Source organism: Solanum dulcamara, chromosome 9, assembly GCF_947179165.1.
Source record: "Solanum dulcamara chromosome 9, daSolDulc1.2, whole genome shotgun sequence".
Lineage (NCBI taxonomy): Eukaryota > Viridiplantae > Streptophyta > Magnoliopsida > Solanales > Solanaceae > Solanum > Solanum dulcamara.
Genome location: NC_077245.1, coordinates 35,092,285 through 35,236,463, shown reverse-complemented (window position 1 = coordinate 35,236,463; position 144,179 = coordinate 35,092,285). Strand labels below are relative to the sequence as shown.

Below are 144,179 nucleotides of genomic sequence, written 5' to 3'. Positions count from 1 at the left end.
CACATGAAACACCGGGTGAACCATAGCTTACTCAAGTGGAAACTCTACCTCGTAATCCACCTTTCCAACATGTCTCAATATCTTATATGGTCCAATTTATATAGGACTCAATTTCGCTTTATTTCCAAAATGCATTCGCCTTTCATGTGTGAAACCTTCAAATAGACCCAATCATCTACTTCAAATTAAAGCTCTCTTTTCCTAACATTAGAATAGGACTTTTGATGACTTTGAATCGTCTTCAACCTCTCCCTTATGAGTATTACCTTCTCCATAGAATCTAACACCAAATTTTTACCAATCAAGACCATCTCACCTATTTCAAGCCATCCCACCGGGAATCTACATATCCTCCCATATAATGCTTTGAAAGGAGCCATTTGGATGCTAGAGTGATAACTATTATTATAGGTAAACTCAATCAATGGAAAGTGTTCATCCCAACCTTCTTTGAAATCAATAACATACAACCTTAACATATCCTCTAATGTTTGGATCATTCTTATGGCTTGATCGTCGATTTAAGGATAAAAAGTGGTACTTAGCTTAACCTTTATACCGAGACCCTTTTAAAACAACCTCAAAAAGTGTGAAGCAAATTGTATACCTCGATTTGATATAATAGACAAGGGTACACCATGAAGTCTTACCAATTTATGAACATACAATTTAGCATAATCTTCGGCACTATAGGAAGTCTTAACTGGTATAAAATGAGCCGACTTGATCATCTGATCTACAACAACCCAAATGGAATTATGTTGTTTCTTATTATGAGGCAAACCCCTTACAAAATCCATATTCATATCTTTCCACTTCCAAGTAGGAATATCAATGTCTTGGGCTAGATCTCATAGTCTTTGATGCTCAACTTTAACTTATTGGTAATTTGGACACGTGGCTACAAACTTTGCTATGTCCTTCTTAACGCCATTCCACCAATATACTTCTCTCAAGTCGCGATACATCTTAGTGGAATCTGGATGAATTGAATATTGTAAACTATGGGCCTCATTCAATATCAACTCTCTCAACCCATCAATATTGGATACGCACAAACGACCCTGGTGATATACCACACAATCTCCCTCTTCAGAGAAAGCCTCAATGGCATTTTTGGTAACCAACTTCTTTAACTCAACCAACATTGGATCTTTCTCTTGATTGGCCTTAACATCCGTTACAAGAGACGATTCTGAACCATTATGAACAAAAGCACTTCCATCATTTAAATCAACCAAATGCACACCTAAACGTGCTAATCTATGAACATCTTTAATCAATTATTTCTTATTTCTTATCTTCTTCAATATGTGCCACACTATCCATGGATAATCTACTTAGTACATCAGCAACCATATTTTCCTTGCCCGGATGGTACAACACACTCATGTCATAATCTTTTAATAATTCAAGCCATCTTCTTTGCCGAAGGTTCAAATCTTTTTGCTTAAACACGTATTGTAAACTCTTGTGGTCGTTGAACACATCCACATGGACACCATAAAGATAGTGCCTCCAAATCTTTAAAGTGAATACAACTGCCCGCTAGCTCAAGATCATGGGTTGGATAATTCCTTTCATGCATCTCAAGTTGGTTTCCGAAAGCCTCAATGGCGTTTTTGGCAACCGACTTCTTTAACTCAACCAACATTGGATATTGGTCTTGCTTGGCCTTAACATCTGCTACAGGAGACGATTTCAAACTATTATGAATAAGAACACCTCCATTATTTGAATCAACCAAATGCACACCTAAACGTGCCAATCTATGAACATATTTAATCAATTAATTCATATCTTTTTCAATATGTGCGACACTACCCATGGATAATCTAATTTGTGCATCGGCAACCACATTTTCCTTGCCCAGATGGTACAACACACTCATGTCATAATCTTTCAACAATTCAAGCCATCTCTATTGCAAAAGGTTCAAATCTCTTTGCTTAAACACGTATTGTAAACTCTTGTGGTCAGTGAACACATCCACATGGACAATATAAATATAGTGCCTCCAAATCTTTAAAGTGAATACAATCGCCGCTAGCTAAAGATCATGGGTTGGATAATTCCGCTAATTTACATTAAGTTGCCTAGAAGCATAGACTATTATCTTACCATGTTGCATCAATACACAACCAATACCAACCCTTGAAGCATCACAATATACCATGAAACCATCGTACCCTTCGCTCAAGGTCAGGATAAGAAAAGTAGTGAGATAATGTTTCAACTCATGCAAAGTCTTTTCACATGCTTTCGACCATTGAAACTTTACCTTCTTTTGAGTTAACTTGGTCAAAGGTGATGAGATTGATGAAAACTCTTCCACAAATATCCTATAGTATCTGGTTAGACCTAAGAAACTCCTAATATCCAAAGGAGATAATGGTCTAGGCCAATTCTTAACCGCCTTGGTTTTCTTGGGATCAACCATAATCCCTTCGCCGGACAATGTGATCAAGGAAATCCACCTCCCTCATCCAAAATTTACATTTGTTGAACTTTGCAAATAGTTGTTCGTATCTTTGATTTTGCAACCCAATCCTCAAGTGATTGGCATGCTTCTCTTCATTCCGAGAGTAATCCAAAATGTCATCAATGAATACAATCACAAGCATATCTAAATATTTCTTGAACACCTATTCATTAATTCTATGAAAGCCGCGGGAGCATTTGTCAAACCAAATAACATGACTAGAAATTAATAATTGTCATACCTCATCCGAAATATCATTTTGGGAATGTCACACTCCCTCACCCTCAATTGGTGATAACTGAAATGAAGGTGTATTTTGGAGAAATAACTTGCCCCTTGCAATTGATCAAACAAGTCATCTATCCTCAGAATTGGGTACTTATTCTTGATGGTTACCTTGTTTAATTGTCGATAGTCAATGCACATACGTAGCGACCATCCTTCTTTCTAACAAACAATAAGGGATCACCCTATGGGGATATACTTGTTCTAATGAAACCCTTGTCTAACAAGTCATTTAATTGATCATTCAACTCCTTTAACTCCGCCTGAGCCATCCTATAAGGAAGGATAGAAATAGGTTGAATATCCAAAAGAAGGTCTATACTAAAATAAATCTCCCTTTCGAGAGGGACACCAGGTAGATCATCGAAAAATACATCCAAAAACTCATTTGCAATAGGGACCAACTCTAAGGTAGGGGCGTCGGAATTTTTATCCCTAACACTCACAAAATGATAAATGCAACCCATGGAAATCATTTTCCAAGCTTTAAGGTAAGAAATGAATTGACCTTGAAACATGAAATTTCTACCCTTCCATTCTAGGATCGATTCATTTAAAAATTAGAACTTAACCACTTGGGTTCTACAATCAATAGAAGCATACATGCATATAGCCAATTCATACCAAGGATAACATCAAAATCATTTATCTCAAACTTAACTAGATCACATAAAGTAACTTTATGGAAGACCATAAACGAACAACTTCTATAGAATCTTTTAACCACAACCAACTCACCTACGGAAGCATAAATAAAGAAAGTCTCTAACAATATCTCGAGACTAACATCAAATCTCACGGCCACATAAGGGGAAACAAAAGACAAGTTTGCACTAGAATCAAGCAAAGCATAAACATCATAGTGAAAGACCCATAACATACCAGTGACAACATCAGAAGTCTCCTCCACCTCTTGCCTACCATGGAGAGCATAAAACTTATTATTGAGTTTACCACCTTTTGGTTGCACTTGTCCATTTTGAGCAACCTGACCTTGACGACAAGCATCTTTGACCTTGCATTCCTTACCATGATGACCCGTCTTACCACACCAGTAGCACATATTCAATCGGGCTAACCATTCGCCCTTGTGGTTCCTACCAAACTTCTTGCATGCGAGAGTAACTTGTCCTATAGGAGCACCTCCTTGAGGTTTAGGGTTGGTCACCCTATCCTTGTCAATTCTTGGAGTAGTGGCATTAGAAGACCCTTGGCCGGAGTACTTTTTGTTATACCCCACATTTTTAAACTTGGAATGTCTCTTAAGTTTCTTAGACATTAAAATGAGAGCCGGATAAGCTATGATATCATCAAACGACTCTAAGGAAGAGAGAATGTGATACCCCATAGTGGAGAATGTTGAAAATAGAGTCATAAGAATTCGGAAGGAATTGGAGGCCGAGTAGTGAGTCGTAGGACTTGATTTACCTACGTAAGCTACTAATTTAGAGGCATTATACACGTAAGCTATTTGAGTACATACCAAGCTTGTGTAGCATGGATTACATAGGCTTTTAAAATAGGAAGAGATTACGAACCCATGGGCAAGGAAACAAAATAACGCATGGCATCCAATGAGAGAGTAACACGTGGCAGCACCTCAAGCAAAAAGGTGACTCACCTGCCTACTTGGGGTAGGGGTGGACCCCACTGCTATGTGGCAGCCCCTAATTGGCAGCATGTTATGGTGGCCAATCATGGCTTAATACATGTCACCCTAAGGGGCTGACACGTGTCACCTCCAAGGAAGCCCATATATACATGTTAAAATGACTCTTAGCTTCAGTGAAATTATCCAAAACCTAAAGAAAAACACCAAAAACTTCAGCAACACAAAGAAAAGAAAACCCTAAGCTAAGAGAGAAAAGAGTGACAGCCTAGGAGGAAAAATAAGGTAAGTCCCAATTTTATTCTATAAATTAATTATTTAGTGTATAACACGATGGTATGGAGGTATTAGTAGTATAGAATCATGGCTTGGTGCAGCAAAAAATGGACAACAAGCAGCCATGGCATTGAAATCGCGCTAGAGAAGTCCGAGGCGCAGTTTTGGCGAGTTTAAGCCAATTTCGGATAAGGTAAGGTCTTCCCTTCAAATTTGAAGTTTATGGTATTGTTATGGGGTGTATTACAGACCTTTTATTCTTCTGTAAGTGTAATAAAGTTTCGGAAATACTCGGCGTTTGAAATAAACTAAATTGGAATCGTTATAGTTAAATTGTTGTCGAAATGAGGCATTGTGCGTGTGGGGAATGCTGCTGGTCATGTGGTGGTGTGTTAAGGTTATGGAATATGTTTTAAAAGAGGTTTGATTGCTTCTGGTTTCATCCACCTGACACTCCATCTCGTGTAAGTAAAGGTTTTACAAAATTGAAACTAGAAACCCTATTTTGGTGTCGTAGTTTCGAGCAAGTCGTTTGGAGTTTATATTGTGTAATGTTTCCATGTTATACATATATGAGCTGCTGGTTATGTTTTTGATTGGATGTAGGTATTAAGAACGTAATTGGGAATTCAGATAGGGTACATTATAGAGGAGGTGCTGCCCGATTTCTGTTAACTCTTTAACTAGTTAAAGAACTAGTCGAGAAGACGAGCGAGGAAATGAATTCGATGAATACTCGTAGGTAGTATAAGACTATGGAAAGTCTAAGGATGTTGATACTCGTATTGCTTTCATGTTACTTAGGTTCAAAGGACGACAAGATGACCGGGACAAAAGGTAACTTGTAAGAGGTATGTAAAGCCTATCTTTTCTCTTTCTTTTGCATGTCTTAGATGTAAGCAGGATATGATATGAGCTTTGGGGGTAATTCCATTCTCAGGTTCTGAATATGACTTTAGGAACCTCACTCACTTTTGAATGTTAAACTTTAAAGTAGTAAGCTATTATCTTCGAGTCTTCGATCGGTTGAATAGTAACTAGAGGTATAGGCCTCTATCCCTAAGGGCTCCACGAGGACAAACGTCTGGATTTGATAAGTTGTTTGACGACATTTTGACACATGTCTATGTTACCTGATGCTCCATACAGTCCTCTATGACACCTAGCAGGTACTTCAATTAATTTCAAGTGATGGTTCACTTGATAACTTCATTGAGTCTCCGCTAATGATTTAAACTGTGTTTTGTTTCTCACTATTCTACTCGTATATACTGTAACACTTATTTCCTTGCATCCTAGGCCAGGAATAGTAATCGTGCACAATTCACTGTATTATTTATCGCACCCTCACTAGAGGGCCGGGAATAGTTTATATACATATGATGATGCATTGTAATAAGGTGGTGATGGCACTGGGCCATGATGATTTTACAGATATGATTCACTAGATCCCTGGTAGGGCTGGCTATATTGTAAAAAATTAAGCATGCATGATTTTACTTCCCCAGGTACAGGTTTCTGATTTGATACTTTACTCCCTGTTTCTCTATTTCAGATATGCTTCTGGTTATGCTACGCTATATTATGTTTTACATACTCAGTACATATGTCGTACTGACCTCTTTCATCGGGGGGGCTGTGTTCATGTCCACAGGTATAGGTATACGGTTTGGGAATCCGCCAGCATAGAAGTCCCACTCAGTGGTCCAGAAGTGCTCCATTATGTTGGAGCCTGATTTTGGTACTAAACTTTGATGTATATATTCATTTGGTTATGAGTACAGCGGGGGCCCTGTCTCGCCTTATGTTACTGTTCTTCTTACTCTTAGAGGTCTGTAGATACGAATGTGGGTTGTACGGATGTGGGTTGTATGTATGTGGGTTGTGTGTGTACATGAGTTATATATGAGTTGTATATGAGCTGTATATGAGTTGTATATGAGTGGTATATAAGTTTTATATGCATGTATGTACAGTTGTGCTGATATGACTTATGATTGGAGGCATTCCTTATGTCATGGCGGCCTTGTCAGCTCGCGTATATATATATTACGGAACGACCCTATATGGAACAATAGTCTAGTCGGCTTGTATGTTTTCTTACCTGTTAGTGTATTTTGAGTATAAACAGGAGACAAGTTATGTATAGTTGGCTGGGGTACACGTGTGTGTCTAGTTCGGGCACCCGTCATGGCCTACGGGGTTGGGTTGTGACACTTTTGGTGAAAACAAGGACGTCCACCACTTCCGTACTTGGCATGAGAGAAGTCACTATCATCGGTCCTTGGACTTCTTATTCTTCACCTTTATATTCTCACTCTCTATTTTCTCCACATAGGTCATGAGTCTAGATATATCTATCTCCCGAATCAGCATAGCTATTTTGCACTCTATCGCGACCATATCCGATACACCTGATACAAACTTGCTCATACAAACTCTTGAGTTGGCAACCATGAATAGAGCATAGTTTGAAAAATTAGCAAATTTGAGGGCATACTCCCTCACACTCATACCACTTTGCTTAAGGTTTATGATCTCTTGCACTTTGTCCTCCATCAACTCTAATGGGAAAATGCGATCAAGAAACACCCCCTTAAACTCATTCTCTAGCGGGATCCGCATCTCTAGGCCTTTCACTTTTTCATTGATCAAACCAAATTTGAGTAACATCCCACAATTGGTACATACCCAACTCTTCCCTCTCAACCGGGCTAATCCTCATGATATCAACAATCTTATGGATGCTATCAACAAACTCTTTTCGATCCTCATCAACTTTAGAACCAAAAACTCCGAAGGATTCATCCTCATGAAGTCACAAACTTTTGTTGCCACCGTACCAATATATAGTTTAATGGGAGAAAACACATCATGGTTAACTTGAGCCATAACGGCTTGAGCAAGTAGTTGAAAGGTTGCTCGAAACTTGGCATTGGAAACTTGATAATTCAAAGGGTCATTCAGAGCTTGTTTCTCTTCTTCAACCACGTTCCATTTAGTGGGGTATCTTTGTGGAGGCATATTCTATAAATTTCAAAGAACAAGCGTTAGAGGGAAAAGACTTAGCCACTCTACCTATAACATAGATCATGAAAGAAATGAGACTTTTCCTAAGATGTTTCGTAGCCTCCTATTCATGAATGTGGCGTGGTTCACACCAATGAATAAGAATCTACTTGACATGGCATGTTAGACTCCCTAGGACTCTTCTAAACCTTGTGCTTTGATACCAAGTTTGTCATGACCCGAACTAAGGCCAAGCCGCGACACGGCGATCGGAATGTGAGGGAACCCAACCATAAGCTATCTTAGCATACATCACATATATATGGTAAATAATATAATAAGGACAAGCGGAAATAACCATCAAGGAAAAGGGACTAAGAGAAGCCAATTCATTAGGCATCCAAAATCGGACTACATCATAAGTTGTCTAAACATGCATCTACTCTAATCTTTGATGGGGGCTTAGAACAAGCTCCTAGCTCACCCTAACCATAGAAAAAAGTAAAATCAATAGAAACATGAATAAAAGTCATGTCTTCAATAGGATGAGGACTCACCAACTCCTTAAGAATGTAGGGAAATCTCTAGCCACAAATAGAATGGTCGTGAGTATCGTCCGTCCTTACATTATGAGAAAATGTAGGAAAAATATGCGTTAGTACGTTCAAAATTACTAAGTATGTGAGGTACGTATAAACAAGTAAAATAATGTAATCAATATTCCATAAGATGTATGACAATTCATAATGAACATGAGTAAAGCTTAAAAGCAATTTAAAACATAAGAAACTCATGGTCAATACATATCATGAAACTTCATTATAAACTCATAACTTGACATCTCATAACTTTAACTTCAATTTGTGTGAGATAAGACCTTTAACCAACATCTAAGCCCATGCAAGCTATTCCATTGAATCCAATGACTCTTATATCGAGAGAGGCGAGGCTACCTTGCCAAGGCATACTTCATAAGTAACTCAACTAAACTCAATTGTGCTATATGTGGATCCACTAGATAGTCCATGAAGGCAACCTACAAAGGCAATATAGTTCGGGACTTTAGGTTGCTACTAGGATTTCCTTGGGTAACTAACTGCATTACCGGACTGAAGCCCACCTAAAACTCCTCTCGGTGCTTAGTCAATATCCCAATGAAAACTCATAAAAATATAATCATAGCATTATAGGGAAAGATAGTAATTACCTATCAATCCATATTTTAAACATTAGGAATAGCTTATCTAATTTAGTATTCATAAAAATCCATAACTTCAGTGAGAATTGTTCTTATCACAATCTTTAAATATGACTGTGTGAGAATTGGACTTATTACACCATAATAACTTCTTTGATCTCAACTTTGATCATCATTATAACTTTCATCATAAAATCATAATCTCAACTTTAAATCATAGAAACTTTCATTGAAAATCATTAAACTCATGATCAACTCATCGAATCGTCTTTACCTTTCATAATCATAACTTGAAAGTAGCTTTATGCATGGGAATTCATAAATCATATCAAAATCATGAAATTCATGTTAAAACATGCTTATAATGATCATTGAGTCATAGTGTGCCAACAGGCAAGAAAATATATAAGCCGCTGAGGCTATCGTAGCATATAGACACAATTGTACATACATACATATATACAATCCACATACATAGCCATAGACCTCTAAGAATAAGAACAGTAACATAAGGCAGGATAGGTCCCCCGCCGTACCTGTGAACAAATAAATATATACATTGAGGATTAATACCAAAACTAGGCTCCGACACTATGGAGAGCTTCTGAACTGCTGAGTGGAACTCCTACGCTGACGGATCCCCAAAGTGTGCATCAGTACATGTGGGCATAAACACACCCCCTCGATAAAAGGAGGGTTAGTACGACATATGTACTGAGTATGTAAAGCATAGACATCATAAGAAAATTATAGTTGGCATAGGGATGCAGGGGAAAGTATGACATCTAATCATTTACTGTACATGTAGCTTATAACATAAGGTCGTACATACTATCATCACGTGTTGTACCCATCCGTTCGGGGACTACATGTAACGATACATCACTCTATTATCATAAGCATCTGTATACTATTAGTGCTATCTCATATAATAATGCCGAGGAACGTATGGCCCGATCTATATATCATATAGTAATGTCGAAGAACGTTTGGTCCGATCCATATATCATATAGTAATATCGAGGAACATTCGGCTCGATCCGTATATTATATAGTAATGCCGAGGAACATTCGGTTTGATCCGTATATTATATAGCAATGCCGAGGAACGTTCGGCTCAATCCGTATATTATATACCATACCCGACCTTTTATGAGACTTAGTGTCATTATATCATCATATACCGTACTTGGCCCTTAATGGAACTTGGTGTCATAATCAACATATACCATATCCGGCCCTTTATGGGACTCGGTGAAAGATGTATTACAGTATACATGAGTAAGGTAGTGAGTAACCATATACAATCTAAATCATTATCAGGGACTCGACAATGTAAGAAGATTAAGCTATCATCTGAGGACTAGAATAGTAGTGTAGCCATCTCGAGTGCCTTCTAAATGCCATTAAGGCCTATACATGTGCTAAAGTAATACTAACATTTCATAGAATTAGAGATACCCGTTGTCACATAGTCCTTAGGACTAGGAGCTTATGCATCCAGTATTTCTCAACCTATGGAGTTCAAGTAAAGTAGTTCAACTTACTACAAGAGTTTGACATTCAGAAGTGAATAAGAGATACGGATTACATTTAGGACTTAAAAGTGGAGTTACCCCAGAGCTCGTATCACACTTTACTTACAATTAAGACATGTCAAAGGAAGAGAAATAATAAGCTTTACCTAGTATTGACTTTTCCTCAAGAAGTCATCATTTACATATATCATACCCGGCCCTTTATGGGACTCGGTATCATAGCCTTCTTATTGCATTACCTTACCATCCTAGCACCAAAATTATGTCAAAGACATATTAATAGGAAAGAAGGGTAGCTTTACGTACTTATGCCAAAATATGCTAAGAGAAAGGAGATAACTTCACATACTTGCTACTCTTCATCATATAGAATCCTCAAGAGGCAATAACTCAACTAGTGTAGAAATTCTACCATCGAGAAGTGAATAAGACTTATGAGTCATACTTGGAGTTCTATGAATGGAATTATCCCCACATTTCGTATATCAATCACTTAAGGCTAAGACATGCCACAAGAAAAGAAAGGGTAAGCTTCACATACCTCTTACGGATTACTCTTACACGTTCGCCTCATCGTCTCTTGAACCTATTTAACATGAAAGTAATACTAAGGTTAATGACCTTTCACTTTGCAATTTCCAACTCTACACCCAAGTACTCATAGGAGTTATTTCCTTATCCATTACCCTCGACTAGTTTGTTACTAATTCTGAACCTTCTGAAAATCGGGCAGCATCTCCCCTATAACTTTGACAGCCCCGAGATTTCAACTCGGCCACAATGTCAACAATCATACCAAAAAAAACAACCAGAAGAATATTTACAAGTAAATCACTTCAACCTTACACAATACAAGCTCCAAACAACTAGCTCCAAACTACGATACAAAAATAGAGTTTTTAATCTTTATTTCAAAAAATCTTTAACCATACCAAATAGAGGGTCATGTGGATGCAACCAGAAGAACCCAAACCCTTGTTAAAAATCTTTGAATCCCTGCAACACGCAACCCAACCAGATGTACCCGCAGCACCACAATGACAACCCACTACTCGACTTCAATTTAACGCTAGCGATACCAATTTAGTTTGTTTCTAACGTCAAGCATCCTTATGCAATTCTTCCACTTCCAGCCTCATGTAAGACATGTAATATACCCCATAATAACATCATAAACTTCAATTTTAAAAGAAATCCTTACCTTATCCAAAACTTGCCTCGAAAGTTCCTTTAGCGCGCCTAAAACTTCATGGCTATTTGACAATGTTTTGGGCTGTTTCAAACCATACATTTTCATTACTAACACTTTCATAAAATTGTGGTTCACCCTAGGTAATTAATTCGAGAAACAAAATTGGAGACTTACCTTTTTTTCTCCTCCAAAACCGAAGCTCTCTCTTCTCTCTAGCTCAAGTTTCTCTTCTCTTTTCTTCTACACTTTTCTTGAATTTTTTTGGATAGAATGAAACTTAAAGGATAAGGATGACTTAAAAACTCTTCAAACACATCTATATATAGGATACCTTAAGGGGTGACATGTGTCAACCCCTAAGTGGTGACACGTGTTAAGTGCATATAGGGCCAACGCATTACCCCCTCCACTTAGGGGATACTACGTGGCATGTGGGGGCCACCCCCTTGCTGCAGCTGCTTCCATGTGGCACTTCCTCATGCTGCCATGTGGCACTCTCTCATGGGTTGCCACGTGTCACTTTCTTTTCCTCCTCATGGGTTCATAATCTCGTCTTGCTTTATGAACCTATGTAATCCTTACTACGTAACCTTGGTATGTACTCAAGTAGATTAAGTATGTAAGATTTTCAAATTGGTAGCTTACGTAAGTAAGTCGAGTCCTACGACTCATTACTTGGCCTCCAATTCCTTCTGGATTCTCATAACCACATTTCCAATCTTCCCTTCTATGGGGTGCCACATTCTCCCTTCCTTTGAGTTGTTTGATAGCGTCATAGATTATCCGGCTCACATGACAACTTATAAGAATATTACGATCCTTTAAAGAAACTTAAGAAGCTTAAGAATCTTGAAAACCTTCCAAGAAAATAAAAAACCTCTCAAGATACAAAAGTCTTTCAAGGTTCAAAAGTATGGGGTGTAACATCCTTCCCCCCTTTAGAACATTCTTCCTCAAATGTGAACCAAAACCTTCCTCCGGATTATATACCGACTATATGGAGAGTTTTTCTGTCCCATTGCCATAACATATACTTTTATCGAGCAATCAATATCAGAGTTCCAAAGGTTAGGATTACTTGTAGACGTAAGGAATAGGTACGGATATTTGTGTTTCATTTCCTCTTTCACTTCTGAGGAGGTCACCTATCCTAGTACTACTCTCGCCCAAACATGCTTAACTTAGAAATTCTTATAGGATCTGGTGCATTAGTGCTGGTATGATCGCATCCATCCCTTATGGGATCTCATTTGAAGTTTAAGCGTTCCCATTTACATATGATAACGTCAATTAATTTTCTCTTATGCTTGTATTTCTATTGTCCGCTTCCCCCCTTTTTAGGTGTACCCATGTCATCCTTCTGTTTATTTTCAACTATTCATACGCATATGATTCTGTTCCAACATATTTGACATACTACACCTTTAGTTCATAGCTATATATTCCCTTTTTCGTCCGATACTCGTACTTAATTGATCACGTCTATATTGAATACTCTCTAGTAGTCCTTCTATTCTTGGGTCGTAAACAACTTATCTTGTCCTCTAATAATAGTTGAGGGTTCTGTACTTTTCAATAAGAATAAAACTCCATCATCGGGCATCTTTCCCCTCAACGTGAACTTTTCCTAAGGCGAAATACAGCTGAAGATACCTTAGTTTGAACTTTGCTGCTCAGATAGGCTTTTATTTCTCCGAAATAAAATCTCCCAAGTAAAAAGGGTATCCCTCATTGACGACCTGGAGGGTACCTTTTAAAGCTTTAGTTCAACATAATAGGGGTACTCGGTATCAACTTCCAAGACATATTAAGAATCTATGTTTCATTCCACCCTTTTTTTATTCTAGGAACATTTCGGCAAAGTTTCCTCTATACTCTTTACTATCCCAAAACCTGCACGCAGAAAATACCAAAAATGCCTCATAGTGCCAACATATATATATTCATATCCTATCACAACCACACAGGTCTTTCAATATCATCTCATATCGCAGCCACACGGGGCTTTCAATATCAACAATAGTATGAAAATGATGGACTTACCTCGTGTGTCCAACTAACCTTCATCTGTTACACTTTCCGATCAACCTTCCTTTCAGTTTTCGACTTTACATTTCAATCATGTGTCAATACTTTACCCAAAAGATACCTTTCGTGCCCTTGCTTACCTGTGTGCTTTATAACTTCCAATTTCGTCAATTACTTTCTTCGGTTGATGTCGTCCTTCTGCTAAAGTCCAAGGTTAATATAAGGAGTTTTCCTATGACTCGGATCTATAGCACGATCTAAGACGAGAAAGAAAGGTAACATCCTAAATATCTTGTAGCCTACTATTTATAGATGTGGTGCACCACACACCGATAAACCAGACTCTACTAGACACGGTCTGTAGACATTCTGAGGACCAAATTGCTCTGATACCACTTTTTTCATGACCCAACTCCGTAGGCCGCGACGGGTGCCTAAACTGGACACTCACGTATACCCTTGCTAACCATAAGTAAACCGATCTCCTATTTGAGTCATAGTATGCCAACAGGAAAGATAATATATAAGCCGATGAGGCTATCGTAGCATATTGGCTCAACCCACATACATGTCCACAGACCTCTAAGAGTAAGAATAGTAACATAAGGCAGGATAAGGCCCCCACCGTACTCGTAAACAAATAAATATATACATCGAGGGTTAATACCAAAACTAGGATTCGATACTATAGAGCGCTTCTAAACTGCTGAGTGGAACTCCTACACTGACGGATCCCCAAAGTATGCATCTGTACCTGCGGGCATGAACGCAGCTCCCCCCTTCCCCGAGAAAAAGAGGGTTAGTACGACATATATACTGAGTATGTGAAGCATACACATCATAAGGGAATTACAGTTGGTGTAGGGATGCAGGGGCAAGTGTGATATCTAATCATTTACTATACCATAGCTTATAACATAAGGTCGTACATACTATCATTACATACTGTACCCATCCCGTTCGGGGACTTGGTGTAATGACTACATCACTCTGTTATCATAAGAATCTATATACTATTAGTGCTATCTCATATAATTCTAAGGAACGTACGACCCGATCCATATACCATATAGTAATGCTGAGGAACGTTCGGTCCAATCCACATATCATATAGTAATGCCGAGGAACATACGACCTGATCTATATATCATATAGTAATGTCGAGGAACGTTCGTTCCGATCTACATATCATATAGTAATACCGAGGAACATTTGGCTCAATCCATATATTATATAGTAATGCCGAGGAACATTCGGTCTGATCCACATATCATATAGTAATACCGAAGAACGTTCGGCCCAATCCGTATATTATATAGTAATGCCGAAGAAGCTTTGGCCTAATCCATATATTATATAGTAATGTCGAGGAATGTTCGGCCTGATCCGTATATTATATACCATATCCGACCCTTTATGAGACTCGGTGTCATCATATCATCATATACCGTACTTGGCCCTTTATGGGACTCGGTCTTATAATCATCATATACCGTACCTGGCCCTTTATGGGACTCGGTGAAAGATGTATTACAGTATACACGAGTAAGGTAGTGAGTAACTATATATAATCTAAATCATTATCAGATACTCGATAATATAAGAAGATCAAGCTATCGTCTAAGGACCAGAATAGTAGTGTAGCCATCTCGAGTGCCTTCTAAATGCCATTAAGGCCTATACCACTTAGGATCTTGGGGACCCTAGACATGTGCTAAAGTAATACTAACAGTTCATAGAATCAGAGATACCTGTCGTCACATAGTCCTTAGGACTAGGAGCTTATGCATCCAGTATTTCTCAACCTATGAAGTTTAAGGAAAGTAGTTCAACTTAATACAAGAGTTTGACATTCAAAAGTATATAAGAGATACGGATTACATTTAGGACTTAAAATTGGAGTTACTCCAGAGCTCATATCACACTTTACTTACAATTAGGACATGCCAAAGGAAGAGAAATAATAAGCTTTACCTAGCCTCTACTTTTTCTCAAGGAGTCATCTTTTACATATATCATATCCGGCCCTTTATGGGACTCAGTATCATAACTTTCTTATTGCATTAACATACCATCCTAGCACCACACTTATGTCAAAGACATATCAATAGGAAAGAAGGGTAGCTTTACGTACTTATGCCAAAACATGCCAAGAGAAAGGAGGTAACTTCACATACTTGCTACTCTCCATCATATAGAAGCCTCGAGAGGCAATAACTCAACTAGTGTAGCAATTCTACCATCGAGAAGTGAATAAGACTTATGAGTCATACTTGGATTTCTATGAATGGAATTATCCCCACATTTCGTATATCAATCACTTAAGGCTAAGACATGCCAAAAGAAAAGAAAGGGTAAGCTTCACATACCCCTTACGGATTACTCATACAATTTTGCCTCGTCGTCTCTTGAACCTATTTAACATGAAAGTAATACTAAGGTTAATGACATTTCACTTTCTAATTTCCAACTCTACACCCAAGTACTCATAGGAGTTATTTCCTTATCCATTACCCTCGACTAGTTTGTTACTAGTTCCAAACCTATGGAAAATTGGGCAGCATCTCCCCTATAACTTTGACAACTCCGAGATTTTAACTCGGCCACAATGTCAACAACCATACCAACAACAATAACCAGCAGCATATTTACAAGTAAATCACTTCAACCTTACACAATACAAGATCCAAATAACTAGCTCCAAACTACAATACAAAAATAGAGTTTTTAATCTTTGTTTCACAAAATATTTAACCATACCAAGTTGAGGGTTGTGTGTATGAAACCAGCAGAATCCACACCCTTGTTAAAATACTTTGAATCCCTGCAACATGCAATCCAACCAGCTGCACCCGCAGCACCACAACGACAACCCGCTACTCGACTTCAATTTAACACTAGCGATACCAATTTAGTTTCTTTCTAACATCAAGCATCCTTATGCAATTCTTGCACTTACATACTCATTTAAGACATGTAATATACCCCATTACAACATCATAAACTTCAATTTTAAAGGAAAATCCTTACCTTGTCCTAAACTCGCCAAAACTTGCCTCGGAAGTTCCTTTGGCGCGTCGAAACCTTTGCGGCTGTTTGATAATGTTTTGGGCTGTTACAAACCATACATTTTCATAACTAACACCTTCATAACATTGTAGTGCACCCTAGGTAATTAATTCATGGAACGAAATCATAGACTTACCTTTTTTTCTCCTCCAAAACCGAAGCTCTCTCTTCTCTCTAGCTCAAGTTTCTCTTCTCTTTTCTTCTACACTTTTCTTGAATTTTTTTGGATAAAAAGAAACTTAAAGGATAAGGATGACTTAAAAGTCTTCAAACACATCTATATATAGGCTACCTTAAGGGGTGACATGTGTCAACCCCTAAGTGGTGACACGTGTTAAGTCCATATAGGGCCAATGCATTACCCCCTCCACTTAGGAGCTGCCATGTGGCATGTAGGGCCCACCCCCTTACTGCAACTGCTTCCATGTGGCACTCTCTCATGCTGCCACATGGCAATCTCTCATGGACTGCCATGTGTCACTTTCGTTTTCTCCTCGTGGGTTCTTAATATCGTCTTGCTTTACGAACCTATATAATCCTTACTATGTAACCTTGGTATGTACTCAAGTAGGTTAAGTATGTAAGATTTTCAAAGTGGTAGCTTACGTAAGTAAGTCGAGTCCTACGACTCATTGCTTGGCCTCTAATTCCTTCTAGATTCTCATAACCACATTTCTAGTCTTCCCTTCTATGGGGTGCCACATTCTTCCTTCCTTAGAGTTGTTTGATAGCGTCATAGATTATTTGGCTCACATGACAACTTATAAGAAGCTTATGATCCATTCAAGAATCTTAAATAAAAACTTAAGAAGCTTAGGAGGTTCAAGAAACTTAAGAAGCTTAAGAAGCTTGAGAACCTTCCAAGAAACTCAAAAACCTCTCAAGATACAAAAGTCTTTCAAGGTACAAAAGTACGGGGTGTAACACTAACAATCTCTACGACCCGTCTACGACTTGTCAATGAGGGATCTCTGAACAAGACACCTAAAATTTTGTTTACGAGGGGTTTCTACGACACGTCAATAGTATAACGACTCATCCTGTTGGGTCGTAGAACCTCTCTTGAGGGAAACAACTTACTTTTCTCAAGGGGTCACTCTACGACTCAATTGACTCGTTCACATGGGTCAAATTCAGGATTTTTAGAATTTTCTCCTTGGTTCCAACTTTTTGACTTACGGGGTCTTACCATGATAAAGTAGCAACATCGATCGAAACTTTAAGAAATAGTAAAAGTTCAAAGGGTATTCTAAGGAAAATTTAATTAAAATTTTTCGAGATCTCACATAATGAAGAAGTAGGGAACCATTCTTTTATTAACGCATCGATTGCTTAACCCATGTGGTATGAAACACGTGCTACGATGTTTTCACCTTATACTGTTGCATGTGTCTCATTCTTTTAATTATCCAACATTGTACAGACCTTGGTCTGTACACCTCTAGATGTCTAACCCAAGTTTCTCTCTTCATTGATCCTCAAATTTATTTTCTTAGAGAGACACTTGTCTGGTATATAAAACAAGTCATCTGTTGGTATTGAAAAACATCTATTTACATTCTCTGATGTAAGAGGCGATTGCTCGTGTGAGAGAGTCAATCTCACGACTTGTCCGACACATTTTATTTTAAGAAAATCATTATCACATGCATATAAGATATGAATATAAATTCACTAGTTTGTATTGATGAGAATATTATAACAACCAATTTGTATTACAATACATAAATATCATCATATCCTACACAAACCTAGAGCCTTAACATATTTCTCAAAAAAGTCTCTAGATATCGTTTATGTAAAAAGATCAGCTATCATTTCACGAGTAAAAATGTATTGTAAGTTTATTTCTCCAGTTGCTACTATGTTTCTCACAAAATTATACTTGATATCAATATATTTGGTTTTTCTGTAATACTTAGGATCCTTCGTATATTTGATAGCCGCCTAACTATCGCAATTTAAAATCATGGGACCCTTAGAATGTTTTGCAATATTCAAATGCTCAAAGAATCTCTTTAACCAAAAAACTTCTTGTACTGCAGATGCACAAGCTACGAATTCAGATTCCACGTTTGAAAGAGCTGTGCAAGTTGTTTCTTACTTTTCCATGAAATTATACCACTATTAAATAAGAAAGCATAATCGGAGGTTGATTTTCTATCATTCCGATCACCAGTCCAATCAACATTTGTGTAACCTCTTAGGAGTAAATCAGATCCACTATAGCATAGTGAATAATCTATAGTTACCTTCAAATATCAAGATATTCTCTTCACTACTTTCCAATGGACTCTTCCAGGATTGAACTGATACCTGCTGACCAAACCTATGGCATAATAAATGTCTAGATGAGTACACATCATAGCATACATCAAACTCCCAACAGCACTCGAATAAGGAACTCGAGACATGTCTTTCTTTTTTTTTGTCAGTCTTTGGACACATTTCAAGGCTTAAAGTTTCACCTCTTGCTACATGAGAATCCACGGGTTTGCAACTATTCATTCGAAAGAGTTCCAATATTTTCTTTATGTATGTTTCTTGAGATAAACTCAAGAATTTCTTAGAACGATTTCTTTAGATATTAACACCCGATATATAGTCTGCTTCACCCATGTCTTTCATATCAAATGGCTTTGAAAGCCATGACTTGTCAATTTTTACATACTCCGTAAAGAGAAAGAATTATAAACTTTCCATCATACTTTTTCACATAGATACAATGGTCTTCATCGATTATGGTGAAATCAAATGAAATTACATCCTTATGAAATCTCAAGTATCACTGCCTCAAAAATTTCTTTAGGCCATAAATTAATTTTTTTTCAATTTACAAACTTTTTTTTCATCGCCTTTAACAACAAAACCTATAGGTTGTTCCATATAGATTTTCTCATTTAGTTCTCCATTGAGAAAAGAAGTCTTCACATTCATTTGGTGTAATTCTAGATCTAAACGTGCAACAATAGCCAAAAGTAATCGTATAGAGGTAAATTTCATAACTAGTAAAAAAGTTTCCTCATAATCGATTCCAGCTTCTTGAGTAAAACCTTGTGCCACCAATCATGCTTTGTGTCTTTCTATTGACCCATCTAAGTCCCTTAAGAAGATCAACTAGATCTCAGACTTTGTTGAACTTCATGGACTCTAATTCTTCTTTCATCTTTTAATCATTCATCCTTTTTCGAACTCAATAAACCTCAGTCACAGAATTAGGTTCATCCAATTCAATGGGAGATACAAAGAAAATATAATCCTCAATCTCATAAGTTCGTTTAGGTACTCCTTTTTTTGTACTCTTACGTGATTAAAGTTCAGATTCCTTTGTAGGATTTTGGGATTCAAAACTCCCACTAGGACCATGAATTATTTCTTGATCAATTAACCTATCAGGTATGTCCGATGACATTATCTGATCTTCTGAATTCAACATTTTATAGAGAAGCTCTCCTTCATTTATATCACTCTTTTTGAAAAAGTTATTTTCCCAAAATCTGACATCTTATGATTCAATTTCAGTAATACATCCATCTTCTAATTTATCAATGAACACATACCCTTTAAAGTGTTATGTGTATCTTATAAAGATACATTTCTTTCCTTTAGGACTTAGTTTACCAAACTCACCAAAATGATCTTTAATATATGCAGCACAACCCCAAGATCGTAGATCATTCAGAATTATTTTATGACCAGTCCAAAGTTCATAAGGAGTGGAAGGTACTAATTTAGAAGGCACTTTATTCAATATGTAGGCCGCAGTTATATAGTGCATCTCCCCAAAAAGAGATAGATAAATTTGCCTACGCTATCATTGATCTTGTCATATCCAACAATATTTTATTCCTTCTTTCAGCTACACCATTTTGTTGAGGTGTATAAGGACTAGTTAACTGTCTATAATGCCATTTTCAATACATAGTTCTTCAAATTATTTTGATAAATATTCACGACATCAGTCAGCTCTTAAAACCTTTATTCTTTTGTCTAATTGATTTTGAACTTCATTCATATATATTTTGAGTCACTCTAGTGCTTCAGATTTATGAGAACTCAAATAGACATAACCAAAGTACGTCAAATTATCAATAAATGTGATGAAATATGTGGTACAAGACCTTGCTCTCACATTCATTGGACCACAAATAGCAGAATGGATTAATTGAAGTGGTATCTCAGCTCTTTTAGCCTTTCCAAATGGTTTAAGTGTAATCTTTTCTGCAAGACAATTTTTAGAAGTTGGCATATTAATTTTAGAAAAAAGACCTAAATGCCCTTCCTTTGCCAATCTATTCATTCGATCTTGCCCTATGTGACCTAATCTTGTATGTCATGTAATAACATCAATATCATTGTTATTAAAATAATATATCATTACACAACGGTCAACATAATAGTCATAAGTTGAAGGATTGCAATCTAAAATTATAAAACGATCATAACGAAGCCCAAAATCATAAAAGACACTGTCTAGAGCTATTCGAACACCATTACGACTAAAAAATAAATCAAAACTAACATCTAGAAGTACAGACAAAGATACTAAATTTTATCTAATCTATGGAGCATATAGAACGTCATGCAACATTAAAGATCGGCCACCACGCAAGTCCACTTTGCAAGTGCCTATCCCTTTGACTTCTAGTGTAGCATTATTTCCTAAATTGATCCATCTTAATCTAGGTGAAATTCGATAAAACTCCATAAATGCTTCTCAATCTCGACTCACGTGGTCGATGGATCCTAAGTCTATAATCCACATAGGATAAGATTCAATTAGTAAAGAAGTGTTAGAAACATATATAGCACTCAGAGATGCATTTTGAAATGCTATCTTTTTTGGTTCGGTACATTCACGAGCAAAATGCCTTGGAACTTCACAATTGTAGCACTTCATTTTGCTCTTGTCTCTCTTCTTGAAAAACCGTTTTTCCTTTTTTGGAATTTGGCTTCTTCCTTTTGTTAGAGGGTCCTTCTCCAGTCTCTTTGTCCTTTTCATTCTTCTTTTAATTTTTTTTGCGCTTGAAGCGTAAAGACTTTGTACCACTTGACTCTGCCACAAAGGCATTAGAAGCAATTTTAGCAGTACCAAGCCGCTCATCTTCAAGTTTAACATGGCGGGCACCATCAGAGAAGGTTTTGATACTATCATTATGGTCAAGTTAACCTTTAAATGTTCTCAGTTATTAGGAAGAGACCGAATCACTACTTGAACTTGTTGCTCATCTGAAAGAACATGACCGGCATTTTTGAGTTGGGCTTTTATTTTTGACATCACCCTAAGGTGTTGTTAGACATTTTGATCATGACACTTCTGGTAAGTGTTAAATTTGATAGTCAACTGTCGAATGCAGGTCACAGATGTACTCCCATATGTTTCTCGCAGATGTTCCCACATAGCATGAGCAGTTGGAAATTCTTCACATTCATGAATGAGGTCATCAACAACAAAACTAACTATTATTTCACGTGCAGTGGAATTAGCCTTTTTTCAAGCTTTATAAGCTTCAAGGACTCTTCTGTGTTGTGCAGTGTTACCCTCTTCTTGTTGATTCAAAATATGGTTTATACCTTCGAGAGCATTTTTCTCTTCCAATACATAACATATTTTACGACTCCAGATGTCATAATTATCATCGTTCAGTTTTTCACCTTTGTTCAAATCAGCAATTATAATTTTTGATGTCATGTCTGTAATTAAGAGACAATCACGCAAGTATTTTTACTAAATTATGCATGTAACATACACATTCAAGCAAATCAATTCTCATGAATGTTTCATATTTAATGTGGAATCGAAAAGATACGTAAGCATCCAATCATCATCTACTAACTAAATATTTAACCAAAATAAGAAAATAAATTTCTTAATGTGCATTTTAATACTTTAAAGACTACATTCACAAGCATTTTTCAGTCAAATAATTTATATCATTCAATAATACAAAATCGGATAAAAACACATATATTCATATTAAATATAATTAAAGATGTTCATTACATAATATGTAAGACATAACAAGAAACTAAATACTAGACTTTGTTTCTATGGGATCACGCTGGTCATCTAGCTTCAAAAGTCAATGTGAACCTCCCAAGTGGTTCATTAGGACCAAAATCATTACAGATGTCTGCTAGTTCATTCATCCAATAATTTGGCAATGAACTATACAGAATACCTAGCCCATACCAATCTTCAACATATATGTAACACTCATATATCTCATTATTTTTTATCAAAAACAGATTGAGAAACTTTGGTAATTGGTCAAATGAATCTATTTTAATGTTTTTAAACTCTTCATAAAGCCTTTTTCCTTCCCTTTTACAGGCCCTTTTATCTCTGTTTGGATTTTGCAATATCCTTGAGTCATTTTTTATGATTTCATGCTCTGAATCTGAATTATTAGCAATATTCTACGATTTCTTTTTGCTCCTCTATCAGTAACACTCCCACTTAGAGCAATATGAGCATGTTCCCGTTCAGCCATAACTGAAATGGGAACAAGAAATCAGAAATTGGTTAGAACCATTTAATGTGACAACGAATGTCACAAATTTTTGATAGAGACAAAATCAAAACAAATTTAAGGCGTAGGGAATAAAATTTATTTCAAGACCAATTAAATCATTTATATAATTCGTAAACAAGTAACCACAATTGGTCAAATTCTTTTTTTTTTAATTTCAAAAAAAATTGTACATATATTAATCCAAGGCTATGTTTTAATGAATAAATTCATTAAATATTTAAGCCAAGGCATAAATATATATGGCCCAAAATCAATTTACGAAGATCACTGCACTTGTTGCCGTAATTTCACAAAATTACAAAAAAAAAATCACTTCTGCTATAAAACTATAACCCATACTTATACTTTAAAAAAAATTAAAGAAGTACTAGGACAACTGTGCTTTTCATTTTCCAAAAAGTTGATGGTACAGATATGTATAGGAAAACATGTATTAATAAAGCGAAAACTTTCACAACTTTCTTTCATCATATATATGTATATAGTGTAGATCACTATTTTACCTTTCTTTTTTTTAAAAAAAAATAAAGGAAAAAATCTGATAACCCTTTCATTAAAAGTGGTACTTATTTATAGTAGATGTACTACACTGTTGTACTTACTTTTTAATACTAGTACTACATCATCCGAAAAAAATAAAAAAAAGTACTAGTGCTCCTCTTATTCCAAAAGAATACATATAGTGTTACCCTTCTTTTTTATATATAAATCACAAAGTCTCTTTATAGTCATTTACACTTTTCCAAATACATAGGTTTCTTCGTATATGCATCTTCTCCATGCCAAAACATTACGATGAAACGAACAAAAAAATGATTCATAAATAAAAGTTATGCAGATTTGTCTACATCAAATCTTTTTCATTAGTTTCAAGCATATTTATTTCTATCAGGTAAGAGCAAATTCTACTCCCTCAATTTGAAGCATTTTCACACTGATAAAAGAAAAATAGTGTCGAAAATAAATTCATGCAAATTGATTCGAGTCTAATTTCATAAACATGGAGCAATTAATCATGGCTTTGATACCAATGTAAGATATATAGGATACAAGATTTGTGTACCTTTGATTATTGCAGTGGAATGAAATTTACTAGTTTAAAAAATTGCTCCAAATATCATCTTTGAATCACTAGGAAATAAAGGCTATACTCCACGAACTAGATGTTTTTGTGTGTTGATGATAATTTTAAGAAAGAAAGATCAATTTGTGATCTGTTATTCTTCTGTCTTTTTCCTTTCTTTCTTTTTTTAGTTTTGTTCACGTTCTCTTCCATCTGAGGATTGCCTCTATTTTTAAAAGGAGAGGTTTGAGCAGTTACCTTGTAATTGTTCCCTTTTCTTTTTAAAAATAGAGGTAAATTTTATCTGATCCTCTTTTTTAGAAAATACGTATTTGGCTGGGTCGGATTGGATCAGTCTACTTGGGTGACCCACCACCCAAAACTTACAGGACATCAAACAATATCAACTAAACCATATGAAATACGCTAAGAAACTCCTATGGAAGTCACTTGTCATGCCTTACTATTTTTAGTGCTTCAAACATGCCTTTTGGATCATTCATGGTAACATTGGGAGTCATTCATTATAGCACTTGGATCTTTGTACATCTAATATGTCCTTATGTTGTAGCATATACATATGAAAAGAAAGCCACGAGGTCATGCAACATATGAACAAATAAACCATAAAGGTATCGTGCATGGTATTACATGAAAAATCTCCTGCTATGTGTGGTGTCATGGTCTCATACTAGGGAAGGTATCGAGTGTATCACAAAGCACATGAATGAAAATGAAGACATAATTACATTAACTTTGAGTTACGTTATATGATAGTAATATTTGTGGAGATGATTCATTTAGTACACATGGTATAGATAATCCTGACAAGGATAATAAATCTGTCTTATGAGAGACTCGAGACTATATTAGATCGTGTGAACACTCAACACAATAGGAACACCATAAATTGAAGGACATCTGTAAATATGAAGAAAATAATGTGAAAGAAGGTAACAACAAGAAGAGCACATAGCCATGGAGCATATAAATCTAGTTTCTTATGTGGTTTAGAAATATAAGACCTCCCCTATTCATATAATAGGGGATGCATTATAGGAAGGTGTCACAATCCAAAACTTGAGTTTGAGTCATGATGGCACATACCAAAGTCCATCGATAGATAAGTCAACCCATAACCTAGAACGACGACAAGTAACTGGCCTAGTGGTAGAAATCTATAATCAAAGTAAATAACAGCAGAACAAGGAAATACATAGAGGAAGAGAAGAAATAAGATAACTATATACAACAAAACAAGATCCAATCCAACGACCTGGTGGATGAAGGCACAAAGCCACTAAAATAAGTACAGACTCAAAAATAAGCAAAATAAGTACAGATTTGTCTCGAATACAAAATACTAGCAAAAAATCATATAAAAATCGAAATTAGTCAAACTAGGATGCCATCAGCTCACCCTCGATCTCTGAATATCCCAGTTGTTATGCACAAGATCAACGCGGTCAGCTGATGCTTAGATATTGGGAAAAGTAGATGTAGAGTGTAGCATGATACCAAACCAACGGGTATCCAGTAAGCATCATAGGCCGACTGAGCTTGGAAAGTAAATACATAATGTAAAGCGAGGAGTAAAATGGTATTAAGGAGGCAGAATAAAGGAATAATAGCCATAGGCCTAACCATGCACCTCAATAATCCAACACGGAGAGAAAAGCTAAGAAAAGTAGCTAACTATAACCTAACTCGTTCACCATAAGCCCAGAAGGTACAATCATGCACAATTGAAATGAAAATAACCCAAACGGACCCCGTAAGCCCAATGAGTAAACAAAAAGGCTAAAGTTATTCTTAGTTAAGACTAGATATATTCCAGGACTTTGGCTCCAAATATCAATTCTATGGTAATCACTAAACTAAGCCTATGTTAAGGTCATGAATAAATTGTAATTAACAATATATTAGGTATACAACTCAACACAACAAGATAGACATCGCAGACAAGTTAAAAATACGCTTATTTCAAAGAAAATACCCAAAAATAAGTTAAGGGAAGAATGCTATAATTTAAATCCGAATCATACAAAAGTAACCTCCCAAAACTAGTTGAACATCATATAAATATTATCACAAGCAAAGTCTAAGATAAGTAATCCATAGCCTACCTCAATACCGATCACGCGCGCTTCAAAATCTACCCAACTGAAGCCTTTCCCTTCAGAGCCCCTTCCAACCTTTCCACTCACAATAAGGAGTCTACAACTCTCTCCAACAACCCCAATGCAATGCCCCAGAAAATACCATGCAATTTCACCAAGAATGTGCTCAAATGCTAAAGAAATTGAGTTTTGAACTTTGAACATATGAGCTAAAGTTTGGGACTGATTTCATTTAAAGAGTTGAAATTCCTTCATTGCCATCGTGAATTTTAGAACCACGATCATTTACCTCAGAAAAAAAAGATCATCGCGATCGCAGAGGTCAAACCTCGCAATCGCATTGACCAAAGTTGGTCAATCCTCTCCGATTGCTCATTGCGATTGCAACCCGAAAGCCACGCGACCGCGATGACAAGGTGCAGTTTCCTTCACGATCATGATGGCCTTCATTATGACATTTTTGCATCCACTAATTCTCCAAGTCCAAAAATTGTCCGATTGGGTGCTCGGGATTCATTCGAAATCTTATGCACATAAACGAACTATGCTTCCCCATCAAATTTGACATTTCAGACTCATTGGAAATGTCAAAACTTCCATTGGAGGCCGTCTCAATATAAAGTGAGTCTCACACCTACGGCTCCATTTTAGTCATAACCCACAAGGTTGCTCAAAATGAGTCCAGAAGCCTTGAGACCAAAACCAAAGGTCCATCTTGACCAAACTCAACATTTCGGAGCTAACAGAACCATCAAAATTATATTCTGATGTTGTTTATCTGAAGGTTTGACCGAAGTCAACTTTTAAAACTTTAAAAGTTTCAAAACACAAAAACTTGCATAAAAATCAAATGAACGATTAGGTGACCGAACTGTCAGCCCTAGCAAGCGGTCACTATAGAAAAGCTCCACATTATGAAAATACATTGATATAGAAAAAATGACCTAGTGGGTCATTACAAAAGGCCGTGCCTTAGCGGTGAAGAAAGTATTTATCCATAACACACCTCAATTCTAAATTATGAACAACTTCTGAAAGATCGACCCTTCTTTTAATATGATAATCTACATGAACAATAGGTAATAATATAACATTTGTAGATAACCAAGAATCTCTGCCACATATATAAAGAAAATGACACTTTATGAGGAACATGATTGCAAATTTCTCAATTCATGGCATTTTTTCATATTTAACTTATCTTGTCTAGAATAATGGCGCAACCGCCTCCTATGAGTCCACCCATCCCTTCAGCATTATAACTACTAAAATAGCCCAATGCATATATCAATCTCAATAATTCAATTTGAAAATAAGGGTGAAATTCATACTCACTGCTTTCGAACACCATTCAGAGAATTACGCTCATAAACTATACTCAAAACACCACTAGAATATTATTTATTGGAGTAAGAGAACAGCTATAAATTTTTCAACATAATCCATCTCGTTACACTTCAAATTGCCAAGGAAAACAAATTAACCTACATCACATAACTTAGTATATTTTAATAACATGCAAGGAGAATTACACTTGATTCCATGGAATATTAGTTTACCTCTAAGATATGGATTAGGAGAAGGGATTTTAGGGTTGTTAGGGATTGTTCTTGTAATGACCATTGTGGTCATTTCTTCTTGTTGTATATATTTTACTATTTTACACCTTTTCATAGCTTTTGTATTATTTTGTTTTACTTATTAGAATGGGTGGCATGATTTTTGATGTGTTCAGGAGAGTTTCAGGTAAGTTTTCTCCAGTTTGGAGATTTCATGTTGAAAGGGTTGACTTTGGTCAACATCTTTTGTAAATGGGCTCAGAAGAGATTTTCATCAATGTTGCTAGCTTTGAAATGTGGATTTTGGTCTAATAGAACCTTTAGTTCGGATTTTGAGGTTTTTGATTTGATTTTGGGGTGCTTGGTTATTTTCTTTATTTTAGTGAAAGTGTAGACTACGGTCAACAATTCACCAACATGACCTCCGATGGTTGTTTGGTCAATTCTGTTGATTTTAGAATGTCATTTCTTGTTTGGTAGTGTCACACCCCAAATTAGAAGAGGCACAACAGGCACTCGATACCTTATTAAATAAAAAATATCAGTCATAAAAGTTCTCTCTCTTTGAGCTCTGGTACATGTTAGTGTGCACTAACTTGCACCTCACCAAAAATGGGAAAAGAATGGCCACACAAAGTAATGGTTCTATAGTTGGGACAACACATTCAGTAAAGCAGATAACCATGCCTGAGCTACATCTGAATACACCAGAAGGAGCCACTCATATGCCAGAGGTGGCCTCAATGCTGGATGAAGGAAAGGAATCTAGGAATGAATAATAGCTGGAACTATCGCACCAACGAGGAGCTAGAAGTGGCAATAAAAGAATCCCAATTGAGGTCAATGGAACAGTAAATCAGGCTAAAACTATAGGTAACCCACAAAGAAAGCTAAATTTGCTTGAATCATCACTTACGAAGCCTTGGACGAACCTGTTTTCCATGGATTATTTGGATGCTAGAGGTATAACTCTAACCTATATGACCCTTGTGATTGTTGAGGGTGAAAATGTGGTGGAAATTTTGCTTGAGGATGAAGTGAAATAGGCACCTTTGGTGGTGGTATATGTAGTTGGTAGAACACCAACTATTGGAGCTATGGTGAGGTTCATCCTACATCAGGGTTCTTTGTCCACTAAGCCAGTGGTCTTGTACCATGATGATGGCTACTTTGTAGTGAGATTTTCAAATGAAGAAGAAATAGATAGGGTGTTGTGCTCAGGATCTCAGTACTTGCCCAAAAGACTTGTTATTATGAAGCCATGGCTCTCCGAGTTTAACTTCAAGCAGGAAATACTCACTACCATTCCTTTATGGATCAAACTCTCAAACCTCCTACTTAATTGTTGGAACTCGATTGTCCTAAGAATAATTGGTAGTACTCTAGTCCAACCCCTCTATGCTTATGAATGTACAACATAAGCGAGTCAAATGTCCTTTTCTCGAATACTTGTTGAAATGGACATAACTAGACCCCTTCGCAAGGTGATTAAGATTCAAGACCCTAAGTAAAGTGTATTGGAGCAACAAGTTTGGTATTAATGGAAGCTAGTGTTTTGCCAGAAATACTTACAAGTGGGAAACTCTTGCTTAGACAGGGAAATAGAAGCACAACCAAATTAAGGGAAGGTACAGGGGTAATGAAAGGAACGGAAGCCTACAACAGTGGGAGACAAGGACCAGGGCAAAGACATAGGTTAGCAATTAGATAGTGGCCATGGAATGGACAAACAATTAGAGAGTGATATGTCACATGATTAGAAAGAGTGGAAAAATGTGAGACATAAATCAACTAACATAAGAGGATCACATGAAGATCACGTGAACTTCAATCAACTAACAGGACGGTCCATTGATGGGTTATACGGCTAGTAGATGAGGTGGTAGGTGGATATCCAATGGGTTTTCAGGGTCAACGGGACCAGATGAGTCTACGACCTGTAGAGAGATTTATGGACCGTAGAGGGTCTCATGGCTTTAGTCTGGGAACTTGGGGCCTATAGTTATCTATGGACGACAAGGAGGGTCCGTAGGTCAATCTGTAGGGTAACTTTGACAATTTTTTTCAGGGCTATTTCAGTCATTTTCTATTATTTTAATCTCTAAGCTATGTCATTTTGGTCTTATTCCTAACTCCTAAAACTAATCTTACCCTTCAAAAATTATCCATTCCCTCTCATTCACTCAAAACTTCCGAACTCTATCAAGGTTTCTTCTCCAAGGTTCCCTCAAGTCAAGCTAGGATTCTTCAAGTTTAAATCTCAAATGAAAGATTTTTTTAGGGATTTGATTCAAGGTATGTGGTAATTTCATGCATGGATCCCTTTCCATCCATGGAGTCCCAAGGAATCTTCAATTTTATTTTATGGTTTCTTCCAAAATCCTAGATTTTTGATGATTTTTCATTGGGTCAATCAATTATGGTTTATTTCACTTCTGTTGATCTTATTGTACATGATTTGATCTTAATTACATATTTCAAGGATTTTTACATTAACCCAAGCATTGAGCCTATTTTATGATTAGGAATTATGGTTTGAGAATTATGCTTGCATCATGATTGAAGAAAATATGATTTAAGGATGCTTTAGATAAAGTATCAAGTATGATTTTATGAAAAACAAGGTTGTTTCAATATGAAGTATTCTCATCATTAAGAATTTTCATGATTTTTATGAAAAAACTTATCATGATCTAGATGCTTTAGATAAGTGTTTTTTTATGAATTTGTTATAAAATCGTGGTATGTTTAAATGAGCTATTCTTATGATTTATGTATGTTATTATGAATTTGGTATTACTAGATTCTTACTATTTTCAAAGACTATGATATATTATGTATGATATTCCGTTGAGAGTTTACTTAGAACTGAGAGTACTTTGGGATGGAGGCTTACCCGTTAGTAGAGGTGGATTTCTTTAGTAGCAATCGCCTAGTCCCATAACTATGTGCCCCTTTAGGATGTCCCATTAAACAAATCAGCTTAATCTAGTGGATCCACATAAATCTCATGTCATGGTTCTAACCTGGCAAGTAGGACAACCTCTTTTCATTATGGGGAAGAAACTGGACTCCATGTTATAGCTGACATGTTTTATGTCGTTTAACAGTATCTTTGAAAAGACTTTATGATTCTCAAATATGTTATGTCAAGCTTATCATTTTATTATGAGTTTTGCATTAACCATGTTTCATATTTCTAACGATGTTTGTAAAGGATTATGCCTTGTTTTATCTTGGTCATTACATAATTATGTTTTATGTCATGCACTGCACATTCTCTATACTCAGTTCAATGAATAGTACTGACCGCATACTTCTTTCGCCTATATTATTTTATAATTAGGTCACGATGCTCCATCTCATGCCCACGGTTAGTATTGGATCTCATCAGTGTTACACTGTTTGGTGAGTCCTCATCTTTTGAGAGCAAAGCTATCTTATGAGTTCTTTTATGTCTTTTTTAGACTTCTATCAGTTTCAGACTATTTTGTGAACTAGGGCTTGTCATATGCCACACATATGATAGTAGATGCTTTGTCAGACTTAGTATAATTTCCACATTATCAGTTGTTATACTCTGATTCTTCTTATGTTGAGATTCTTATTGTGAGAATTATCTTCTTCTTTTCGAATTACTTGCTTATATGTTTTATATTAGTGTCATGCTTATGTCAAGTGCCTTGTTTACGCTCTCTTGGGATTCTATTCTCCATGTCACATCTAAGGGAGAGCTTGGATCTTGACAATTATATTTGATATAAACATCACTGAGTTATAAGCGGTTCGGAATAAATATATATTATTATGTAAGCATACGAGCCTTCCTATGGAACTTGAGTCACAAATGACTCGCTCGATGTGCCATTTAGGTTGATTCTTACATTATTTTCTATTTCAAGTGAGTATATATTTTATTTATGCCTTACAAACTAGTAGAGACTTAGATAAACCCCATCTTGTAAGCGATTTCCGATTCAACATTTTGTTGTTAAGCTCTACTCGTTCTGGAGCTCGCGAGTGTGTTTCTTGAAGTCATAGTCGTATATGAATAGTGATGGGTAGGTCGAACCCCTATCCCTTCCATGCAATAGATACGACACTCTTAGAGACTTTTAGACATGTCGTATGTGTCAGTAGTTTTGAGGCTTTGTCGGTCTGGTTGTTAGTTGACGTTCCAATTTTTGGCCTCAATGACCTTATGTATATATTTATGTTAGGCTGATTTTCGTGTAGGTTATCCAATATAAAAACCTTGTTCGTCTTGAGCTTTTCTTTATTAATTGAGCATATGTGCTTATATGTCGATCTTGTCCAAGAGGTTCAAGATTATAATTATGCAAGTTATGTTTGGTTTGCTCGGTTAGATAAGGCACCGAGTGTCTGTCACATATCACCTTGTTTAGAGTGTGACAAGACTATATATATATATTACACTTGAATGCAATCACCAAATCAAACTACTAATTCTTAAATTTTTTAATCAATCATTTTATTATAAATTTAATGATGTAGCACTATGTAGAGCTAAACAGTAAAGAGTGGATTTGGGTTCGGGTCGACTCGAGCTCAGTTATAATTTGACAAAGGTTGGACTTAACTTGACTCGATATCATAGAAAGTTTAGATGAGTTTAGCTCGACGCTCAGACCTAATCATAGTGATCTATTACTGTTGAAGTAACTCAACATTTTTGTCTTATTGGATAATGTTTTATAATGTTGTATAAATGAAATATGCAATTGCAAGTTTTTTCTAAATAGTTTATATGGAAACTATTGGAGGAAAAGTGACCAAAATGATTTATCACACTCAATGTAACTACATGAAAACTGTTCGTAATAAGTGAAATTAATTATTCAGAATAAGACAAATAATCTGATACGATATGCATTACACAGACAATGTAAAAATATTACTCCCTTCATTTATTTTTCTTTATTTATTATAAAAAAATTCATTTTTTTCTTGTTAATTTTATCATATTAAAAAATATAATTTAAATAATTATTTTATCTTTACTATTAATTGTTCATTCTAAATTATTTTGCATGTTCATTAACATAATACACTAAATAATATGAATATTATGATAAAATATGTATTTTATTAATTATTTTTAATGGGGTAAAAATTATTTTCACAACCCCGCCGCCTCATTTTGCGTTAAAAATCAAACTCCTTTCTCAACTTTGAACAATAATCAAACTCCCCCTTTATCCTATGCCATGTCCATTTCACCCTTGTTATTAGGGCTGTACAAGGCAAACCGATAAACCGCACCAAACCGACAAACCGAACCAAACCAGAAAAAAAAAACCGACTAGTGGTTTGGTTTGACTTGGTTTGGTGTTTGGAAAAAACCCGACCATTATAGGATTGATTTGGTTTTAACTAAAAAACGTAAAATCGAACCCAAACCAACCCGATTATAGATATACTACTTTTAAATTATGTTATACATAAAAATATTTATTAAAATGTAATTTATAAATATTTTTTTAAAAATTTTTCATAATTTTTGTTTTCTTTCTTACATTTAGATTTGGATTTGAGAAACTCATCTAAATAATATACAAAAAAAGCTCATCTTATAAAGTTATATTATAAAGTTAAAATTTCAAACATTGTTCTGCCTCCATCTTATATGTTGATATTTTGTACTAGAACTCTTTTTAAGAAGTACTGCTCTGTGCTTTTTATTAGATACTATGAAAAACCCGAGAAACCCAAAAAACCTCGAAAAACCCGAAAAAACCCGAAAAACCCGAGAAAAATTGATATCGAAAAACCCGACTTTTATTGGTTTGGTTTGGTTTATAGATTTAATAACCCGACACAAATGGTTTGGTTTGGTTTGTAAAAAATCTGAACCAACCCGGTCCATGTACACCCCTACTTGTTATATAACATATATGTAATATCTCTTTATATTATGTATAGTTTAATTTTAACCTAGATATTTATAACTTTTTCTTTAAGTTCATTATTAGCATTATAAATAGAATAATATTATTATAAATTTATTACAAAATTTAATACTATTCTTATAACTGTTATTTCAATATTATATGTATTAAGCATGTGGATGTGCATATTTTTTTGTTTTTCTCCACTCTCTTATTCTATGTGTTTCATATTACTTACCCTTCTTGATATGACACCCCTTAAGAACTAGAGGTATTTTACTAATGTTATTAATAATGTTTTGAAACTTTGAATTTTATTATTACTACTTTATGCAGTTATTTAATACTAAAGGTAGAAATAAATAAACATTAAAAAAAATTGATTTCATAAAGTGGACAAGTAAATTTAAACAGCTATTTTTAAAATGATGGTCAAATAATATAAACGGCGGGGATATTCTCTATTGTCTATATAAATAAACAAGTTTGATTAGCATTGATGGAGTATTACATAAATTATACTTTAAAATAATTTAAAATCTAAATAAATATAATCTTTAAAAAATTGACCTTAATTTAATTAATTATTTTGTATTTCTTGCATCAAAATATATTTGTATAGTTATTATTCTCTGCTATTTTCACTTATATAAATAAATATTAGAGTTTTGATTATTATTAATAAAATTAATTTTCTCATTATGTTAATTTACTTCATTATAAAACATCATTAGTTTATATATTTGAAGGAATAAATGGAGCAAGAACAACGGGTTGTGTACCTGTTATACGTAGCGGGTTGTTGTTATGGCCACCAAGTGATTTTACCATAGATCTACTTTGATTTCACTAGGAAATCTAGTTTGAAATCTACAAACTAAATGCCTTTCTGTTTCGTATGTGTTGATGAATTTAGAAAATTCAGATAAATTTTTTCTTTGTCTGGATTTTCTCATTTTTCTCTCTTTTTATTTTTTCTTATCACGTAACTTCTCTTTTGCAAGTTACTAACTTCATGACCCCTAAAATAGGGAGAGGTTGAATAGTTAATTAACCGTTCCCTCTTCTTTTTTCAAAAAGGAGTTGGAGTTGAACAATAACTGTTCAGGGTTGAATAATTAAACTATAACTGTTCCACTTTTATTTCAAAATTAGATTTATCCTTTCACGGGTCGGGTAAGATTGATCTGGTCGGTTCACATGGGCGACCCACGATCCTAAAATTTTTACATCTCCCACTTCGCACATGGTGGACAAGACCCAAGACAATAAGATCAACAAGACACACAATTCATACGACAAATAGTTCATACGGCCTGATAGCATCAAGGCTTGCCTTCAAGGTCTTATAAGCCCTATATAGAATTCAATCACATATGGAAAGGATTCACTATTAATATGAGGATATCAATACTCACAATACCCCAGTCTTTACAACATTAGTAATTATACATCCGATCCCTCATCCTCTTTAAGAGGTGAACTCAAGTTCAATTTTAACTTTATACACAATTACACTCGACATCTACATAGTGAGTGTAATAGTTGGCTTGTGTACATAAGTCATATTATTTCAATTTAATCATCTTTCCTTTGTACTCGAATCTATCTGTCTCAAATCAACTACTTTTCTAGACATGCACCTCATTGCCAAATCATTCATAGTTATTAGTGACATGCTAAAGTAGCAACATTGATTGAAAGTTTTAGAAACAGTGAAAGGTCAAAGGGTATTCTAATGAAAAGTTTAAATTTAACTTTTCAGGGTCTCACACAATGAAGAAGTAGGGATCATTCTTTCATTAACCCATTGGTCACTTAACACACATGGTATAAAACACGTGCTACGATGTTCTCACCTTATCTTGGAGCATGTGTCTCATTATTCAACATCGTACAGGCCTTGGTCTAAACACCTCTTGGTGTTTAATCCGAGTTTCTTTTTTCAGTGATCCTCAAACTCATTTTCTTAAAGAGACTCTTGTCTAGTTTCCAAAAATAAGTCATAATATGACATTGATAATTATCTCTTCACGTTCCCCGATGTAAGAGATGATTGCTCGTGTGGGAGAGACAATCTCGCGACTTGTTTGACATATTTTATTTCTAAAACATTATCACATGCATATTAGATACAAATGTAATAGTTTTTACTGATGAAAATACTATTAACAACAAGGTTATTTTACAATACAAATCATCTCCTACGCAAACCTAGAACCTTAACATGTTTCTCAAACAAGTCTCTAGATATCTTTTGTAAAAGGATCAGCTATCATTTCTGAAGTAGGAATGTATTGTAAATTCACCTCTCCACTTGCTACCATGTCTCTTACAAAGTTATATTTGATATCAATATGTTTTTTTTTATTATGATACTTAGGATCCTTTGTATATGCAATAGTCGTCTGACTGTCGCAATATAAAATTACGGGACCCTTTGAATTTTTTGCAATATTCAAATGCTCAAAGAATCTCTTTAACCAGACAGTTTCTTGCATTACAGATGCACAAGCTACAAATACATATTCCATGATTGAAAGAGATGTGTATGTTTGTTTCTTACTTTTCCATGAAATTGTACCACCATTAAGTAAGAAAGCATAACCAGAAGTGGATTTTCTATCATTCCATTCACCAGCCCATTCAGCATCTGTGTAGCCTCTCAAGAGTAAATCAGATCCACTATGCTATAGTGAATAGTCTGCCGTTCCTTTTAGATATCAGAATATTCTCTTCACTGCCTTCTAATGATATCTTCCAAAATTAGATTGATACCTGATTACAAGACCTACGGCATAACAAATGTCTGGACGAATACACATCATAGCGTACATCAGACTTCCAACAACCCTAGAATATGTAACTCTGAGAATTCATTTGTTCTCTATAGCTTTACGTCCCTGAGGAAGGTCAACTAGATCCCAGAATTTGTTGGTTTTCATAGATTCTAATTCTTCTTTCATCGCTTTTAACCATTCATTTCTTGTAGGGCTCGATAAAGCCTCATTTACAGTTCCAATTTTATGGGAGATACCAAGAAAATATAATCACCAATCTCATAAGATCATTTAAATATTCCATTTCTTGTACTCTTACATAATTGAAGTTCAAATTCTTCTATAAGACTTTGGGATTCAAAACTTTCACTTGGACCAGGAATCATTTCTTGATCAATTGTCCTATCATATATGTCTGATGACATTATCTAATCTTCTGAATCCAAAATTTCATAAATAGTCTCACCTTCTTTCATATCACCCTTTTTGGGAAAATCATTCTCCAAAAATCTAACATCTCATGATTCAATTTTAGTAATACTTACATCTTTCAATTCATCAATGAGCATATACCTTTTGGAGCCTTCCGAGTATCTTATAAAGATACATTTCTTTTCTTTTGCACTTAATTTACCAAACTCACCGAAATGATCTTTAATATATGCAATACAACCCCAAGGTCGTAGATCATTCAGGTTTGTTTTATGACCAGTCCAAAGTTCAAAAGGAGTGGAAGATGTCGATTTAGAAGACACTTTATTCAATATATAAGCCACAGTCAATAATGCATTTCCCCAGAAAGATATTAGCAAATTTGTCTGCGCTATCATTGATCTTACCATATCCAATAATGTCCTATTCCTTATTTCAGCTTCACTATTTTGTTGAGGTATATAAGGAGTAGTTAATGTCTGGTAATGTCCTTTTCAGTACATAATTCTTCAAATTGTCTTGATAAGTATTCACGTCCTTGGTTGGTTCTTAAAACCTTTATTCTTATAACTAATTGATTTTCAACTTCATTCATATATCTTTTAAAGCATTCAAATGCTTCAGATTTATAAGAAACCAAATAGACATAAATGAATCGCGTGAAATCATCAATAAAAGTAATGAAGTATGTGGCACCAGATCTTGCCCTTACATTCATTAGAACACAAATGTCTAAATGGATTAATTGAAGCGGGAACTCAACTTTTTTAGATTTTCCAAATGGTTTACATGTAAGTTTTTCAGCAAGACAATTTTCACAAATTGACATATTAATTTTGGAAGGAGAACCTAAAAGTCCTTCCTTTGCCAATGTCATGACCCATCCCCGTGGGCTGCGACTGGGTGCCCTAGCTGGACACTCACATACACTCCTGGTAACCGTAATTAAACTTGTCACCTGTTTGGGTCACAACATTTCAATAGGCAACACGACTTACAAGCCGGCGAGGCTATCGTAGCATGTAGGGTCATCCCATTTTAAATACATATGCAAGCCGACAGGGCTGCCACGATAAAGGGAATGTCCCAGAATATAATTCATACAGACACAACTAAACACGCATGTATACACAACCCACACACGTATCTACAGACCTCTAAGAATACAAGTGATAACATATGGCGGGACAGGGCCCCCATCGTACTCCTGAATAAACAAATATATACATCAGAGGTTTAGTACCAAAATCTAGGCTCCGATACAATGGAGCTTCTCCCAAGCTTGCTGAGTGGGATCCTAAGCTGGTGGACTCCCAAAACCTGTGTCAGTACCTTCGGGCATGAAATGCAGCCCTCCCGAGAAGAGGGGGTCAGTACGACATATGTACTGAGTATGTAAGCAAGTAACAGTATATAAGGAATTACAGTTAAAACAGGGATACATGGCAAGTATAATGTTTAGCTATTCACCGTACCTGCATCTTATAAAACAAAGTCACACATACTATTATCACGTACCGTACTCAGCCCGTTCAGGGACTTGGTGTAACAATTATATCGTTCTTCTATCCGGAGTACATATGTATTATTAGTGTTGTGGAACGCACAACCCAGTCCATGTATATAGCAAGTACGTGCCGAGAAACGACGGCCCAATCCTTACATTATGTCATAATAATGATAATACTGAGGTACGATGGCCGGATCCATATCTCATATAACAGTGCTGAGGTACGACGGCCCGATCCGTATAATGCATAATAGTGCTGAGGTATGATGGCCCGATCTGTATACATGTATATTATATAACAATGTCGAGGAACGACGGCTCGATCCATATATAATGTAATATGCATATACATACATGTAGGACTCATCAGCATATCAAATATCCCTCAACCATCTTCATAAAGTATGCCCAAGAACCCCCAGGTTTAGGAGCTTACACATCCAATCACTATTCAGCCTATAGAAGGCTCGAGGGTCGTAGTTTAACTACTTTAAGACCCTTAGCATTTAGGAGTGAACTCGAGTAACGAGTTATACTCAAAACTTACAACTGGAGTTACCTCTACACTCAAATCATATCTCATTTCATTTACATTAAGATGTCCCATAAGAAAGAAGCGATAGGCTCTACATATATTACCTTTTATCATATAGAAGCCTTAAAAGGCGATAACTCACCTATTACAAGAGTTCTACCATCACGAAGTGGATAAGAATTATGAACTGTACTCGAAGCTTCATGAATGGAATTATTCTCACATTACATACACAATTCACTTAAGACTAAGACATGCCAAAAGAAAGCTTCACATACCTCTTGTGAGTTACTCTTTATCCCGTTCGCCTCGTCGTCCTTTGAACCTATCCAACATAAAAGTAATATGAATATCAACCTTTCTTAACTTTCTAGTATCTTAGGTTACACCTTAGTATTAATGGAATCTATTTCCTTAGTCGTTTCCTCGACTAGTTCTTTAGTTTGTTAAGGTGTTAACGAAAATTGGGCAGCACCTCCCCTACAATGTGCCCTATCCGAATTTTCAATTAGGTCCCTAAGACCTACAGCCAACCAACAACAACAACCTACAGCATATGTTTAAGCAATTTATACCAACAATATACAATATAAACTTCAAACGACTTATTCAGAAATACGATATCACAATAGGGCGTCTAGCCTTTATTTTGTAACGCCTTTAATTATACACAACGAGGGGTCATATGGCTTCAACCAGAAGCACCCTAACCCACTTTAAAACACATTTAGTCCCTGCAACCACACATCACACCCCAGCAGCAACCACTCACAAGAACAATACTTTACTTCGACAACAATTCGACTATCACGACTACAATTTGGATTGCTTCGAACGTTAAACATTGCTATGACATTTTTACACTTCCAGCATCATACAAGGTGCGTAATACACCCTATGAAAACACCATAAACTTCAAATTAGAAGGAAAGGCCTTACCTTACGTAAGAATTGTCAAAACTATCAAAACGTGAATTCTGGATAGCTTACTGTCTCGTATTGGTTCTTAGTTTTGAAGGGGTAATTGAGGGAAACAGGATTTGTGTCCTTAATTAAAGTTATAGACATGTGTCTCAGGGTCGCATACAGTTTTGAATTACCCCTACATCAATTTTGTACAAAACGATATTCCCAAAATATCAACAGCAGTCTTTGTAAAATTTCTAAAATGAAATCTGGGCAGCAGCTCTCCCATGCTTCACCACCATTTTTCGAGCAGATTAAAGAAAAACTGGGTTTTAGAGGATAAATAAAAGTTATAGTCCTATGAAATATATTTCTGAAACATCTTGAATCACTTGAAATGAAGCCTTACACAAGGAGTTATACTCGTTTTACTAACAGCAGTATCTTCAAAAATGGGTCTGTTAACAAGAACAAAACCTCCTCTTTTTCCTAACGATAAATTTTATGTTGTTAAACACCATCATATCACCATAGGATACATTAAATAAATAATTCACGGAAAGAAATCGGACCTTACCTTTCTTGGCCACCAAGCCCGTAGCTATACTCTCTCTTGTTCTTGGTTTTTCTCTCAAGTTTTTTTTGAAGAGAGAAGGCTGAAATGTGATAAATTTTCAGCACTTTACACATATATATCCTTTTGGAAGGTGACACGTGTCATCCTCTAAGAGTGACACGTGTCACAACTTTAGGCAGCCACGTCATTACATGCCACCAATCACATACTGCCACGTGGCAGTGTGGGTCCCACCTAGTGTCACCTACCTGCTTGTCACCTGCCTGCTTGTCACCTGCTTGCTTCACTTTCGTAAGTTCGGAAACTAGTTTCTGCTCTCTTTCGTAGGTTTGTCATCTTGTCTTACTTTAAGAGCCTATATAATCCGTAATACGCAAGCTTAGTATGTATACAACTAGTTTAAGTATGTACAACTTCCAAGTTGGTGGCTTACGTAAATAAATGGAGTACCACGACTCATTATTTGGCCTCCAACTCTTTCCAGATTCTTATAAACCTATTCCCAACCGTTACTACTTGGGTGGAGTCTCATAGATAACATGTATCCCGCGGCAATATTTTTAACAAAAACATGCTACAATGTACAAAACTACGGGGTGTAACATCCTTCCCCCCTTTAGAACATTCGTCCTCGAATGTTAACTCTAACAAGGTCTAAAAGGATATCAGGAAAATTTGTACCAACTACGTTCAATTTTTTCGCGGTCTTTCCTTTTCTTAACTTATTCTTAAGTTTTTTTGTATTTTACCTTAGGAAAGACCTCTTACAATATCCTTAAATTCTCATTGTGACTCTCTTGTCGTATTCATCCTCTTTGTACGCATCCATTCTTTGATGTCATACTATGTAAGGTCCTTACTAATAATTCTCAGCACTGTCTCAGGTATCATGGCTTCTATCCGTTCATTGGTGGCTTTTAGATCCTTGCCGGCTCATTCCAGCATGGGATCTCACTTGAAATTTAAATATTCAAATGAACACATTATAGTGTTTGTTGGTTTCATCCCATGCTTGTATCTCCTATATCCACTTCCCCTCTTTCGTGTGTATCCATTTCAGTGTCCGCTTATGTTCAACTTTTCAAATACATATGTTCATAACATTTCATATCCCAATCGCGCAGGGCTTCCCAGGAGGTCACCCATCCTAGTGCTACTCTCGCCCAAGCATACTTAACTTCGGAGTTCTGATGGGATACGGTGCCTTAGTGCTGGTATGGTCGCATCCTGCCCCGTGGGGCTCATATATCTACTGAAGAAGACGATAACCCAGCAGCTGATCCGGTAGGCTAAGCTGCACTGCCCTAGTTACCCTTATATTCTTATTACACGGACCATATCCTATCTTTAGCCACTTTCTCACTAGGCTTTACTTATTTTCATAGTGATCCTCGTTATATTCACATCAAACCCTATTCGTGTTCCATCCCATAGTATCATACTTCTTATTATAGACAGGGTATACTGCAACCCTGTATCTTTTTTTTTGCAAAATTTTGGCAGAGTTTCCTCTATATTTCTTACCATCTCAAGAACCTGCACGCAGGAAATACCAACAGTGCCTCACAAGGCACACACATATATATATTTATATGTACCACATCATATTACAGCCACACAGGGCTTCCAATATTAATGCATATATATTATGGAAGAAAATTAATAATATACATGTAACCACATCTGGTGACGCCTCCTGATCCTGTCTGCTAGCTAAAGCATAGATGCGATTCGAAGGACTGCTAGAACTAGAAGTTCCACCATGGCCTCTACCACGGCCTGCTGGTGTCTGAATGCCTTGTCCCTCAGGGCGCATAGTCACTGAAAAAGACGAACCAGCAACTAACCCAGTAGGCTGGGCTGCGCTACCACGGCTACCCTTAAGTGGGCAATCTCTCATAAAATGGCCTTGACGGCCACAAGTGAAACAAGCACCCGAAACAGAGCGATATTCTCCAAAGTGAGACCTACCACAACGAGAGCACCGAGGAAAAGGTGGCCTCAACTGATGCAATTCCCTATTCATCTGTGAACTCTGACCGGCCTCTAAATACCCTGTACTATTGAATCCCCTACCCATAAACTGTGGGGGTGAACTCTGGGCTTGCTGGGAAAGATACCTACTATACTGCTGAGGCTGGTCTCCTCGAAACTCTCCTAAATAACGACCCAACTTAACTCTCTTATGCTGGCCTCTATCATAACTTCTATCGGGTTGTCGCCCTCCGTGTTGATCCTCCACCCCTTGTGCGTATGCCTGTACTCGAGCAATATCCATGCCTGGCTAAGAAGCCATGGCCATACAACTATCAATCAAGTAGCGATCTAGCCCCATCACATAGCGATGCACCCTATCAGCCATATCCGCCACAATAGTGGGCGCATGTCTCGCCAACGAGTCAAACTCAAGGCTATAGTCTCTAATGCTCTTGCCATTTTGCCTTAACTGCAAAAATCTATCAACTCTGGCTTGCTTTATTTCCGGAGGTAGAAAGTGGTTAAAGAAGGCTTCCACAAACTCATCCCAGACTGCTAAAGGAGCATCCTCGCCTCTTGATAGTTTCCAAGACACATACCAATTAACGGCTACGTCACACAGCCGATATGAAGCCAATTCAACAGACTTAGTCTCAGAAGCCCTAATTACTGTTAACGTACGCTGCATCTGTTGAATGAACACATGCAGGTCATCTACGGGTCTCGAACCATAAAACTCTAGAGGGTTACAAGTCAAGAAGTCACGAACCCTCAAGCTGTCATGTCTATCTACATCATCGGCTCCTAGCCCATGCCTTTTAGCCTGCCCTGCTACTATCCTAGTCAGCAATTGAACCGCATCTCTCATGGCCTTATCTTCCGGCCCTGGCTATGGGGCTGGAGGTTCAGGCTCTGGAGTCTCGGGTTCTACAGCTGCTGCTTCCCTATGTTCCTCTAGAAGTGGCGGTGTAGTAGAGCTTGCTGCTGCTCTATGCTCCTCTAAAAGTGATGGTGTAGTAGAACTTATCGACTGGAGCGTAATCCCTAGCATAGACTGGGCACGCGCCCTTGTAACTCTCGGGGTCTAACTAGTTTCCCCCGCTACTAATTTGCCCTTCTAGGAAGCCGTTACTTTCCTTGGAGGCATTACTGTAAACAGAATAAATCGTTAGGAAGGAATCATCTTAATATTACAGCTCTATCGCACGATGTAATATAAAAAAAGATAGACAACATCCTAAATGTCCTATAGCCTCCTATTTATAGATGTGGTGCACAACACACCGATAAACAAGCCTCTACTAGACACGGTCTGTAAACACTCCAAGGATGAACTGCTCTGATACCATTTATGTCATGACCCATCCCTGTGGGCTGTGACTGGGTGTCCTAGCTGGACACTCACATGCACTCCAGGTAACCGTAATTAAACTTGTCACCTGTTTGGGTCACAACATTTCAATAGGCAACACGACTTACAAGCCGGCGAGCTATCGTAGCATGTAGGGTCATCCCATTTTAAATACATATGCGAGCCGATAGGGCTGCCATGATAAAGGGAATGTCCCAGAATATAATTCATACAGACACAACTAAACACGCATGTATACAAAACCCACACACGTATCTACAGACCTCTAAGAATACAAGTGATAACATATGGCGGGACAGGGCCCCCATCGTTCTCCTGAATAAACAAATATATACATCAGAGGTTTAGTACCAAAATCTAGGCTCCGATACAATGGAGCTTCTCCCAAGCTTGCTGAGTGGGATCCTAAGCTGGTGGACTCCCAAAACTTGTGTCAGTACCTGCGGGCATGAAATACAGCCCTCCTGAGAAAAGGGGGTCAGTACGACATATGTACTGAGTGTGTAAGCATGTAACAATATATAAGGAATTACAGTTAAAACAGGGATACAGGGCAAGTATAATGTTTAGCTATTCACCGTACCTGCATCTTATAAAACAAAGTCACACATACTATTATCACATACCGTACCCAGCCCGTTCAGGGACTTGGTGTAACAATTATATTGTTCTTCTATCCGGAGCACATATGTATTATTAGTGTTGTGGAACGCACAACCTGGTCCATGTATATAGCAAGTACGTGTCGAGGAACGATGGCCCGATCCTTATATCATGTCATAATAATGATAATGCTGAGGTACGATGGCCCGATCTATATCTCATATAACAGTGCCGAGGTACGACAGCCCGATCCATATAATGCATAATAGTGCTGAGGTACGACGGCCCGATCCGTATACATGCATATCATATAACAACGCCGAGGAACGATGGCCCAATCCATATATAATGTAATATGCATATACATACATGTAGGACTCATCAGCATATCAAATATCCCTCAACCATTTTCATAAAGTATGCCCAAGAACCCCCAGGTTTAGGAGCTTACACATCCAATCACTATTTAGCCTATAGAAGGTTCGAGGGTCGTAGTTTAACTACTTTAAGACCCTTATCATTTAGGAGTGAACTCGAGTAACGAGTTATACTCGCAACTTACAACTGGAGCTACCTCTACACTCAAATCATATCTCATTTCATTTACATTAAGATGTCCCATAATAAAGAAGCGATAGGCTCTACATATATTACCTTTTATCATATAGAAGCCTTAAAAGGCGATAACTCACCTATTACAAGAGTTCTACCATCACGAAGTGGATAAGAATTATGAACTGTACTCGAAGCTTCATGAATGGAATTATTCTCACATTACATACACAATTCACTTAAGACTAAGACATGCCAAAAGAAAGCTTCACATACCTCTTGTGAGTTACTCTTTATCCCATTCGCCTCGTCGTCCTTTGAACCTATCCAACATAAAAGTAATATGAATATCAACCTTTCTTAACTTTCTAGTATCTTAGGTTACACCTTAGTATTAATGGAATCTATTTCCTTAGTCGTTTCCTCGACTAGTTCTTTAGTTTGTTAAGGTGTTAACGAAAATTGAGCAGCACCTCCCCTACAATGTGCCCTATCCGAATTTCCAATTAGGTCCCTAAGACATACAACCAACCAACAACAACAACCTACAACATATGTTTAAGCAATTTATACCAACAATAGACAACATAAACTTCAAACGACTTATTCAGAAATACGATATCACAATAGGGCATCTAGCCTTTATTTTGTAACGCCTTTAATTATACACAATGAGGGGTCATGAGGCTTCAACCAGAAGCACCCTAACCCACTTTAAAACAAATTTAGTCCCTGCAACCACACATCACACCCCTGCAACAACCACTCACAAGAACAACACTTTACTTCGACAACAATTCGACTATAACAACTACAATTTGGATTGCTTCGAACGTTAAACATTGCTATGACATTTTTACACTTCCAGCATCATACAAGGTGCGTAATACACCCTATGAAAACACCATAAACTTCAAATTAGAAGTAAAGGCCTTACCTTACGTAAACATTGTCAAAACTATCAAAATGTGAATTCTAGACAGCTTACTGTCTTATATTGTCGCTTATTTTTGAAGGGGTAATTGAGGGAAAAAGGATTTGTGTCTTTAATGAAAGTTATAGAAATGTGTCTCAGGGTCGCATACAATTTTGAATTACCCCTACAGCAATTTTGTACAAAACAATATTCCCAAAATACCAACAGCAGTCCTTGTAAAATTTCTAAAATGAAATCTGGGCAGCAGCTCTCCCATGCTTCACCACCATTTTTCGAGCAGATAAAAGAAAAACTGGGGTTTAGAGGATAAATAAAAGTTATAGTCCTATGAAATATCTTTCTGAAACATCTTGAATCACTTGATACGAATCCTTACACAAGGAGTTATACTTGTTTTACTAACAGCAGTATCTTCAAAAATGGGTCTATTAACAAGAACAAAATCTCCTCCTTTTCCTAACGATAAATTTTATGTTGTTAAACACCGTCATATCACCATAGAATACATTAAATAATTAATTCATGGAAAGAAATCGGACCTTACCTTTCTTGGCCACCAAGCCCGTAGCTATACTCTCTCTTGTTCTTGGTTTTTCTCTCAAGTTTTTTTTGAAGAGAGAAGGCTGAAATGTGATAAATTTTCAGCACTTTACACATATATATCCTTTTGGAAGGTGACACGTGTCATCCTCTAAGGGTGACACATGTCACAACTTTAGGCAGCCACGTCATTACATGCCACCAATCACATACTGCCACGTGGCAGTGTGGGTCCCACCTAGGTGTGTCACCTACCTGCTTGTCACTTGCCTGCTTGTCACCTGCTTGCTTCGCTTTCGTAAGTTCAGAAACTAGTTTTTGCTCCCTTTCGTAGGTTTTTCATCTCGTCTTACTTTAAGAGCCTATATAATCCATACTACGCATGCTTAGTATGTATTTAACTAGTTTAAGTATGTACAACGTCCAAGTTGGTGGCTTACGTAAATAAATGGAGTACCACGACTCATTATTTGGCCTCCAACTCTTTCCAGATTCTTATAAACCTATTCCCAACCGTTACTACTTGGGTGGAGTCTCATAGATAACATGTATCCCGCGGCAATATTTTTAACAAAAACATGCTACAATGTACAAAACTACGGGGTGTAACATCCAACCTGTTCATTCTATGTTGCCCTATATGACCTATCTTGCATGCCATGTAATAACATCAATATTATTATTATTTAAATAACATGTCATTACACAATGATCAACATAGTAGTCATAAGTTGAAGGCTTACAACCCAAAACAACAAAGTAATCATAACTTAATGCAAAACCATACGAAACATTATCTAGAGTTATTCTAACATCATTACGACTAAAAAACAAATTGAAAAACCATCTAAAAAACCGAGACAGATACTAAATTTCGTCGATTCTCTGAAGCATATAGGACGTCATGCAACATCAAAGATCGGCCACCTCACAAGTCTACTTTGCAATTCCTTATTCTCTTGACTTCAAGCTTAGCATTATTTCCTACATAAATCCATCTTGATCTAATGAAACTTGACAAAATTCCATAAATGCTTTTCGATCTCGACTCACAGGGTTAGTGTACCCTGAGTCTACAATCCACATAGGATAAGATTCATTTAATAAAAAAGTGCTAGAAACATATGAAGCACTTGGAGATGCGCTTAGAAATGCTCCTTTTTCGGCTCGGTACATTCATGAGAAAATTCCCTAATTCTTGGCAATTGTAGCACTTAATTTTTCTCTTGTCTCTTTTCTTGAAGAACCGCTTTTCTTTCTTGGAATTTGGTTTCTTCTTTTTTTCAGAGGCTCCTTCGATTTCCTTACTTTTCTCTTTCCTTTTCCAATTTTTCTTACGCTTGAAACCTAAAGATATTGAACCACTAGCTTCAGCCACAAAGACATTAGAAGCAACTTTAGTAGCACCAAGATGCTCATCTTCAAGTTCAACATATCGAGCAACATCAGAAAAGGTTTTGATACTTTTATTGTGGGTCAAGTTAACCTTCAAATATTTTCAATAATTGGGAAGAGATCAGATCACTGCCTGAACTTGCTGCTCATCTGGAAGAACGTGACCAACACTCTTGAGTTGTGCTATCGTGTTTTCCATCACCCTAACGTGTTGTTTGATGCTTTGATCATGACGCTTTTTGATAGTGTCAAATTTGATAGTCAGTTTTCTCGGACGAGTCACAAAAGTACCCCCATAAGTTCCTCATAAGTGTGCCCACATGGCATGAGCATTAGGAAATCTTTCACATTTACGAATAAGTTCATCAACCATATAACTTACAATGATTTCCCGTGCAATGGAATCTATTTTTTTCCAAGCTTTGTAAGCTTCGAGATCTCTTCTATGTTGAGAAGTATTACCTTTTTCAGGTTGACAAAGGACATGGTTTATGCATTCGAGCGCATTTTTCTCATCTCAAGCATACCATATCTTACGATTTCAGATGTCATAATTATCACCATTTAGTTTTTTGCCTTTGTTTAAATCAGCAATGATACTTTTAGATGTCATGTCTATAGTTTAAGAGACAATTACTCAAGTTTATTCATCAATAATGCATGTGATATACACATTCAAGCAAATTCAATTCCAATAAGGGTTTCACATTTGGTATAAAATCAAAAGGATATGTAAATATCCAATCATCATCCACAAACCAAATATTTAACCAAAATTAGAAACTAATTTCTTAATATGTATTAATACTGTGAACACTTAATCAGAAAATTTTTCTAAGTCTTAGATCAATACCATATTACTATTTATATGGAATATCAAATAATCCAAAATATGATAACGCACAGATATAAAATCATAATATATCATTAAAAAATTATTTATTAGCAAATAAAAGAAATTACTAATCAATGTTTACACCAGTAATTTTGACTCATTTGACTCCTAAGGCCAACAAGTACCTCCATAAAGCTTTATTAGGCTCCGACTCATCATTGACATTAACAATTTCTTTCTTCCAATTTTTTGGTAAAGAATCATAAAAAAAAATTAGAGCATCCTTATCCTCAACACTAATGTGATGATTAAGGATTTTTTCTAATTCTTCATTAAAGATCCTGAGGTAGTCTAATTTAGAGTCTGAAGGATCCATTCTTATTTTCTTGAAATCCTCAATCAGTCTTCTTCCTTCTCTTTTTAGTACCCTTTCATCTCTGTTCTGATTCTGTACAGCCCTTGAGTCACTTCTTATGACTTCAGGCTCAGAATCTGAATCAGCTTGCACTTTGATCCTCTTGTGCCGAGTTCTTTTACTTTTTCTTTTTGTTTCTTTGTTTATATCACTCTCACTTGGAGTAATATTAGAATAATTTTATTCAGCCATATCTGAAATAGAAACCAGAAATCAGATCAATAGTAAATACCATTAAAGGTTGGAAGACTGCCTTATTATTAAAAAAAAAGTTCAAAATTTTTCAATATTAACAACTCATTCGTTTTAAAGCCGTTTAACTATTGTAATATAATTCCGGAAAGCCCACAACGAATAGGTCATTAGTATGAAAGAATCTGGTCTGAAAATTAAATTTAGCAGAGCCTAAAACCATAAAGAAGTAGCAGTTTTTTGGGATAAAACAGTCAAAAAAAGCTGCCGATTTTTCAAAATTCATAGCTCACTCAGTTTTCATCCGTTATTGCATTATAATATATTTTTAAAAAGCACAAAACTATTAGATCATGAATATTAAAGATTTAGGTTTCAAAAATTAACCAACTATGTATAAAATGGACCAAAAAAGAAACTGTGTTGTTTAAAATTTATCGAAAAAAATTTGCCAAACAAAAAGATTCATCTTATACACATAAATCATGATCTCAAGGCTAGTTTCATGAATCAATCAAACATATATCTATGCTTTGATACCAATGAAGGAATAATGTGTAAGAACAATGGGTTGTGTACCTGTTATACGCAGCGGATTGTTGTTATTACCACAAAGTGATTTTGCTACAGATCTACGATTTCAATAGGAAATCAATTTTGAAATCCAAAAACTAAATGCCTTTCTGTTTCGTGTGTGTTGATGAATTTAGAAAATTCAAATAAATTTTCTTTGTCTGGCTTTTCTCATTTTTCTCTCTTTTTATTTTTCTTATCACGTAATATCACGACCCAAGCCTAGGTCCTAGACGTTACATGACGAATGAGGAATCCGTAAGTACCTCAAATAAACCTCTTAGCATTTCTTTAACCTTTCATAGGTAATGAAAATAAATAAACAAACGAAAATCATAATAGAAAATCTTCAATTTACATATGTCTAACAATACCTCAAACTTTTAGATTTAACGGAGCTAAGACAAGTCGCTATCTCACCCTCAATCATAATAGAAAGAAATACCATTGTAAGTGTCTAAAGATCTCAACATATCATAAGCTAGAAAGATAAAAGAGTACTATTTCCGAAACATGGGAACTTAGCAAAAGTAGCATTCAAACGAAATCTCAATTAGCCACGTGGAGGAGAACGAGAAGGAGCATCGGTCCCTACATGGTGATAACATGTAGGCAAAAGAGTATGCATTAGTACTTTGAATGTACTAAGTATGTAGGCATGCATTACAAAGTAAAATATTTAGGACATTCATAAGGTATAGTACATAAATGTGTATATGCATGAGTAATCAAGTAGATATCATTTAAATCATATATATGTGGATATATACATGCATGAGTAATCATGTAAATAACGTTTGAAAAGTTTATTTGTGGGAAGTTGACTATAACCGATATTAAGACCGTGTGAGCTATTACATGGAATCTAACATAACCCCCTACGTTGGCCGGTGAGTCTACTTTCTTAGGGTAGAACTCCTTCAATTTGACATTCATTCTTTAACTTTAACTATAAGGGCTTTCGTGGATCCATTAGCCTAAGCCTATAAGGGCTCCTATGTTGGTACATAGTTACTGATACAAGGGGTTGCTACTAAGATTCCCTTACCGAATCCAACCTCAATGCTCATTCGGTGCTAAGTCAATCCCACGGAATAGTTTAATACTTAAAAATATTCATAGCATATAGCTTGAGAATTCAAAACGTCATATTCGGTGGAATAGCTCATAAAACATTTAGTGATTCAAATATGCAAGAATTGTTCTTATTGCATAAACAATGCATCATTCATAGCATTTAATCATTCTTTTATTTCATAAGACTCCCTTTTGATTATAGATATTGCTTTCATAAATATTTATTTGGAGTTAAAGCTTTCAAGTAAAACGTCATTGAAAATATAGTAAAACTAGGTGGGTTCAAATCACTTCAACTTTCAAACATGTACGTAAATGAATATGCATAAATACTTTGAAATACATTAATTAAAAATCATATTTTAAACAACTCACTATGAATTTCAAGAACTATTAAAGAGTTAAATAGAGAAAATACTTGCAAACCATCAATCCATACATATGAAATTATTTTGCATTAAGATAGACTAATAATCATTAGTTTAACCATGACTCATACTATTAAGTAGAAATAAGAATTACCCATAAGAAAATTTTACTTGAAATCAAGAGATTTAGTTGAAAGAGTTTTGGACCACATGGGTCGAAGAACACATGGATAAAGACCCACATAACTTAGAGTAAACCTTAAGGAAAAAATAAACATAATTTATCGTATAATCAAAATACTTTAGGCATGAGAGTGGAAGGAATATTCTCATTGAAGTCTTACATACCTGAAATCTAAAGCTTACTCAGAAAAGGACTAAATGAACACTCTTGAATCCTAGCCTTTTCTCCTCGCCCGAGCGGTTTATGTACTACCCGGAGTATATGAATCAGCAAAATAGTATTTTTTTCACGACCCAAGCCTATGGCCTAGATGCGACATAGCGAATAAGGAACCCAAAGGTACCTCTCTCAAGCCTCTTAGCATTTATTTAGCCTTTCATCTGTAATGAAAATCAATATCAAATGGATGAAACCAAGGGAAAGAGGGACTAAGGGAGAACATCATAAAATAAGAGGCATCATCAAACTTAGATCATCATGCATTTATGTCCAAACATACCTTCTATATTTTGACTTGGCGGGGCTAAGACATGTCCCTAGCTCACCCTTAAATGATCTAACAATGAAGTACCAAAATAGGTGTCTTAATGACTCAACATAACATATGCTACAAAGGGAAGGAGTATTGTCCTCAAAATAATGGAAACTCACCAAAAATAGCCTTCAAACTATCCAAACGAACCATGTGGAGGAGGAGGAACACCGGTCCCTACATAGTGATATCATGTAGGCAAAAGAGTATGTGTTAGTACTTTGAATGTATTAAGTATGTAGGCATGCAATATGATAAAAACATTAAGACATTCATAAGGTAAAATACATGAGTGAATGTATGCATGAGTGAATAAGTAGATAGCATTTAAATCATACATATGTGGGAAGATAACTATAACCGACATTTAAGACCATGCGAGCTATTAAATGGAATCAAACATAACCTCCTACATTAGCACGGGGAAATTACTTGCCAGGTAGAACTCCAATCAACTTTAAACATTCTTAAATTTTAACTTTAATATTTGATGGCTACAAAGGCCTAGCCAACAAGGGCTCCTATGGTGGCACATAGTTAATGCAACATGAGACTTTATTTAAGGACCCCTTCGGTCGAGTTCCCATCTACAGCTACATTCGGTGCTAAGTCAAATCCCACAAAATAGTATAATACTTCAAAATAATCATATCATATAGCTTAAGAAATCAAATATCAGATTCGGTAGAATAGCTCATTAAAACCTTTGGTTTATAATATCATCATGGCTGTCATGCCCTATTTACCATCCTACTAATGAACCTTGAATATTTCATTTGATTCAATGTGAGGATTGTCCTTTCCCATTGAAACTTTACTTTGGCCAAAAAGCCATTTCATCAATCAATCATTTAATAAATACTCTCATTCATAAGCATGTACTTCATAACATTCATTGGAGTCAAACCTCATTTTAACTTTACTTTATAATAGGAAACTAGGTGGGTTCATATCAATCAACTTTCAAGTCATTTAAATCAATAATAGCATACATGAGAGTGAAGAAATTCATCATTTAAACATATTAAAACAACCCACCAATATAATTTAAAACTACTTTCAAGCCTTCATATAAGAATCTTGATAAATCATCCATTTCATGTAAATAAGAATCAACATAAGTCAATATAGACAAATAAACTTCAAATATTTCATAATCTATGCATTTGAAACCATTATGTAAAATCCCATAAGATTTTATAATTTCGAATTGAAATACTAGGTTGAGAAAATATTTGGGCTCCATGGGGGAAGGACCCATGAATGAAAACCTACATACCTTACTTGAATTCACTAGGAATTGAAGAAGAGCCTTGAAGAAGTTGGAAACCCTAGCTTGAATTTGGAGAGAAATCTTAAGGAGACTTGTGAGTTCTTGACTTAGAAGTTTTTGGGAGAATGAATTGAATAAGGGGAGAGGGGTCTCGAAGAGAAGAGTGTTTTCAGACTTGAACTTGGCCATAAAAGTGTCTAGATTCATTGAACTAAACTTTAGAAAGGACACAATTGCCCTTCATTAAATCTGGAAAATTGGCCCTATGGGACCCCTTATGGGTCGTCGTCGTAACGACGAGTCGTGCAAATGACCTGTCCTACAAGTCTGAGAAAAGGTCTTAAAACATAGTCTCTCAAGTTTGGGAACGACTCGTGTAAATGACCCGTTCTCAAGTAAATGACCCATTTCCTTGGCTCATTCTGCAGGTCCCCAAAACCTACAAAATTCAAGCCTCTGAAGTTTATGAACGACATTGTGTACGTCCTCCCAGGAATGGTCTGTTCTCAAGGCTCATTTGGCAGAGCCTAAAACATAGTCTCTGAAGTTTATGAATGACTTATGTAAATGACTCGTCCTCAAGTAAACGAACTGTTTCTTTGGCTCGTAGACTTGGCCCATAGAGGTCCTTGAGACTTGGCCTCTGAACTTAGCCTACGAGGGGTTTCTACGACCCGTCTTGCAAAGGAAGACTCATTTTGGAAGGTCGTAGAACCTCTCCTGCGGGGGAATCCAAATTTTCTTCTTGAAGGGTCGCTCTACAACCCAACCTTATGGGTTTGAGATTTTGAGACTTTCCTCTTTGGTTTCAATTTTTCGACTTATGGGGTCTTACATATTTCTACACTACTAAGAACTAAAACTATATTTGGAGAATGAGTAAATAAGTGTATAGATAAAAGAGTTATTTGAGAAAGTTTGATGAACAAAATGATGAAATAAGGTGAGTATTTATAAGTGTGAAGGAGAGACCTAACAATAATTAAAATAATTGTAAAGAAAAATCTAAAAAATTTAACGTAGGATGTAGATGTCATGGGTGATGTCAAATGGAGGACTATTGATATCGTGAGTGATGTCAAATGGATCTAGATATTCTATGATTGGTGATATGAATCTTCTTTTTACGGAATACCCTTTTTTGGAGCTATATTTGAACAAGATAACTTCCTAATTAGGATTTGATGTCTTCATATGAATTATAGCTCTAGAAGTATTATTTCATGTTATTCAAGAATCAACTGATTTGGAGCAACCTATAGTGAGATATTATTTTTCTTTTACAAATACTCTATTTCGTCACAACACTAGGCCTTGCAAAGATTAATTTATTTGACCTACTTAGCCTCTGAATCTTAAGCTATGGTCTCACAAAAGCTATAGGTAATGATGTTGGGGTTATTCAAAAATTTGAATCACATAATTTAGACCATTATATGAAAAGTTATGCGCAAAATATAGAAGCAGTATCATTTTCATCGAGAATTGGAACACCATATATAATGTTTTTTAGGGGGTGTTACATTATCTCCCTCTTTGGAACATTTGTGCTCGAATGAGACAATACTTAGCTTGAGTAGAGTAGAGTGTAAACCAAAAACCTATCATTGATGCAATAGTGCAATTTAAAATATCGTTCGAAATATATTTCATAATTTTGTATGCACATGACAAGAAAAGTTGAAATGCAAGGATTTCAAGTAATTAAGCAAGGACAACTTAATATCTTAGGTTTGAGTAGAGGGAAAAAGATGAGGGTATCGCTTAATCATATCTTCTTCACTTCCCATGTAGCACTTTCGACTTGTTGATTCATCCAAAGAACTTGTATAGATGCAACTTCTTTGTTCCTCAATTTCTTAACTTGCCGGTCCAAAATTTCAACTGGACTTCTTCATAGGTCAAGTTTTCTTCAACATTCACTACTCCCAAAGGAACGATGGAACTAGGATCACTCACACGTTTTTTCAACATAAACACATGGAATACTAGGTGAACCATGGTCATTTCAAATGGTAACTCCAACTCATACGCAACCTTACCAACAAGTCTCACGATTTTATAAGGCCCTACATACCTAGGGCTTAATTTCCCTTTCATACCAAACCGAACCACACTCTTCATGGGTGAAACCTTTAGATACACCCAATCATCCACATTAAACACAAGATCCCTTCTTCTTGTGTCGGAATAGGACTTTTGAGGACTTTGAGCCGTCTTCAACCTTTCTCTAATAATCTTCACTTTCTCTAAAGAATTAAGTACCAAATAGGGGCCCAACAAGTTCATCTCACCTACTTCGAACTAATCAACCAGGGATCTACATCGTCTTCTACACAAAGCCTCAAATAGCGCCATCTCAATACTTGAGTGGTAACTATTATTATAGGCAAGCTCGATGAGCAGTAGATGATCATCCCAATTTCCTTTAAACTCCAACACACAATTCCTTAACATATCCTCTAGTTTTGAATTGTCCTTTCAGCTTGCCCATCGATTTGAAGATAGAATGCGGTGCTCAATTTTACCTTAGTATCGAGGCCCTTTTGAAACGATCTCAAAAAGTGACAAGTGAATTGGGTACCATGATCCGAAATAATGGATAATGGCACACCATGAAACCTCACAAACTTCCGAATATACAACTTGGCATAGTCTTCGGCACTATAGAAAGTCTTAACCGGTAGGAAATGAGCTGACTTAGTCATTCTATCAACAATTATCCAAATCAAATTATGACACTTCCGAGTATAAGGCAAACCCACTACAAAATCCATATTCACATTTTCCCAATTCCAAGTAGGGATTTCAATGTCTTGGAATAGGACATCCAGCCTTTGATGTTCGGCCTTCACTCATTGTCAATTCGGACATTCGGACACGAACCTTGCTATATCCTTCTTCATGTCACCCACCAATATAACTCTTTTAAGTCTCGGTACATTTTCTTTGAACCGGAAGAATGGAGTATGTACAATTATGAGCCTCCATCAAGATCAAACTCCTTATACCATCCACATCTGGAACACATAGCCAACCTTGGTAGTATAGCACCCCATCTCTTCTTTAGAAAAATACCTCTACCTTCTTTTCCTTCACTAACTTCTTTTACTCAATAAACATCGGTTCAAGATCTTGCTTTGACTTAACATCCACCACCAAAAAGAATTCGAACTTATTTTGAACAACCATACCACCATCATCAGTACCACACAACTTCACCCCTAATCTAGACAACAAGTGAACATCTTTCACCAACTCACTCTTCCCTTTATCAACATGGGCCACATTCCTCATAGACACTTTACTAAGTGTATCGGCAACCACATTGGCTTTACCCGGATAATAGTGTACACTCATGGCATAGTCCTTGAGGAGTTCTAGACACCTCCTTTGCCTTAGATTAAGGTCCTTTTGGGTGAATACATATTGAAGACTTTTATGATCGTTATACACATCCACATACACCCCATAGAGGTAATGCCACCAAATCTTCAAAGCAAAAACAATAACTGCCAATTCAAGGTCATGGGTAGGGTAGTTACGCTCATGCACCTTTAATTGTCTAGAAGCATAGGCTATGACCTTGCCATTTTGCATTAAGACACAACCTAAACCAATTTTTGAAGTATCACAATAAACTACAAACCCTTCTAATCCTTTCGGTAGAGTCAAAATAGGAGCAGAGATAAGTCAATCTTTCAAGGTATGGAAACTCTTCTCACACTCATCTATCCATATGAATTTGGCTTTCTTTTGTGTCAATTTCATCATAGGAGATGAGATGGAAGAAAACCCTTCGATGAACCTTCTATAGTACCCAACTAGACTTAAGAAGCTCCTAATGTCTAAAGGAGACAGCGGTCTAGGCTAATTCTTGACTGGCTTTGTTTTTTGAGGATCAAACTTGATCCCATGATCGAATACTACTTGACCAAGAAATGCCACCTCCTTCAACCAAAATTCACACTTACTAAATTTTGCAAATAATTACCTATCCCTCAACATTTAAAGCACAACTCTCAAGTGATTCTTATGTTCTTCCTCACCCTGAGAGTAAATCAAAATATCATCAATGAAGACCACTACAAAAGTATCAAGGTAAAGTTTGAACAGCCTATTCATCAAGTCCATGAACACCGCCGGCACATTCTTCAACCCAAAACTTATCACCACAAACTCGAAATAGCCGTACCATGTTTGAAAAGCCATTTTGGGAATGTCACACTTCCTCACCCTTAGTTGGTGATAGCCGGACCAAAGTTCGATCTTGGAGAAGTGACTTGCCCCTTGCAATTGATCAAATAAGTCATCTATTCTAAGGATTGGGTACTTGTTCTTAATGGTCATCTTATTTAATTACCAGTAGTCTAGGCACATTCGAAGCGACCCTTCCTTCTTTCTCACAAATAACATAGTAGCACCCCATGGCGAAATACTTGTCCTTATGACTTATTTTCTAACAAGTCTTTTAATTATTCCTTCAACTCTTTCAATTTCACCGGAGCCATCCAGTAAGGAGGAATATAGATAGGTTGGGTATCGGGGAGGAGATCGATACTAAGATCAACTTCCCTTTATGGAGGGACACCAGGAAGGTCATTGGGGAACTCATTGACTATAAAAACTGACTCACGAAGAGGACTTTTGGAATCGACATCCATAACCCTCATAATGTGGTAAATACAACCCTTAGCAATTAATTTTCGGGCCATAAGATAAGAAATAAACTTACCCTTCACTACCGAATCAGGACTCGCCCATTCAATAATGGACTCATTTAGAAATTGGAACTTGACTCGACGAGTCTTATAATCTATGGAAGCATAAGATGCATGTAACCAATCCATCCCAAGAATAACATCAAAATCTACCATGTCAAGCTCAATGAGATCATAAGGAATAACTTTATGCAAGATAGACATGGGACAACCCCTATAGACCTTTCTAGCAACAATCGACTTAACAATGAGGGTAGACACCAAATATGGCTCTAATAATATTTCGGGTGACACATCAAACCTATTAACAAGGAATGGAATAACAAATGATAAATTTGTACCTGTATCTAATAATGTATACACATCAAAAGAAAAGATCTTTAACACATCGATAACGACATTAGGTGCGTCCTTAACCTCTTATCTCCCATGAAAGGCATAAAAGTAGTTGGTGCATTGGCCACCACCTTAGGCTTGTTGACCATGAGCAATTTGGCCTTGACTCCTACCACCAGCACCTCTACAATCCCTAGCATGTTGGCCTATCTTGCCACACTTGAAGCATGCATTGGAGCCGGCTAAGCATTCCCCTTTGTGAGTCCTTCCACACTTCTTGCAAGCAGGGAAAGTTTGAGCACCAACATTGTCTCTTGGAACCATTGCGTTCGCACCCTTGTCCTTGTTGAACCTTGGAGGAGGATTATTGGTGGAACCTTATCCCACAAACCGTTGCCCAACTTGGCCTTTGCCATTGTTACCATATCTGGACCTTTGAGGGTTAAACCTTCCACCATCCACTCAAGCCTTTTTGAACCCCCTTGATCTCTCTCTCGGCTTCTCTTCTTTAAATTATTCTGTGTAAGTCATTAATCGAGAGATGTCCATCTCCTTGCCAAACATGGCCATTTTGCACTCCTTGGACACCAATCTTGAGATACCAAAAATAAACTTGCTCATCCTAGCTCTTGGATCGGAGACCATGAAGGGAGCATATTTTGACAACTTAGTGAATTTGAGAGCATACTCCCTCACGCTCATACTCCCTTGACGGAGGTTGATGAACTCTTGGATTTTGTCCTCCTTTAGTTCCAATGGGAAGAAGCGGTCTAGGAAGGAATATTTGAACTCTTCCCATCCCGTCGGCCCCATTTCTTCATCCCTCTCAACAACTCATTATTCCTAACACATTCGAGCCACACCTCTGAGTTGATAGGCCAGTAGCTCGGCCTTCTCATTTGGTGGCACACCCATGATAGCCACAATCCAATACATATCATTAATGAACTCCATAGGGTTCTCATCTAGTTTAGAACCATCGAACTCGGGCGGATTCATCCTTTAGAAATCCCAAATTCTAAAGTCTAAATTTTGCATTTGGGGAGGAGGAACACCTTGATGCCCTTGGTTGGATACAACTTGAGCCAACAACATAATGATATTGTGAAACTCGGTATGGGTTACCCCTTTCTCGTGATGTGGGGCATTGGGAACTGGAGGAGCTTGGTCCTCATTGTCAACCCTTGCTCTTGGAGGTGCTCTTCATGAGTCATTATCTATTGAACACGAAATGGGTTGTTAGTTAGAGGAAAGCTTAGGACACTCTAAGACACGATATCAATTTGAAAGAAGTAAAAACCTTCCCAAATGTCCCATAGTCTCTTATTCATAGCTATGGTGCGCTTCACAACCATGAACAAGATCCTATTTGACGGGGTAAGTTGGACTCCAAGGACCATTCAAAATCTTAGGCTCTAATACCAAATTTGTCATGACCCAAGTCTAGGGCCTAGACATGACATGGCGAATGAGGAACCTGAAAGTACCTCAAACAAGGCTCTTAGCATTCTTTTAGCCTTTCAAAGGTAATGAAAATAAATAAACAAGAGTAAATCATAATAGTAAATCTTTAACTTACATATGTCCGACAATACCTCAAACTTTTAGATTTAACGGGACTAAGACAAGTCCCTAGCTCACCCTCAATCATACTAGAAAGAAATGTCATAGTAAGTGTCTAAAGATCTCAACATATCATAAGCTAGAAAGATAAATGAGTTTTCTTCCTCGAACATGGGAACTCAACAAAAGTAGCCTTCAAACGAAATCTCAACTAGCCACATAGAGGAGAACGAGAAGGAGCACCGATCCTTACATGGTGATATCATGTAGGCAAAAGAATATGCATTAGTACTTTTAATGTACTAAGTATGTAGGCATGCATTAAAAAGTAAAATATTTAGGATATTTATAAGGTAAAGTACATTAATGAGTATATGCATGAGTAATCAAGTAGATATCATTTAAATCATACATATGCGGATATATACATGCACGTGTAATCATGTAAATAGCATTTGAAAAGTTTTTTTGTGGGAAGTTGACTATAACCGACATTAAGACCATGTGAGTTATTATATGGAATCCAACATAATTTCCTACATTGGCCGGAGAGTCTACTTTCCTAAGGTAGAACTCCGTCAATTTGATATTCACTCTTTAACTTTAACTTTAAGGGCTTTCGTGGATCCATTAACCTAATCCTACAAGGGATCCTATGTTGGCACATAGTTAATGAGACAAGGGGTTGCTACTAGGATTCTCTTATCGAATCTCACCTCAATGCCCATTCGGTGCTAAGTCAATCCCACAGAATAGTTTAAAACTTCAAAATATTTATAGCATATAGCTTGAGAATTCAAAATATCATATTTGGTGGAATAGCTCATAAAATATTTGGTGATTCAAATATGCAAGAATTGTCCTTATTGCATAAAGAATTCATCATTCATAGCATTTCATCATTCTTTTATTTCATAAGACTCCCTTTTGATTATAGACATTGCTTTCATAAATATTCATTTGGAGTCAAAGCTTTCAAGTCAAACTTTATTGAAAATATAATAAAACTAGGTGAGTTCAAATCACTTCAACTTTCAAACATGCATGTAAATGAATATGCATAAATACTTTGAAATACATTAATTAAAAATCATGTTTTAAACAACTCACCATGAATTTCAAGAACCTTTAAAAAGCTAAATAGAGAAAATACTTGTAAACCATCAATCCATACATATGAAATCATTTTGCATTAAAATAGACTAATAATCATTAGTTTAACCATAACTCATGCTATTAAGTAGAAATAAGAATTACCCATAAGAAAATCTTACTTGAAATCAAGAGATTTAGTTAAAAGAGTTTTAGACTACATGGGTCGAAGAACCCATGGATAAACATCCATATAACTTAGAGTAAGCTTAAGAAAAATAAACATAATTTATCATATAATCAAAATACTTTAGGCATGAGAATGGAAGAAATACTCTCACTGAAGAATTACATACCTAGAATCCGAAGCTTACTCAGAATCGAAGGACTTAATGAACACTCTTGAATCCTAGCATTTTCTCCTGTTGGAGTGTTTTGTGTACTACCTAGAGTATATGAATCACTGGAATAGTATTTCTACACTACTAAGAACTAAAACTATATTTGAAGAATGAGTAAAGAAGTGTATAGAGAAAAGGGACCTAACAATAATTAAAATAATTGTAAAGAAAAATCTGAAAATTTAATGTAGGATTGTGTTGTCATGAGTGAGTTAAATGGAGGACAATTGATGTCGTGGATGATGTCAAATGGATCTAGATCTTATATGGTTGGTGAGATGAATCTTCTTTTTATGGAATACCCTTTTTTGGAGCTATGTTTGAATAAGATAACTTCTTAATTAGGATTTGATGTCTCATATAAATTGTATCTCTAGAAGTCTTCTTTCATGTTGTTCAAGTGTCAACTGATTTGGAGCATCCTACAATGAGATATGAATTTTCTTTTACAAATACTCCATTTCGTCACAGCACCAGATCTTGCAAAGATTAATTTATTTGACATACTTAGCCTTTGAAGCTTTCGTTATGGTCTCACAAAAGTTGTAGGTAATGATGTTGGAGTTATTCAAAAATTTGAATCACCTAATTTAGACCATCCTATGAAAAGTTATGCCTAAAATACAGAAGCAGTATCATTTTTATCGAGAATTAAAACACCATATAAAACATTTTTTAGGGGGTGTTACACGTAACTCTCTTTTGCAATTTATTGACTTCATGACCCTTAAAGTAGGGAGAGATTGAACAGTTAATTAACTGCTTCCTCTTCCTTTTCCAAAAAGGAGTTGGAGTTGAACAATAAATGTTCCACTTTTATTTCAAAAACAGATTTATCCTTTCACGGGTCGGATAAGATTGGATCGGGTTGATTCACATGGACGATCCACGATCCCAAAATTGTTACAATACTAATTAGTGCTTTTGACTTTTTTTGTCCAAAAGATAATGTTTATACTTTTATTAAAAATTTGATACATGAATTCAAAAAAAAATATTAAAATATCATGATTCTTAAAAAAATTAAAAAAAGTTTATAATAATAGGATATAATAGGTATTTTAAAATTTTAATAGAATAAATGAGGGAGTTTAATTATTGATCAAAGTTAAGAGAGAGTTCTTTAAAACAAAGTTGGGGGGAATGGGAGGGGGGTGAGGAGAGACCGATTTTCAACCCCAAGTTTATGGAAAAATTACTAGGAAAAATACTTTTTAATAAATAATTACTGATTTTAGCGATACTTTTTATTTATTATCATATATAACAATATATAGCAATGTTATGATATATCTGTCATGTATTAAAAGTGAATTATGCATGCAATATAAATGTATAATAAGTGTTTTAAAATATATTATACTTGTTTGGTAAGAAATTGACATAATGTATTATAAGTGTATTAAAGTATGTGAAAAATTATATTATCCATGAATAAAACTTGTATTATATGAGTTTTATAAATTATTCTCGCTAATATGTATTAAAATTGTATTATAACTGTATTATAAGTGTTCAGTAGAAAAAAATATTATTACTATACATGATAAATATTTTTTTAATGTAGTATAAATTTCCCTTTGTTTATGGGGTATACAAAGTTATAAAAATGAACTAGGAGAATTAATTTACATAAATTAAATTGAATCGGACTATATCGCCTAATGTATGTCCCCTCGTGTTTGCCCCTTGGAAGAAGTAACACGTTTTATGACTCTGGTCCATTAATTAATTCATGACGCCACGGATGATGTTTTTTCCCTACTTGAATTTACACCATTGACTCACAAATAAGAACAACTCTAAAAGATAACAAGCTACTATATAATTTCCATCATCTCCACATGCGCTTTTGATTTTCTTTTTTTTCCCTCTTTCTAATAATTTGCCCCCTTAAATGGATCAAAAGCTAGTCCATATTGCTTCAACTTGCATATGCCTATTTTAATTTGACCATTGACCTCAGTGCATATTCTTTGTCCACACCTCAGTGCATATTCTTTGTCCACACTCTCCACATGCAATGGCCTTTGACTTGCACAATCTTCAACCTATAAATAACCTACACTACTTTTTGTCAAACATAACCATTATATTATCAATTAGGAAGAAAGATGAGCAGGTCAGATGAAGGTGCAAAATACAGAGGGATTCGGCGACGAAAATGGGGGAAATGGGTGTCGGAAATTCGAGTTCCAGGTAGCAGTGAACGCCTTTGGCTAGGCACTTACACTACCCCTGAAGCTGCAGCTGTAGCACATGACATAGCCTATTATTGTCTCCGCCCGGAATCATCATCCTTAGATAAATTAAACTTTCCTTCCATGTTACCGCCTAATGCTCAACGTGGAATGTCACCAACATCTGCTCAAAAGATGGCCTCTGATTCTGGAATGGCTATTGATGCACAATTTCTTACAATAGCAAGACCAGGTCAGCAACATCAAAGTGTTGACAACTATGGGCAAAATCAAGCTCTCAACATTTCTGTTGAAGATTATCTATATATGTGAACCACATCCTAGGAATGCACAACTTTACTCCTTTTCGTTGACACAAAGAGTGAATATTTAATACCGAATACCTAAAGTAAAAGAAGAAAGGCATATATATCCCCCGTCGGGAGAACCTTTTTTTCTTGTACATGTACTGATGTACATCTACCAAAGTTTGGTTGGTTTTCATGAATTTTGATGATCTTGACTCTTGACCTTGAGTAATTGGTTTAAACTCTTTTTGGATTTGCGTCCATCACTACTTTGAGGGGCCTCAGTCAATTTCCAAAGCAATGGATTGAGCTCTGACAGAAAACTTTATTACACAACCAGTAGTACACGCATATGTTAATAAATTAATTTCAAATGAGCTAAAACTTAGAGAATCGAGCTCGATAGACATCAAAAGAGTACTTTCTAATGGTAAAGGGCTTTTAATCTAAGAAAAGAAAAGGACATTATATTGCTCACTATCTCATATCATATGCATACTGATTTATGATCTTTTGTGCTCTACAAAATTGTCTATAATTCTTGAAAGTTGTCTCTTCAGGATAACAATGTCTACTCAATTGGTAGAAACAGCATTCTTGTAAACTTACTTCCCCAACTAAGTAGGATATCCCCCTTATATAACATGTCCATAATATCATTCTTTTCATGCGATAGAAGAAATTCAATATTATATATACATGAATGCAGAGGCAAATTCCACTAAAAATTCTTTAACATTTAATGAACTTCTTAAAATATCAAACTTTTAATACAAATATATTGTCAAGGCAAAAGCTATTGGATTCATGTAAACCTATAACCATTGCAATAGATCCTTCCTTACACGGATAAGTCTCCTTGAACCCCCAATCTCTGCCCCTGTCCGGAAGTGCTTATTTAATCTTGACTAGGCAACAATCAAAATTACATCAGCTATCAAGCTGCCCTTGATGTGCTCTGCTTCATCTAAAGGAGAAAAAGTAGTAGTAAAAGCAGTAATAAAGAACACAAAAACCAAGTTCATTCAGCTCGAGAATAGAAAATATCATCTTACAATGGTCTTTACAGAATCTTAAAAGAAACCTTGAACATATCAATGGAAAATCTGAGTAATGACTCAAATCTTAGTGTTGTCTTCATTCCAATTTCAGCAGCTCTTGCATCATGATAGGCCCTCCAAGTATCTGAGGAGAGGATGCAGACGAGGAGGAGGAGGATGGAGATGGGGATGGGGATGGGGATGACTCCAGAAGAGGCCTTCCAGTTCCAATAAAGGAAGTTCTCCTAGCACCTTGATGCGCAAATAGCACATGAAATGTCCATTGGAGGACATTTAGCGCGAAAACTCTATAGAGAAGGAAAATGTCATACCAACCCGGATATTTCACGTACGGATCTCCACGACATGTCCCCCGCACAATCAACTTGGCAAACTCCTCCATGAACTTCCGGATGCATGAACCTTAACCCAGAAGCCATAAACAAACATTGTTAAGTGATTGGACATATCATATTACTGTTGGAAAATTATATGTATAGCGGAAGCATACAGAATCATACTGCTTACATGAATAATAAACAATATATACGTTTATGCTAAAACACATATGATCATACTAGAACACATAAACTTGCTGAAATTTAATTCGATAAATACTTCTTAAAGCGTGAGCAGATAGATATCTTCAAGCGAATCCACAAGTTAGAGTGCAGTCTGCGGTCTTCTACAATGATCCCAAGTGGAGCGAACTCTCTCAACACTTGGGTAGGCAAGTATCTTATAGAAAATCCAACTCTCTCCTAAGTTAGGAGAACCCTATTTATAGGGACCTTTTCCCAATCCAAAAATGGAGAAGAAAATAAGATTCTGAGTTCTAATTAAATATGGACATTGTAGGGACCACAGAATTAACTGAGGCTCCCTATTATGGAAATAATTCAAATAATTAATTTGATATTATTCTTACCATAATAAATTATAAATCATTTCACTAGAAAATCGTAATTGCACTCCTTCATTTATATTTCAAAATTTCCCATTAAACACTTACGTAATTTTTCATGTTAAAATTACAGATATTAATCAATAAATTAAATTACTGACGAATTTAATTTAAAGATTAATTTTCTTTAAAGCGCTGCTTAACTTATTTTATGTGTCGCATTCATAAATCCACTTGCATGGTTTGACACTATGAAAATTTATAAGCTTCTCAAAAAGGCATATCATCATTCTCTATATCGAGACATGGATATATAGGCATATTGACCCATCTCAGAATCTCACCTTTTAATAAATCAAAACGATAATTGATATACACAGATCATAATAGTTATATCAAGATTGAAAATATAAGTATATTTAACAGTTTAGAGAATATGTTTTTGTCAGTCAGTCTAAAACAACTATCTCTACTCAGTCTCGTTCAATACATATAAAATGCACTAGCACAAGAGGTTGGAACTATACTGTTTCTATAATCAAGATAAATTACATATAATCTTGTGCTACAATCATACCGATGTCTTGTCCAATTTCTATCTTAGATTGTGAACAAAAAACTTTATACTTATAAAAACCGATGATTTAATCATTTGTGTATAAGCTAAAACTCTATACATTAAATCATCTACTATATAAGTAAATGGACACATAAACGAATATATGATCGATTAAAACTTTTATTAAAATTGAATAAACAATTGTTCTATAATAAATACTATATCTAAACTCATGGTTAATAGTAGATATTCCATGATTAATAATATATATCCCAACAATCTCTCCCTTAGACTTTTAACCATCACAGTTATTATAATATACTGTATCTAAATGCATGGTTAACAGTATATAACCTAAGAATCTCCCACTTAGATGTTTAATCTTGAAAATTATTAGAATACTATGTCTAAATCCATGATTAATAATATATACCCTAACAATTACTAGAAGTTATCAGAAAAGGTAGTAATACATATTCAAATAAACTGAAATTGAGATCCTAAGCAAAATATATATTAATAATTTCACATCTTGGAACAATCAAACTCTGCAAAGAATTAACTCCTAACTATAAAATGGACACCTCTATGTAGCTCATTCCAATAACCTTGTATCAGTTACTAGTTACAGAAATTAAAAATAGTAAAAGGTAACAGCTACTTTGAAATGGAAAACATGTGTTTATGCCTGAAAACATCTATGTCGTGTGTTCCATCCTGCTTGGAAAAGAAATGCATGTAAACTTTACACATTGAAACAGCTGCGACGTGTGTTTCATGCTGCTTAGGAAAAAAAATTTCCCTATAATTCCAATCAATTGATTCATTGAGCAACTCTTGGGTAAACTATTAAAATAATAAGAATTGTATTGTCTAACTTCATTCAAAAATGGAAGAATGAATGTTTTGTGCCTAAACAAATTCAGACGTGTTCTTCTATGCTGCTTTGAAAAGGAAAGCATGGAAGTTTGCAATGAGAACAGTCTTACTTCCCTTTCCTCCTTCCATTGCATATCTGCACCTTCCTCCATCATGAATTTTCCCCTGGTTATTTCAGGCCCTATCCATCCGTGTGTCGCTATCGTGATCCCAACGCCTTCCTTCATCTCTTACCTCGGGATCTCGTAAAAGTTTATAACTGCGGCTTTTGCTGCCTGTTCAAACAAAAAAGGAAAAAGAAAGCTACTGAAAAAAGACATACGGCCAGAATTTTTCATTCTTAAGGTGGACTATGAACACTGACAAAAGGAGGTCTCAAGAATGTTAATTCAGAAAGCAGAACAAATGCAGATTAAAGGTCTATATGGTGTTCAACTTAGTGAGTATAAGCACATTCTTGGGAAGGGTAACCAGGTCTTCACTGATGCATTCACGATGACTCGGCCTCTGCTTTGCCGCAGATAAGGTAGAGCTACGTAGGTAGGATACACATTACCCCAGAAATTTATATCCTAAAATGCGGAAAACTTCAGACTTTAAAATCATAGTTCAACTTCGAATTTAAGGGGTGTATAATGACGATGAAAAGAATGTTGTATTTACATGCTCTTGCATACAAGTGAAATAGAATTGTAATGATTATGTCACGATCCAAGCTAGGCCCTTGGCGTGACACGGCGATCGAAATACCGAATGACTCCAACCAAGCCTCTTACCATATCATACATAAGCATTCATAAGGTAATTAAAGCAATAAAGATAAATCTTGAAAGAGGAAGTAAAGTCTCAATAGGAATATCTCAATAAAGGACAAACAACATCAAATGATGCGACAACATAGATTCCTTGAACATCTAACATGCCTCTACTAATATTGATGGGGGCGTAAGACAAGCTCCTAGCTCACCCATGATAATGAAAATAAAGTGTCTTGTCCTCTAAGCATGAGGACTCACCACAAGAACAACTGTACTAAGATCTAGCCATGAACGAGAGGATGAGCGTAATCGTCGGACCCTACATTATGATACAATGTAGGCAAGACAATGCGTTAGTACATGGAATGCACTAAGTATAAGAGAAGTATACATAAACAATAAACATATGACATAATCAATATGAATCATGGGATGCAAGACCAATATATTAAAACATGAGTAAAACTATGAAAACATTAAAACACTAAACTCATTGGTCAATGCATGTAAACATCATCATCATGATAACTTTATAACTTTTCTTTTAACTGGTGTGGGATAGGACCTTTAACCGACATATAAGACCATGCGAGCTATTACATAAAATCTGATGAACCCCACATCTAAAGGGAAAGGATACCTTGCCAGGGTAGACTTCTTGATAATACTTTCTCATTAACTTTGTACTACATTTAGATCCACTAGCTTCACCATATTGGCATCTTTGAACCTATGCGGGCAACGTAGTTAGGCACTAACAGTTCCTGCTAGGATTCTCATGGGTAGCTACAATGGCACACCAGACCGAACTCCACCTTAAAGTCCTCTCAGTGTTAAGTCTTTATCCAAATGGAATTTCAAGAAAACATAGTCATTAACATCATTAGGAAAGATAATAATAGATATTAATCCATCTTTATAAAGATAACATAAGAATAGCTCGTCTATCAACTTTATCAAGAATGTGTAAGGAAATTCCATCACAACCATTAACTTTTTTAACATGATTGTGCAAGAACTGTCCTTATTGCACTATAACTTCTTTGCTTATAGCATCATTGAAACATCATTCATAACTTTCTCGCTTAAAGCATCTTTGAACATCATTCATAAAGCTTTTATTGAAATAACTTGAAAATCATGATCATAACTCATAAATCATACTTGAAACAAGCATATAACAGAGGTATTTGAATTTCACCTTGAAATCATGCAACGTAATGTGAATTATGCATAATTAAGCTAATAGCATTGAACTATATTATAATTAAGAAGACCCAATTCAAATCATGAAATTAGGGCTTGTAGAAAAAGAATTCATAAGAGATTTGAAAAGAAATCTTTGGGATTCCATGAGTGAAAGGGCCCAAGGATGAATTCCCACATACCTTTATCATTAGAAGCCCTAAATTGCAGAGAATTGAAGCTTGACTTTGAAGAAATCTGTAACACCCCTAAAATTTTTTACTAAGATTCAGACCATTCTTCGTGTACGTGTAGGATCGTACTCGACGATTTTAAAGTGTATGCATGAGTTAGGATCAATTCCTAAGAAATTGGAGAGTGTTGGATGTGATTTAGGGTCATAAGGGATCCGTAAAACCAAGCCAAGTCCAAAGAACTCGTCTTGGCTAAGTTTCTGAATGAGTTTGTATAAGGGTCGACTTCCAATGACCTTATCTTTTTGAATATAACGAATTGGGTGGCCCATGACCTATTAAATTAAAGGTCTTTGAGTCTTCTTTCCAATGCCACCAAGGTTGTATTTTTTGGAATTCGGAGTCAAACGTTATGACTATCTTACGACGGACTAGTGCTGCAAGAATTTCAGGTCTGGACTATAACTGCGGAAAACCTGGGCTTGGCGCCGCAGTGGCGCAACGCACCACTATAGCGCCAGAAACAAGCCTCAGTAGTTTGTTCCTTGACGCGACACGCCACTATTAGGTGTGCAGGATTTTTAAGCCAATTTTCCAGAACTCAGAAAATTTAGGCTTGGCGATGCAAGGGCGCGACGCGACACTATAGCGCCAGAAACAAGCCTCGGTAGATTGGTCCTTGGCGCAACACGCCACTATTAGGTTGCAGGGTTTTAAGCCTATTGGCACTGCAGTGGCGCGACGCGCCACTATAGCACCAGGTGGGTTTTAACCCATTTTTCCAGATTTTTTAGGAAGGGCAAATTGGACTTTTTCCCTAATTATATATACACTGACTTGGTCACGTTTTAGACCATTTATTTTCAGCCCATTGCCTCTCCAAAAAAGCCCTAATCCTCATCCTCTCTTCCTCAATCCATCTCCAACAAGAATTGCCTTCAAACATTTCAAAGATTCAAGCCTTTCATTGAAGACCTAATATCAAGGTTCCTTCAAAGTCTTCACCAAGGTATGTAAGGATACTCAAAGCATGGGTTGAGTCCACCCATGTGCCCTACATCTTCTTTGGGATTGAATGTTCATAAGAATGGAGTTTATTGATAGATTTGTGTCCAAATGGGTCTTTCTTTCAACTATTAACTAAATTTTTATTATGTTGATGTTGTTAAGTTAAGAAAGTGATGTGCTACATGTTGGTATGAGTTGATTGATATGAGTTGTTAAACAAGTTTTGCTAATTTTCTTAACTATGTTGTTTACCTTAAATTATTGATTTAGAACCTTGGAGTCTTGATGAGTCCCGGAAAGATTTGCTAAATGAATAGAGGAATGATTGGATAGGATTGTATGTTGTTATAAATGCATATTTAAACTACACTTGAAAGATACGATTGGGATTGATCAGATAGTATGATTGGAAGAGGTTTGATTGTGATAGAATTGATGATTCGACAAGGTTCCAAATGAGACTTGTTGATATGATTAGATTGAGTTGATTGGATGGAGTTTTATAAGCATTGAGTCTTGGGAGGAGTATCGAGCACCGAATTGGGTAAGAGTAAGTAATAACTTGAATCCAATAACTACATCGCCAAACATAGGAGGAGATTGAACCGTTAAGTCAGATGCTTCCCAAATTATTGTCCTGACATGATAGGACTTGGTTGGATATGGATCCATGATTGGTTGATTCGTTCATACCCTGAAAAGGTATGAACGGACGTGGCAACAACATCGGCTTATTCTACTATCATTGGCTCATAAGTGATGGTTGTCGGATAAGAGAAACTCTCATATTGGTCTTGATAGTACTCTGAGTCGGATTGGGTTGAATTGTATGTGATTGGTCCCATCTAAACCATATTCTTGTTTAGACTTAGGACACTTGATCGAGTTGTTCTTTCTCTTGAGTTGAGATTTCGAGTTGATTTGATACTTCCTTGATGTTTGTTTCATTTGGCCATTTTACATACTCGTACATTCCATGTACTAACATCATTTGGCCTGCATCATTTCATGATGCAGAGACAGGTACTAGAGATCATCAACTGACGCACAGTTGAAGATCTATTCACTTCCAACTAGTTGGTGAGTCCTCCCAGTTTCTGGAGGATATTGAGATTACATTTATAGCTTTTATTTGTTTCCCTTATTTTGATTTTTGGTAGCCATGGACTTGTCATTGTCACCTCCTGGATTATTGATAGAGGCTTCATAGACTAGAATGTGAAAATGTTAAATTATTTGTCTTGACTAGTTTTATTCTAGCTAGTTATTGATTGGGTAATTGTTTGGACTTTGGCCCTAAATTATGAACAGTATCCTTATGATTGAATCTTCCGCTGATAGAATGTTAATGAATGAAAGTGTGACTGGACTAGGTAGTTCCCTTGAAGGTCAGAAATGGCTTTCGAGTGTCGGTCACGTCTAGGGTACCCTTCCGGAGCGTGACAAACATGATATTAGAGCACAGAGTTCAAGAGTCCTAGAGAGTCTATGAAGTTGTGTCTAGTAGAGTCTTACTTATGGGTGTGTTGTGCACCACACTTATAATCAGGAGGCTATAAGACATTAAGAATTGTTTCCCTTCTTTCATACTCTAAACTCGTGCAATAGAGTTAAACTCTATAAGACTTCCTTTCTAATTCGTGCGTTTATACGTTGCAGACAATGCCTCCTAAACTTACTGTCAGCCAGAAAAATGTCGATAACATAGAGATTCCACAGTCAGAAATGCGCCCATCAAGGACTAGGGGCCGACCTGCAAGGTATGCTGAGGCACCGCAAGTGTCTACTACTCCGCCTGCACCAACTTCGGAGGCAGAATTTTGAGGAGCGATTTCTATGCTCACTTAATTAGTGGCTGCCCGCAATGGTAACTAGAGTTTGCCAACTCTTAGCTCTAGTTCCCAAGAGTCGTCTGCTTCCACAAGAATTAGAGACTTTCTGAGAATGAATCCGTTGGCGTTCACGGGTTTTAAGGTTGATGAAGACCCCTAGAATTTCATTGATGAGATGTGGAAGATCCTGAAAGCGATGCATGCTATGGAGATCGAGAGGGTTGATTTGGTGTTTTATCAGCTCAAAAATGTGGCAAACATATGGTATAACCAGTGGGAACAAAGTAGAGGTGAAGATGCTAAGCCTGTTATTTGGGATGAATTTGATGGAGCCTTTCTTGGTCACTTCTTTCCTAGAGAATTGAGGAAAGCAAAAGTGGAAGAGTTTGTGAATTTGAAACAAGAGGGTATGACCGTTAAAGAGTACAGTCTAAAGTTCATCCAGCTGTCCATATATGCTCCAGAGATGATCCCAGATATGAGGTCGAAGATTAGAAAATTTGTCTCCGGATTGGGAAGACATGTGAAGAAGGAGTGCAAAGTGGCATTGTTGATCTCCTACATGGATATTTCAAGATTAATGGTGTATGCTCAATAGGTGGAGGATGAGAAGAGGAAAGACAAGGAGCAGCATCTGAGCAAGAAGTCAAAATCAGCTGGACCTGAGAATGAACAGAGGCAGAATAAGGGCAACAGGTCCTTCTTCCAGAAGAGGTCTTCCAACTATGCCTCATCCACCGCAAGTGCACCTATGCCGCATAACAGGTATGATCGACAGGGACAGAGTCACCAGAATTTCAGATCCTAGGGTTCTCAATCCTAGGCTAGCATGGGTTAAGGTTCGAAAGAGAAGCCACCATGCGGCAAGTGCGGTAAGCTCCACTTGGGAGAGTACAGAGAAGGAAATAAGGGTTGTTATAAATGTGGCCAGGTGGGCCATTTTCAGTGGGAGTGTCCAACATAGGGCAATAGATCCCAATATTCTACCACCGCACCACCAGCTAGAGGTTATTAGAGGGGCACTACTTCAGGTATGAGCAGAGGTACAAACCGTCTATATGCCATGGATAATCGCCAAGATCAGGAGAACTCCCCGAACATCGTGATGGGTATGATTCGAGTATCTTCTATTGACTGTTATGTTTTGATGGATCCGGGTGCCACACTATCTTTTGTGACTACTTACGTGGCTAGTAAATTCAATAAAATTCCTGAATGTCTTCTTGAGCCTTTCAGTATAGCTATTCCTGTCGTTGATTCTGTCTTAGCTGAGAGAGTCTATAGAGATTGTACTGTGTCAATCCATCACAGAGATACCTTGGCTGACTTAGTTGAGTTGGACATGGTTGATTTTGATGTGATCATTCGCATGGACTGACTTTATGTCTGTTATGCCTCTATTGATTATAGGACTCAGATTGTCAAGTTCAAATTCCCGAATGAGGTGGTCATAGAGTGGAAGGATAGTCCTGTCGTGCCTAAGGGTAAGTTTATTTCCTACCTTAGGGCCAGGAAACTAATCTCAAAAGGGTGTATTTATCACATCATCCGAGTGAAAGATGACAGTGTTGAGTCTCCATCCCTTAAATCGGTTTCGATTGTCAATGAGTTCCCTGAAGTCTTTCTTGAAGATCTGCCCGAAGTCCCTCCTGATAGGGAGATCGATTTTGGGATCGATATCCTTCCTGATACCCGGCCTATCTCTATCCCTCCATATAGAATGGCTCCGGCTGAGTTGAAAGAGTTGAAAGAACAGTTGAAGGACTTGTTAGATAAGGGATTCATTAGGCCGAGTGTCTCACCATGGGGTGCTCTTATCCTATTCGTGCGAAAGAAATATGGATCCCTTAGAATGTGTATTGATTACAGGCAACTAAACAAGGTCACCATAAAGAATAAATACCCTCTCCCCAGAATAGATGGTTTATTTGACCAGCTTCAGGGTGCCACTTATTTCTCGAAGATAGACCTAAGATCAGGTTACCATCAGTTGAAGGTGAGGGAGTGTGACATCCCAAAGACAGCTTTTCGGACCCGTTATGGCCATTTTGAGTTCTTGGTCATGTCCTTTGGATTGACCAATGCCCCTGCAACTTTTATGGATCTCATGAATCGAGTTTTTAAGCCATATCTTGATATGTTTATGATTGTATTCATTGATGATATTTTGGTTTACTCCAAGAATGAGAAGGAGCACGCCTATCATCTTAGAGTTGTCTTGCAAACTTTGAAAGACCAGGTATTATATGCAAAGTTCTCCAAATATGAATTTTGGCTGGCATCAATGGCTTTTCTAGGCCACATCATATCTAGAGATGGTATTCAGGTTGATGCTCAAAAGATTGAGGCAGTGAAAAATTAGCCCAGACCCACATCCCCGACAGATATAAGAAGCTTCTTGGGTTTGGTTGGCTATTATCGAAGGTTTGTAGAGGGATTCTCATCCATATCATCACTATTGACCAAGTTGACCCAAAAAAAGGCTAAGTTCCAATGGTCCGATGCTTGCGAGGAGAGTTTCCAGAAATTGAAGACCAAACTGACCACTGCTCCTGTTCTAACTTTGCCCGATGGAATAGAGGATTTTTTGATCTATTGTGATGCGTCTAGAGTTGGTTTGGGCTATGTGTTGATGCATAGGGGAAAAGTGATAGCCTATGCTTCAAGACAACTTAAGATTCATGAGAGAAATTACCCAACTTATGACCTTGAGCTGGCAGTTGTGGTATTTGCTCTTAAAATTTGGTGCCACTACTTGTATGGAGTGCACGTTGATGTGTTCACCGATCATAAGAGTTTACAATACGTCTTCAGCCAGAAGGAACTCAACCTGAGACAAAAAAGATGGCTCAAGCTGCTCAAGGTCTATGATATGAGCATCCTTTACCATCTAGGTAAAGCTAATGTTGTTGCTGATTCTCTTAGCAGGTTGTCTATGGGTAGCACTTCCCATATAGAGGAGAGAAGGAAAGATTTGGCTAAAGAGGTGCATAGATTAACTCGATTAGGAGTTCGTCTTGAAGAGAATAATGAAGGTGGAGTTAATGTTCGGGATGGATCTACATCCTCACTTGTGGCAGAGGTAAAAGAGAAGCAAGACCAAGATCCCGTCCTTCTCCAATTAAAGGAAGTTGTTTACAAACAAAAGGTGATGGTTTTTACTAAAGGGGGAGATTGTGTGTTGAGGTACCAAAATAGATTGTGTATCCCAGATGTTGATGATGTTCGAGAAAAGATTATGGTCGAAGCGCATAGGTCCAGATACTCTATTTGTCCTGGCTCTACAAAGATGTATCATGACTTGAGGAAAGTTTATTGGTGGAGTGGAATGAAGAGAGATATCGCGGAATTTATTTCCAAGTGCCCGAATTGTCAACAGGTTAAAGTTGAGCATCAAAGGCCATGTGGGTTAGCTCAAAACATAGAAATTCCGGAATGGAAGTGGGAGATGATCAATATGGACTTTATTACAGGTTTGCTGAGGTCCCGAAAACAACATGATTTGATTTGGTTGATTGTGGATAGGATGACGAAATCATCTCACTTCTTGGCGGTTAAGACTATTGACACCGCAGAAGATTATACAAAATTATACATCCAGGAGATCATCAAATTGCATGGGGTCCCCTTGTCTATCATCTCAGACAGAGGAGCTCAATTCACTTCCCAATTTTGGAGATCCTTTCAGAAGGGACTGGGTTCAAAGGTAAATCTTAGTACGACCTTTCATCCCCAGACAGATAGCCAAGCGGAGCGCACCATCCAAACATTGGAGGATATGTTGAGGGCATGTGTACTTGACTTCAAAGTAAATTAGGATGATCACTTACCTCTCATAGAGTTTGCATATAATAATAGTTATCATGCAAGCATTCAAATGGCTCCGATTGGGTGGTTTTAGGTTGGTGAAGTTGAGTTGATTGGGCCTGATTTTGTTCACCAAGCTATGGAGAAGGTGAGAGTTATTCAAGATAGGCTAAAGACGGCCTAAAGCCATCAAAAATCTTACACTCATGTTGTTACACCCCGCAATCTTACACTGATATGAGTTGTTAAACAAGTTTTGCTAATTTTCTTAAATATGTTGTTTACCTTAAATTATTGATTTAGAACCTTGGAGTCTTGATGAGTCCCGAAAAGATTTGCTAAATGAATAGAGGAATGATTGGATAGGATTGTATGTTGTTATAAATGCATATTTAAACTACACTTGAAAGATACGATTGGGATTGATCGGATAGTATGATTGGAAGAGGTTTGATTGTGATAGAATTGATGATTCGACAAGGTTCCAAATGAGACTTGTTGATATGATTAGATTGAGTTGATTGGATGGAGTTTTATAAGCATTGAGTCTTAGGAGGAGTATCGAGCACCGAATTGGGTAAGAGTAAGTAATAACTTGAATCCAATAACTACATCGCCAAACATAGGAGGAGATTGAACCGTTAAAGTCAGATGCTTCCCAAATTATTGTCCTGACATGATAGGACTTGGTTGGATATGGATCCATGATTGGTTGATTCGTTCATACCCTGAAAAGGTATGAACGGACGTGGCAACAACATTGGCTTATTATACTATCATTGGCTCATAAGTGATGGTTGTCGGATAAGAGAAACTCTCATATTGGTCTTGATAGTACTCTGAGTCGGATTGGGTTGAATTGTATGTGATTGGTCCCGTCTAAACCATATTCTTGTTTAGACTTAGGACACTTGATCGAGTTGTTCTTTCTCTTGAGTTGAGATTTCGAGTTGATTTGATACTTCCTTGATGTTTGTTTCATTTGGCCATTTTACATATTCGTACATTCCATGTACTAACGTCATTTGGCCTACATCATTTCATGATGTAGAGACAGGTACTAGAGATCATCAACTGACGCACAGTTGAAGATTTATTCACTTCCAGCTAGTTGGTGAGTCCTCCCAGTTTCTGGAGGATATCGATATTACATTTATAGCTTTGATTTGTTTCCCTTATTTTGATTTTTGGTAGCCATGGACTTGTCATTGGCACCTCCTGGATTGTTGATAGAGGCTTCATAGACTAGAGTGTGGAAATGTTAAATTGTTCGTCTTGACTAGTTTTATTCTAGCTAATTACTGATTGGGTAATTGTTTGGCCTTTGACCCTAAATTATGAACAGTATCCTTATGATTGAATCTTCCGCTGATAGAATGTGAATGAATGAAAGTATGACTAGACCATGTGGTTCGCTTGAAGGCCAGAAATAACTTTCGAGTGCCAGCCACGTCTAGGGTACCCTCCCAGGTCGTGAAAAAATCCTTAGAAATCGCTTGATAAAGAAGGAGACTTAGAGAGCACACTTTTAGAGAGAAGATTTTGATTTAGAATGTTAGGGTGAGAATGAGAGGGTTAGGAGGGCTTAGGGTAGTTAATAGGTCAGAATAAACTCCCAAAAACTGCCCACATTCATTAATAAAAACATAGGGAAGAAAGAAAATATCCCCAACCTAACACTACTAAAAACTGCCAAAAAATGATTCAAAAAAGCGACGGACTGCGTCACTTTTTTGGTTAAACTCGACGAAAAAGCGACGCAGTCACTTCCGTCGCTTTTTTGCTCGACGCTTTTGAAGGAGAGACGGACAAGGCCGTAAAAAGAGACGGACTGCGTCGCCCCTAATTTTTTAATTTAAAAAAAATATATAAAAACACGACGGACTCTGTTGTTTTATTTTTTAGAAAAAAAGAAATTATTTAATAAAAAGCGATGGACGTTAAGTCTCCGTCCATCGCTTTGTTTATCTTAAAATTTTGCAGAAGAGCGACGGACAGGGTCCTTTAGTCCGTCGCTTTTCTGGAAAAATATAAAAAAAAAAAACCAGAAAAGCGACGGACTAAAGGACCCTGTCCGTCGCTTTTTTGGAAAAATATAAAAAAAAATAGAAAAGCGGCGAACTAAAGGACCCTGTCCATCGCTTTTCTGCAACACTTTTGACAGCCGAAACTGTAGGTTTTTGCTGCCCACCTGGAATCAAAATTCAATTCAATTGTATTCAATTCAGCCCATTCAAACACAAATAACAACAAACAAAATCCGCAAAATACATAATAACAAACATAATTAAACACTTAAAATGAATAAAATCATAATTTAGAACGATTTAAAGTATTTCAAAGTTAACAAAAAAAACTCAAAATGTTCATAAACTAACATAGAAAATCCTAAGGACTATTTGTTATATATTCATCACTTTTGTCGGAATCATCCGGAGTGGACGCTCTTGAATAACGGGGCGAAGGCTGACGGGCGAGGTTGAGCACTTGTTCTTTAATTTGCTCAACTTGTTCATTTATACTTTTTTGATCCTCGATCCTTCTTTTCTCTGATTCTACCAATGCGCGTGTAAGTTTTGCAATTTGCTGAGACATTGCAGTTATCTAAACCCCGTCAATGGCCTCGACTTGACGCGATGATCCAATACCTTCTAAACTTGATTGGAGTCGTCGTACATTATTCCTAGAGCTCATTCCATATATTCGGCCCTTGTGGCTATCTCCAACCACTTTTTCTGTCCAAATTTGAGTGGACTGTTCAGGCGTTAGCTGAATCGAATCTCCCATCTGACGTACGTGCCGCTCATAATCTTGCTGCATATTAAAAAATAAAAGTTATAATCAAACTATATATATATATATATATATATATATATATATATATATATATATATATTAAAAATAAAACTTAGAATCAAAATATATTATATTATATCTTAAATAACTTACATAGGCTCGTTTGGCCCTTTCCCCCACCCACTCATCCGGATCCGACTCATTAGTCTTTTTCTTCACACAAGTCTTTTTAAAGATTTCATGACGATAGGGAGTGCGTCCCAATTTTTTTTCCTATAAATAAAAATACAATTAATGAAATAATATTTTGTCAAATAATTTATTTTAGAAAATGAATTTAAACTTAAAATTTAGAAACCTTACAATCTCCCTTTGAATCGTACCAATACTCTTTGCACCTCCGATGTGCAACGAGCCACCCTTTAGGCTGGCTCTTGATTTTTTTCCTTGATCGGACAAAGCCTTGAATTTTTTGGTATTCCAATACCGGCATAATTCTTCAAATATATGAGGCAGCATCCAACTCGAAGGTACCAGATCATCCCTAGCTTTCTTTAGCCAGTTAGACAGTCTAGCGCTCGCTTTTCTTTCAAAAGTGGTCGCAATGACCATATTGTACCTTGGCTCCCAAGTACATAAAGTTTGAAAAAAATGAATAACGTTAAATAATTAGTTAAGTAAAGTATAGTAAAAATATTAAACATAACTTAAAAAACTAGATTTAAACATATATACCTTGAATTCATTAAACATTGTCTGGCGGATACTGTTTGGAATCTCCCACCAAGAGTGATAAGGCTCAGTATATAGCCTCCTAACACTCTCCTGAAGAGCCCTAGCAGCCCCCTTCGAAGGATGCCACCTGCAAGACACATAATAAACATGTAATTATATCATCAATAAGTTATTAATGTAACAAAAATAAGTAAATAAATAAAATATTAAACTTACGAGGATCCATCAGGCTCAATCATGACTCTCCCAAGTCTGTCCCTCTGCCCAGGAGCTAACCCAGACACATCATGTAATGTCTCTGTTCTAGCAGTAGAAGAAGGTGTAGGTGATGTTGTAGGAGTGTCAGTCTCAACACTAGAATCTCTAAGTCTCAGATTAGATATGTGAGGAGACTGAGATCTGGGAGATGGAATTGTGGGAGATGGAGTAGAAGAAGATGATACTCTCGGGGGTCGAGCAATAACCTCTGTGGATAGCTGGTAGGTCTGATCATATTAAGTATATCTAACCTATGAAGAAGAAGAAGTGTCGCGTGGTCGGCGGAACTGACTATGGTAAACTAAAGGATCCATAGTCCCAAAAGGCACAACATGAATATGTGTAGGACTAGCTCGGCGGTGCTGCATCTAAGTTCAAGTTCAAAATTTAAGTTCTAAGGTCAAGTTCTATATTATATTCAATATCCTAAAATTCAAGTATCTAAGTTCTAATTAATTTCAAAGTCTAAAGTTCACAATTTATTCAAACCAAAAAAAATAGTCTAAGTTCAAAAATCCTAAAGTCCAAGTTCATAACTTGAATATCTTCCAAACATCAAAAATCATTCAACCCAATGTTTTTCTAACTTGAATATCTTCCAAACTTAAAAAATCCTAAATTCTAATTTCTAATTACTTCATGTTCTAATCGTAATTTTATCTTCAAAAATACTTCAAGTCCAACTAACACAATACTCAATTCACAATCTAATTAAAAAAACAACAATTCAAACTAAAGCCCTAAAATTTTCATTCACAATCTAACTTCAAGAACTAACCAACTTAACATAACATTTGAACATCAACAACACTTTAATTCCAACTTTAAAACATATTCAATTCACAATTTAATTAAAAAAAACTCCAACTCAAATAATTAAAAGACCTAAAATCTAATTTCTAACATTCACCAATTCTAAATCACATATACAAATTAACTATGTTAATAACATACATTAATCAAATTAAATGAAATAAATAACTAACAAATCAATAAATTAATTATTTTTAAAAAAAATTAAAACCCTAAAACTAACTAATCTTAACAACAATAAGGAGAGAGAGGCTGACGGTGGGGAGTGGCAGCGGCAACAACGGCAACGGGGGAGGGCGTGGTGGCGACAACAATGACGAACGGCAGCGAAGGGGTGGGGGTTTGGAATTTTTAGAGAGAAGGGTGAGGGTTTAGAGAGAGAGAGATAACGCAGAAATAAGAAAAAGTGGGCTGCAGGTTTCAAATATTTTAGAAATAGCGACGGACAACGTCTCCCTGTCCGTCGCTTTTTTACGTAGTTGACCGCCATTTTGACCAAAAAAGCGACGGACTTGGAGACGTTGTCCGTCGCTTATTTAAAAAAAAAATAAAAAAAATGTATTAAAAAACGACGGATGGAGAAGCAATTATTAAATATTATTTAATTATTTTAAATTAAAAGCGACGGACTCCGTCATTAATTTTATTTTATAATTATTTTTTAAATATATTTATATATGGCGCAAAAATTCGCCAAAAAAAGCGACAGACAAATAGTCCTTGTCCTTCGCTTTTTATTAAAAAAAAAAATTAAAAAAAAAGAAGAAAAAAGCGATGGACAGCGTCTCAAATTTCTTTGCTTTTTGGAGCGACGCAGTCCGTCACTGTTTTTTCGTCATTTTTTGGATAGTTTTTAGTAGTGTAAATTGGATTCGACACCTGGACGAGCCTCCACCACGATATGTGAACTTCACCACGGCCCGTGGTGATGGGCGTGGTGATGGACATGAATTTGGGAAAATAGGTGTTCTGAGTGGTGACCTCCACGGAGGCCATCATGACACACTACAAAAAAAATTACTTTTAGCGAAGGAAAATTTAGTCATTAAAAGTCCAAATCCGATAGTTATAAGTCAATAATGACCAAAAAAGATTTGATCGTCACCAGTCGTTAGTAGCCTTATTGTTAAAAGTTAACGAATCCGATCATTAAAGATCTTTTAGCGACAACAAAAATTCCGGTCGTCATTTTCTTTTAGCGATGAATTTGTCCTTCATTAATTGTCTATTTTCCCTTCACTAATTCCCATTTAACTATTTGGCAATCCCGTCGTTAAAGGTCTATTTATATATAAGAACCAAATGCCAACTCCTCTTGTCAAATGCATTCAGTCATTCACATACAATATATTAAAAAAAATAATGCAAAATAATCAATTTCTATATAAACTTGATTGTTGATTATAAAAGAAATAAAGCATCCCAATTCGTCAGTTTCTAACTCTATTGTAGATCGTACAAAATGTAAACATCAAACACCCCTAACAAGAACCAGCTACACACTAATTTCAGTCCTCCATCTTAGCAGCAAGTGACAAACAAGGTACACCCAATCACTGCAGCATCTTTCATGCTTTTCCCTTCTGCGAAAACAAAAACGAGTATCAGTAATGTGAGTAAATAAAAATAAAAGCATAGTATTAGTAAAAACAATAATCATAGAAGTTACATGTAAATCGTACACAAAAAAGAGTTTAAAAATATTGAATTTCCAATATGCAGATATGAACTGTATTACATAACTGCTCTAAAATAATCAAATTTCAAAATCACATAGCACTATGATACCACAGTAATTCAGGTGCAGTCGAAAGTTCAGAAAGTGTTACTGCAGTGGCTCTCAACCTTGAAAATTGTCCATGCTCCCAGGCTACCTACACCGTTTAGTAGCTTTAGCAAAGTAAAAAGACTAAACATTTTATACAAAGACAATAAAGTATATTTGACTGTTTTAGCAACCAGTAAGAACAAGCAGCGTTAACAGGGATATTATACAGACTATTCAGGTTAAGTGGGATGTGTAATCTCTAGTCTACTGAATGTGACTTCACGTAGTAGTCAACAAAATAGCTTAGAACAAGCTCTCTAGCTGGTTTATGTCACACAACAAAAACTGAAACTGTCAAAAACTTCAATGCAAATTACATCAGTGAGGACTTAACTTCTATCTATGACAAAATTATGGATTATGATGCATAAGAAATCATAAATGCATTTCTAGTTACTAAGAAACAAGGAAACGGGACAAAAAATTTCCATTTCCTTAACCCTCATGTTCATTTTTCATCCAAATAGAAAGACTAAGGTACTTTGCATACTAAATTTGGATAGAAAGTCTGAAAAATTAATGGTATCCACTATTAAGTCGACTTTTTTTCTTGTCCTCTGCAAGGAAAAGGAGCAATAGAGTAGTACACTGAACAAAAGGAAGAGACTACCTTAAGCAATTCTTGTTATTCTTATTCTTTTTTCAGTTGAATTGTCTATATTGATAAGTCTTCCCGAGGCTGAAGAAGATCTAGGGTATAGGTCTGAGATTGAAAGAGCCTTATATCAATTTGAATTGACCACGATTAAACAAAAAGTTCACTTGGACGAACATATTATCCCTTTAATTGAATCAGAGAAGGCACGACTAGTTAGAAGTATGTGAGTAAGCTCGATATTTTTTGAATCATATTCAACTTTAAGGCATTACGTTGCGTTATTCCAATCTGCAATATTTTTAAAATAATGACTAATAACTTAGAATTTGTTTGAAAAAAAACACCTGAAAGAAATGACAATAAGGCATGAATGTTCAAGTAAAAGATAGAACAAATCAACTAACTTACACTATTTTTATAACATGCTTGGTCAGAAGAACATAAAATGATCACCTAAGACCACTATTCTAGACTTGCCTGAGATATCGAAGGCAAATAATGATTAAACTATCATATGATTTGCTCCAGCATGTTATGAACTGGAAACACATAAATTACTAAAACGAAACTTCCAACGTAAAGCCGCTACCTACAACTCAATAGATACCTTAATTGATCACTGTTTATGAAATCGCGAATTTAAAAGAGCAACAAGGACTCGCTTTGCTTAAAGAGTGAAGCGAGAAGCGATGTGCTCGCTTCATTGAAGAAAAAACTGAAACAAAGAGGAAGAAATAGCATAAATTTAAAACAGAGGAAACCAAAAAAATTAGACAAAACTATGAAGAAAGAATGAAACAGAGAAACTGTGAAGAAAGAAAAAAGAAACAGCAGAACAACCAAGGAAAAGAAGGAAGAGGAGTACCTGGAGTTTGAAGAAGAACAAAAGTAACTTCCTGCTTCCTCGCTTCAAGCTTCTTTCCAAGGAGCGATCACTCCATTGGTGTCGCATAACTGTAGACAATGAAGCGTCAAATGATCGCTTCGCCTTGAGGCAAGATTCAATAAACAATGGTGCAACGATGCAGGACACTAAAAAATTGAGCCATTCACTTCAGTGATAGAAAAAACAAGATAAAAAGAAAGTTCAGATGTTCAAAATGTACCATTTCATATGCCACTAATAATTTACTTGATTACTTCCAGTGTTGGGTAATGTAAATAGCTCAAAGAGAAAAATCAAAATGCAAATTATATATTTTTCCACAATATTACGTAGAATAATGTTATCTATTTAACTTTAACTTGCACACATACAAAAATAAGATAAAGGAATGATTAGATAAGAGGAAAAGATAACCTATAAGATTTCAGCTTTTTCATAAGAACTGAACAACAAATTCTCTAAAAGAGATTGTGCAAATCAAATAATGCATAACAAACAATCACATTCTTTGTTCCAACAAGTTGTGAACTTGAAACATAATAATTCAATAAAAGCGAAAACTCCAACATCAAGCAGATACCTAAAAACTCAATAGATATCAGTATCCAATAAAATACAAAATCACAGTTAAGCTTCCACTATCAGAAGCACTGCCAAATTTTCAGGTAATGTATTTATTTTTCTAAGGCTCTAAATTTTTGAAAAATCGATTGTAGAAAAACTGCTTTTAAAATAAATTCAATAAAAATAACACAAGTGGAAAGTAGTGGAACATATAGAGTCGATGATATGCAAATTGCATATTGAAATAGACCATGCCACAAGATCTTGTTTCTTAAGCCCAATCTTTTGTAAAACCCAATTTGAATAATTGAAATAGATAATGTTATCGTTCATATACTTGTAAACAAGTACAATAATAATTAATTTGAACTTAAATTAACACATAAAAAGGGTAAAATTTTGAATGTTACCATGATGGAAATTCTAAGATGAGTTGTTGATGCCGATAGAGGTGACAAACAATTTTTTCTTCTCCCAGAAATTTAATCATTGTTTCCTCACACAACAAGCTCCTGTGGGTAGAAAATTAGAACATAATTGGAGTCTTCAATCTTTAATCCTAGCTTTTTCCTTCGCTATCACCTGCACTTAGAACGATACTTCATCAGAACTGTCTTCTAAGAAGGAAATTTCAAGATAAGTTGGTGATACGCGCTGATGTGGATTGAAACCCTAAGCACACTGCTAATGTTTTATTGTGGAGGAGGGGGTGGGTTAAAGAAAAAGAAAAAGAGGCAAGAGTAGCACTCATTTAATCGATTAATTTTTAGTAAATTTTATCTAAATTCTATAGTGAAAAGATTCAATTACAATGTATTCCTCATTTTTTTTAAATTATCCGATTTCTCCTTTTCTAAAAAATTTCTGATACATTACTTACTATGCTAATATATCAGGTTTTGGGTGTAAAATAATTAATGTTGTTGGTTATTTATGGGTAGTAACGTAAATCAAGTTATAATTGATTGTTTCAATCAATTACCGTACTAATTAAGGCAAAGAATCCTTTTAAAAAAAGAAACAGTTCTAACTATGAAGAAAAACTCAAAACAGAGCATAAGTTCTAACAAAAAATTCAATCCAAATTTCGAGTTTCATCAAGCGAATCAAGATGAATATCGTGATACTACTGAGACACTGTGGAGTTTGGCAATCCGAGGTGAGTTATGAACTATACAAAAGTTCTGACTATGAAGGAAAACTTAAAAACAAAGCATAAGTTCTAGCATAAGTTCTGGGAAAACAATTCAAAAACTTACTTTCAGAATGTTTCAGATACATAACAATCTCTATGTATCTGATACACGTTAATATTTTTTTTATTTTACTTGTCATGATACATCATAACATTATGTATATAAGTCAGTTCAATACTTTTCCCAGATATACTGTTGATTTTGTAGAGTTAATTTTCATTGGTTAATATTCATGATACATACTGATACATACTAAGTATTATGTATCAAGTAAAACAATTCAAAAACTTGCTTTCAGAATGTATCATATACATAACAATCTCTGTGTATCTGATACACGTTAATATTTTTTTTATTTTACCTGTCATGATATATCATAACATTATGTATATAAGTTAGTTCAATACTTTTTCCAGATATACTGTTGATTTTGTAGAGTTAATTTTCATTGGTTAATATTCATGATACATACTGATACATAGTAAGTATATCTGATACATGTTAACTTTATTCAAGAACTGAACGATGTTATACCTAAATTTTTGTGTGTGTGTTTTGATCCATCATCACTAAGACAAGCTAATATTTCGAGAAGTGTGTTAGCATATTCACATATATAGTTTGAGATAGCTATTGACCGTAAAAAGTGAAAAACATTATTTTCCAAGCGAGAGCTGCCTATTATTGACTTTTTAGAGCAAACGAGAATGTTATTTGGTGCTTGGAACTGCAAAAATATGGAAATAACAGCTTATACAAAATATATTTTGGGTAGAAAATTCAAAGATATCCTAGTATCAAACATAATGAAGTGTTCGAGAATGAAGGTACACACCAGTTATTTTTTTTAAGTAGATATCTACTTGATACTTAATTGCTTGATACATAGCTATATGATACATTAGTTGTATATTTCCTGTGATCATTATTTCCTGATACATCAGTTCTGTATTTGATACATCAGTTCTGATACATATCCGTGATAATTATTTACTGCAGGTTGTTGCTTCATCAGAATATTTTTATTCTGTTGATGAGTCAAGTATAAGATACATTGTGTGTCTTGAAAGAAAAACATGCAATTGTGGCAAGTTTTAACTAGACGAGATACCATGTTCACACACAATTGCAGTGTTGAAGAGCAAGAACATTACAGACATGCACCCATAATGTTCTGATTACTACAAGCCAGAGGCGTTGGGCAAATACTTATCAATTGCCAATGATTCCAATGCCAGATAAGAAAGATTGGCCTGTTCCGAAAGAAATTTTGGAAGAATTCGTCTTGCCACCAAGATACAAAAGGATGCTAGGAAGACCAAAAAAAGGAAGAAAAATGTACTCTAGTGAGAAGATAAGAATGAGCACAAATTATTGTAGTCATTGTGGCCATGAAGGCCATAACATAGAGACTTGTAATTTCATTCCCAAAGAGAAATGATGTTTTGTTATGCCAGGATACATTCTAATTGGATCATGTACTTACATCTACATAGTTTTTTTACAGTGTGTGTTGTATTTTATACATATATCAATTAACCAAAATAGTAATTGAATATCAATAATTGATACATGGATGGTTGGTAATTATTTTCATTGTAAATTACTTGGTATTGATAGTAATTTCGAATCTAATACATGAGAATAGCGGATACATAAACATTCGACGTATTAAGGGTTGATACTTTAAAGGTTGTTGCATTAGTTTTCAACTGAATTGTGGTTGATACATAACATGTTGTATTGATATAGGTTGTAGATGTATCAAGAGCTTTAAAGCTTGAAACATAATAATTTGGTACATAAATGTGGATGTATCAGAAGCATTATAGCCTGATACATGAGAATCTGATATATAAAGTAGATGTATCAAGAGCTGTAAAGCTTGATACATGATAAACTGGTACATAAATGTAGATGTATCAGAATCATTATATCTTGATACATAAGAATCTGAAACATAATCTAGATGTATCAGAAGCTCTAAAGCTTGATACATGAGATGCTGATACATAAATGTTGATGTATCAGAATCTGTAAAGCTTGATACATTGCAATCTGATGCATAAACAATGTATCAGAAGCTGTAAAGATTGATACATGATATTCTGATACATAAATGTAGATGTATCAAAATCATTAAATCTTGATACATTATAATCTGATATATAAAGTATATGTATCAGAAGTTGTAAAGATTGATACATGATATTCTGATATATAAATATAGATGTATCAGAATTATTAAATCTTGATATATTACAATCTGATACATAAAGTATATGTATCAGAAGTTGTAAAGATTGATACATTATATTTTGATATATAAATGTAGATGTATCAGAATTATTAAATCTTGATACATTACAATCTGATACATAAAGTATATGTATCAGAAATTGTAAAGATTGATACATGATATTCTGATATATAAATGTAGATGTATCATAATCATTAAATCTTAATACATTACAATATGATATATAAAGTATATGTATCAGAAGTTGTAAAGATTGATACATGATATTCTGATATATAAATATAGATGTATCAGAATCATTAAATCTTGATACATTATAATCTGATACATAAAGTATATGTATCAGAAATTGTAAAGATTGATACATGATATTCTGATATATAAATGTAGATGTATCATAATCATTAAATCTTAATACATTACAATATGATATATAAAGTATATGTATCAGAAGTTGTAAAGATTGATACATGATATTCTGATATATAAATGTAGATGTATCAGAATCATTAAATCTTGATACATTATAATCTGATACATAAAGTAGATGTATCTGAAGCAATCAAGTTTGATACATGAGAATATGATACAAAAACAAGATGTATCATACGTATTAAAGATTGATAAATGAAAACTAGATAAATAAATAAGAAGTCTCAGAAGCATTCAAGTTTGATAAATCAGAATATGATACATAAATATTTGAAAAACTTAAAATTCTGCTAAATTGTTGAATAGCCAAAAAAATATTTACTATTGGTGCAAAAATATAAGTGTACATTCTACTACTATAAAATTAAAAAAAAAACTACTCGACATCCATCGGTTCTTCTTGACCAGGGGATATGAAATCTCTCTTAGATTTTTTTGAATCGTCATTGTCGCTAACATAACCATCATTGGCCTTCCGATAACCATAATTCCACAATAGTGCGGCATATCTTGAATGGAAGAATTCGGCATGTAGTCCAGTAGTTGGAATAGAAATTCTATCACTAAGATATTCAGCAAAAATAGCCATGAAAACACCACAATCCCTCCAAAAAGAATGAATACACAACTTTAAAAAAAATTAAATTTGACACAGTAATGATTTAAATATGCATATTTATTAATACTCATAAGCTATGCTTATAGCTTGATAAATGAGAATCTGATACATAAACAAGATGTATCAGGAATATTAAAATTTGATATATGAGAATCCGATATAAAAATATGATGTATCAGAAACATTAAAGCTTGATATATAAGAATCTGATACATAAACTAGATGTATCAGGAATCAGTAAATCTTCAGAAAAATGACATTTAAAAAAAATATAAATAGGATGTATCAGATTCTCATGTAAGCTTGATACATGAGAACTTAATACATAAATAAGATGTTCAGAAATAGTAAATCCTGATTCATGAGCATTTGATACACAAATTTGATGTATCAGAATCATTAAAGGTTGATACATACGAATCTGATACATAAAATTATATGTCTCAGAAGCAGTAAATCTTCATAAAAACGATATTAAAAAAAACATCTTAGATGAACTCATACCTTTGGGAGATTAGGGCGTGTTGAAACCTCTTCAATCTTCTTGTTGGCTTCTTTGGGCGAATGTTAAACTTGAGATTTCGACTTCAATTTCTCACGTAGCTTATCCATCACTGATGGATCGTTACGACGTTTGGATCTAACCTCGTCCGGTGAAACAAGAATTTCTTGATTTTTATTCAACTGAGTGAGAACAACACTAAAAGATGGAGCGGATTTCATGTGTATCATTGAACAATATGAGTAAAAAAAATTACAGAAGAAAACAAAGGAAATCGAAGGAGGTGAGAATGAAGTGAGATAACAGTAAAGAAAAAACTTCAATATACCTTACTTAGAAACTTAAAATTGAGTAATAGATGGACTGAAATTGGAAAAAAAAACTGCCACTGAAGAATATGCGTGAATTTAGGATAAATGATATAAGGTAAAAGTGATGTATCAGTGAAAGAGTGAGAAAATTAAAAAAATAGGAATTTTTGATATTTTTCAACTAGTTGGGAGTATTAGCAAATATGGTAATATAACATGTGTAAATGGATAATTTTCCCTAATTTTTAACGACTGGATATCACGCTTTTTAAAGACATAATATTATTACCTCGTATGTATCGAGCTAAAAATATTCTTTAACGACCGGAAAAAGAGTTGATCGTTATAAATTATTTTTAACAATCAGATTCATATTTCTTTGTTAAAAAGTGGCCGTTAAAAATCATATTTCTTGTAGTGACACGTGGTGCTCACCACGACTCGTGGTGCCTTCCCGTGGTGGACATCCTGAATAGGGACCTGAGGGGTTGGGCTTCACGGACCATACCATGGCTCATGGTTCACACCACGGGTCGTGAAGCCATCCGTGGTCCCTCCTCTAAATTATCCCTTTGATTGGTGATCTTCACGGACACTCCACACGGCTCGTGGAGAGCACTATGGGTCGTGAAAGATTTCGTGAAGGATCATCTGATGCCAAAAGCTTAGATTTTCCTAGAAATTTTTATTGAATCTCATTTTTCTGACTTTTCAAATTTCGGGGTCTTACAATATGTCCCTCTTAGGAACATTCATCCTTAAATGAGACTCAAACTAGCATGAATGGAATAGGAAAGAAACATAGAAGCCCAACATGGATAGAAACCATACCAAAAGTGCATAAAACATGAAATTCTCAATCTCAAACTAAAATATGATTTTAGAACTCATTTCATGAACATGGATGCATATGAAAACATGAGAATAACTGAAACACATGGTTTGGGTTGAATGGAACATGAAGGAACTAAGTACCTCAACTAGGCACGAAAGGAAAGAGATGATGATATCAGGATATCATATCGGCTCCGATTTCCCATATAGCACCCTCAACCTCTTGGTTCCTCCACAAAACCTTGACTGAAGTTATTTTTTTGTTTCTCAACTTCCTAACTTTACGGTCTAGGATCTCAACCGGTACCTCCTCATATGAAATACTCTCTTTCACATCAGTGTTGTCTAATGGCAAAATAGATCTTGGATCACCAACAAATTTCCTTAACAAAGACACATGAAACACCAGATGTACCGATGCCAAATCAGAAGGCAAATTCAACTCATAAGACACTTTGCTAATTCGCCTCAAAATATGATATAGGCCAACATAGTGGAGAATTAGCTTCTCTTTCTTACCAAAATGCATCACACCCTTCATGGGTAAAATTTTCAAATAAACCCAATCATTAACCTCAAATTCAAATTCTCTTCCCCTTACACCCAAATAGGACTTTTGTGGATTTGGGTTGTCTTGAACCTTTCTCTAATAAGTCTAACCTTCTCCATAGCCTCAAATATCAACTCAGGTCCTATCAAAGCAACTTTATCAACCTCGAACCAACCAATAAAAGACCTATACCTCCTACCCTATAAGGCCTCAAATAGAGTCATTTGAATGTTAAAATGATAACTATTACTATATGCAGACTGTATCAATGGAAAATGGTCATCCCAATTACCTCTAAAATCCATAGCACATGATCTCAACATGTCCTCTAATGTTTGACTGGTGCACTCGGCTTGACCATCCATCTGTGGGTGAAAACTTGTACTAAGCTTCACTTGAGTATCAAGACCCTTTTGGAAAGATCGCCAAAACTGAGTACCTCAATTTAAAATGATAGACAGTAGAACACAATGAAGTTTAACCAACTATCACATATACACCTTAGAATAGTCCTCGGCTGAATATGAAGTCTTAATGGGAAAAAAATGAGTCAACTAAGTCATTCGGTCAACAACCACCCAAATAGAATTATGTTGCCTACGAGTATGAGGCAAACCAGTAATGAAGTCCATATTCAAGGATTCCTTATTCAAGGGTTCCAACTTCCAAGTAGGAATCTCAATATATTGAACCAAACCTCCTGGTTTTTGATGCTCAATCTTCACTTACTGATAATTCGGGCACTTAGCCACAATTTATGCATTATCCCTTTTCATGCCATCCACCAATACATTTTTCTCAAATAACGATACATCTTTGTGGAACCCGAATGAATGGAATGCCAACTATGAGCCTCGAACAATATTATTTTCCTCAATCCATTTATATTGGGAACACACAATCGGCCTTGATATCTCAAAAACACCATCTCCCCCATGAGAGAATGCTCTGATGGCTTTTTTAGCACCCACATTCTTCAACTCAACTAAGGTAGGATCACTATCTTTCTTGGCCTTAACATCCGCCACAAGAGACAATTCAGAACCATTTTGCACAATAACACCACCATCCTTGGATTCAACCAATGGAGTACCCAAATGGGCCAATCCGTGAACATCTCAAACTAGCTCTTTCTTCTCATCATCGATATGGGCACCACTGTTCATGGCTAGTCTACTAAGAGCGTTGGCAATCGCATTTGCCTTCCCCGGATGGTATATCACACTCATGTCATAATCCTTCAAAAATTCAAGCCACTTTCTTTGTTGAATATTCAAATCTTTTTAAGTGAACACATATTGCAAATACTTGTAATCGGTGAATACATCCACATGGACATCTGTAAGACCCCAGAAGTTGAAAAGTTGGAATGAAGGAGAAATTCTCAAAATATTGACTAACTTCAAGAACCATGAGTCACTCGAACCTTTGTGCTTTTTCAGGGTAAAACTTCAGAAAGGTCCTATGACTCATTAGGAAGAGTCATAATCCCTTTGACGAGTCGTGACAATGACTCGTACAAAAACTTTAGAGATCCTCAAAATTTTTAGGTTTTTAGACCTGTAGGACGAGTCGAATAGATGAATCGTAATTACGATGACAAGTCATAGAAATGACTCATAAACACAACTTCAGAGGCTTCCAACATCTTAAGAAGTTCAGGACCTACATGAAAGCTCAAGTCTACGAGTCCTAGACTTGAGGACGAGTCGTAGAAGTCGATCTGTAGGTCCAAAGTTCAATTTTAATGAAGGATATTCATGTCATTTCCCAAGTTCAGTTCAATGAACCTAGACGCTTTTATTACCAAGTTCAAAGTCTTTATAAACCCAATTCTTCAAATTCCCCTCCTATTCAATTCATTCTTCAAAATTTTCCTAAAGCAAGACTGTAATTCTCTCTCAAGCTTCTCCTACAAATTCAAGCTAGGATTTCCAGTTTATCAAGGTTTTCTATTTAATTCTAAGTAAATTTTACCAAGATATATGGGGATTGATCCATTGGTTCCTTTTACTTATGGAGCCACAAGGTTTTTCTAAAAAATCTCATGAAATTTCCTTATCTTTAAACTCAAATTTTGATGAATTGTGTTGGGCTGTTTCAATTACGTTTCTAATTATTATCAATGATTATTATAAGTATGTTTCTACATAAATTGCATGATTTCAAGTTGATTTATGAATTTTCATGGGTGAAGCTATTTTCAATTATGATATATGTTGCATCCAGATGCACAAACAAGTGTACGCGGTCTCAAAAGTAATATAGTGACCCTGTTTAAGAGCCGGATATCAAAACCACAGAAAAATGCAGTGAGGCGTTAGTTAGATTTTCAATGAATCAAATTATTCATGTGTGTTTTCGAAAAGTTGATTTCATTTATATCTATAAAAATAATTATAACACTCCGATATGGAAAAATGATTCAAAGATATTAGAGAAATTTTATAAATATAAAGAAGAGTTCTTGATTTGTAGCACTCATAGATTTCCAGTCTAAAATCCTTTACTTTGGCATCCAATGGGTTTTACGATAACTGGTTTACAATGTTTATTATACAATTATGATCTTCCGATCTCTAATTGTCTATTCTTGTTGACATCCTAACTACATCGTGGAGCGGAGATAAGCATGAATCAACAAAAATGCATTAATCTTATCATCTTGTTTAGTAACCAAACATGGTGTACAGATATGTGTCACGGTCATTTTATACATGAATTATTATAGGCAATTCTTGGACAAACATGCTCCTTATATTCTAGTGTTCTATCCCTTTTCCGTCTTCCGAGTTCCATCTAGACAATAATTTTTTTTGTAATGGTGATCAAGCATTAAAACAATCAAAACAAAAATATAAGAGTAATGACACACACAAACCCATTTTTTAACCAATGTAAACAAGATTCAAACCTTCATCTTTTGGCTACAACCCAAGAACAAGGGGATTTAGCCACTCATGGTGTATAATATATTTACATAAATCATTTCTAACATAAAACTTAGATTCAAAATGAAAGGAAAGAAGAAAATATCACCAAAGTTAGCTCTCTCTTCGTCTTCTTCAACTCAAACCCGACAATCTAATCTACTTTTTAATAAAATATGTAAAGGTGCTATTTATAGCACCAAAAACGTGGAATTAAAGTAGACACACTAAAGTCCGTAATGCAGAGTTGGTTTAGTTCAATGTAATTTTTTATTTTCTTATGTCGGCATAAATTTGTGATATCCAGAACCAGGTCCGCGATGTGGACCTGGCGCGCACCACACTATTTCATCGAATAAATTCCAAGCTTTGGAATCAAATCTCAGAATCCAAGTGCGCAACGCGAACATACTTCCTTATAATGTATTCTTCACATTGTGTTCTCAACCTCTCCTTTGAGATCCACTTTCTATCCGATCATGTTTTGAATGTTCATTCTTTCCCTATCAGCCCTGAAAGTGTCTAATCACATTGGTTTGTTACAACAATACAAAAAATGCAACAATATGAACTAAATTCTAGGAATTTTCTCTCAACTTGATCAATCAATTAGGGGTTTTATTTGTTATTGGGCACATAAATGTACCCAAGATCACCACCCCACACTTATACTTTGTTAGTCCTCGAACAAACTCCCAGTCTTATTCTTAAAATAACAAATACATGATATATGAAGTAATTCTACCAAACCACAGTGATTGCACAATTATCTTATCTTATAAACATATATTAAATTTCTATTTTAAGCAACTGACTAAGTCAACACCATAGACTTGAGAGTTGACTCTGTAATGAAATAACTCACATGGTTTGTTTAATAAAAAATTATGCATGATTACTATTTCTTCATTAAACATGTGCCCTTACCATGAAATAATTTACCCATTCTCTCACAGTTACGTTAATGGGTATTTAAATAAAATTTCGCTCATTCTCTTAAATGAAATCACAAGTTGCTCAAGATTAACCATAGGCTTTCCCTTAGTATATCAAATATATCTATTAAGGCAACTAAGACTTAACGATCACTTAGGGCTTTTTCAGGTTGTAATGTGGGCTAGAGGATGAGTAGGTAGAGATCTGGACATGTATAGTGACTTGGTTCCCAAGTGCTTTCAACACACTACATTTGTTTTATTACTTTCTACTACTACATAATCTTATTCTCACCACTTTGTTGTTTCGTTAACTTAACCTTTCACTTCATTTGTCTGTGTAGAGGAAGTCTTCTTTTCTTTAATAACCTCAACCATAATGTGGTTGACGTTCTTTTCACCTTTCATAAGATTGTCTTCCCTAACACAAGATTTTATTTCAATTAATTGCACCAATGGTTTTATTCTTAGTAACCCAAGGTTGTTAACCCCCCCCATTTCTCTGCTTTTTCTCTTTCAAAGCGCTTGACATCTTGGATCAAAATTATAGTCTCAAAAAAAATGGGAATAGGCTTCAAACTAGGCTGCTAAAGAATCAAGTCAAAGGCTTGAAAGGGCTAACTGTGGATTTGTATTAAGGTAGGTACAACAAGTGGTTTTAAAATGAGGTTACCAAAGAATTGCCTAGATCCTTTTCCTAAATTCCAAACTTCCTTTGTTTTCACCACTAATACACGTAGGGCAAGTTCTATCAATCAAAAGCAACCAAAATTATATAATTAACCTTACTCAAACTGCACATGTTTAATTTCAGAATGACAATTCTTCAGAAATTCAACCACAATCACATGAATTCAACATTATTCAAAATCTAACACTGATTCTTAGGTGTCTCAAGTTAGTTAATTTTTCATGTTTTTCTTTCATTTCATCTGCTACCTATGAAATCTTATAGTTTGGCAAAACACTTTATATACATTACAAATATCTAAAAAGAAAGATTTTTTTTATATACGATTCAAGGGGACTATCCATGGCCAAAGAACCGAAAATAAATGCCATGAAACCCAATGTCAGAAAAAAAAATTAAACGACGTCAAATAATTTAGATAAGTAAAAACCAATATTTACGATAAACCTAAAATAAACAACTACCAATCCAAATAAACCACAACATAACTCTACAATTAGCAATCCAGATAAAATAAAATACCAAACTTAACAAAATTAAATAGCTACTGTTTAATTAAACAGACTCCACCCCACACTTAGTTGGGCACTGTCCTCAGTAGCACAAGTTAGTAGACTTTCCTATATACTCATCTATTTGTTCACCAGTATCCGGATCTTCCATAGCTAGGGGGTCAAACTCTGTGGCCTCCAAATCTGACTCCACGTCTGAGCCTGTCCTTCTTCTATTCTCATCTATGGGGATATCGTCTTCTGTGGGCTCATACAAGTCAGGTTCCAATTCGAGGACAACCATATCATGCTCGTTCAGTGGGTATTTTCTCTCGATCTCACAGAGTTCCTCTTTAGTGGACGCTCTCCCTCCAGTGCGGTGTCAAAGCATTTCCAAGTTAAACATGCGGGCTTTGATTATATCATCGCACCTCGCATGCTCCTGGGTAGTAAGGACTGGGCCGTAAGTATAGTCTGGCCCTTTGATGTTTGTGACATCATAAGAATCTAAGGGAAGGGGGGCCATATAATCATGTTGTTCCTTGGGGACCCCGACTCTTTGACATATATCTGTGATGAGGCCTCCGAATGCAAACCTCCTCCCTCGATAAACCCTGCATTTCTTGATAGTGGATTTTATCACAGCTCTAACATTCACGTCAATCCCTTTCATAAGGGCATAGACCAAGCATACTCTGTCCCATGTTAATTCTATGTATTAGAGTCCAGGAATGAGACTATGCATGACAATCTTCACCCACACCCGTGCTTCTTTGTTAAGATGCGCATATGGAAATATGTTATGGTAGCCCTAAAGACCATGACGTACCCACTTTGCAGTCGATATAGGCCCACGCAAAGGATGTCAGAGATCCCTATATGGCAGTTGAATGTTTAAATATGTCAAGGCGGTGGTTGGTAGCTTTGGGGTTCCCAATATCTTATTTATTACCATGGGAGATAGAGTAACATCAACCCTTCGTGCTGTGATGTAATGTGTGCGCTGATCAGGTTGATAGTTTGCATAGAATTCCCTTACCACGTGCAAATTGCACAACCTTGGGTGAGTGAACAAGAAATGCATATTTAGTTCTTCTATTCTCTACATTATTTGGGGGTAGTCTCAGGCCAATTTTTCCTCATCTATTGGCAGATCAGATAGATAGCGAGACTCAGTGTGTCGCTTGTACCAGTTTTTTCCAGTTGGATGCACCACTTTTTTGCTAAATCGATGAGATTGACCTCTAGGCATGGGTGAGGCAGGTGGTATAGAGGGTGCTCCTATTTCTCTTTTCCTGCTTGTAGGAGCTGCTGGTTCCTTTTCTAGCCTTCTACTAGATGACATTCTTCCTGCAAATAAGCCACCCAAAAACAACATGTAAGAATCTAAATGTACATTCGAACTTCATGCCCGTACCCCACACTTAAACATTTCATTAGCACGCAAGTAATATGAAGGTACTCAGACTTCCCTTCATTTGAGTATTATGCACATATATGCTATAAACCAACCCACACTTCAAATAATCCATATGGTGAGTCCAATACTATACGAATTCAAAATAGCCTCCTGTAGTATAACATATCCCGCAAAACTCAACATATATGATTCAATACTATAAGTTATTTCAACCCCAACTTCAGAGCATACAGATAAACTCATGATTAACCCAACATAGTATTCAAGTTTAAGCATCAATGTGCATACATAATCATCACTACTACAAGCATGTTTTCAACCCAATAATTTGAACAATATAAACTTCACTTCACATTATTTTCACAACTCAAACTAACTTCAACACATTACTTTATGCATGTTTACTCAAGAATTCAACACACATTATCATAACAATCACAACATTCAATTTCTTCTAATCATCAAAAGTAGGGTTAGGTTACAAGAACTTAATCCATAATAAGTTAACCACAACAAACAATTCCTAAGCAACTTGACACACCCAATAAGTATTTCAATCTAAGAACCATGAAAATCAATGATATTGCGTCAAAAATTAAGGACCAATAACTTACTTATGTAGATTTCAACCATTTATGTCATAAAAAGAGTTCAAGAACACATACCTTATTGGTTTGAAGTAGAAACCCAAAAGAGATTTGCTTGGAATTGTTGAGTGGTCGCAGATTTTTGCCTTAGAAGAAAGGAGTTTTGAGAGCTGAACAGAGAAAGGGAACGATTTAGAGTTGAAAACTGAGGTGAATAGGTCTTTTTCGAGGGTTTACACTAATTTAATCAAGTTAACCCATTAAAAATGGGTTAAACCCATCTTTTTAAATGAAGAATCCTAAAACATATCCCAGGTCCGCGACGTGGACTTGTCGCGGACCTTACTGTTTAGTGACCCAAAATTTCAAATTGCATTTAATACTAAAATTAACTAGGTCCGTGTCGCGTGAACCTGGTGCACACCTTACTTGAAACCTATTTTCACAAAAATGATTAAAAACATACTTGAGAAAATTTGCACTGAGATGGAACAGGTCCACGACGCGGAGTTGACTCGAACCTCTCTGTTCAAGCTTCGTCCGACTTCTCTTTTTATTTTCTTTTATTTTATAAACAAACTTATTTAATAAAACAAAATGAAATCCATTATAACCTCTAATAAAAGAAAATATTTTATAATTCCTCACTGGTTGCTTCCCGCACAACGCCTTATTTACTATCGTGGCAGGACTTAATACCTTCATGTTTTGTCCTCAAGCTCTACAACTTCCTCTTCACGATCCACATCATTACCAAAGTAGTTCTTGACTCTTTGCCCATTAACTAGAAAAGTGGATATTTTGGATACATACCACAGTTCCACAGCTTCATGAGGTGTCATACATACCACTTCAAATAGACCATTCCACTAGGATCTTAACTTCTCTAGAAAAAAGTTTGAGTCTAGAGTTAAAAAGAAGTACCTTTTGCCATGGTTCGAAAGTGCGAGTGATGATGTGCTTATCATGCCATCTCTTTGTATTTTCCTTGTAAAGCTTGGCATTTTCATAGGCCTAGACCCTAAACTCCTCCAACACATGCAATTAGTCCAGCTGCTTTCTCCCTGCTAACTCTGGGTCAAGATTCAGCTTCTTGATTGCCCAATAGGCTTGGTACTCTAACTCAACCGGTAAATGACATGTTTTACCAAATACTATCTGATATGAAGAGGTCCTAATGGATGTTTTGTATGCCATTCGATATGCCTAAAGTGCTTTATCTAAATTCTCTGACCAATCTTTCCTTTGTGCATTCACAGTCTTTTGCAATATCTACTTCACCTCTCTGTTGGATACCTTGACCTACCCACTGGTTTGCGGATGATATGCTATAGCCACTTTATGCCTCACCCTATACTTAGCTAAGATATTCTTCACTATTTGATTTATGAAGTGAGATCCTCCATCGCTGATAATTGCTCTAGGAGTGCCAAATCGAGTGAAAATGTACTTCTTGAGAAACTTGGTCACCACCTTTGAGTCATTGGTGGGAAGAGCTATGATCTCAACCCACTTGGATATGTAATCTACTGCCACTAAGATATATTAATTTCTATAAGATGATGGAAATGGACTCATGAAGTCCATGCCCCATACATAAAAAAATTTGACTTCTAGGATGTATCTCAATGGCATTTCGTGTCTTCTTGAGATGTTGTCCATTCGTTGGCATTGGTCATAGTTCTTCACATATCGTGCAACATCTTTAAACAATGTAGGCCAAAAGAAAATAGATTAAAGTACCTTATACGCAGTGCTCTCTCCTCCATGATGACCACCATATGCTGATGAGTGGCAACTATCTAACACTTAGCGTACTTCGATTTATGGAACACACCTTCTTTCCATTTGGTTTATTCCCTTCTTGAATAAGTAAGTCTCATCCCATATGTAGAACCAAGCTTTATGCATCAACTTTTTCTTCTTTTGTGAGGTTGCATCTAAGGGAAACACCCCACTAACCAGGTAATTGACTATGTTGAAGTACCACGACAATTCACTCAATTCAAGAGCTAAAAGTTTCTCATCAGGGAATTCTTCTTTGATCTGCATCTGTTCCCCAGCATGTGTCAAACTCTCTAGCCTAGAAAGGTGATCAACAACTTGATTCTCACAGCCCTTGCAATCTTTGATCTCAATGTCGAATTCTTAGAGCAGCCAGATTCATCTTTTGAGTCATGGCTTTATATCTTTCTTGTTGAATAGGTACCTAAGAGCTGTATGGTCAGTGTAAATAATTTCTTTAGTACCTACCAGGTAGGATCTGAACTTGTCGAATGTATAAACTAGAGCCATCATTTCCTTCTCTATGATCGTGTAGTTGGCCTGTACCGAGTCCAGAGTCTTGCTTACATAATAAATAGAGTGGAAGATTTTCTCTTTTCTCTATCCCAAAACTGTTCCCACTACTATATCACTTGTATCGCACATCAGTACAAAAGGTAGCTCCCAGTCATGAGCTATTAGAATGGGGCTTCAATCAGCTTCTTCTTTAAGAGTTCGAAGGCCTGCAAACATTTATCATCAAAGATAAATTTTGCCTACTTTTCTAACAGGATGCACATGGGTCTTGCAATCTTTGAAAAATCTTTAATGAATCGCCAATAGAATCCAGCATGACCTAGAAAAATATGGACATCTTTTACTGAAACCGATCATGGAAGGTTCTCAATCACTTCAATTTTAGCTTTGTCTACCTCCTAACCATCTTTTGAAATTTTATGTCCCAACACAATACCCTCCTTTATGAAGAAATGATATTTCTCCTAATTTAAAACGAGATTTGTTTCCTCACACCTTGCTAGTACTTTCTCTAGATTTTGCAAACAAAGATTAAAAGACTCTCCAAAGACTGAAAAATCATCCATAATAATCTCTACAAACCATGAAATATAGCGATCATACACCTCTAAAAATTGGCGGGAGCATTAAAAAGACCAAATGACATATACTTAAACGCATATGTCCCATAAGGGCATGTAAACGCTGTTTTTTCCTCGTCCTCTGGTGCAATGGTAATTTGGTTGTACACCGAATACCCACCAAGAAATAATAATACTTTTGGCCTGCTAACCTGTCAAGTATTTGGTCAATAAATGGTACAGGGTAGTGATCCTTCCTTGTGGCATCATTTAACTTTCTGTAGTCCATGCATATACGCAACCCAATTGCTGTTCTTGTAGGGATTAACTCATTCTTCTCATTATTCACTACATTCATTCCCCCTTTCATTGGTACAAACTGAATTGGGCTTACCCATTTACTATCAGAGATTGGGTATATTATGCCTGTATCTAGCCACTTAATTATCTCTTTCTTCACTACTTCTTTCATGATGGGGTTCAACCGGCGTTGTGGTTATGCACTAGCTTTATGTACTTCTTTCATGAATTTTCTATGCATGTACAACGCAGGGCTGATACTATGAAGATCAGCCATTTGCTATCCAATTTCCTTCTTATGGTTTTTTAATACCTCAAGTGCTGTAATGACCTGTGCCTCAGAAAAAATAGATGAAAGAATTATAGGTATGATATTCTTCACTCTAAGAAAAACATACCTGAGATGTGCTGGAAATTGCTTCAACTCCAAGTTAGGAGCTTCTTCCAGAGATGGCTTGGGTGAAGGACCCAATTCTCTGTTCAAAGGTTCCACATTTGTTTTCCACATGTTGACATTTGGCATATCAAGTAAACTAGCTAACTCTTTAGATTCCATGTCCTCTTCAATATATTGACCAATCACGACTCTTTTGAAAGCATCTTTTGCTAAAATGCATTGAGCTAAGACTTCCTCATCGATGATAGTTATAGCAGACAACTCTTCATAGACTGCAGGCAACTTCAGTGCCTGATATACATTAAACACCTCCACTTTTTCATATGTTCTCATGGTCAATCTATCTACATCCACATCAATAAGTGCACCACCTGTTGCTAAGAACGGATGCCACAAGATAAAAGGAACATCAGGGTCAGGATCAAAATCTAATACAATAAAAGCAATAGGAAAGATGAGGGATCCCACTAGAACTAACACATCCTTAATAATACTATCAGGTCTAGTGACAGAACGATCAACTAACTGTAATAAAATGGTGGTTGCTTTAAGTTCTCTCTGACCTAATTTCTTTATAATAGCTCTAGGCATCAAGTTTATACTAGCACCTAGATCACAAATACCTCTTGCATTATTGTACTTACCAATCGTTACCTTTATCGTGAAACTACCTGGATCTTTTTGTTTAGCTGGAAGCTTAACTTTGTTCAAGATTCTTGAACTACACTCTTCTGTGAGTGCCGCTGTTTCAAATTCAGCTAACTTGCTCTTGTTTTCCATAATATATTTGACAAATTTAGCATAATTTGGAATGCCCTGCAACACATCAATTAAAGGTAAGTTAATTTGCACCTGTTTAAGCATATCTACAAATTTTTCAAAACATTCCTCTCCTTTCTTCTTTTTAAATTTTTGTGGAAATGGAAGATGTGGTTTTATTTTCTGCTCTTTTTCCGTCTGTGATCGGCTAGATTCACTAGCTTTAATTTCCACAGCTTTACCTTTACCTTTACTACCTTTTCTTTTTGGTGTTAGCTCAACCAATGCTCGTCCACTTTGAGTGCTCACAGTATTTATCTATTTGGGGTTTAGATTAGTGTTACCTGGTAAACCACCTTGCGAGCGTGAATTTTGTGCACTAGCTACCTGTCCCACCTATTTCTCTAAATTTTGGGAGTGATTTATTATTGGCGCACGTCTGCAGCTAGCTTACCTTGGTCATTCATGAGTTTTATAAGCATGTCTTCCACATTCATGTTTGCTGCACATCTTGATTATTGGTTACTCTGGTCTTGCTGGTTATAGTGCTGGCCTCCTCCTTGTGGTTTATATAGACCGTGGCCTTGATTGTTGTACTGTTGCCTACTCCCTTATGGTTTGAATTATGTTTTCCCTCGCTTTTGTTTTTCTAATGTCCACCCTATGAGAAATTCAGATGGTTTCTCCAATTTGGGTTGTAAGTATTTCCATAGTTCTGATTATCTCCACTCTTAGGTACATTTCTCACAAATTCACCGACCCAGGATTAACTCCATAATATTCTGCCATATATTCACTACTGCCACACACCTCGCACCACATGTGTTATTGCTGAACCATAGTCACCGAAGCTTGCTGCTATCCTTTTGCTAAAGTATTGAAATGCGATGTCATCATATTTTGCATTGCTACAATCTGTGCCGTCAAAGCTGTCATCGCATCAACTTCAAACATGCCTACTTGTTTTTGAACCACAAATCTAGAATTTCCTCCATTCCACTCAGGATCTCCCTGAGATATGTGATTAAGCAACGTATATAGCTCATCATATGTTTTCTCCAATGCCTGTCCACTTATAACAGAATAAAGAAGAATTTTGGTGTTGGGTTCCAACCCTTCTATGAAGGTATGGACCAACACGTCATTAGATTGATGATGGTGAGGACAACTAATCAGTAAAGATTTAAACTCCTCCCAAGATTGGTACAAATTTTCTCCAGATTTTTGCTTAAAGCTTAAAATTTCAGACCTCAACTTAGCTGTCTTCCCTGAAGGAAAGAACCTGATAAGAAACCTATGAGCCAAATCATTCCATGAAGTGATTAAATTTGGTGGTTTTAACTTCAACCACCTCTTAAATTCCCCCAACAAAGAAAAGGAAAACAATGTTAACCTCACATAATTAGGAGATACCCCATTAGGTGTATAAGTGTCGCTAATCTCCCAGAAGTTCTGGATGTGAACTTGAGGATCTTTATGAGGCAAACCTGTAAACTGCCCATTAGAGTGCAATAGTTGCACCATGTTCTGTTATAATTCAAATCTTCCTCCAGCTAGCTGTTTCTGAATGCTGGAGGTGACATTTGCTGTTAGTGGGACTGCCACATTATGTACTATCTTGGCTTCCATCTCCACAGGGATATCTACCGGCACCTCATTAGTATCACATTGATTTACCTGTGGTACAGGATATAGAGCAACTGCTCTCCTTCTTTGCTGATGTAAAAATCTTTCAGGCTCATCTAGTGGCTCTACAATGTTCCCACTTCTGTCCAGTGTGCCTTTTTTTAAGTTCTCCTACAAGAAATAACAGCTATGATCAAGTTGTTAACAAAAACTCAAATAATAAAGAAACTTCGCAAAGAAAACTAATGCCAAATTAAACAATGTTCCCTGGCAATGGCGTCAAAAACTTGTTGCATCCAGACGCACACGCAAGTGTACGCGGTCTCAAAACTAATATAGTGACCCTCTTTAAGAGCCACATATCGAACCCATAGGAAAATGCAATGATGCGTTAGTTAGGTTTTCAATGAATCAAATTATTCATGTGTGTTTTCAAAGAGTTGAGTTCATTTATGTCTATAAAAATAATTATAACAATCTGATATGGAAAAATGATTCAAAGATATTAGAGGAATTTTATCAATATAAAGAAGAGTCCTTGGGTTGTAGTACTCATAGATTTCTAGTCTAAAATCTTTTACGTTGGTATCCAATGGGTTTTTCGATTACTGGTTTACAAGGGTGATTATACAATTATGATCTTCCGATCTCTAATTGCCTAGTCTTGTTGACAACCTAACTACATCGTGGAGCAGGGATAAGCATGAACCAACAAAAATGCATTAATCTTATCATCTTATTTAGTAACCAAATATGGTGTATAGATATATGTCACGATCATTCTACACAGGCAATTCTAGGACAGACATGCTCCTTATATTCTAGTGTTCTATCCCTTTTCCGTCTTTCGAGTTCTATCTGGACAATAATTTTTTTGTAATGGTGATCAAGAATTAAAAAAATCAAAACAAAAACATAAGAGTAATGACACACACAAACCTATTTTTTAACCAATGTAAATAAGATTCAAACCTTCATCTTTTGGCTACAACCCAAGAACAAGGGGATTTAGCCACTCATGGTGTATAATATATTTACATAAATTATTTCTAACATAAAACTTAGATTCAAAATAAAAGGAAAGAAGAAAATATCACCAAAAGTAGCTCTCTCTTCGTCTTCTTCAACTCAAACCCGACAATCTGATCTACTTTTTAATAAAATATGTAAAGGTGCTATTTATAGCACCAAAACGTGGAATTAAAGTAGACACACTAAAGTCCGCAATGCAGAATTGGTTCAGTTCAGTGTAATTTTTCATTTCTTGTGTCGGCATGAATTTGTGCTATCTAGAACAAGGTCCGTGATGTAGACCTGGTGCGCACCACATATTTTCTTTGAATAAATTCTAAGTTTTGGAATTAAATCTTAGAATCCATGTGCACGACGTGTACATACTTCCTTATAGTGTATTTTCTTCACATTGTGTTCCCAACTTCTCCTTTGAGCTCTACTTTCTATCCGATCATATTTTGAATGTTCATTCTTTCCCATCATCACTGAAAGTGTATAATCACATTGGTTGGTTACAACAATATAAAATATGCAACAATATGAACTAAATTCTAGGAATTTGCTCTCAACTTGATCAATGAATTATGAGTTTTATTTGTTATTGGCCACATAAATGTACCCAAGATCAATATACATGAATGTATGATCATGAAGTTCAATGATTTCAAGTATTCTCATTGTTTTAATGCAAATTGACTATGTATATGAGTTTTACTCTAAATTCAAATATAAGTTATGATCATGGATTACAATTATGTTCAAGATATGAATTCTATACAAGGTATGAGGAAAGGTGACTTAGGATCCTTAATTGGTGACCTAGGAACCTAATGACATGAATTATTCAAGTATGATATTGTAATGTTGAAAGACTTATACTCACATTGCAAGTGTGATATGAAAATGAGATATTCTATGAATTATGAAGTTTATGAACAAGTATATGATTTATGTTAAGTATGATTACTATGCTATGTATTTCGTGAGATTTGACTTAGCACCGAATAATGAATTGAGGTGGGGGCTCGACCTATAGGGTCCTTGTATAAAGTCTCTTGTCTCAGAACTACGTGCCACCATAGGATTGCCTTTGTCTTAGCTAGTGTATCCACATGTAGCGTATGTAAAGGACCCGCCTAGCGTGGTAGAGTCTACCTTGGCAAGTAGATTCCCCTTTTTTTGTTGTATGAGGAGATGTTGAGATTTCATGTTATAGCTTGCATGGTCATATTAGAGGTTATGATTCCTATCCCACATATGTTTAATTTTCTTATGTACGTTTATGATTTCAACTATATCCCTTAAATGCTTCGATCATTATGATTTTCTCATGATTTTAATTATCCTCTTTATATTATGTACGTTCTTTGATCATTGCATCCTATGATTTACATTGCATGACATGCCCATATACTTAGTACATTCAAACATACTAACACATATTTTTGCCTATATTATCTCAAAATACTGGAGTTGAGGATTACATTCCTACACATGGCTAGTGAGCTTCTATATCGATGGAGTTTTGGTGAGTCCTCATCTACTGAGGACAAGCTATGAGTTGGTTGTTTCATATCAAATACTTTGTTATATTCGTATTGAGGGTGAGCTAGAAACATGTCTTGGCCCCGTCCATCTTAAAGTAGTAAAGGCATTGTTGGACAAATGTTATGGAGTCTATGTACTCATGTTACATTCTTCTGCTATGATTCATGATTTAGAGTCTTTTTATGTTATTTCCGCATATGCTTTACCTTATGTATGATTAATGATATGACAAGAGTCTTGGTTGGAGCCCTTCGGGAGTTTAATCACTGTGTTATGACTAGGCCCTACAGTGTCTCCACAACTTCAAAGCAAAAACCACAGTCGCTAACTCTAAGTCATAGGTTGGGTAATTCTTTTCATGAACCTTGATTGCCTAGAAACATAGGTTATCATTTTACCATTCTATATTAGCACACTATGAAGACCGACTCGTGAAGTATCACAATAGACAACAAACCCATCAGAACCTTCTAACAAAGTCAATACTAGAGCGGAGGTAAGTATATTCTTCAACTCTTGAAAACTCTTCTCTCATGCCTTGAATTATTGGGATTTCATATTCTTTTGAGTAAAAGTAGTCAAGGGCGATGCGATGGAAGATAAACCTTCCACAAACCGTCTATAATAACTGGCTAAGCCCAAAAACTTTGAATGTCAGAAGGGGAAAATGATCTAGGCCAATTCTTAACCACCTCGATCTTCTTGGGATCAACCATAATTCCTTTACTGGAGATGATATCGCCAAGGAAAGCAACTTACCCCAACCAAAATTCACACTCACTGAATTTGGCAAACAACTGAAGGTCCTTGAGAATTTGCAATACAATCCTCAAATGATCGGCATGCTCTTCCTCACTCCGAGAATAGATCAATTTATCATCTTTGAACACAATTATGAACATATCAAATATTGCTTGAACACCCTGTTCATCAAATCCTTAAAAGCTCTAGGGGAATTCATTAGTCCAAAAGACGTAACAAAGAATTCAAAGTGACCATACCGAGTTCTAATAGCCATCTTCTGAATATCACTTTCCTTTACTCAAAGTTTATGATAACTTGATCGAGAATCAATTTTTGAAAAGTAGCTTTCTGCTTGAAGTTGATCAAATAAATTATCAATCCTTGGAATGGGATATTTATTCTTACTTATGATCTTGTTCAATTGCCGGTAACCAATAAACATTCCGAGAGAATCATCATTCTTTCTAATAAAGAGAATTGGGGCACCCTATGGAAAGATACTCAGTCTAATGAAACTCTATCTAACAAATCCTTCAACTCTTTCAATTTTGTCGGGGCTATTCGATAAGTAGGAATAGACATAGGCTAAGTATCAAGGAGAAAATCGATACCAAAGTTTATTTTCCTTTTGGGAGGAATACTTGGCAGGCCATCAGGAAAGACATCCGGAAACTCATTAACAACTGAAACTCACTCAAGAGTAGGATCTTTAGAATTAGTATCTCTAATTCGAACTAGATTATAAATACAACCTTTGGAAATAATTTTCCAACCTTTAAGGCATGAGATGAATTGACCCTTAAACACGAAATTACTACCCTTCCATTCTAGGATTGGCTCATTTAGAAAATAAAATTTGACCACACGAGTCCTACAACATCCAGAAGCATAACATGCATGAAGAAAATTCATACCAAGAATAACATTGAACTCGGTCATATCAAGCTCTACAAGATCAATTGAGGTGATTTTATGAAAATCTGAAATAGGGTAATTTCTATAGACTGTTTTAGCTATAATTAAATCACCAACAGTAGTACAGACCGAGAAAAGCTCTAGCAAGATCTTAAGACTAACAATGAACCTCATAGAAATATAAAGAGTAACAAATAATGGAGCAGAACCCGGATCTAATAATGCAAAAAACATTAAATTCGAAGACTTTCAACATACCAGTCACAATATCAGGGGAATCCTCTAACTCCTGATGAGTCTAAAAGGCATAAAATCTGTTGTGGCGCTGACCACAACCCGAAGTAGTAGCATACTAATATGGATGACCGGTAGTTTGAGTTTGAGACTCTGTTCTAAAATACTCCTACACTCCCTTGAATGATGACCCGACTTTCCACACTTATAGAACACATCCAATCCCTCTAGGCATTCTTCCTTATGATTCATCCCATATTTCTTGTATGAATAGATGACTTGACCACTCGGAGCTTCTCCTTATGCCTTAGGATTAGCTACCTTATCCTTATCAAGTTTTGGAGCCAAAGTGTTAGATGAATCGTGCTCTGAATACCTTTAAAAAAACTGTGGACGACCACCATTATTGGACTTACCGTGAGAAAAGTTACCATCATCGATTTGAGTCCTCTTTGACTCCCTCTTAAACCTCTCCACAACCATGAAAGGAGCATATTTGGATAATTTGGTGAACTTGAGGGCATACTCCCTCACACTCATGTTACCTTAGTGCAAATTGATAAACTCTTGCACCTTCGCCTCTTTCAACTCTATAGAAAGAATTGGTCTAGAAAAACATCCTTGAATTTCTCTCACTCAATGGGACCATCACCTACACCTCTTTCACCTTTCTATTGTTCATACTATACTTGAGCAACCCTTTTGAGTTGGTACACCACCAAGTCCACTTTTTCAACCGGTCTAATATCTGTGATGCCAATAATCTTATCAATACCCTCAATGAACTCTTCCAGATCCTCATCCACCTAGGAACTATGAAACTCAAGAGGGTTCATATGGATGAAATCACAAACTCAGCTAGCCTTCGTACCCACATTTAGGTTCATGGGAGCTACCACCTCATGGTTCACTTAAGTAGCCATGGCTTGAGTAAGAAATTTAAAATTGGCGTAGAACTCTGCATGTGGCACTTGTTCATTCAAGGGATCATTCAGAGCTTGTTTTTCCACCTCAACATTCATTCAGATTGGGTATGTTCATGGAGGCATACTTCTGTAATCGCAAAGAGAAAGTGTTAGAAGAGGAAACCTTAGAGTTCAACTCTATAGCACGATGAGAATATGAAAGAAGTAATGTTTTTACCAAGATGCCTCATAGCCCCCTTATTCAAAGATGTGGTGTGATTCACACTAATGAAATAATACTTTACTCGGAATAGAATTTTAGACTCCTTAGGACACTTCAACCTTGTGCTCTAATACCAAGTTTGTCATGACCCAAGCTAGGCCCTAGGCATGACACGATAATTGAAATCTTGAAGGACTCTAACCAAGCCTCTTAGTATATCATAGATAAGAATTCATATGGTATTTAAAGCAATAAATCTAAATCTTGAAAGTGGAAGTAATGTCTCAATAGGAATATCTCAATAAAGGAGAAACAACATCAAAGGATGCAACAACATAGACTCCGTGAATATCTAACATGCCTCTACTAATTTCAATGGGGGCGTAAGACAAGGTCCAAGATTAAGAGAAATGAAATAATCAAATGACATAATGAAAATAAAGTGTCTTGTCCTTGAAGCATGAGGACTCACCATAAGAACAACTGTACTAAGCTCTAGTTATGAATGAGAGAATGAGCTTGTTGGACCCTACATTATGATATAATATAGGCAAAAGTTTGCGTTAGTACATTGAATGAACTAAGTATGTGAGATGTATGCATGAACAATAAACATAGGACTTAATCAATATGAATCATGAGAAGCAAGAACAATATCTTAAAACATGAGTAAACTATGAAAACATTAAGGCACTAAACTCATTAGGCAATGCACCAAAATATCATATTGGCATATTTGAACCTATGCAGACAATGTAGTTAGAAACTAAAGGTTGCTACTAGAATTTTCATGGGTAGCTATAATGACATGCCAGACCGAACTCCACCTTAATGTCCTCTCGGTGCTAAGTCTTTATCTAAACAGAATTTCAAGAAAATATAGTCATTAACATCATTAGGAAAGATAATAATAGATATTAATATATCGTTATAAAGATAACATAAGACATAACTGGTATGAGATAGGACCTTTAATCGACTTATAAGACCATGCGAGCTATTACATGAAATTTGATGAACCCCACATCGAAAGGGAAAGGCTACCTTGCCAGGGTATACTTCTTGATGGTACTTTCTCTTTAACTTTGTGCTATATTTAGATCTACTAGCTTCACCATATTGGCATCTTTGAACCTACGCGGGCAACGTAGTTAGGCACTAACAGATGCTGCTAGGATTCCCATGGGTAGCTACAATGCATAATAGACCAAACTCCACCTTAAAGTCCTTTCGGTGCTAAGTCTTTATCCAAATGGAATTTCAAGAAAACATAGTCATTAACATCATTAGAAAAGATAATAATAGATATTAATCCATCTTTATAAAAATAACAAAAGGATAGCTCATCTATCAACTTTATCAGGAATGTGTAAGGAAATTCCATCACAACCACTAACTTCTTTAACATGATTGTGCAAGAATTTTCCTTATTTCACTATAACTTCTTTGTTTATAGCATAATTGAAACATCATTCATAACTTTCTTCCTTAAAGCATCTTTGAACATAATTCATAAAGCTTTTATTGAAATAGTTTGAAATTCATGATCATAACTCATAAATAATACATGAAACTAGCATATAGCATAGGTCTTTGAAATTCACATTGAAATCATGCAATGTAATGTGACTTATGAATAATTAGGCTAATATCATTGAACTATATCATAATTAAGAAGATCCAATGCAAATCATGAAATTAGGGCTTGTAGAAGAAGAGTTCGTAAGAGATTTGAAAAGAAATATTTGGGATTCCATGGGTGAAAAGGACCAAGGATGAATTCCCATATACTTTGACCTTTAGGAGCCCTAAATTGTAGAGAATTGAAACTTGACTTTGAAGAAATTCTTAGAAATTGCTTGAGGAAGAAGGCATCTTGGAAAGCACACTTTAGAGAGAAGATTTTGATTTAGAGTGTTAGGGTGAGAATGGGAGGGTTATTAGGGCTTAGGGTAGATAATATGTTATAATAAACTCCTAGAAACTGTCCAATGAATATATAGGGATGGACCAAAATACCCCTAACCTAAACTGTATTTGGCACTTTGATGGGCCTCCACCAAGGTACGTGAACTTCACCGCGACCCATGGTGGTGGGAGTGGTGATGGATTGAATTAAGGGAAATAGGGGTTCCCCCACAAAGGCCATCATGGAGGGTATCCCAAATAGGATCTTGAGGGGTTGGTATTCACAAACCATACCATGGCTCATGGTTTACACCACAGGACGTGATGCCATCCGTGGACCCTCCTATAAATTTTCCATTCGATTGGTGATCTTCACGGACACTCTCCATGGCTCATAGAGAGAATTACAGAATGTGAAGGGTCTTATGAATGATCATCTAATGCCAAAAGCTGAGATTTTCTGAGAAACTTCTTTTGAATCTCATTTTTTTGACTTTCTAACTTTCAGGGTCTTAGAGGTTAGAAAGTTAAAGTTAAATGATAAAAATTAATACCATCAAAATGGGAGACAAATTTGTGTCTGTGGCTTCTTCCATGTAGAAAGTATGTCCCAAGCTTATTGTATTCACAAGATGATCCACTGCAAATAATGAAACAACAACAGTGTATCAGTAGGAAAAAAGTTGCAGAACCCACTAAATTAAGAAAGAGACTTATTCATATAAAAATAGGAAAAGTTTTCAAAAAGAGAAGATGAAAGTTTTTTTGGTCTACTAAGGAAGTAGGAGAGTTCAACCAAAGAAGAGGTCAGTAGTCAATAAAATCACAGTTCATCTATAGATATTATCTTCTTCAGTGTGCGATTGTTTGATGGACATCAAGTAATGTTTTTTGTTCAAATGAATGAATTAAAATAACCTCAATAACATTTCAAAAGATAGTTTTAGTTGTCTAAAAACATGTATATAGTTACCTCTTCATAATGCACAACGAGAGGGAGTAAAATTAAGAAACTATGTTTTGCTTAAGGTAATGAGAGGGTGGTCAAGAGAAAGGGAGACTCATTTGTTAATAATTGAAGTAACGCTCAAATATACCTCGGGTCCACTCAAATCAAAATAGAGCAAGCACTTATGACTAAGGAGGAAAAACTGTTGATCATAAGATGTGCGCATTGTAAAACATCTTTCACATGATTATTTACAATTGGTAATTTCCTAGGCTTTAGGGTCAAACATAGGAAATCTGAGAACGTGCATCACTTGCTTAGTTCAAATATAAGTTAGAATTTATTTGAAGGAAGTATAATTTCAGGCATCAAGTTTTCATCATATATACCCCATTTGGTTTGTGATCTCTGATATAAATGAGAAGTATTTTAATAGATCAACCAACAATTAGCTAACATAAGGCTAGAGATGTTGTCCATCCGTCCTTGCTTCATACCGAAATAAAACGTTATCTAATTACATTTTAAATCACTATGCGGAAAATTTAACTTGGATTATGATGCCCATAAAAATTGACAGTCTCGGTGATGAATCTCCTACAATTATCTTTCTTGACAACATCTGCAGCCATTATCAACACATGTTTTGCACCTAGTTTCCTAGCTTTCTCACGGATCCCCCATAGTCTATTTTCTCACCGTGCAACCAAGACAAGTTTTTTTTCCTCTTTGCATATTCATATGCTATTTTCTAACATATCACAGATAACAAAATATAGCTTGCAATATTGGTGATGCGATTCAAAAAAGCTATTTTGAACTTACATAGATATGCTATATTAAGAAAATATTTACCATTTATAGCAATAATATTTTTTTTCACTAGACACTCATAATGCATTTCTAATACAATTTTAATACATATTGTAGAATTTTTTTTATAAAACACATATAATACAAATTTTATTTGGATAATACATTTATCATACAATTTAATACATTTATAATACATTGTGTCAATTTCTTACCAAATAATCATAATATATTTTAAAACACTTATAATATATTTATATTGCACGTATAGTTTACTTTTAAAACATAGCAGATTTATCATAGTATTGTTAGATATTGCTATAAATGGTAATAAATAAAAAATATCACTAAAATCAATAGTTATTTATTAAAAAATGCCCATCTAAGTAATTATTTCCGGCTATGATCATGAGAGATTCTCGATGAAGGACCTACGCAGAGCTAGAAATTTTAGCTCATATTTTTAAACTTAGCTCATTTAATCCACATTTCGATAGGGTAGATCACTTATATTTGAGTTGGGTAAATCTGGGTTTCAATTTTTCTTTAACTCATAAAATATATATGGATGAATATAGGTATCCATATTTTATCCTTGTCTTGCCGTCTACTTCAGTTGCATTTGCAACAACAACAGTGATTAAAAATGGTATCGTTGTGAGGACACAAAATTTTAAGAAAATCGTGGTTGGTTCCTGACATGTAATTTAATGATACCATGTGGAATTATGGTTATAATTTAACAATAGTTAATTTCCCAGCTCTACAGTTCACTTTAAATAGGGGATTTTATAATAGAAATACATTTGGACGGTTTTCTTTTCAATACGTGGTATGAGGTACTAAGAGAGTTTGTGACAAATGGGCGACTTATTTTCTTTTTTGCATCCATTACAATCTCTCTCCTTGGATCGAGTTTTTTTCTTCTTCTTATTTTTTAAAATAATTTTTTTTAGATATGTCCCTTCAATTTTTACTACATATTAGAAGAGGCTACAAACAAGAAGATGTTCGTCAACATGCCTGCTTGTATGCCAAGGGTATTTTCGTTATATTTCATGTTTTGTTTTTTAAAATTTTGTATTTTGCTGCTTTATGCGTGTGCCTTTTCTTTTTCAAGACAAAAAGCCTAGCTAACATTAACATAATGACCCATACGTCCCTAGAAGATTTATACATTAGCTTGAAGTTTGTGGGACCAACTTGCTTTATACTTTTATAATTTCTGTCAAAAATGACCTCAGCATCACATACTCGCCAGCAATGACCTTGGCATCACACTCTCGTCGTAAATGAATTCGGCATCACATACTTGCAGGTAATGACCTCGAATCCCACTCTTGCTAAAAATGACTTAAGCATCACACACTCACCGATAATGACCTCGGCATCACACTCTCACCGAAAATGACTCATAATGAAGTTATCAAAGTATTTTATCAACTACACATCAATAACAAGAACAAGACACATCACAAATTACAATCACAAGATTAGAAATACAATGCCTTTTAGTTAACCCCGTCCATTAATTAAGCTTAATTTATGTGAATAAAGAAACATCACCTCATTCCCATTACTCTCCAATACATACAAGAAAGGGAATTCGAGAATTCTACAAGAATTACAGAATTTTAGAAGTTCACTTGCCTTAATTAAAATATAATCAATCGAAAACTTGAGCCTTCTCTTTCAAATAGTATCAAACCACCACAATCTAGTCAAATAATGGATACCAATAAAATTTAGGAAATAAAAATATCAATTTCACAAAATTCAGACAAAAGGATCAAAATGGCTCAAAAATCCAATTTTGATAACGAGGTAATTTGGAAATTTTTACATGAAAATATTCCTCAGAGTATTTGAAATCCATTAGTGAAAACTAATTCAAAACCAGAGTTGTATTCAACTCATAATCACCATTTTAATAAAAACTCAAGTTCTTGAAAAATCTCCAAAACTCTGGAGTTCAAAATCCATAATTTTGGTGTTTAAAATTAAAGATAATAAGTGGGTAATGAATATTCAAAGACAAAAACACTTACCCAATTGATTTCACATGAAATTCTCCTTTGAAATCGCCTCTATCGAGCTCTCAAACTCAAAAATAGTGAAAAATGAGGTGAAACCCCAACTTTTGAAAAAGACATTGTTCAGGTAACATTTGCTCATCACGATCGCGAATAAATGCCTCGTTATTGTGATGAATAAATTTGGGTTAACTCATTAAATTTACCATTGTAATCATGAATGCCCACCATGTCATCACGATCGCGATGATCATAGAAACACTACTACGCGAATGCGATTTATGGCCATCCACATAATCACGATATACAAAAAACATTCACCTTCACAATTTCTTGGGTTGTCCCCACGATAAAAATGAACAAGTTACTTAAACCAGACATCACGAAACCAACACACAAGGCAAAAATGTAACACCCCTTGGTATCCTAGCTTAGACCTGTTAGAATGGGACAGAAGAAACTAAGCAAGACCCTTTAAAACTGTGATCCATGTCCAAGACCCTATGTATCCTATATAGAGCTATGGGTCGTAGGTGATTATCCTAGGTCACTCCTAAACATAGAGAAAATTTTAGTTTTGTTGAGACCCTTCTACGGATGGCTTCTACGGCTCACAGAAGTGTAATTATCCTCAATGTCATTTGTGTGTTTTACATGCTTTTACTATTTTTCCCCTTGTCGTAGATTCTTTGTAGCATTTATGTCATGTCAGAATGGGTGGCACACTTTTCGAGGAGGTTGGGTGAATTTTGAGTGAGTTTGGCCATTTTTGAGGCCTAAGGTTTGAAATAGTTGACTTTAGTAAACATTCAGAGATTTTGATGTCGGATGAAGATTCCATCACTTCCATCAACTTCAGAAGGGTCATTTTGGTCTAGTGTAGTGATTGGTTAGGGTTTTGGGGCTTTCGTTCGGAGTTTGTGTGATTAGGCAGTTTAGTTTAGAAGTTTTGGCCAAAGTTTGACTTCGGTCAACATTTTTGGTAAACATGCTCGGATTGAAATTTCGTCGATACAGTTAGCTCCGGAATGCCAAGTTTAGTCTATAACAACCTTTGGTTTGATTTTCGAGGCCTTTAGGATGAGTTCATAACTTTTTACTATTTTTTGGGCTTTTCTTTGTAAGTGTTGACTTTGGTCAATATATTGACAAGACGACCTTTGTTGGTTGTTTTTTTTAGTTTGTAAGTTTAAAATGTCATTTTGCAGTGGTTTGCACTTTTGGTTTGCTCCATTTGGACTCTGAATAAATTCTGAGGGTCTGTTTGAAGCTTTAGGACACTTAGGCCATTTTTTGTTGTTTGTCTTCTGTTATCGATGCTTTAGCGGCCCTTGGTCACTTCAACATTAGCCTCTTAAGTAGCCTTGGTCCCAGAAAAGCAGGGAAAATCAGGCAAGGTGGGGGTGTCTTAGGTGACTGGCTAGCCACTTAAGCGGTGGTCTCTTTTGCGACCTGGCAGCCACTTTTACAGTAGGCGTCTCCTAGGCGGGGGTCACTTTTGTGACCCTTGTTGGATTTAGCAATGGTCGCTAAAACAACCTTTTGACCGCTTTCAATGTTGTTGCTGGGGGATTAAATCCCATTTCTTCGTCATTTCTATAAAATGAAGAACCATTGATGTTGAGCTTGGGTTGGGGTGTTCTTGCTTGTTTCTCGCCCAGTTTAGGTGATTAAAAGGTAAATATATCCCATTTCACTTTCTCTACGCGATTCTAGCTTAAATTCCTTAATTCATTGTCATTTTCTTCCTAGAATTCCTTGATTTCTTTTCTAAAAAGTTTTGTATTTAGACCATTTTGAGGTCTGAATAGAACTCTATTTTTTCCCAACTTTTGGGCATGTGATTCTTACTTCAAACAAAATATAATGGTGTTTTTGGTTTAATAATGTCAATTTGAGTGTCGATTTTGACCCAATTCTGGCCTATTTTTATTATTTGTAATACGAGTATTATTGGACCTATTTTGACTGGCCTGATGCGTTCTCGATAGCGCAGATGCAGTTTAAGGATCTTCATAATGGAAAATCATCCGAGTAGAGTTAATGTGTGGTTTTTATAACTTGAGGTAGGTTATTGTCCCTTGTTTTGGACTTGCCTCGGATAGTTTATATGTATATATGTGAGTAATATGATCGTTAGAAAGGTTTAGGAGATGAATTTAAGATTGCATGACCTTTAGACTTGTAATGACCATGTACAAATGTTTTATCTTAGACTTTAGCTGTTAATTCTTAGTTTAGGTTGATCCATGGATTTTTTTGATGAGTTTAGCTCCTTAGTATGATTTTATGTGGTATGAAACTTAGTTTTACGTGTCTTGAGTGCCTTGGAAATTGCTGGATGTCTTCGTGTTATTTTTGTCTTTTATTTCTTTATTTTGTACTATTGGGCCTGAGGCCTTGGACTTGTAGTGGCTAGATTTTCAGGTTAGTACAACTTCTCTGTGAACGGGTACTTTACCCGATTATTTTGTAATGTGCTTTGTGGTCTGATTTGTTGATTTTGGCTTGGTAGAATTCATCTGAATTACTTGTGCACTTAGCATGAATTAGTCTGGGTAAGGATAAGAGGCTCAGATTGAAACCCCCTTTTAAGTGGTTTTGTTATATTTTCTACCTGTTGGGCTCCATGGGGACAAGATAGGTTTTCTCCTATTACTTAAGGAGCTTTTTTTCAAGGGAAATATACTAGATTGGATTTATGTCTTAAAATGAAATTTGTTCGGTTAACTTAAAAATTGCATGGCTTGAATGGTAAGGAAGCACTTGGTTGCATGACTTATTTCGGCAATTTGATTACCCCTGATAAGTCCGAGGTACTATTTTGGTGGCCCGTTTACTTAGTTCTAAGCTACATTTTTATTACTTCACTAGTTGATAAGTCTGAGGTATCCTTCTGGGCGTCCCATCAATATATATCCGAATGATTGGATTACTATTGATAAGTCCGAGGTTCCATTTCGCATAGTTTGAGGGCTCTTTCGGGCTTTTACTTTTATGCATTTGTTCACTGCATTGCATCATCTTGCCTTATTATGTGATTTTGTTTCTCCATGTACTTGGATGCTCTCCTCTTTGAAATATTATGTGTTTATCTATGTTCGATTACTTTTGTGATTCGTTGGACTGTCAAGTTGTAGTTGTAGCATTATCTTACTTATTTATATATATATAATCTTTCTAAGCTCGATCGGCCTATGATGCCTACTAAGTATCCCGTGTTTTGGTACTCATACTACACTTTTGCATTTTGTTTGTGCAACTTCTAATATGAGACACCGTCTGTGCATGTTGGATCTCTCTTGGTCGTTATCGACTTAGATTGTGGTGAACTCTTAGCGTCCAAAGACGTGCTGCCTTCCCTCTTTTGTTGTAACTTTTAAATTTTGTATTTTTACTAGTCAGATCTCTTGTATATATAACTTTCTATATTGAGTAGCTCTTGTATAGATGACACCAGGTCTAGGGATTTGGTCTTATGTCAGTTTGTCTTTTTGGTCACTTCGGGCCTCTTTTGTACATTGGTATTATACTACAGATTTATGATACAACCGGTTTCTTGTATATGATATTCCTATCTTCATCTTATCACTAATATGATTATTATAATTTAATTTATTATCTTTCATAAGTTTTCTTTTAGGATTTAGGCTTGCCTACTTAGGGGGTGTACTAGGCTCCATCATGATCCCATTTCAAGTCATGATAGAGTGGTATCAAAGCTTTAGGTTCACCAGTATAGGAACAACTGCCTAGTAGAGTCTCAAAGATCGGTATAATGACGTCCATATCCTATATTTGAGAGGCTATAGGGCATTTCTAGGAATACTTTCCTTGTTTTGTTTTGTATTATTCAGTCTTGACTTTAGTAATTTCTAAGTGTTTGTTTCCTTCATTCTTTCTCAGATGCCTAAAATGAGATCACATATGGGAGGATGAGAGACTCCTACACAAACAGGTAGGGGATAAGCTAAGGGTTGAGGCCGAGGTCGACCTAAAGGTCAAGGAAGAATACGAGCTAAAGCATCAACTAGAGATTAGGAGCAAGCACCATCACCATAGCCCAAAATAGAGGTTGATCACATTCAACATTAACCGGATGGTGTGGAGTCAGCCCAACCTCCACCAGGTTTTGTTGCCACGGCAATACTTTAGTATACACTAGATTAGATCCTCAACTTCATAGAGGGTATGTCCCAAGAAGGGACTCTGCCCAGTACTTCAGCTGGACCTCAAGTCCCACATGAGGCTCATACTCCATCCTAGGAAGGGGCATAGGGTGTTCAGACTCCAGGGGCACAACCTACTAGTGTTGCTTCTCGCTTATTGGTCTAGCCCATTCCTACTTTTCTCCTCCTATGGCACCCAGACCAGTCATGTATTCTGAGGAGATGAAGATTCTAGGGTGGTTCATCAAATTAGGCCCTCCTAGGTTCTCAGGCGCAACAGGCAAGGATTCTTACGAATGTTTGATTAGTTACCAAGAGAGGTTGCATAAACTCATGTTAATAGAGTCTCATGAGGTCAATTATACCTCTTTTCTACTAGATGGGTTGGTGAAGTAGTGGTTGAGGTCTTATCTTTAGTGCAGTCTAGTCAGGTCACCTCTGATGACTTGGGCTAAGTTCTCTGAGGCTTTCTTGGAGAAGTACGTACCTCGCAGCTTGAGGGTGCAGTTGCAGGAAGAGTTCATAGACCTGACTCAGGGATCCTTATCGGTTGCATAGTATGAGAAACTATTTCATGAGTATTCTAGACATGTGTCTATGCTTATGCCGATGGAGTGTCACGACCTGACCTAGGGATTATTCATAACATGGAGATCGGGATGCGAGGGACCCCAACCATAAGCCATCTTAGCCTACATTGCATACATAAGGTAAAGAACAATATAAAGATAAGTAGAAGTAATCATTAAGTGGGGAATAGGACTAAGGGAAATCAACTCTATAACTGCCTAATTTGGACTGCACCAATGAATATCGTCTAAACATGCCTCTAGTCTAATCTTTGATGGGGGCTTAGGACAAGCTCCTAGATCACTCTAACAGTAGAAAAAAGTGAAAACAATAGTAACATGAATAAAAGTCTTATCCTCGGTATAATGAGGACTCACCAACTTCTTCAAAATGTAATGAAATCTCTAGCCATGGGTAGAATGATTACAAGTGTCGTCCATCCTTATATTATGAGATAATATAGAAAAAATATGCGTTAGTACTTTGAATGTACTAAGTATGTGAGATATCCATGAAAAATGGAATAAGGCATAAATAATATGAACATAGGATGTATGACTAATATAAGGAAAAACACAAATAAGGCTTGAAAAACATTAGAAATCATAAGAAAAACTTGTGGTCAATGCATCATAAACATTATAGTAAAACATACTTTATGTCATATAACTTGTGAGATAGGACCTTGTAACTTATTGAGAGCGACTGTTAACTGACATAAATCATGTGAGCTATAATATGGAGTCCCAATGTTTACCCATACATCAAAGGAAAGGGGGAGACTAATTGCCAAGGTATACCCCTATATGCCTAAGTGGATCCACTAAGCTACAATAAGGATTGAGCCTTAACTACGGGTGACCCTCAAAGGTATCAAACCTTTTCTATGGGTGATCCTCTAAGGAATCAAGCCTATTCTATAGGAGATCCTTTATTCTATGATGGCATGCAGTTACGGGACTATGAGATCTTTGTATGGGTCTCTTGCCTTTGCTACGGGAGAGAATGCCTATCCCAAGGTCCACTCAGTGCTAGGTAAACTCTCAACAAAATCTCATAAATACGATTATAACATAAGGAAGAATAGTAATTATCTATCAATCCATCTTTAAAACATGTTAGGAATAGTTCATCTACTTAGTGATTCATAAGAATCTATAACTTTGGTGAGAATTGTCCTTATCACCATCTCAAAAAATCTAATGATCTTAACTCTGATCATCATCTCAATCTTTAACTTAAAAATCATAATCTCAGTTGTAACTCATTAAAAACTATCTTTATAAATCATTTAACTCATAATCAACTCATAAACTCATCTTTAACTTTGATCATCATTGTAACTTTCATCATGGAATAATAATCTCAACTTTAAGTCATGAAAACTATACTTGAAGATCATTGTTTATGTTTCTTCATCTGAGGAATGGTCCGTTCTCAAGGATCGTCCTGTAGGTCTGCAAACTTGCAAAAATACTAGTCTCTTAAATTTTTGGACGGGTGGTTCTTACGACTCGTCGTTTCTTCTACGAGTCATCCTGTTAAGTCATCATCTTATCCATAGGGAAACTTTGAACAAATATTATAAACTTCTAGTTGATGAGGGGTTTCTATGACTTCTCGAGGATGACTTATCTTGGAAGGTCGTAGAACCTCTCTTGAGGGAAACTTCAACTTCTGCTCGAAGGGTCACTCTACGACCCAACCTTACGAGCCTTGGAAAGCTCTAAGAGCCATAGAGGGACTCGTTGGTATGGATGGGTTAGAAATTTTGAGACTTTTCTCTTTGGTTCCAACTTTTTGACTTACTAGGTCTTACACAGAGCATGAAAGGGTGCACAAGTTTGAAAAAAGGCTCTCATTCCCACTTTGGATGGCTATTGAGCAAATGGTGGCATCAAGCTATATTATTTCTTTAGATAGTTGATCATACACATACTATTGAAGGGATCCATCGTGAAGCCTATGGAGGCAGCAACAAGAGGCCTCACCATCATGGTGGTTTCAATGAGTCTTAGTCAAGTGGTAGGGTAGTTCCGGTCAAAGGTTACCCACAACAGTTTCAGCCCGCCAAGCCAGTTCGGGAAACTTTTCAGCTTACATATGGTGGCACTTCAGTGATTAGTAATGGTCAAATGGTTCAGACTCCAATTCAATCCTCTTGAGGTGCACATTTCGAGTGTTCGGGTTGTGGTGGCTAGTAAAGAGTTGCTGGGCCATCTCAGAAGGGTACTTTTAGTCGATCGTGTCATATGTGTGGCATGATAGGACACTTTTCTAAGAAGTTCCTTATGACCGGTCATCGTAGATGATAGAAGAAGAGAGGTTTAGGCCCCATAGCCCTGATTCATTTTACCAGAGGTAGTGCTCAGGGTGTTAGGGTTGTCTCCAAGATGCTCGAGATGGTCCTCAGTCTGGTAGTTCAGGCGGTGGAGGTAGACGCCTCATGTATGCTTTTCTATAGAGGCCAAAGAAGTAGGCTTCAGATGCCGTTATCACATGTATGATTTCCATCCCTCATCTGTTTGCATATGCTTTATTTGATCTAGGGTCTACCTACTCATATGTGTCTGCATATTAAGTAACTCGTCTGGATGTGTTGTGTGAGCCTATTCCTGAGCCTATGCATGTAGCTACCTCCGTAGATGATTCTTTACTAATGGATCAAGTGTATCAATAATGTAAGGTGACTATCTTTGGGTATGATACTAGGGAAGACTTAATTTTATTAGACACGATAGACTTTAACTTGATTTCATACATGGATTGGTTATCTCCTCATTATGATATCTTGGATTTCTTTTCTAAGACTGTTACTTTGTGTATGCCCAGCATTTCTTCAATTATTTAGACGGGTATGATTAGTCATATGCCTAGGGGTGTGATATCTTTTTTGAGGGTGCATCAGTTAGTAGGAATGAGGTGTCTAGCATATATCCTTATATTTATGATACAAGTTCTGACACTCATTTCTTTGATTCAGTTCTTATCGTTAGAGAGTATCCTTATGTGTTTCCTACCGATCTACCCTATATTCCTCCTGATCATGATATTGATTTCAGCATTGATATTAATTAGGGTATGCAGGAAATTTATATTCCACCCTACATAATGGCTATAGTTGAGTTAAGGGTGCTTAAGGAGTAGCTCAAGGACATCTTGAGAAAAGGGTTCATTAGACCCCATGTGTCTTTTTGGGGTGCTCATGTCCTATCCGTGAAGAAGAAATATGTTACCTTCATATATGTATTGAGTACAGACAACTAAACAAGGTGAACATCAAGAACTTGTATCCTATGCCGCAAATTGATGATTTATTTGACCAGCTCTAGGGTACAACATTGTTCTCTAAGATAAACTTGAGATCAACGACCACTAGTTGAGGATTAGGGAAACGAATATCCTTAAGGTTTCTTTTAGGAATCGATACGTCCATTATGAGTTCTTAGTCATGTCTTTTGAGTTGTCAGTAGATAAAGTACGAGCACTAGAGGCCTAGTGGTTTGAACCAGCAGCTACCCATTCCAGAGTAGAAAAGGGATCGTATAGCTATGGGATTTATGGTAGGCTTGCCATTTAATTTTAGAGGTTTGATGCTATTTGGGTCATCGTAGATCGATTAACCAAGTCCGCTCACTTTCTACTAGTTTGGACTACTTATAGTTCAGAGAGGTTAGCTCAGTTCTACATTCGAGTGAATGTTCATTTTTATGGGTTTCTAATATCTATTATTTTGGATTGTGATACTTAATTTACTTTATATTTCTGAAAATATATTTAGAGGGAGTTGTGTACTAGAGTTGAGATCAGCACAACATTCCATCCATAGACTGATGGTCAGTATGAGAGGATTATTCAGGTCTTAAAGGACATGCTTTGAGGCCTTGTTTTGATTTTGGGGGTCAGTAGGACCTGGTTTTGGCTTTGAAAGAATTTACGTATAATAATAGCTATCATTCCAGCATTCATATGGCTCCACTCAAGGCATTTTATGGTAGGAGGTATCGATCTTCGGTGGGATAGTTTGACACCTTTGATATTAGGCCATAGGGAACCGACTTATTGTGAGATTCTATGGATAGTGTCAGTGTGATCCAAGAGTGACTTCATACTTCCTAGAGTAGGTACAAAGGCTATGCAGATCGGGCACAACAACCCCTAGAGTTTATGGCTAGTGATCGTGTGTTCCTGCGGGTGTCACCCAGGAAGGGCGTGATGAGATTCAAGAGGAGGGTCAAGCTTAGCCCAAGTTTATCGGTCCTTTTGAGATCATAATATGGGTAGGTGAGGTGGCTTATGGGATAACCTTACCTCCAGCTCTTTTGGGTGTTCACCCTATTTTCCATATTTCTTTGCTGAGATAGTATGATCAAGATGAGTCTCACATGCTTCAATGGGATTCAGTTCAGTTGGATGAGTCCTTGGAATTTGATGAGGAGCATGTGGTTATTCTAGACAAGCGGGTTAGGAAGTTGAGAAATAAAGAGATTATGTTAATGAAGGTTCATTGGAGACATTATCCTATTGAGGAGGCAACTTAGGAGATTGAGCTTAATATGTGGACCCAATAGCCTCACCTGTTTGAGCCTTTAGGTACTTCTCTTTGTTTTGCTTTTAAGGATGAAAGTATTTTTAGTAATGGATGTTGTAATGGCCCTCAACGTCATTTTTGTGTTTGAGCATGCTTTTACTAGTTTGGCCTTTGCCATAACTCTTTTCTAGCATTTATGTGGTGTTGGGATGGGTGGCAGGCTTTCTGAGGAGGTCGGGTGAGTTTTGAGTGATTTTGGCCATTTTGAGGCCTAAGATTTGAAAGAGTTGACTTTAGTCAACATTTAGAGATTCTAATATCGGATGAAGATTTCATCAATTTAATCAACTTGGGAAGGGTCATTTTGGTCTAGTGTGATGATTGGTTTGGGTTTTGGGGCTTTTATTTTGAGTTTGTGCGATTAGACGTTTTAGTGTTGAAGTTTTGACCAAAGTTTTACTTTTGTCAATATTCTTGATAAAAACACTCATATTAAAATTTTGTCAACACCATTAGGTCTGAAATGCCAAGTTTGGTCTAGAATGATCTTTGGTTTGATTCTCGAGGCCTTCGAGATGAGTTCGTAGCTTTTTAGCATTTTGTGGGAATTTCTTTGTGAGTATTAACTTTGGTCAATATTTTGATGAGACGACCTCTATTGGTTATTCCATTAATTCCATTGAGTCTGCAATATTATTTTGAAGTGGTTTGCACTTTTTGGTTTTGGTAATTTAGACTTTGAATGAATTCCCAGGGTATGTTTGAAGTTTTGGTACACTTAGGCCATTTTCAGGTGTTTGGCTTCTGGTGTTGTCACTTTAGTAGCCCTTGGTCTCATTGGTGTTATTCTCTTAAGAGGATGAGGCACCACGAAAGTGGGGAGCTTCAGGTGAGGCGGGGGACGCTAAGGCGATTGACCAGCTACTTAAGCAGTGGTTGCTTTTGCGACCTGGCAGCCGCTTTTAAGGAAGGCGCCACCTAGGTGGGGGTCGCTTTTGCGACCCTTGTTGTCTTTAACAATGGCTACTAAAGCATCCTTTTAACCGCTGTTGCGGTTGTCGCTGGGGATTAAATCCTATTTCTTCCTCATTTCTCCAAAATGAAGAACCATTGAAGTTAAACTCGGGTTGGGGTGTTCTTGCTTATTTCTTGCCAATTTCAGGTGATTCAAAGGTAAATCTCTCCCATTTAACTTTTTCCATATGATTCTACCTTAAATTCTGTTGCACCCCACATTCTCGAGCTCGGAATGTCTCTTAAGTTCCTTAAACATTATCATGTGAGACGGATAAGCTATGACACTATCAAACGACTCTAAGGAAAGGAAAATGTGATACCCCATAGTAGAGAAGGTTGGAAATAGAGTCGTAAGAATCCGGAAGGAATTGAAGGCCAAGAAATGAATTGTAGGACTTGATTTACCTACGTAAGCTACTAATTTAGAAGTCTTATACACTTGAGTTACTTAAAGACATACCAATCTTACGTAGCATGGATTACATAGGCCCTTAAAATAAGACGAGATTACGAACCCACGAGGAAGGGGAAAAGAGGACACGTGGAAGACAATGGAGGAGTGACACATGTCAGCACCTCAAGAAAGAAGGTGACCCATCTGCTTGGGGTCAAGTAGGTGACCCACCTACTTGGGGGAGGTGGACCCCATGCCACATGGCAGCCCCTTATTGGCAGCTTGTATGTGTTGGCCCAATGGGGGCCAAACATGTGTCACCCTTAGGGGTTGACACATTTCACCCCCTAAGGTAACATATATCTATATGTTAAGTGACTCTTAGTCACATTTTTTATCCAAAACAGCAGCCAAAGAAAAGGAAAAACGTGAGAGAAGCAAAGGAGGCAGCCATGGTTTAGAAGAAACTAAAGTGGATTTCTAAATTTCCCTCTGTGAATTAATTATCTACGGCATTCCTCAACAGTGTGGAGGTGTATATATGTATGTTATATGACTCATAATCGGATTCTCATCCAAATTTCAGCAAAGAACAAGAGAGAAAATATGAGAGAAAGAAAGAGAGAAAACGCTAGGGCAAAGAGAGGAACCTACGGGTTTGGCTAGAAAAAAAGGTAAGCCTCCAACTTTTGCTCCATAAATATATTATATATAGTATAACACAATGATATGGAGGTATTATAAGTATAAAATAATGTCTTGGTGCAGCCAAAACGGACAACAAATAGTCCATGCAGCTTCAACGCAACTAAAGAAGTTTCGAGTTGCAATTTTGGCTAGTTTTGGCCAATTTCGGGTAAGGTAAGGCTTCTCCTTTAAATTTGGACTTTATGGGGTTTTTATGTAGTGTATTATATACCTTTTATACTTCTGGAAGTATAAAAAAAGTCGTGGAAAGGCTCGACGATAGAAACAATCGAAATTGAAGTCGTCATAGTTAAATTGTGGTTGAAATGAGGCGTTGTGTGTGTGGAGGCTGCTTCTGGGTGTGTGGTGTGTGTTGCAGGCCCTAAATGTGTTGTAAAATAGGTGTGGGAGCTTCTGGTTTCATCCACAAGATTCCCCGCTTAGTACGGTTAAACGTTTCGCAAAATAGAAACTAAAAACCCTATATTGGATATCGTAATTGCGAGCGAGTCGTTCGGAGGTTGTAATGTATAATGTTTCCATGTTTTATATATATATGATCTTCTGGTTATTCTTTTGGTTGGCTGTAGGTATTAGGGGCATGATTGGTAATTCGGATAGGGCACATTATAGGGGAGATGCTGTCCGATTTCCGTTAACGCCTTAACTAGTTAAAGAACTAGTCAAGAAGGTGAGCGGGGAAATGGGGTTTGTGAATACTCGTAAGTAATGTAAGACGCTGAAATATCTAAAGATGTTGATGTTCTTATTGATTTCATGTTACCTAGGTTCACGGGACGACAAGGCGACCAAGATAAAAACTAACCCATAACAGGTATGTAGAGCTATCGTTCTTTTCTTTTGTCATGTCTTAGATGTAAGTTATGAATGATATGTATATGATATTTGGGATTCAATCCATTCATAAAGCCCTGAATATAAGTTGAAACTCTCATTTACTTCTTGATGTCAGAACTCCTGCAATAGCTGAGTTGTTGTCTTTAAGTCTTCTATGTGATAAAAAGTAGTACATGTAAAGCCTATCTCTTCTTTCCTTTGGAATGTCTTAATTTTAAGTAAAATGATATATGATATGGGTTTAGAGGTAATTCCAATTATGAACTCTGAGTGTCACTCGTGACTTGTATGCACTTTTGAATATTAAGAGTCTTAAAGTGGTTCACCCACTACTCTTGAACCATCTATATGTTGAATGGTAAGTGGAGATACAAGCTCCTCTTCCTAAAGGCTCTGAAATGACAAATGCCTCTGATTGCATAAATTGAGTCTCTGACTTCATAAGTTGTGTTTCTGATTGCATAAACTATACTTTTGATTGCATAAATTGTGTGGCATTATATTGATGGTCTGTGATCCCTGAGGCCCCAACTGATGTAAACCCTAATGACATCTAAAGGGGTACCTCGGATAATTACCCCCTGATCTTCAAGTGACGGTTCACTTGACTGTTTCATCGAGTCTCAGATAACGACTTAGTTGCATATGGTTTTTCACTACTCTACTTATGCATACTGTAACCCATCCTTCCTCGAGTCCCATGATGGTCCGGGAATGTTATCGTGCATAGTTTTACTAATTCATTCACCATGTCCCGGGCCGGATTTGTACAGTTCCATGCACGAGGAGACGATTCCATACGTAAGGTGTGATACATGTTATATGTTATGATGATACGATTATTCACCGAGTCCCAGGCCGGCTGTAATATAATAGTATATGTAGTGAAATAAGGAAAGAACATCGAGTTCCTCCCTAGAGGGATGGATACGGTATATATATTATAATGGTACGCTATAGACGTACACCACTCCATTCACCGAGTCCCTCACTAAAGGGACGGATACTTTATGTAGGCATGCATATGAGGTTAGAGTGATATATTCGTGACCCCGAGCCCCGTAGTGAACCAGATGTACTACGATAACATACACGATAATATTATACCATATACGATGATATGATGCCGTATACGATGATATGATGAAGTAAAATACATGATGATATGATGGCATGTGAATATGATGAAATGATTATGACACCGAGTTCGCTATAATGCTGGGCACAGTATATGATGATATATATGATTACGTGTCCTAAGGTCCAGGTACAGTAATTATTTAATTGTTATACTTGTCCCCTGCATCCCTATTTCAGTTATGGTCTCATATATAATGTGTTATGCTTTACATACTCAGTACATATATCGTACTGACCCCCTTTGTTTGGGGGGGGGGAGGGGGGCTGCATTTCATACCCATAGGTACAGATGTTCATTTTGAAGATCCGTCAGCTTAGGAGTTTCTCGCAGCTAAGTTGGAAGTGCTTCACTGTTTTGGAGCCTAATTTTTGCTACTGGTCATTTGATGCACATATTTATTTATTCAGGGGTACGGCGGGAGACCTGTCCTGCCATATATTGTTGTTACTATTCTTAGAGGTCTATAGACATATGGATGTGGGTTGTTTGTGAGTTCGTTTTGATTGTACCTATACGGCATGTTGTAAATGTTTTTATGTTACAGCAGCCTTGTCGGCTTGCATGCCCTTTCAAGATATGATACGAATGAAAAATTCTACATGTACATGAAAAAGTTTTAAACCATTGAGATTTTTGGGTATAGTATCACATCACACATGGTTCAACTTAAGTGTAGCTGATAAGTACGCATACGGGGGTCCAGGGCGGACCCCAATTGCGGCCTACGGGGTTGGGTTGTGACAAAAGTGGTATTAAAGTAGTTCGTCCTTGGAATGTCTACAGACCATGTCTAGTAGAGTCTTGTTTATCGATGTGTTGTGCACCACATCTATAGGCAGGAGGCTATAGGACATTTAGGATGTTACTTTATTTTATATCTAAGATCGTACGATAGAGCCAAGTCATAGGGAATGAAATTCCTCATACTAACTTGTGATTTCAGCAGAAGAACAATATCGATAAAAGAAAGTAACTGACGATATTGGAAGTTACAAAGCATGCAGGTAAGCAGAGGCACGAAGGACCTATGTTAGGTAAGGTGTTGCAATACGACTGATATATATTAAGTTGAAACATGAAAGGAAAAGTATATAGGAAAGTGCAACAGGTGCAGTTCAAGTGGACATATGAGGTAAGTCCATTTTCATACTGCTAATCGTGGGAAGCCCTGTGTGGCTGCGATATGCGATGATAGGACTATATATATGTATGCCTTGTGAGGCACTGTTGGCATTTGTTGCATGTAGGTATTGAGATAGTAAGAAATACAGAGGAAACTCTGCCCAAATTTTCTTAGAAATAAGAAGAGAATGAGATACAAGGCTGTAGTATGTCTTGAAAGGTTGTGCTCACAACAATAATGAGATTTGACTAAACGAGTATGGCTGACCTCGAGAAATGAGTTAATTACTGAATTAATAGTAATAGAAACTAGGAGGTCGATACTGGTATAGTAGAACGAAGTTGGAAAGGACCTATAAGCCAAAGAAGATGACTTAGAAAAGACTGATGGATCAGGATAAATGATATAGTAAGGCATCACCTGAATTGATACATAGGGATAAACTATGACAAGTTATAGTTGAGAGGAGTAACAATATGATTACGACAAGAGTGCAAGAGGAAAAGAATTATGACAGAAGCGAAGTGATAATAAGACAGCTTGTGAAACATTAAAGCTAAGACTAACTAAGAAGGGTAAGTAGCCCATAGTAAGAATCGTGAAGAAGGTCAAGCGGTCCTATACTATGGGACTAAATGCGAACAGGGTACCAGGTGAATATAACAAAAACTATTATGAGAATAAGTAAAGCTTAGTAAGGAAATAACTAGAAGGTATGATGTGGTCCATGTGAATGGAATGTAAAGATAGGTGTGAAACGGAAAAGCAAGCTATGGAACAAATAGGAAAGATTTATCAAGTTCCGTAAGAAAATTTTCGAATAAATGTTAAATGATGACGAAAAGGATATCTAGTGCAAGGAAATAAAGAGTATTACGGAATTCCTTGCGCACAACCAAAAATGTATATGAGCTGGAGGAATAATAGAGAAGTTCTAATAGAGGCACTCAATATTGATGTGATTAATTAAGTGTGAGTATCGAACAAAAAGGGAAATAGACAGTTACAAACTGAAAGTATAGTACGATGAAAAGGTGGTAAGACAAGGCCACTACTACAACAAAGTTAATATGGTTTTACGCAGTATTAGAAGTAAGCCTTAAGCACATGACAAAGATGAAACATAAGGAGGCATAAAGAAGTATTGTGTATACGTGACTCCACCTTGATGATTAGTGAGATCCTACAAGGAGAGGGAATGTCGATTTGCAGAACAACTGCTGCATTACAAGGTTATTAGAAGAATAAGCGGTATCCACTGGAATAAGGCTAGTATAATGATGGAGCTTGAAACACGAATCATCAAAGTATAAGTACTCCCGAGTGGAGAATCTGAATCAATTATGAGCACGAGCTAATTATTGATTGGGATGAATGGAATGTGGCTTTGAATGCACTGCTACATTACGGATATTACTCGAGTATGAACCATTAGATGACATTTTATACAATATATTCCAAATACTAAAGCACCCTATGGTTGTGCTAGGATTTCCTATAAAGGCAACCTAACGTATGGATGATTTAACAGAAAATATAGATATGGTGCGGCACATTAAATATGTTGGAGTAGAATTATTCGCGTGTACATAGATGAAAATAAGCGGAGGATGACATAGGTACACCCTAAAAGGGGGGAAGTGGATAAGAAAAGTACAAGAGTAAGAAAAAATCAACTGACGCTATCGTATGTAAATAGGAACACTTAAATTTCAAACGAGACCCCATAAGGGATGGACGCGATCGTACCCGCACTAATGCATCAAATTCCGTCCAAACTCAAGAGTTAAGCGTGCTTGGGTGATAGTAGCATTGGGATGGGTGACCCCCTGGAAAGTGAAAAAGGGAACGAAACAAGTATGACAAAAAGAGATTGTAAGTGCGTGTTAGTACAATGATACACCCATCCCAATGCTACTATCACCCAAGCACGCTTAACGTAGTGAGTTTAAACAAGATAATATCAAAAGAATATTCAGACAAAAGCATTTGCCATCTAATAAATCGTTTATATTCCGGTTTTGACGGAAGATTATTATGAACAAAAGCCTTTACTTGAGTATTATCAGTTCTAAGAGTAAATCATTTTGGTAATAAAAAGTAATATAATTTTTGACAACTTTTTACTACGGCTAACAATTCTTTTTCATTAATATGATATCTTGTTTGTGTATCCGAAAAAGTTCCGGAACAATATCTACATAGACTTTCTCTTATCTTATTTTTATTAAGATCATAATCTATCTTTTTTAATACTCCGCTCCAGCACTGTTCCGAAGCATCTGTTTCTAAAATTAAATCATCACTATCTTTTGGTAATTGTAATTTTGGTAAGTCTTTGCAAATAGATTTAATATCATTTACTTTTTTCATTAAGACTTCATTAAATTCAAAGCTCTTATCCTTTTTAATAATTCTTGAAATGGCTTTCTTAGTTCAGCCAAATTTTGAATATAATCCGAGGCATAGTTAAGTATCCCTAAAAAGCTTTGTACTTGCTTTTTATCGACTAATTTATCTGGGAAAACATATATTTTTTCGACGATATGACTTTGTAATTTAATACCATTTCCGTCAATTATCATTCCTAAAAATTCTATCTCATTTTTTAATAAGCTTGCTTTCTTTTTAGAAAGTGCTAATCCATTTTCTAGGCATAAGTTAGTGAATTTATTTAAGTGTATCAAGTGTTCCTCAAGGCTATCGGATAAAACTAAAATATCATCAACGTAGACAAATATATAGTCATAATCTTTAAAGATATTATCCATTTTTCTTTGAAATATCTGTGGTGCATTTTTTAATCCAAATGGCATGACTAACCATTCATATTGCCCTTGCGGGGGTAGAGAATGCAGTATAATGAACACTATCTTTATTCATTTTTATTTGCCAAAATCCACTTTTACAATCAAACTTAGAAAATATTTTTTTGTTAGTAGTTCTATTAATTAGGCTTTCTTTATGTGGTAAGAAATATCCATCAAATATAGTATTATCATTTAACTTTTTATAGTTAATAACCATCCTTGGTTTATTTCTTACTATCTCTGCATGGTTTCTAACCATAAAGGCTGGTGAGCTATGAGGAGAGTTACTAGGTCTTATTATTCTAAGGCTTAATAATTCCTTAATCTGTTTTTGGAATTCTTTTTGGTCATCAGGGTTATCTTTGTCCTTCATTTCTAACTTGGCTTCTATCTTATTTTTATCCCAAAATTCTAAGGGATTTTCTGAAAAACATTGTTCTAACTTTTGTTTAATCATGTCTAAACTTTCTTCTAATTTATTAAAAGTTATTTGATATTCTAACAAGTTGTTAGATTGTTTATTTATTGTTTGAGGGTTGTCCCAATCAGTATCGTATTGAAGTAATGGAGTACTTTTTGGAAAAATTGGTTTATCTTGATATCCTATATCACCACGCTGGGCTGTGCGGGGTTTAAAGTGAATAGGTAATCTTTTGGAATAAGCAGTTTTAAATCGTTTTACCACAATAATATGTTGACAAGGAGTTTTGAATTTTATTTGAAATAAAACTCTATCATATAAAACGGTATGAAACATTTCTAAAAAGTTATTTCCTAATAGAATATCTTGTCCGGTATTATGGAAATAAAATGGAGGACATTTTATTAGAAAATATCCTAGTAGTATGATCGGTTGAGCAATGCCTTTAGACATTGTTACAATATTATTAGATATATCTTTTCCCTTAGTAATGGGTAATTCTTGATGGTATTCTTTAGGGAATACGTCTGGTCTACAGCAACATATTCCTGATCCGTTATCTATATAGGCAGCAAAATATTCCGCTTTATAATCTTTATAAGTTATTCCTATTGGTATATAGATACTATATGGGCTTGTCATTTTGATATGAAAATTATCTTATCGTCGTAAGTAATCTTGATACCATGATCAAGAATATCATATGGTTTTACACTATCTAGGAAAGTGGTTCCTAGCAGTATTTCTAACATATCATTATTTCCTTCTGGTTCAACCAATAGTCTTATAGGTATAGTGTTATCTTTAAATCTTAAAATAGTTTCTATCATGTTTGTTATTTCATGTTTCTTTCCATTAAAATCCGTATAAAGATGATTATCTTTTAATTTATATTGTTGGAGATGGTTACATAGCCTAAGGCTAATATAATTTCCACTGGCTCCTGTATCTAATAGGATGTTAATGGGAACAAATTGTATTCCATTAAAATATTCTCCTTTTATCTTATAGTTTCTTATTTCATCATTTTTTGCTTCTAAGATAGGTTGTCTAACTCTTTCTGACTGTGTTCTTCTTATCATCGCTGTAGGATTTATGACTCGAGTTTCCTCAAAGGATAGTCGAGATGAGGAATCTTGTTGATTGTACAAAGGTTTAGATTGTAAATCTAAATCTAATGGTGTATCTTCTATTTCTTGTATCTGTGTCATACTAGGCATTTGTATTTGACTTACTTCCTCAAATAGATGGGGATAATCTATCGTCTCTTTTATGGCAAAGCAATCAGAATGATGTGTATTAGAAATAGTATATGAGATTATGTATTTTATCGAATAGGGTCTATTGTATTTATGAAAGAAATCTTTTCTTTTAAAATCTTGTATTAAACTTAAAGTTTTATCAAAGTCTTTATCTAGAAGATGGTAAGAAATTCTAGGATAAATATTAAATTTAATCTTTCCGTATTGTAAATTTCCTCGTAGTATTCCTAAACAGGCTTCTTTCCTGTTTATTATCCTATTATCTATAATAGCTAAATCTATTGGGGTGTCTAATCCTTCTCTAAAGGTAGATTTTATTATTATCTGGATTGCTCCTATGTGTATCCATCCTAGAGTATTTCGAATTTCCGTTTTTATTTTTCGTAATTTATCTTGAATATCTTTTTTGGATAATAAAGGAATCATTATTTTATTAGAAGTAACTGAAACTTCTAACGCTCTTTCTTGGATATTTAATCCATAAAATAAATGATGTTGTCTTTTTCTTAATCTGAATCTATCCAGTATATTTACATCAAATCCTGAGTAGTTAGTCAAAGAAAACTTTTCTTTTTGTATTTGTTTTAATTTTCTTTTATCAATAAAAATATCTTGTTTATATTCTCCAACTTGTTCTATCGTTTCTTCTATTATATCAATTTCTATTTCATTACTCATTTTGACTGTCTTCATCTGACGAAGAATAATAATTTGTATCAGTTAAAATAAATATTGTATCGTCGGAATCTACTTCTTCAAAATTATTTAGTTGTATAAATTCTTCTAAATTTATCATTTCTTCGATATCTTCATCGATTTCTATTTTCTTATTATTATTAGCAAATTTCTTTGGACATCTATTGGCATAGTGTCCTATCTCTTTGCAGTAGTAACATCTACATTCTTTTGGATTTTTTCTTTTATTATTCCTTTTGTAAAAAGGTTTTTGATATCGTGTATATCCTTTCTTTTTGTAGTATCTAGCCTTTCTCTTTTTAAAATACTTTTTCTTAAAGAGTTTCTTTTTCTTATATTTTCTTTTAATCTTTTTGTAGTAATAGGGACTTTCACATCCAATCATTATAGGCATTTTAGGATTATCACAACATAAACTTATTTTCTTTCTTAATCCTTTTGTTGCTTTAGCTAATATGGCATCGGCACACCATGTACTAAGACTATCTTTTAAATGCGTTATTCTTTTTCCTAAAGTATCGGCTGTTCCGGGATTATAAGTATCTATTAACTTTCTACCCCAAGGGTCTGGTATCTTAGTAAAAAACATCGGTAAATACATTTCTGTATTTTTACCTCTATTGTAAACATAGTAATAATAATCTTGAAAGACACAAATATATTTATCTATTTCACACATATCACATAATTGTAATCTTAACAAAGCAATTTCGTATTTTTTAATCGTTGCAGGGTCTTTTAAAATATTACCTTCTCCGGCAAATTCTAATCTTATAGCTTCGGTAGCTCTTGTAATTAAATTAGCAATATTATCATCGGCACCGAAAATATCATTTCGTGTGGCATCATTTAAGTTTTGCCAAAATCTTAACACACTATTTAATAGACTTCGTTCTATAAAATGTTTAGTGGTTCCATAATCCATTTTGTTTACTGTTACTGCTATCCTTAAAGAAGTTTCCCATTTATCTATAGCTTCTTCAGTATTATTAATACAATCTAAATCTAGATATATTCCAAACAGATTAATCGCTTCAGTTTTCATTGATCCTACTGGAGTGTGACTATCTTTTGTTCTTATTGCAGCATTTATTCCTGCATAAGCCCTAGAGGGTTTATTAAAACTTGTTCGGCTGGTTTCAGCCTGAGTAGGGAGCTCAGTAATATTGGGATTAAAATCTACTTCTGGTTTGACTGAATCCATTTTTAAATTTATCATATCACCTTCATTTTTTAACTGGATTCCTTTTATATTTATTATAAGGCTATCTATTTCTGAATTTTCGGAATCGGAACTTACCATTTTAAATTATTTCCTCCGTATCCTTCAGGTATTTTTATTTTTGAAACATGGGATCCTATAATATCTAAGGTTTTATTTATAGGTTCTTTATCAATTTTCATTTCTTTTTGATCTAGTATTTCTTTTAAAGTTTGAATTTCTTTAACTATTAAATTTCCAAAATAAATTATCGTTCTTTGTATTTCATATAAATCTTGCTCTATTTTTAGAGGATCTTTCTCATTCAATAATTTATAATTGGATTTATTTTCCATTTTATCCTAGACTAGCTATCTGATTTTTGAAATAATAGTTTCTTAGTAAATTTATATTATGATTTTCATTTATTATATCTTCATTATTAGCAAGTATTTTTTCTTGTACTCTCTTTATCTGTTCGGACATGGTTGGATCTAATTTTTGTGAATATCTTTTAAGAGCCTCATCTTTTATCTTAGCATTTTTTAAATTTCTTAGAGATGTCCAATATAATCGGTGATCTAACCTTATCTCTGCGAAGGAGGGTTGTCGTTTCATTATCCTATACTTGAAGAATGAGTTTCAATCTCAATTTTAATAAGTTTTATATTATCTGTTAGTCCTTTTATGACTTCATCATGATCATCTAGAATTCGTTTTGTCCTAATTATAGAATCTAGCTCGCTTTTGTTATCTTTTAACATTAAACGTAATAATCTTTTGCATTTTTCTTTACTGTTTTGGGTATCTTTTAAGTGTTTTCTAAACTTCCACAAGTAATTATTATCTATTTTTATATCTGCAAAAGTAGGATGTCTTTTCATTCTATATCTATATCATTAAAATTTTCATAGCACTTTAGTGAGTTAGTTATTCTATCAAATTTATCTTCACTATTTTCTTGTCTAATCTTTATCTCTAAAGTTGACATGTTTTGTGTAATATCTATTTCCACGTTTTTAACGTCTATCATGTTAACAATTTTCTATTTCTTGTATCTGTGTCATACTAGGCATTTGTATTTGACTTACTTCCTCAAATAGATGGGGATAATCTATCGTCTCTTTTACGGCAAAGCAATCAGAATGATGTGTATTAGAAATAGCATATGAGATTACGTATGTTATCGAATAGGGTCTATTGTATTTATGAAAGAAATCTTTTCTTTTAAAATCTTGTATTAAACTTAAAGTTTTATCAAAGTCTTTATCTAGAAGATGGTAAGAAATTCTAGGATAAATATTAAATTTAATCTTTCCGTATTGTAAATTTCCTCGTAGTATTCCTAAACAGGCTTCTTTCCTGTTTATTATCCTATTATCTATAAGAGCCATGATAGACGTTAAAAACGTGGAAGTAGATATTACACAAAACATGTCAACTTTAGAGATAAAGATTAGACAAGAAAACAGTGAAGATAAATTTGATAGAATAACTAACTCACTAAAGTGCTATGAAAATTTTAATGATATAGATATAGAATGAAAAGACATCCTACTTTTGCAGATATAAAAATAGATAATAATTACTTGTGGAAGTTTAGAAAACACTTAAAAGATACCCATAACAGTAAAGAAAAATGCAAAAGATTATTACGTTTAATGTTAAAAGATAACAAAAGCGAGCTAGATTTTATAATTAGGACAAAACGAATTCTAGATGATCATGATGAAGTCATAAAAGGACTAACAAATAATATAAAACTTATTAAAATTGAGATTGAAACTCATTCTTCAAGTATAGGATAATGAAACGACAACCCTCCTTCGCAGAGATAAGGTTAGATCACCGATTATATTGGACATCTCTAAGAAATTTAAAAAATGCTAAGATAAAAGATGAGGCTCTTAAAAGATATTCACAAAAATTAGATCCAACCATGTCCGAACAGATAAAGAGAGTAACTTTCAAGAGCAGAGTAATATTATAACAGTATTGAAATTATTCGCTCTAATAAAAATATTGCAGCAGATTTTCTCATCAGAGATGGAAAGAATTAAAGACCATCTTCAAGATATTGATAAAGGATTTAAAGATATTCAAAAGGCAGTTTCAGATATTATCGAAATTGCTAATTTCGATTGTGAACAACTGATTGCTGACAAATTAATCAGCGTATGTGCCCAGATAACGTCCAAAATTGGACAATGCAGCGATTCTTATGATATTGTTAATAGCTTGATAAAAGCTAATAAAGATGACAATACCTTGACAAAATACGGAAGAAAAAGATAAGTATGAAAATATATCTTTTAGACCCCAATTGCCTCAAAAAGGAGTTACTTTGGGATATAAAGAAAAATTCGATAAGATACTTCAAGCCATTGGAGATCAAGAACAGATAATGGGAGATTTATTTTCTCTTAAAACTACTCCCAACAGATATATCGATTTTACGGGGATATATCCTCGAATCAATTATTTGCAAGATTCATCCCCTCAAGAAATTAGATACTGGTATGATTTTGGAGCGGTAAATTCTATTTATCTTACGTCTCCAAATTTTCCGGAAATTAGTAGATTACCGTCATGGGTACAAGACGGAGTTAAAGATTGTTATCTGAATAACCCAACGATTACCATCAAAGATATTTTGGTCCTTAAGTTTATTTCTGCCGGACTGGATTTTTACAAAGAAGAAAGATATCCTGCCTACCATTTTATGCAAATTGGAAAGGCCGATGATTTTAATATTATAAATAATTTTCAAGAAAAGATATTTCAGAGATTCTCCAACAAAGATGTCCATTATAGACGTGCTATTGGATTAAGGATTGTGTTGCAAAACATGGAACATAGTTTCAAAAGAGGATTCAGGACCTATGGAGGAACGAAAATACATTCCTCAATTATGATTGCCCCTGCTAAAACTACACCACCATCGGCAAAAAGATATATGCAAACCAAGATAGACCTGATTAATAAGGGAATTATTAAATCAAGTCCACAAGCACAACAACGATTATGTGAGATGAGAAAGAACTCCAAAGGGACGTGTGAATTCTGCTCTCCGAGAAAAGAAAAGATAATTGAAGATGTCATGTCCACATCATCCGAATAAAGCTCTTACGTGTGGAAAAAGAGATAAAGATCAAGATGTAGAAGATAAGGATTCATTTTAGTAAGATAGAGACACATTTGTCATTTTGTGATAGGTGGTCCAACTATCTTTGCTACTTTGACAAATGGAAGAAGGAGATAGAAATAGAAGAGAAGATACGCAAGAAATCAAGGATAGAAGAAAAGACAAAGGAGAAGATAGCGACATTTATCTAACCTTTTGTCATTTTGTAATAAGATATGATAGTGACTAATAGCTAATATTTTGTCACTTTGTAAGTAAATAATATGTGTAGAAAAAGATGACACTATTGTTAGATAGAAAAGTCTTTAGAGATTTAGGATAAGTATAACGTCATTATACTTATGACTATATATTTGTCTACGTCGTTAAGCGTGCTTGGGTGATAGTAGCATTGGGATGGGTGACCCCCTGGAAAGTGAAAAAGGGAACGAAACAAGTATGACAAAAAGAGATTGTAAGTGCGTGTTAGTACAATGATACACATAGAATAGAGTAAGCCAAGAGCAGAAAAGACTATGACTAAATGGGAATGCACCTCATGCAAATGGTACAAGAATAATTGTGCAGCCTACGAGCATTGGCATACTAAGAGTAAGATCAAGTGATTACTCGATAAAAAGAAATCAGTAATAGCAATGTGACTGCCATATTTAGAATCTATTAAAGAAAAGTGTAAGATGGTTCGAGGCAGAACTACTAAGATGTAATCGGTATTAAGGACAAAAGTCATAGTGGAGCCCTGACCTCGACTAAAGGAGGTAAGCCACTAGTATAGCGATGTTCAGGCATTTTTTGAATTGCTCTAAGTACCTACACACGTTGATGATATTTTAGTTTTGTCTGATAGTCTTGAAGAACACTTGATACACCTAAATAAGTTTACTAACTTATGCTTAGAAAATGGATTAGCACTTTCTAAAAAGAAAGCAAGTTTATTAAAAAATGAGATAGAATTTTTAGGAATGATAATTGACGGACATGGTATAAAATTACAAATCCATATCGTCGAAAAAATATCTGTTTTCCCAGATAAATTAGTTGATAAAAAAGCAAGTACAAAGTTTTTTAGGAATACTTAACTATGCTTCGAATTATATTCAAAATTTCGCTGAACTAAGAAAGCTATTTAAAGAATTATTAAAAAAGGATAAGAGCTTTGAATTTAACGAAGTCTTAATAAAAAAAGTAAAAGATATTAAATCCCTTTGTAAAAACTTACCGAAATTATAATTACCAAAAGATAGTGATGATTTAATTTTAAAAACAGATGCTTCGGAACAGTGCTGGAGCGGAGTATTAAAAAAGATAGATTATGATCTTAATAAAAATAAGATAGGAGAAAGTCTATGTAGATATTATTCCGGAACCTTTTCAGATACACAAACTAGATATCATATTAATGAAAAAAAATTGTTAGTTGTAGTAAAAAGTTGTCAAAAATTATATTACTTCTTACTACCTAATCGATTTACTCTTAGAACTGATAATACTCAAGTAAAAGGCTTTTGTTCATAATAATGTTCCGTCAAAATCGGAATATAAATGATTTATTCGATGACAAATGTTATTATCCGAATATTCCTTCGATATCGAAATTGTTCGAACTAACAAAAATATTGCAACAGATTTTCTCACCAGAGATGGAAAGAATTAACGACCATATTCAAAATATTGATAAAGGATTTAAAGATATTCAAAAGGCAGTTTCAGATATTATCGAAATTGCTAATTTCGATTGTGAACAACTGATTGCTGACAAATTAATCAGCGTATGTGCCCAGATAACGTCCAAAATTGGACAATGCAGCGATTCTTATTATATTGTTAATAGCTTGACAAAAGCTCAAAAAGATGATAATACCTCTACAACTACGGAGGAAAAAGATAAGTATGAAAAGATGTCTTTTAGACCCCAATTACCTAAAAAAGGAATTACTTTGAGATCTAAAAAAATTTTCGATAAGCTATTTCAAACCATTGTGTGTAGGTACTATTATTATTACTATTATTATTATTACTATTATTATTATTATTACTATTATTATTCATATTATTATTATTACTATTATTATTATTATTATTACTATTATTATTCATATTATTATTATTACTATTATTATTACTATTATTATTACTATTATTATTACTATTATTATTATTACTACTACTATTATTATTACTATAATTATTATTATTACTATTATTATTACTATTATTATTATTATTATTATTATTATTACTATTATTATTACTATTATTATTACTATTATTATTATTATTACTATTATTATTACTACTATTATTACTACTATTATTACTATTATTATTACTATTATTATTACCACTATTATTACTATTATTATTACTATTATTATTATTATTACTACTACTATTATTATTACTATAATTATTATTATTACTATTATTATTATTATTATTATTATTATTACTATTATTATTATTACCATTATTACTACTACTATTATTACTATTATTATTACTATTATTACTATTATTATTATTATTATTATTATTACTATTATTATTATTACCATTATTACTACTACTATTATTACTATTATTATTACTATTATTATTATTATTATTACTATTATAATTACTATTATTACTATTATTATTACTATTATTATTAGTATTATTATTACTATTATTACTATTATTATTACTATTACTACGATTATTACTACGATTATTACTACTATTATTACTTTTATTATTACTATTATTATTACTATTATTATTATTATTATTACTATTATTATTATTACTATTATTAGTATTATTAGTATTATTATTATTATTAAAAAATTATTCCACCAACCTCGTAATTACTATTATTACTATTATTATTACTATTATTACTATTATTATTGCTATTATTACTATTATTATTACTATTATTATTACTACGATTACTACTACGATTATTATTACTATTATTATTACTATTATTATTATTATTACTATTATTATTATTATTAATATTATTATTACTATTATTAGTATTATTACTATTATTATTATTATTAAAAAATTATCCCACCAACCTCGTAATTACTATTATTACTATTACTATTATTACTATTATTATTACTATTATTATTACTATTATTACAATTATTATTACTATTATTATTACTATTATTACTATTATTATTACTATTATTATTACTATTATTATTACTATTATTATTACTACGATTATTACTACAATTATTACTACTATTATTATTACTATTATTATTACTATTATTATAATTATTATTACTATTATTATTACTATTATTACTACGATTATTACTACGATTATTACTACTATTATTACTATTATTATTACTATGATTATTACTACGATTATTACTACTACTACTATTATTATTATTATTATTATTATTATTATTATTATTATTATTATTATTATTATTATTATTATTATTTACTACTATTATTACAATTATTATTATTATTATTATTATTATTATTATAGGATCCCATGTTTCAAAAATAAAAATACCTGAAGGATACGGAGGAAATAATTTAAAATGGTAAGTTCCGATTCCGAAAATTCAGAAATAGATAGCCTTATAATAAATATAAAAGGAACCTAGTTAAAAAATGAAGGTGATATGATAAATTTAAAAATGGATTCAGTCAAACCAGAAGTAGATTTTAATCCCAATATTACTGAGCTCCCTACTCAGGCTGAAACCAGCCGAACAAGTTTTAATAAACCCTCTAGGGCTTATGCAGGAATAAATGCTGCAATAAGAACAAAAGATAGTCACACTCCAGTAGGATCAATGAAAACTGAAGCGATTAATCCGTTTGGAATATATCTAGATTTAGATTGTATTAATAATACTGAAGAAGCTATAGATAAATGGGAAACTTCTTTAAGGATAGCAGTAACAGTAAACAAAATGGATTATGGAACCACTAAACATTTTATAGAACGAAGTCTATTAAATAGTGTGTTAAGATTTTGGCAAAACTTAAATGATGCCACACGAAATGATATTTTCGGTGCCGATGATAATATTTCTAATTTAATTACAAGAGCTACCGAAGCTATAAGATTAGAATTTGCCGGAGAAGGTAATATTTTAAAAGACCCTGCAACGATTAAAAAATACGAAATTGCTTTGTTAAAATTACAATTATGTGATATGTGTGAAATAGATAAATATATTTGTGTCTTTCAAGATTATTATTACTATGTTTACAATAGAGGTAAAAATACAGAAATGTATTTACCGATGTTTTTTCCTAAGATACCAGACCCTTGGGGTAGAAAGTTAATAGATACTTATAATCCCGGAACAGCCGATACTTTAGGAAAAAGAATAACGCATTTAAAAGATAGTCTTAGTACATGGTGTGCCGATGCCATATTAGCTAAAGCAACAAAAGGATTAAGAAAGAAAATAAGTTTATGTTGTGATAATCCTAAAATGCCTATAATG

General features: G+C 35.4%; 1 protein-coding gene, 1 long non-coding RNA gene and 2 pseudogenes across 2 annotated transcripts; 1 reads left to right on the top strand and 3 right to left on the bottom strand.

The window, feature by feature from the left end:
• Window positions 1-41,720: 41,720 nt before the first annotated feature.
• Window positions 41,721-41,841, bottom strand: LOC129904774 (5S ribosomal RNA; annotated as a pseudogene).
• Window positions 41,842-63,665: 21,824 nt separating this feature from the next.
• LOC129903648 (ethylene-responsive transcription factor ERF020) lies at window positions 63,666-64,064 on the top strand. The gene has a single exon (XM_055979195.1). The coding sequence runs from the start codon at window positions 63,666-63,668 to the stop codon at window positions 64,062-64,064; it is 399 nt and encodes a 132-aa protein (XP_055835170.1).
• A 1,112-nt stretch (window positions 64,065-65,176) lies between these two features.
• LOC129903647 (11-beta-hydroxysteroid dehydrogenase B-like) lies at window positions 65,177-136,553 on the bottom strand (annotated as a pseudogene).
• Window positions 82,168-85,385, bottom strand: LOC129903903 (uncharacterized). Its single transcript, XR_008770314.1, has 4 exons — window positions 85,094-85,385; window positions 84,099-84,187; window positions 82,596-82,681; window positions 82,168-82,390 (listed from the first exon to the last, which is right to left on the bottom strand). It is a non-coding gene; the product is annotated as an uncharacterized LOC129903903 (long non-coding RNA).
• Window positions 136,554-144,179: the final 7,626 nt, after the last annotated feature.

Excerpts from the sequence above, each read along its gene's own strand:
- LOC129903648 (XM_055979195.1), top strand. The coding sequence starts at position 63,666 with ATGAGCAGGTCAGATGAAGGTGCAAAATACAGAGGGATTCGGCGACGA.